General features: G+C 40.8%; 2 protein-coding genes across 4 annotated transcripts; one reads left to right on the top strand and one right to left on the bottom strand.

Moving 5' to 3' along the window:
- Window positions 1–238: 238 nt before the first annotated feature.
- ZNF830 (zinc finger protein 830) lies at window positions 239–2,059 on the bottom strand. Its single transcript, XM_036765872.1, has one exon. It carries the CDS (start codon window positions 1,997–1,999, stop codon window positions 938–940), a length of 1,062 nt encoding a protein of 353 aa, XP_036621767.1. The 5' UTR covers window positions 2,000–2,059; the 3' UTR covers window positions 239–937.
- A 204-nt stretch (window positions 2,060–2,263) lies between these two features.
- Window positions 2,264–47,453, top strand: CCT6B (chaperonin containing TCP1 subunit 6B). 3 transcript variants are annotated; one of them, XM_036765869.1, is made up of 14 exons: window positions 2,264–2,400; window positions 7,762–7,825; window positions 8,451–8,585; window positions 19,464–19,637; window positions 28,368–28,471; window positions 29,684–29,794; window positions 29,932–30,091; window positions 30,203–30,285; window positions 33,801–33,897; window positions 34,187–34,334; window positions 35,609–35,742; window positions 42,336–42,438; window positions 46,280–46,352; window positions 47,327–47,453. In XM_036765869.1, the coding sequence occupies exons 1-14, from the start codon at window positions 2,264–2,266 to the stop codon at window positions 47,397–47,399; spliced, it is 1,596 nt and encodes a 531-aa protein (XP_036621764.1). In that variant the 3' UTR covers window positions 47,400–47,453. The 3 variants fall into 3 exon arrangements, with proteins under 3 accessions (XP_036621764.1, XP_036621766.1, XP_036621765.1); XM_036765871.1 differs by lacking the exon at window positions 8,451–8,585; XM_036765870.1 differs by lacking the exon at window positions 29,684–29,794.
- The last annotated feature ends 74,443 nt before the right edge of the window (window positions 47,454–121,896 follow it).

Here is a 121,896-nt window from a genome sequence, read left to right as displayed (position 1 = left end):
AAGCCTAATTCTTTGAACTCCAAATATGTGGTATTGTTGCATATACACTGACTACATCTCTAACCCTGAATGACTATTACAATGACCTTACAAATGCTTTTTAGTGGTCACATAAATGCTAATGAGAATGTGGCTGGCCCAGCACAAAGCCTGTTGTTACTACTCAAAAGACAACTCAAAAGTACATCACATGTTAACAGTGAACATACACTCATCATTAAAAAACACAAATCTGGAGTTGGGAAAAAAACAGAATATAGTTAATACCTTACAGAGTAGATAGTAAATTTATGGAACCTATTACCTCCAAAAGTCCTAGAGGCTATAAATATAATAGGTTCAAAAAGTGTTTAGACAAATTATTGATTGGATAGTTTCTTAATCGGTTATTAAAGGAAGCTGAGAATGACTGGGTACACATCCTTAACCAGTTCCTCCAGTGTCCTCCGGTATCATTGTCATATGAATACTGAACTACACGGCTAATGTATCTGACTTATAAATATGACATTGCTTATATTCTTGTCATTGTCTTTGAAACCCTCACAAATGGGGAAAGGTACAACCCTCAAACAATCTATTAATAAGGTTTGTCCAAGTACTTACATTTACCCCTCGATTGATAATTCTGCCACAGGAACTGGAGATTGGGAATATTAAACTAGAAACATCAATAGCAAATATATTTAACTTTGTACAACATTTACAGTTTACAATGCTCATATAAAATGATCTTGCATTTTAGACCTAGAATATTGAGAGAGGAAAACATCCTGCATTCTGGTATTCGGGAAGTTCTCAAAATATGTGAACGCAAAAAAATAAATATATATATTTGTACCATTTTCCCCCAGAGTTCTTTCGCAGTTTCTCATTTCATCCTCAAGTCACCACTAAAAGGAATGGCATTTGCGTCTTTCTCAACACCTCCTGCCGTCTACAACAGCGCTCCCTTCACCCTCCAGTCTTGGGAGAGCAGATCTTGCAGCTCTCCCTCATCGTCGCTGTCCAGGTTCTCGTCCTCCTTCTTCTGCAGCTCCCTCCAGGTCAGCACTTCCTTCAGTTTACTCTTCAGGACGTCCTGGCGGTCCCGCAGGACCTCCACCCGCCGGTAGCACTCGATCTGCTCGTCGATCTCGCCGATCTGCCGGTCCAGCCGCCCCTCCTCGTCCTCCTCGGCCACGATGGCCTCGGAGATCGTGTTTACCTGCCTCATGGCCTTCTGGAATTCGTCCCACTCCTTGTCCATCTGGTCCTTGGGCGCGTCCACTTTGCGCACCTTGGCGTCGATCTCGGGGTCGTCGAAGAAACCCTCGGGCAGGGCCTCGGCCGTGTTCTCGCGCCTCTCCACCACCTTCTCTTGCACCTCGGCCTTCTGGATGGAGCCCGAATGGAAGACGACCGGCGCGGTTGGGGCGTCCTGCTCAAAGAAGTCGGGGGGCAGCGCGCTGGGCGGGGGCTCCTGGGAGGAGGGGGGCTGCGCGGGTGCTTGGGCCTGTCCGGCCGCGCTCGCTCGGTCCTCCACCTCCTCCTCATCGTCGTCGTCGTCGTCTCCGTAGTCTGGAAGCAAACTGAGCCCCGACGCTTTTCGGGGCGCCTCCTTCGCGCCCGAGTCAAAGAAGTCCCCAGGCAGCCCGGAGGCGCCGCCGGCTAGCGCTCTCTTCGCGTCGGCCGGACCGTCGGGCTCGGGGGCGGTTCTCTTGGCCGGCGGCTGCGGCTGCGGCTGCTGCGCGGGGCCAGGCCCGGGCTCTTTGGGCGCCTTGAGCAGCGCCACCTTCTCCTTGTGCTGCTTGCCCAGGACGTGGGTGGGCCACAGCAGCTCGCTCTTCACGGGGACGCCGCACAGCGCGCAGCTCAGCTGCCCCAAGCGGTTGTACTTGGCGAAGGGGGACTCCACGCGCTTCCGGCTGGCGCTCAGCCGCTGCTTTTCGGACTTCATGAGCCGCCGCAGCTCGTCCTGCTTCACCGTCCGCTTCCCGGCCGACGCGGGCGACGCCATTTTGGCGGCCGGACTCAGCGGGAGAAATTTCGCTTCCGCCTCCCGGCTCCTTTTCAACAACATCCGTTCGCGTCACTTCCGGACGCCGCCGCGGCACGCCGGCTCGCGGATTGGCCGGGAATCTGACCAATGAGAAAAGGGGCGGGCTGTTTCTCTCAGCCGCGGCGGTCGAGGGTGGGCGTTGGTCACCTTTGTCTTCGATCAAGCTCATCTATTTTTTTCTTCTTCTCTTTTCCTGGCCTTTGTTTTTAGAAGAGCGCAGGGATGGCGGCCGTGAAGGCGCTCAACCCCAGGGCGGAGGTGGCGCGAGCCCAGGCCGCGCTGTCAGTTAATATCTGCGCGGCCCGGGGGCTACAGGACGTGTTGAGGACCAACCTGGGGCCCAAGGGCACCATGAAAATGTGAGGGGAGGGGGGAGGAGGAGGAGGCGGCGCGCGCTCCGGTGGCCGTTTAGAACGCTGGTGGCTTGGCTGGAGGGAGGGGCGTGGCCCGAGGAGGAGGCGTGGCTTGTGGCTCTTTCTGATCTCTGGGAAGCTGGAGTGGGCAGCGCGAGTGGGGCGCCCTCCCACTCTTTCGCCGTGATGAGACCTTTGACGAGACGTTTAAATAGCCCCTTTCCCCGCTGTGATACTAGTGGGAGAGAGCGCCGGATCTGGGGTCCGAGAAGTTGGGTTCAGACATCACCTTTGCCAATCACCCTGCGACCATGGATGGGGTCACAACCTCTTTGGGCCTTAGGTTCCTCGTCTGATAAATTGGAGGCTTTGTTAAATAGCCTACAAGGCTATCAGCTATGGACCTATATGGAGGGAAGGAAAGGGATAAGTACTTTTTAAAGCACCTACTAAGTTCTGAGCTCGTTACAAATGTTATCTTGCTTGGTCCTCGCATCGGTGCTTTTATTATAACTATTTTGCAGCTGAGTAAACTGAGGCAGGGGGTGCTAGGTGGTGAAGTGGACAGAGCGCTGGGCTTAGAACCAGAAGGACTCACTTGAGTTCACATTTGTCCTCTATCTGTGTGACGATGGGCAAGTCACTTAACCATGTTTGCCTCAGTTTTCTCATGCATCAAATGAGCTGGAGAAGGAAATGGCAAACCACTCCAGCATTTTTGCTGAGAAAATCCCAAATGGGGTCATGTTCAGGATCTTTGCCAAGAAAACCCAAAATGGGTTGGACACAATGAAAAATTAGGTAAAATAAGTTTCCCAAGGTCACATGGTTGGAATCTGAGGAAGAATTTGAACCCAGGTATTCCAGACTTCCGGCTCAGTGCCCTTTCCACTGCACCCTCTAGCTTGACTCTATACTGGTGAAGGTTTGAACTGCCTGCCCCACGGAGGGCTCTGCAGTGGTTGTTCCCAAAATGGCCAGCAGACCTAGCCCTTGAAGCAAGGGTGACTTCCTCCCCATGACCCAGGGCTAAGAAGGGTAAGTTTAGGGTCACAGAAAAAGGAAAAGCGACTTTGGATCATGAGAGCATAGAACTAAAGTTGGAAAGGACCATTCAGGTCATTTAGTCTTGAGACCTCATTTTAACAATGAGGAAATGTGGGCTCAGGTTAAGAAACTCGCCTAAGGTCACACCAGGGACAGCTTACTGGATTTGAACTGAATTAAATAATAATAACTAGAACAAGCATATGATATAGTACATTAAAGTTTACAAAGTGCTTTTATCTCATTTTATGCTCACAACTACAGGAGGAAGGTACTGTTATTTCCATTTTACAGATGTGGAAACTGAGGCAGACAGATGTTAACTTGCCCAGGGTCACTAGAGCTTTTAAGTATCTGAGGCTAGATTTGAACTTAGATTTTCCAGATTCTAAGTCTTCTGTTCTATCCATGGTTCTCATTGTTATACCAGAAGCGAGTGAGACACGCCACAGAGTATAAGTTTTGAATGGAGAAGTTTATTAGCCGGCGGTCATTCGGGGAAAATTCCCAAAGCAAATGACCACGTTTAAACCAAGAGGGTAGTTTATATAGACAATACAGGATTCAGTGCTTAATTATCTCTTAAAGTTTACATATGTTACTTTGCAGACTGAGCAAGCCTGTGTTATTTCACTTTTTATGACCATGATACGTTAGAGGAACCTCCTGAATAGATTGTAAATACAACATATCAGATAGTTGACAAAGTGTCAATTGGAATTACAACCCAGGATCTCTGTCTCCAACTTTTGCCATAACTCTTGAAGCTAGGAAGGCTCAAGATATGGTAAAAGTCATATAATTCAAGATAATGTCTAGAGCCAAGGCTTCCATCCTGGTAATTAGCTTACATTCCTTGGAAATGTCTTAAGGGCCCAGGACACTCGCCAACTAAGTCTGTTTTTTTCTTATGCAGACTGGGCTTTGCAGTTAGGGGCTGGGGCAGGGTTTTTTAGCAATAGCTGGCTACTCAGGTATCACATCATAAAGAGAGAGGGACAGGATTGGTAATTTCATTTGTGGAAAATATTATACTATTTTATATCATTTCTAATTTCAACTAGACCCAGAGCCTGAATTAATGAGTAACTGGATGAAGATCCAGGACCTGGGCTTCTTTGTTCTCTCTAAAAGTTTGCTCAGTTTAATACCCTTACCTCTGTCAACAAGACATTCTTACCTGTTAGCCATTAAGGACATTACCCTAACCCCAAGAGAGATTACCTTGCTTAATATTCTACAGGTATATACTATGTTATGGAATGTAATGAGACACAGAGACACTGGGCTGTAGTTTCAACTGACTTTTGTCAACATCCTTTACAACTCCATTCAATTAAGGAAAATCCTCTTGTTCTATCATGGTTAAACATACATGGGGGTCATAAAAAATGAGGTAATACAGGCTTGCTAGCTCTGCTAAAATAACGTATATAAGTTTTCTCATTGCTTTGTTCAGGCAGTCAGAGTTTACGCTTTGACTCCTTGTACGTACAAGTAAGCTAGCTTCGTTATGCTTTAAGGGTAAATAATAAACAACATGGATTTTTCTATCACCTAGCTCCGTTGTTTCCTTCAACCAAATTTTCAGGTTTAACACATTGCTATAAAGAACTCCCTGAATAAGGAAAGGCCTTCTCCCCATGCAGATCGGCACCTTTTCTGCAATTTAAAGTCAGAGAGTTACCTAGGTCAATCACATGTCATGGGAACATAAACCTTTAATAGTAAAAAACTGTCGGGGGGAGTGTGGAAGAGTAGAAAGGATACATGATTTGAAGTCAGGGCCTGGGATAGAATCTCACCCCTTTGTATACACTAAGTTCTTTCTAATACGCTAAAGGTTGTAAAAGGGGTGTATAGGATTATAGATTTAGAGCGGTTAGGCCATCCAGCCCCAGCCCCTAATGTTACAAATGCAGAAAGGCAGGCACCAAGAGTTTGTGCTTTAACTGGTCACACAGCTCGTAAGTGCCTAAGGTCTCTGGGTCCAGTGCTCCATTCCTTATACCAAGCTACCTTTCACTAATTGCATGGTGGTAGGCAAGTCACTTAGGACCTTAGTTTCTTTATCTGTAAAATGAAGGGTTGAATTAGAGAAGCGGCAGCAAATAGTGGATTGAGGACAGGATTTGGAGTTAGAAAGATGGGTTCAAACACTACCTCACACAGTACTTTCTGTATCTGGAAATGAGAGTGTGATAGCTACTCCATGGCCTCTAAGCTCCCTTCTAGCTCTAAATCTATGATCCTACAAACCTGCTTCAGTTTTGCATAGTGGCCAAAGGTGTACTATCCTTGAGGCTGGGACAGGAACAACGAACCCAGCCTGAGTGCCTGGCAGAAATCAGCAGAGCAGGAAGTCAAGCATTTCCTGGACTAAAGCTTCTTCTTTTTTTTTTTTTTTAAATTCAAAGCTTTCTTCTGAATTGCTGGAGGGATGGAATGGCTGGAGGCTGAGCATATTCTTCCACTTTAAGTGGGTGTGTAGGGGTGAGACTTCCTGACCTTTAGCAGCATAAAGGATTCTGCGGGCCAGCAAGTGAAGTGTGCTACCATAAACTTTTTATTTTTTTAATTCAATTTTATTTTCACATTTGCATTTCCCCCACACCCACTGCACTATTGAGAATGAAAGAAAAACAAAACCTGTCACAAACATGTATACTCATCAAAATAAATTCCTGTATTGGCCATAGCCAAAAAAAAATGTATTTATCTGCACATCACCTTTTTATTTGGAGGTAGGTAGCAAGTTTCATTGTGAATCCTCAGGTTTGTGGTTGGTTATTGTGTTGATCAGAATTCCCAAGTCAAAGTTGTTTGTCTCTGCAATATTGTGGTTATTATATAAATTATCATAAACTAATGCTGAATGAAATAAAAAATGATAAACGTTTAGGTGAACACAAGATTTGCCTTTTGGTAGCTCTTCTTGGCCAAGGACAAAACATCTGAATGGATGGATAAATTAAAGTCTGGGAGAAAAGGGAGTAGGGAAGGATCATATATTTATGCTGAAAGAGGCTTTAGAGGTCATCTGGTCTAATCTTTTCATTTTACTGATGAGTAATCTGACCCCTAGAGGAGTTACTTGACTTGTCCAAGGTCACAAAGTTAGTAAAGTAACAGAGCAGAGGGCTTTTGACCTGGGCCCTACTATTTCCAAATCTAGTGTTCTTTCTAATATACTAAACTTTTTGGACATAAACCTGTGAGTAGCCCGAGCTGCCTGAAAGAGGACCCAGCTAATTGGGTAACTCAGCTCATCCTCTTCCTTTCCCTCTCCTCCTCCTCCTCCTCCTTCTCCTCTCCAAAGGAAGGTAAATTTTGATGGCCAGAAGCTGCCCACTTAACTTTGGGTTTACTGGCTAGATTTCTTTCTTTCTCCCTTTCCTCTTTCCTTCCTTCCTTCCTTCCTTCCTTCCTTCCTTCCTTCCTTCCTTCCTTCCTTCCTTCCTTCCTTCCTTCCTTCCTTCCTTCCTTCCTTCCTGTATTTTGGGCCCTCCTGGCTTACAGTGAATTTCAGTGGTAACTGTTTCTCTTTGGAACAGCAACCCTGAGGGTCTTCCCCTCGCAACTTGATTTTTTTCTTTTTCTTTTTCTTTTCTTCTAATTAAAGGGACCATCCCTTGACTCACATCTTCAAGAGGCCTATTCACTGAATGGGCGTCATCTCATAAGTGAGTACATGAAAAGGCCTGAGCCTAAAAGGGCCAGGGTCTCTCATTGCATCCTGGGTCATCTCCAGGCATCCTGATGAGTATCAGGCCACTGGACCCAGATGGCTCTGGAGGAGAAAGTGAGGCTGGTGACCTTTCATAGCCCTCCCTCACTCAAATCAAAGTCAACTGTAAGTCATGTCATCATTTCCCTGATTTCATGGTCCTCTTTGAAAATGAAGGACAAACACAACAACAAACTTTTTGAAAGTCAAGGGCGCAGGCAGAAAGAGAGGGACGCTGAAGAAGGAAAGAAATATTAAGAGTGGTGAGATAAAGGAGGGCTTGGTAGGTTCCTAGATGAATCTGTTTTATTTATTCACTGTAGTCCTTTAATTATCCTTCTCTATAAACCTGTAGGATCCCTACTTTTGAATGAGATGGCTCTAGCAGCTCACCTAAGAGGAAAATTATTTTCTGGACTGCAGTGGTTGTGGCCAGAATAATAGGACGATGTGAAACATTTGGAGGTTTCCCTCTCTGTCCCTGAGAACTATAGGAGATCCAGCTCTTTGAATTTAGGTTGGGTTGGTGGGTAGCAAATGATGGAGGAGTTTGACCATATGCATTTATTAATAACATATTGTTCTATGAACAGGCTTGTTTCTGGTGCAGGAGACATTAAACTTACCAAAGATGGCAATGTTCTGCTCCATGAAATGGTGAGCTATCCATGCTTGCTTTTCCCATAATATTTATAAGCAGACATTAATTAAGAAAAAGAGGAGTGCAAATCTAGATTTTTTTAAATCCAAGATAGGCAGTTTAATACTGTAGTGTTAAGATAAATTAGGTTAAATTCCACTTGTCAGCAGCTTTTAAAATTTTATATGTATCCTGAAAAATGGCTGAGGAATACCTTTAAGTTAAAGTCGTTTTAAAAACACACTATATCTTATTCTATGTGATCAGGGAACAATCAGTCACCCTTTGCAATTTTAGTAAATGTATTCATCTTTGAGATGGAAGAATTTAATCTTATCTGCGAAGTGTCATGTCAACATAATATGTGCCAAAGCAATTGTTTTATTGTACATTGTTCTGCAGTCTTGAACTTTGAGATGGGTGTACTAGCCAATTAACTTCTTTGTTTGGCTTGCTTCATATTAGTTCTGCCCACCTAATAGATGGGAAGAGTTTGTAAATTTGTGAAATGAAGCTTAATTTCATCCTTTTGTTTGTTGGCTGAATATAGTATTGATGCTTTAATTAGCCTGCTCATTGCTTTGCTTTTCCTTTTACTCATCACTTATTTCATTTTAAAGAAATCCATTGTCTCCTTTGTAGCAAATTCAGCACCCAACAGCTTCTTTGATAGCAAAAGTAGCAACAGCCCAAGATGACATCACTGGTGATGGTACTACTTCAAATGTTCTGATTATTGGAGAACTCCTGAAACAAGCAGATCTCTACATTTCAGAGGTATTTACATTTCATGATATATTTTATTCTGAAAGGAAAATAATGTGTGTTGAGTCAAGTGAATTAAGGTTAAAGAATGATCTTATATTAGTGGAGTTATGTGTTTTCTGAGGTTTGATTTACCCATTTTGGCAAAAGGCTAGTTCATAAGTAAATTGTGTTTCCATGTATATTTATTGACTCAATAGAATGTCGATAAAAGAAAATAATAGTGCAAAAAATTAAATGACCTTTTATTGAAGATTTTTATAGCTGATTTTCAAGGTGGCTTTGGCCTATTTTTAACCTTCTCTTCCACCCATATTAGCACTGTCACACTTAAACACACAATATTTAGTGCCATTTCTATCACTTTTTAATGCTCTTCCTCCCACCTACAATGTCATTAGCCTTTCTTTTCAATATCCACATCTTATTCATCCCTCAAGATCTAGCACGGGTTACATTTTCTAACTCTCTACATCATACTTGTAATAAGATTTTCTTCCTTGTAGCTTCTATAGCATTTATTGTCTATACCAATATCTCCCCTATGCTGTCTTGTGACATCTTTCGTATTGTGGTCTTGTATCGCTATTTAACTTTAAGTGTAGGTCTGTCTTGTTTTCCCAGCTAAATTGTAACATCCTTTAAATCAGGAACTGTCATCCAGCCCCACAGCTCTCCATCTGGTTCAAAAGAATGTCATGAGAAACTTTTGTCAGATGCCTTGGTGAACTATGGATGTACTGTGTTTACTCCATTCTCATAAGCCTGTCAAAGAAGGGAATGAAGCTGGTTTGATATGATTTTTTCTTAGTAGAGCCATGCTTGTTTTTAGTGATCAGTACTGATCTTTCTAAGTGCCCACACACCATTCATTAATAATTTGTTCTATAATTCAGTTGGTTTAGTTACAGACAGATTTTTGTAATCTCTGGAATATGCCATTTTGAAAATGGAGACTGCATTGGGTTATTTGCTTGGCCTCCAGTCTTCCTATAATTCTCTGTTCTTCCTAGTTCCTCAATTATTCAGTAATAACCTCCACAAATTCTTTTTAATAAAAGGATAAAAACTTGGATCAAGATACTTGAACTCATTTAGAGCAACTTGCTGTTCTCTTATTAGGTCCTTGGGCTTCAGTTCCCTCTTAAATATTTTTGTTTTACCCTTCACAGAATAAAGATAGTTTCTTTGATAGAGAGGATAGACTAGGAGCAGAGGAGGAGTTTGAGTAGTTACACTCTCTTTCTGTTTGCTAATATGACACCATCCTCCTCAAGCAAAAGACCTAGCCTTTCCTTATTCTTCTTATCCTAAATATAGCCTAAAAAGTTTGTACTGATGATGAAGAATGCTACCCACTTCCTCACAAAGATGTAATGGATTAAATATGCACAGTGACATACGCATTTTTGGGCATAGCCAATGTGGGAACTTCTTTTGTTTTACTATTCATATTTTTACTAGTGTTTTGTTTTTGTTTTATTTTTTGGGGGTGGGGCAGGAAAGAAATAGAAGGCAAAGAAAACAAATACTTGTTAATTGGAAAAAATTTTATTTATTAATTAAAATTAATTGTGCTGTCCTTAGCACTCTTTGCAAATTTTGTTTCATTTTATTCTAGGCTTCACCCTTTCTAAAATTCTTATAGATCCATGTTACTTTTTTGTCTATTCTTCCTTGGTTGTGTGCCTTGTGTCTGTGTTTTGTAATGTTATTTTCTCTTGTGAATTAGGCTTCTTGTCCACTATTTTTTTTCTTCCTATACCATCCATGATCTCTATAACATACAGTTATACAGTTTTATCTGGGAATTCTTCTTCCTCAGCTTTTAGTTTAAAGTGTTCTTGATATACTGACAAGCTTTCAGTCAAATGCATTCTTCTCAGTTGTCATGGGATGTATTCTATCCCCAGTCAAGCATTCATTATTTTTAGAAATTTCTGGAAGATCTCTGGAAAATCAGATTCCATTCTTTAACACAACATAAATAGCAAGCGATTATATCTTTCTTTTTTTCCAAAGTCCCAACCTGCAAATGGAAGAAGAAATGAAAATTAACTGATGTCCTTTGGTTCTTCATTATCCTGCCTAGAGGACTTCATCATTCCCAGATATATAGTCTCAGAGTTTCTTTTGGTAACATCATATGTCTTCACATTAGTCACTATAACTAAATGATGGTTGGTGGTTTTATTCAATATCACCATTCTCCTTCAGGTGCTAGAAATGTGTTCCAGTTTCTAAAGGTCTGGGGCCTCCTGATATATAAGTGTTACTTTAGAAATGGGACTGCCTCACTTTGTGGGGAGATTCACACATGCAATAAAGCTGAGCAAAAGGAACACTTTACAGCACAAGTGAATTCCCAAATTCACTGGAGCCTTCATTCCTGAAATTAACAACTTCCTTTACCTCTAGACAGATAAAAGCAGTGATAGCCTTTGCTTGTCATCTTCCACAGAGAGCAAAGATAGAACCATTCCCCTTGAAAGCTTGATCAGCAATTGAGACTTTTGGGGAGATATAAATACACTCATAAGAAAAAGGGCTGAGATCTCCCCCAAATCCCTCCAAACACCTTTAAATAATGCCGTAAAACAATTCCTGAAGTGGCAGAACCCACAAAAGAATGGGTGAAATAATTTTCCAACTAAAGATAACTTAGAAGGTTTGCAGGAAAGGTCTATTGCACCTGGGTGAGAGTGGAGCACAGTTCAGCGTAGGCCACACCAGCTCAGACTGGGCCCCAGCAAACCAGGAGCAAGCCTTGGGAGCTACTGAATCAGCAGTGGCTGCTTCCAGAGCTCTCAGCCCACAGACGGTACAGAGGTTGAAAAACTGATCAGAAGGATATTACAGGGGTCTCTTTGCTGGCACTGGGGGCAAGACTCTGTTGCTTTGCCCATACTCAGATCTGGGATGCAGTCCTGGGTGGCAGTCCCAGGGTGAGGAAGAGCACTAGCAGCTCCTAGGAGCTGGCAGTCGCAGTGGAGCAGGGACCCTTGTCATAGTTTCAGGGCAGAAAAGTATGCTTGTGGTCACTCATAGACCAGGAAAGTAGCAAATGTACCTATTCTTAGATCATACCTTCTTGGAACTTATAGGTCCTGAGAAGTATCTCTGAAAACAGTTGCACAAAACCCCTGAGTTAACTTAGGACAGTGTGCCTTCCATCCTGGAAGCAGAACCCCACTTTAACAAAGAGTTAAAAGTCAAGAAATAGATTGGAAAAATGAGCAAACAACAGAAAAAATTCTGACCATAGAAAGTTGCTATGATGACAAGGAAGATCAAAACACACACGCAGAAGGCAATAGCAAAGTCAAAGCTCCAACGTCCAAAGCCTCCAAGAAAAATAAGAATTGGTCTCAGGGCATGGAAGAGCTCAAAAAGGATTTTGAAAATCAAGTAAGAGATGTAGAAGAAAAATTGAGAGGAGACATGAGAGTGATGCAAGAAAATTATGCAAAAAGAGTCAACAGCTTGGTAAAGGAGACACAAAAAATACTGAAGAAAATAACACCTTAAAAAACAGACTAGGCCAAATGGTAAAAGAGGTACAAAAAACCAGAGGAGAAGAATGCCTTGAAAAGCAGAGTTGGCTAGATGGAAAATGAGGCACAGAATTCACTGAAGAAAAGAGCTTCTTAAAAAGTAGAATTGACCAAATGAAAAGGACTTACGTTAAAAATTAGAAATTAGATATTAATTAGAAATTAGAAGTTAAATAGAAAATTAAAAATTAGAATTGAGTAAATGGAAGCTAATAACTTTATGAGAAATCAAGAAACAATAAAACAGAACCAAAATAATGAAAAATAGAAGACAATGTGAAATATCTTGTTGGAAAAAATAACTGACCTGAGAAATAGATTCAGGAGAGATAATTCAAGAAACTACCTAAAAGCCATAATAAAAAAAAAGAGCCTAGACATAATTTTTCAAGAAATTATCAAGGAAAACTGCCCTGATATTCTAGAACCAGAGGGTAAAATAGAAATTGAAAGAATTCATCCATCACCTCCTGAAGATATCCCCAAATGAAAACTCCCAGGAATATTGTAGCCAAATTCTGGAGCTCCCAGGTCAAGGGGAGAATGTTGCAAGCAGCCAGAAAGGAACAATTCAAGTATTGCAGAGCCATAGTCAAGGATAACAAAATTTAGTAGCGTCTACATTTAAGGATCAGTGGGCTTGGAATATGATATTTTGGAGGGCAAAGGAGTTAGGATTAAAACCAAGAATTACCTACCCAGCAAAACTGAGTATAATTTTCAGGGGTGGGGAGAAATGGCCATTCAATGAAATAGAGGACTTTCAAGCATTCTTAATGAAAAGACCAGAGCTGAATAAGAAATTTGACTTTTAAATACAAGACTCAAGAGAAGCAGAAAAAGGTAAACAGGAAAGGGAAATCATAAGGGACTTAAGGTTAAATTGTTTACATTCGTACATGGGAAGATGATAATTCTAACTCATGAAAACTTTCTCATTATTAGGACAGTTAGGAGTATAAATAGATAGAGTGAGTTGAATATGAAGGGGTGGTATTTAAAAAAATAAAATTAAGGAGTGAGAAAGAGGAATGCACTGGGAGAAAGGGAAAGAGAGGGGTAGAATGGGGTAGATTATCTCTCATAAAAGAAGCAATAAAAAGCTTTTACAGTGAAGGGGAAGATGGGGGAGGTGGGGAGGAGTGAGCGAACCTTACTCTCATCAGAGCTGGCTCAAAGAAGGAATAATATAGATACTCAATTGGGTATAGAAATCTATCTTACTCTATAGGAAAGTAGGAGGGGAAGGAGATAGGAGAAAGGGAGGGGTGATAGAAGGGAGGGCAGATTGGGGGAGGCAATAGTCAGAAGCAAAACACTTTTGAGGAGGGACAGGGTGAAAGGAGAGAGAGAATAAATGGGGGGAAATAGAATGGAGGGAAAAACTTAGTAATTATAAAATTATGCATACCCTTTAGCCTAGCCATACTGCTACTAGGTCTGTATTCTAAAAGAGATAAAAACAAAAAGGAAAAGAATCTATGTGTACAAAAATATTTATAGCAGCTTTCTTGGTGGTAGGGAGTTGAAAATTGGGAGATTGTCCATTGTTTGGGGAATGGCTGAACGGACTGTCCTATGTGATTGTGATGGAATACTATTGTGCTATAAGAATTGATGAGCAGGAAGCTCTCAGAAAACCAGGAAAGACTTGCTTGAACTGATGCAAAGTAAAATGTACTGTGTACAAAGTAACACCAATATTATAAGCGACTTAGCTATTCTCAGCAATACAATAATCCAAGAGAACTCTGAAGGACTTAAGATGAAAAATGTTATCCATTCCCAGAGAAAGAACTGATGTGTCTAAATACAGATTGAAGCATACTGTTTTACTTTCCTTGAGTTTTTTTTTTGGTGTATGTTTTCTTTCACAACATAACTAATATGGAAATGTTTTGCATGAATACACATGTATGTCCTATATATGGAATAGCTTGCCTTCTCAATGAGGAAGTGGGTAGGGAGAAAGGGAGAGAATTTGGAACTCAAAGTTTTAAAAATGAATGTTAAAGATTGTTTTTACATGTAATTGGGGAAAAATAAAATACTAAATAAATTTTAAAAAAAGAAAAGGGATCCCACAAATCCCGGATACTATGACTACACATGTGAGAAGAAGCTGGCTTCTTCACTTCTCGTCTCATGATCCAGGCTTTTTTAAAACCATATTCTTGCCAGGCAGAATAATAATGGCTTGCTATCACCAGCATGCCACTACAACTAATTCCTTGGTTAAATATACTTCAAGCCACTGTGATCCTTAGAGTCATTTCCTATCCTAATCAGCTTTGAATAACCAATGCCTTCAGTAGCACTCAGTATACCCTAGTTGTGAGGCTCCTGATAGTGTCCTTTATTTCAGATGTATTCTTACCTTCTGTTCCCCCAACTAGCTCCCTGAGTTGATCTTCCTTGGACCCTTTGGTGGAAGTATCACCAGGCTGAGACCGCAAATGTCCTTAATTCCCTTCCACATAAATTCTTCTGATCCATATCCATCAAGTATACAAGATAGTACCACACTATTGCCTTTTGGCAATCTACAATCTGTTTTGCACTTGTATTCCTTCATTCCCTCCTTGAGGGGCGCAAATCATTCTGTTACGTATTTTTGTGGGAGTTCCCCTGGGATGCATTGAATTCTGGTGTGAAACAAGAAAGACCAAGTGAATCTTCATCTCCTGAGAAGGTATACCTCATGTCATCAGGTCCACCTCCTTTATCCCTGAATGAGCCTAAGGAATAGGTGTCTAAGGCTTTGTTGGGTCCATGGCAAAAACTTCCGAATGTGTATTGTGGGAGATGTGTTGGTGTTCAATGAGATTTCTCAGTTTAAAGAAAGGGCACTTTACATTCCTTTGCCTCCTGATATGTTCTGGGTTCTCACACCATTACCCACTGCACAGTTTGTGCCTCAGGTGTAGACTTCTTTCTCAGTGGGGTAGACTGTGGTCTTATGCATGTACATGAGACAGAGGCATGGACAAATGCACTGTGGAGAATAGCAAGCTCCCAAAGTGGTGTGGGGCACATTCTCAGCAGATTCCACCGTGGGGAGAGCTCAGGCCTGTTGCAGATGGAAAGTGTAAGCCAACAGGGAGAGCTTGGTGTCCTTCTTGCCCCATTATACCTACATAGCCCTGGTGATAGGTACGGAGTCATTATGTACCCTTAGCTTCTTCTGAGACTGCCTCCAGAATTTGAGATTAAGTGACTTATTTAAGGTCACATAGGTAGCAGAGTAGAGACTCAAGCCCAGCTTCTATAACCCTAAATCTAGTGCCCTTTGAAGCACTAGATTTAGCTTATCTCCTGGCTTTGAAGTCATCATGATTGCTCAGAGACTAAGATGGGATAGCCTGTTAAGTGGGCAAGTAGTGTGTCCTCAGAATTGTGATAAATCCATTGCCATTTGGGAGCAGGATTGGGCCGATATGGAAAATGGCTGTAGGAGCATTCTTTGGCACTTTGTCCAGGACTTATTGGTCCTTTGGTATTTCTCACATCCCCTGATGTACTAACATACATTCTGGGCTGTGCTGGGCCACTAATAATACAGGACTATGTGACTACTGCCACAAATCCTTTGTGATAGCTCAACCATACTTTTTCTGATCCTCCTGGTCCAGATGTGTAACTCCACTCCCAGCTTCTGCAACGGTCCCTCACCCTCTGCTAGCAGGAAGACAACAGCCAGTGCTAATGCCAACAGCACAAAACATAGGCCTCCTTGCAATATAATAGACTTTTCTGGTCAGTCACCATTCTAATGATGTCTGTGCTAGGCCCCTTCAAGATGATGTCAGTCCTGCAAGGTACTTAAAAAAAGTTTTATTGATGACTTTTGTTTTTTCTACTAAATTCATCTGCTAATATGCCTCCTGACACAAGAGATTAGTTACAAGAGATTACTTTCTTGTAACTAAGAAAAATAGGCAAACCCAACTGACACAGATCTAACGATGCGTGCCACTTCAGTCTCCTAAGTGCAAGGGAGGTTTGCTTCACCATGTGTCCGCTGGAACCAATATTAGTCATTTCATCTGATCTGAGTTCAGCTGCTTTTGGTTGTTTTCATTTATGTTGCTGTGTCATTGTGTATATTGTTGCTCTGGCTCTGCTTTGATCTGCATCAGTTCATGCCAATCTTCCCATATTTCTCAGAATTCTTGATATTCATTGTTTCTTAAGGCACAATAATAGTTCCATGGATTCACGTACCATAATTTGCTTAGCCATTATCCAATTGATTTGTTTCTAGTTTGTTGTTACTAAAAAAAAGGGCCGCTATGAATATCTTGGCATATATCAAACTTTTCATTTTTGCCTTTAATCTCCTTGCAGTATGTGGTGTGGTACTGAATAAGTAAATTACTTTAGGAGGAATTACCATTTTTATTATATTGGCAATGGTCTACCTTTGAGCAATTAACATTTTTCTAGTTATTAGGTCTATCTTTATTGCTATATAGAGTGTTTTGTAGTTTCTTTCCTATAGTTCCCATGTGTCTGGTAGATAGATTCCTAAGTATCTTGCTATTAATCATAATAATAGCTAGTATTTATGTAGCACTTTAGGGTTTGCAAAATGCTTTACAGTTATTATCTCATTTCATCCTCACAACAACTCTAGGAGATAGGCGCTATTATCCCCATTTTTTGTATGGAGAAACTGAGGCAGACATAGGCTAAGTGACTTGCCTTATTAGACAAATAGTTAATATCTGAGGTTGGATTTGAGCTCTGTTCTTCCAGTCTTCAGGTCTAACACTCTATCCGCTGGATGACCTAACTTCCCCTTTTAGTACATTATGTAGCTATTTGAAATGGAATTTCTATTTCTTTTTCTTCCAGCTGGGTTGTGTTGGCAGTATACAGAAATATTAATGAATTATGTGGATTTATTTTGTATCCTGCAACTTTGCTGAATTTATTAACTGTTTAAATTACTTTTTACTTGACTTTTTAATGCTTTCTAGAATTCAGCACTTCTTAAACTTTGGATTGTGACCCACAATTTAAGAAATACTGAAGGGGTCATAAATGGAAAAAGTTTAAGATGCCTTGCTCTACATGAACCATTATAGTATTCGCAAAAAGTGATAGTTTTTTTTATTTGCTGCTATAAACTTTGAGGCCTTGAAGGCTCTTAGATCTACTGCTATTTAAACCCACCTCACCACTTTCTTTTGTCTGTAATCTCAAGTTAATTTGTCCATGTTTTAGCATCAAGAATTAGTACTGCTCTGTCAATTGCTAGACAGAAACACGACTACAATCAGCAGACGCAGAAACGGCTTGCTAAAATACTCTGAAATCAATACTCTCTTTCCTTGCTAGGCCTGTTAGCTGCTGCTTGCTCCTATCATACCTTTTATATACTCCATAGTATGCTAGTAGCGTGCTATGTAGAGATAGGTGATCATTGAATATTTGTTGAGTTAAGGAATGAGTATAGCAGAAATTGGAAAATGTATTCTATATGAAAAGTGCCATCTCCCCCGGTATTCCATTCAGCATGAAGAAGGATAGTACAGCTCCCCTTAGTCTATGTTTGAAATTTGTATCTTGGTAGCACACTGAGATCCTCTGACAACAGTAAGGAAAAACCCTTCTCTAAAACAAGGGAACTTCAGAAATTTTACCATATTTTAAAAATAATTATTTGCACCTGTGTGTAGTTTAGAATTCACACTTAGCCTCAGGGTAATTTGGAGACAAGGGAAACCTAGGGTGTGCTTAAAACAAAGGAAAGAAGACCAATCTAGGCCTTTTGCTAAAATTTCTTTTCAGCAGACCCCAGGAAAACAGACCGCCTCTAAAGAAAGTAACACTGACATCTGTGTAAATGTATCTCGTGAGAAGGGTGATATCAACCAAAAATATAGTTATGGAAACACAAATGAGATGTACATAAATGCCCTGGAAGTAAAGCTCTTCTAGTACACTTTGGGAAAAAAAAGACAACTCCTTAGAGGAAGAAATAGGTAACTTCTGCCAAAATTTGCTGTAACAGTTTTATTTTTACCTAAAATTTGGGACCATTAACCTTCTGGTAGGCTTCTTTTTTCCATACCTATAGTGGGGGAAAGATACCAGTTTCTAGGTGTGGAAAGTGAGGAATGTCATATTCATTTAAAGACTTAAAATTCTCCTGTAGAATAACATTCCATCTTATAGCAGTTTCAGATATTACCCCTAAAAGACACTCATACTGAATTTTTGCAGCCACAGCAAACATTAAAGGAGAATATAGGGGAAGAGTTCTTAAAGGTGGATCTTAATGGATGGACAGGGAAAAATAGCAGCAAACAAATTATATGGAAAGCTTGGGCAAGAGTTGCCTTTTGTTGCACAGAGAGTACTAATGTTGCTAAGTTCCAGCAACATTTGGAAAACATTATTTTAATCTCAGTATAGGCTGTTTTTAACTATAGATTTCCCTCATGACACCATTTAGTAAGGTATATAATGAAAAATAATTACCATGTTTGGTTTATACAAAATTACCATATAAAAGATATATTTGCCATAAAATGCTTTTCCTTTTAATTTAAATAAAATGTTTTATTCATCATTGCTGCTCTCCTAGTCTTTATCACTTTTGTTTTCTTATTAAGAACTATGATTTATAGGCAGTACTCAGTGTTTGTTTAAGTTAAATTTTGAGAAAAAATGACCTATATCTATACCCATATGGTATTCTTTCAAATGATACTAAATGTAAAATTTGTGCTACTGGACAAAATTCTGGTAATATTGCTTCATTGACACCTAAGTGTGATTTGTATTTCCTTTGGTTTACACTCTTTGTTAAGTCAGTATTTACTTTGCATTAAAAGGAGTCTCTTTTTCTTTCTCTATAAAATGTATGTAAGTTAACATTTTCATATTTAGAGGGGAAGTCCTATTATTGGTTTTAGAGTAATAATGAATTATTTAGCTATTTTATTTAGAGATAGCCTGGTATACTGAATAGAGGCTGCCTTGGTTGTAGTTTTGCCCCTGACACACATTGACTGTGCGTCCTTGGGATAGTCCCTTACCCTCCCAGCACCCCAGGTAATTTTCTAAGGCTATAAGTGACAGAAAAGTTGCTGATCGACACGAGTAGTGGGAATTTTTGCACCAGAAATTCCCCATACCAGTGAAAACTCAGATCTGTACCAAAAAACCCCCTTAATTACTCAATATGCATGGCTATTGCTGATGACAAAGAGCATACAGATATATTATACATTAAAACATTATATAATCTCTTACATAAGAAAATGGTTGCATCCATTTGGATGGCTTTAATAATGATGATTTTATGGCAATATGATTGTAATAGGGTCTACATCCGAGGATAATAACTGAAGGCTTTGAAGCAGCAAAGGTAAAAGCACTTGAAGTTCTGGAGGAGATTAAAATAGAGAAAGAGATGACTCGAGAAATCCTTCTAGATGTGGCTAGAACATCTCTCCATACTAAAGTTCATGCTGAGCTGGCTGATGTATTAACAGAGGTATGTGTCAAAAGCTTTGCTTGAAATGTTAGCATTTTCTCAAGCCACCTTTCAAATTAGCACAGAATGTTTATTATAAACTTAATAACTATTGACAAGGACAAATAACCAAGTAAACATAACCAAGCCTAGAATCTTATATTAAACTTATTGAAGAATGTTTGTTATTAGTTGTTCAGTCACGTTCGGCGCCTTGTGACCCCACGGACCATAGCATAACAGGCCTTTCTCTCCTCCACTGTCTCCCAAAGTCTCTTCAAGCTCATGTTCCTTGCCTCTATGACACTATCTATCCATCTCATCCTCTAGGATCCCCTTCTCTTTTTCCCACATTAGGGTCTTCTTCAATGAGTCCTGTCATCTCGTTATGTGGCCAAACTATTTAAGCTTCAGCTTTAGTATTTGACCTTCCGGTGAATAGCCTGAATTAATTTCTTTAAGTATTGATTGATTTGATCTTTTTGTCATCCGAGGGACTCTCAAAAGTCTTTTTCAGCACCACAATTTGAAAGGGTTGATTCTGTGGGTCATCAGCTTTCCTTATAATTCAGCTCTCATAGCCATATATTGCTACTAGAAAAACTGTAACTTTGACTATTGCAGGATGATATCTCTGCTTTTTAGTATGCTGTCCAGCTTTGTCATGGCTTTCCTTCCAAAGAGTAAGCATCTTTTAATTTCATGGCTGCAGTCACTGTCTGTAATGATCTTTGAGCCCAAGACTATAAAATCTGACACGGTTTCCATTTCTTCTTCCTCTATTTGCCAGGAAGTGCTGGGACTAGTTACCATGATCTTAGTCTTTTTTTATGTTAATCTTTAAGCCAGCTTTTACACTCTTCTCTTTCACCCTCTTCAAGACGCTTCTTAATTCTTCTTCATTTTCTGCCATCAGAATGGTATCATCTGCATATCCAAGATTGTTGCTGTTTCTCCCAGCAACCTTAATTCCAGCTTTTGATTCATCCAGCCTAGCATTTTGCATGATGTACTCTGCATATAAGTTAAATAATTAAGGTGAAAATATAAAGCCTTATTGTACTCTTTTTCTAATCATAAACCAATCAGTTGTTCCATGGTTGGTTCTGTTGCTTCTTGACCCACATACAGATTCCTCAGGAGACAAGAAAGATGATCTGGTACTCCCATCTTTTTATGGACTTGCCACATTTTGTTGTGATTCACATAGTCAAAGGCGTTTTAGTGTAGTCAATGAAGCACAAGTAGATTCTTTTTCTGGAATTCCCCTCCTTTCTCTACATTCCAGCAAATGTTGGCAATTTGGTCTTTAGTTCCTCTGTCTTTTTGAAAACTGTTGTGCTTTTCTGGTAATTCTCAGTTCATATATTGCTGAAGCCTAGTTTGCAGAATCTTAAGCGTGTGAAATGAGCTCAATTCAGTAATTTGAACATTCTTTGGCATTATCCTTTTTTAGGATTGGGATGTAAACTTATCTTTTCCAATCTAGTGGCCACTGTTGAGTTTTCCAAGTTTGCTGGACTATTGAGTGCAGCACTTTAACAGCATCATCTTTTAGGATTTTAAATATCTCAGCTGGAATTTGTCACCTCCACTAGCCTTATTGTTAGCAATGCTTCATAAGGCCCACTTGACTTCATTTTTTAGGATGTCTGGCTCTAGATAGCAACCACACCATCATGGTTATCAGTGATGTTAAGATTTTTCCTTTATAGTTCTCCTGTGTATTCTTGCCACCTCTTCTCCTTCTCTTAAGTCCCTTTCATTTTTGTCTTTATCATGCCCATTTTTGTATGAAGCATTTCCTGGATATCTCTAATTATCTTGAAGAGATCTCTTGTCTTTCCAATTCTGTTATTTTTTTTTTCTATTTCTTTGCATCGCTCATTTAAGAAAATCTGCTTATCTTTCCTTGCTATTCTCTGAAATTCTGCATTCAGTTGGGTATGTCTATTCCTTTTGTTTTCCTTCTTTCTCCAGCTGTATGTATAGCCTCATCAGACAGCCATTTTGCTTTCTTGCTGTTCTTTTTCCTTGAAATGTTTTTTGTTGCTGCCTCCTGTACAATATTGCAAACCTCCGTCCATAATTCTTAAGGTATTCTGCCTACCAGATCTGATTCCTTAAGTCTCCTTATCACTTCCACTTCATGTTGGTAAGGGAGGTTATTTAGGTCATACCTATATGAGTTGATGATTTCCCCTACTTTCTTCCATTTAAGTCTGAATTGTGTAATAGAAGCTCCTGAGCTAAGCCATAGTCAGCTGTAGGTCTTTTTAAACTGACGTATGGAGCTTCTCCACTTTTGGCTGCAAAGTATATAATCAGTCTGATGTTGGTATTTGACCATCTGGTGATGTCCATGCGTAGAGTCATGTTTTGGGTTGTTGAAAAAGACTGTTTGCTATGACCAGTGAGTTATCTTGACAAAACTCTTATTAGTCTCTGCCCTGCTTCATTTGTACTCCAAGGCCAAATCTGCCTCTTATTTCAGGTATCTTTTGATTTCCTACGTTAGCATTCCAATCTCCTTTGATGAATGTGACATCTTTTTTTGATGTTGTTTTTAGAAGATGTTGTAGATCTTCATAGAACTGGCCAGCTTTGGCCTCTTTGGCATTAGTAGTTGGAACATAGACTTGTATTAACTGTGATGTTGAATGGTTTGCCTTGGATTCAAATAGATATCATTCTGTCATTTTTGAGATTATACCCTAGTACTGACTATGAGGCCATTTATTCTAAGTGATTCTTGCCCACAATAGCATGTGTAGTGAGTGCGTCAATTGAATTCACCCATTTCCCTCCATTTAAGTTCACTGATACCCATGATGTTGGTAACGTTTGCTCTTTCCATGTCCTGTTTGACCATATCCAGGTTATCGTGGTTCACAAATCTGACATTCCAGGCTCCTATGCAATATTGAGCTTTCCAGCATGGGACTTTTCCTTTCATCACCAGACACATCTGTAGCTGAGCTTCCTTTTGCTTTTGGCCCAGCTGCTTCATTAATTCTGGAGCTGCTTATAGTTGTCCTCCACTCTTCCCTAGTAGCATATTGGGCACCTGCCAACCTGAGGGGCTAATCTTCCGATGTCATATGTTTTATAATTTTCATACTGGGATTTTCTTGGCAAAGACACTAGAATGGTTTGCCATTTCCTCCCCCAGTGGATCACCTTTTGTGAGAACTCTCCACTATGACCTGTCCATCTTGGGTAATCCTGCAAAGCATGCATAGCTCATAGTTTCATTGAGCTATATAAGCTGCTCCACCATGACAAGGCAGTGATCCAGGAGGGGATTTGGGAATGTAGAGTCAACAAATTGACAAAACAAATAAATGCATGTTTTTCTGTACCCCTTTCCAAGTCCTTCTGAGGTTCTGCTGTTTTTGGTTTTGAATTTATTTTGTTTGTGGATAAGTATGTATAGAGTTCTCATTCTCCTTTTCTCAAACACAGCATTATTAAGGATCTTTTTTTGTATCTGATATGATCTTTTATACATCTAATACTGTAGTTAAGCCATACATGTTTGAGTTTCTTAGTCTATTAGACTTATCATATCAGACAAGTGCTTAGAAATGTTCCAGAAGTGAATTGCTAAGCCTTCATTTTCCGTTTGTTTACTGCCTCCCACTTAGAATGGAGGTGTTGATGACTGGTTATTTAGCTACCAACGGATCATTTAGTTAAGTTAACGTTGGCTCCTGGGTTCTTTGTTTTTTAAAAATCTTTTTATTAATTAATTTGTTTTTAGTTTTCACATTCACTTCCACAAGATTTTGAGTTCCAAATTTTTTCCCCATCTCTCCCCTCCCCCACCCCCCAAAAAGTGTGCATTTTGATTACCCCTTCCCCTAATCTGCCCTCCCTTCTGTCACACCTCCCCTTCTCTTATCCCCTTCCCTTCTATTTTCCTGTAGGGCAAGATAGATTTCTATACCCCATTGACTGTATATCTTATTTCCCAGTTGCATGTAAAAACAATTTTTAACATTCGGTTTTAGAACTTTGAGTTCCAAATTCTCTCCCTTCCTCCCTCCTCACTCCCCCTCATTGAGAAGGCAAGCAATTTGATACAGGTTCTACATGTGTAGTCATGCAAAACACTTCCATAATAGTCATGTTGTGAAAGACTAACTGTATATCCATAATAGTCATGTTGTGAAAGACTAACTGCATATCCCTCCATCCTATCTCACCCCTCATTTATTCTATTCTCTCCTTTGACCCTGCCCCTCCTCAAAAATGTTTGCTTCTTATTACCCCCTCCCTCAATCTGCCTTCCCTTCTATCATCCCCCCCTCTCTTATCCTCTTCCCCCCCTACTTTTCTATAGGGTAAAATAGATTTCCATACTCCTGGGTTCTTTAAATAAATGGGGTTGATAACCCAAGCTATGAATCACAGAATCTTAAAGGAGAGCAGGATCTCAGAGTTCATCTAATCTAATTGATACCCAAACAAGGATCTCCTCTGTAGTTTGTCCAAGTGAGAAGTAAAAATATTCATTAACTTGGTGGGTATATAGAGAGGAGTGGAACTGAGGGAATGAAGGATGGCTTCATTGTCACTAAAGAAGAAACTGAAGTCATCTATGGAGAATGAGGGGTTGGGGAATATCCGGGAACTTTGAGAGAGGGGAGGTATTGAACAGCTGCTTTGGGGAATGTCCAAAAGAGTCAATAAAAGACAAAAAATTTTCATACTACTTACTGGAGTTCAATTGAGTGTTGGTAGCATGCATTTGAAGTAGACCCAGCAACGTTTGGTGGTTCCTTCTGGTAGCATTTGACCTCTTGGTAGGTGAGGATTTGGGCATTAACAGGATGGGAAGGACATGAGATTATTGAGTCAACTTAGGTAAGAAGGGAAATGAGGCCAGAATGAGGAGATGGATAGAATGAGGGAAACAGATCTGGGAATGGTGAAAGAGTAGGAAAGGCAAAAGGTTAGGCCACTGTAATCAGAAATGGAATTTCATGGTTAGGAGGAAGAAGATGTCATTTGGGTTCCAGGAATCCACATACTACTGTTTACAACAATGACTGATAGGCGGCTAAAATCTTATTCTGTACAAAAGCGCTGCCACCTGCTGTGCTAGCTAAGGGAACTGTTTTTGAGGTATTCCATGTGATTGTGGACCTAGGTAGAGTATCTTATGGCTAATGATGTAGTTGTGAATGTCCACAATTAAACAAACTTTTTGTTCTTTGAAATTTGAATATATGGACATGGGACTATTTGACTTTTCAGACCTGGTCTTAAGGGTTGGGTGTACTTTGTTGGAGTCACCCCAAGTGCACTGTCAGAAACTTGAGTTTATTATTTCACCCAAGGTTGATGGACTCTGAGGTGCACCTAATTTTTGCTAACCAGACACGAGACTGATTTACAAACCAACATTTCAGTTTATTAATTTTATGCTGATAAATAAGAAATAGAATCCTCACCAGTGAAGTAAGAACTAGAATGTTCACTCAATGTGGGCTTCTCAGCATGCTCCTTCCTCAGTAGGACAGCATATTTGTTGTGATGGACAGAGCATTGAATTTAGAGTTGGAGACCACTTACCACAAGTCTTTATTAAATGCCTACTGTGTCTTTGGCAATGTACTCATCACCCGGAATAGAGAGAGTGATAGGGACTATACCTGTGATTTCACTGATATAGAGAACTCCAGGGTGAGGAAAATCCATCTACCAAAGCTAGTTGGCACATTTTTTTTGAACAAAGAGATTACATGACTTGCCCACAGCTGGTAGGTACCAAAGGTAGGACTTCACAGTTTGGAGGCTGGCTCTATATCCCCTACTGGAGTCCGCATTCCCTCTACTGGGCACTGCTAATACAAAGGCAAAGATAAAACTTACCCTGCCCTTAAGGAGCTTGAGAAACAACATTTGCATATATGTTGTGAGAAATGTGGTTTTGGGGATCACTGGACTTCCCCAAATTGTGAGAACACATGGCTTTGGGGATCTTAGGACTTCCTAGGCAGGGCCAAAGTCCTGAGGGAGAACCCTGTGATAATCCCTAGGGAAGGCTGTACAGACCACAGGACTCTCAGAGCAAGACCAAGTGGTAACCCCCCCTTAATCTGTAGGGATCACAGGGCCTCCTAGGGGTCAGACCCTAAGGAGGACCCAAGTGATGGCTCCTTAGGATGGCTGTAAGATCACAAGGCTCCCAAGACAGGGCTGGAAGTCCCAAGTGAATCCAGAGTGGTAGCCCAGAAGTCCCAAGTGATGTCCCCTTAAGAAGGCTGTGCAGACCACAGGGTTCTCCAAGGGAATCCAGAGTGGTAGCCCTCTCAACACCACAGTGGGGATCACAGGACACCCCAAGACAAGATTGGGGAGTAAGCCCGGCAAGCTTCGGCTGCCTATTGCTTCCCTTCACTTGACCTTATGAAGATCCATGTGATTTGCCCATTCTCACCCAAAGAACTCAAGACCAGAGTGGGCAGAGGAAGGCATTTTATTATGTTCCTCAAGAGAGCAGGTGTAGTGCTCACGGGGAACATTCACACTGATACAGCTGCAGGAGCAGGGGTAACCATTCCCTCTACTCCTGTTAGAGTTACGGTTAGTTTACAGTCTTTATTTTTTACATAGTTTTCCTAGGTTATACAGTTTATACAGGTAGGATAATAAGGATACAGAAGCAAAAGTGAAGTTAATTAGATTTTCCTTGTCTTAGTTTAGGATTAAACTATATTCTTTTACTTCTCCTACTTTCCCTCTTCGACATATGCAAATTATGCAAATCAGTAGGCCTGGATTCTTGACCAAGACCAGACCCTAGATAAACTTGAACTGGTTCAAGTGGGTTTGGCCTCTCTAATTCCCCAGACTGCCTTCTCTAAAAGCATTCACAAGCCTCTGACCTCTCACCTGACCAACCTTGAGGCCTGGTCTCTGCTAAAGCTGGGGTGGGGGAGGGTGGGGAAGCACACCTTTAGTTCTGTGGAAACAAAACTCCTCCTCCCATTTCTTACAATGTTTATATAAAATACCTAAAAAATAAATACAAGGTGGTATGGAGGGGGAGGGCAGGGAAGGCAGCAGTAGTGGCTGAGAGGACCAGGAAAGGCTTCAGGTAGAAGGTAAGCTTGCTCAGTTTTGAAGGAAACAAATGATTTTAAGAGAAGGAGAGAAGGATGGAGTACATCCCAATTATGTGTGACGGCCACAGTGCAAAGGTCCCAAGTTGAGAAGTGGAGGGTCACAGATGAGGAACAACAAGAAGGTCAGTGTGGTTGGATTTGTAGAGTGAAGGAATAGGAGTGATGTATAATCATAAGTGCCAAACAGAGGAGGTTATGTTTGATCCTTGGGCCATTTATTGAATAGAGGAAATGACATCATCAGACCTATACTTATGGAAAATTCTGGACAATGGGTTGGGGAGGGTAGAGCCTTGAGGCTGGGAGACAATTAGGAGGCTATTGCAATAGTCTAGGAGCGTGAGAACTTGAAATGGGATGGTGGTTGTTGATGTAGAGATAAGGAGACAGATGTGAGAAATATTTTGAAAGTAGAAACCACAAGATTGGCAATGAACTGGATTGTGGGGTGAGTGAGAGTGAAGAGTCAAGGATGATACTGAGATTGCAAACCTATGTAATTGGAAGGATGGAGATATCCTTGACAGATATAGGGAAGGAAGAAGAATAGGTTTGGGGAGATGGGTGGGAAAGATAATGAGTTCTATTTTGAGTACATTGAGTTTGCGATGAGAACCTGGATTTGAATCCTGGATCTGTCATTATTACTTGTGTGATCTTCGACAAATTGTTCAACTTTTCTGGGCCATACTTTTCTTATCTGTAAAATGGAACAATTGGACTTCATAGTCTCTAAAATCCTTTTCGGTTCTAAATCTTATGATCCTGGGATGTTATAAATTCAGGTCAGGTTACTTGGTGAATATAGGGTCAGAACAGAAGGAGTCATGTAATGTTAAAGTTATAGCATTATTAAACTATGGTAGCCCAATGGTTTGCTTTCCTCTGTGGTATTATATTTGCCAAGTGAACTGGAATACACATGTAGGCTGCTCCAGCAACTCAGATTGGTGTTAAAGAGGGCCTGACAAATACTTTCTACCCAAATATCCTTTTAAAATACTCTTTTTTTCTTATATTATCCAGTGTTATTTATTAGATTATAGATTATTTTACGTCAGTTACATTTTAGGGTGTCAACCCAATCCCATCAGTAAACTATTTCCAAATCAGATTTGGGGATTATTTCTGGGAGAATTAGTATGCTCTGATGAAATGAACACTGGACTAGGAGTCAGATGTCCTGGATCTTAGTTCTGGATCTGCTCTTAACGATGTAGGACATTGGGCAATTCATTTAACATCTTGTAGTCTCAGTTTCTGACCTCTGACTGAAAATGCTCCTTCCACCTCTAAAAGACTCTATGATTCTACATCCCTACTGCTGGACAGGTCCTCTCCATTGTTTGGAAGGTCTTCTTAGCAGCACTTAGAGCAGTGCTGCTTGTTGAGTTGGCCTTTGTGTTTTGGGCTCTGGGTTAATTTTTAGGCATGTAACCCTCTGTCTATTTACTACAGAGTATCGTAGAGCCTAAACATAGATATCTATGGTATTCAGCATTTTAATTTTTGCATCTAATCTTGTGTAACTTGGAGGGAAAGTACAGAAATAATTGGGGCAATGTGATTTAAGAGTCCAAATTATTCATGGTTGTATCCATTTCTGTTATTATAGGCTGTGGTAGAATCTCTTTTGGCCATCAGAAGACCAGGTTTTCCTATTGACCTTTTCATGGTAGAGATAATGGAGATGAAGCATAAGTCAGAAACTGACACAACGTAAGTCATATAAAATGTTGATAAAATCTGGCCAATATTAGATTTAGATAAATACTTTCAACATGGTTTCAGTTAATTTTATATTTTACACTGAATATTAGAAACATTTTTTTGCTAATCTTCTGAAAAACCAAGCTATTTTCACATATAAGTAGGAGTTAGAACACCAGTAATTTAGAAATTTTCCAATTATTTTGAGCAGGTATTAAGGAAAAAAAATCATGTGCTTAACTTTATTTTGTCAGATTGGAGCTATATAGCTTAAAAAATAATTCTATGGTGATATTCTAGTAGTTAATGTAGTCACACTCAACTTAGGACCTACTTGAATGCCTTACTGTGGTGTGGCGTTGACCATGAGTATGTGAAGACTATCCCAACACGTCAAGAGTTACACTGGCAGGCTTTTACAAACTGAAAAGACCTTGAATATGGGCCTGGTGAGGGACTGTCTGTCACTTGAGAAGCAGTCTTTTTAAGGCTGGAGCAGTTCATCATGGGGTTGGCCCATGGCAGTGGGTTTTTTGGTTCCAGCAACTCTCAAAGATGTACTAGTTCATGGAAGGGTTACAATCTGAAATCAGTGGAGGGAGTGAGACTGAGGAGTCACAGATTTTGAAGTGAAGTAATGTCATTGTGTTGTGTTAAATAAGATTCTCTTTAGAAATTCTGCCAAGTTTGTGTTGGATTTGAAGTTGGGTCAACTCTTTAGAGGGGGCAGCAATTACATTATGGATAGTCCTGATGAAGAGAGCAACTGGCCTTAGGGCTGGAAGAGTGGTGTTCAGGGGCTGGCTCTTCTCAATTCCTAGCCATGTGGCTGTGAAGCCAGACGGCAGAATCTGTAGCTTATGATAAGTTTGATCGTGAGCAAATCAGTTCACCTCTCTAGGCCTTAATACATTCATCTTTAAAATGAGGGGTCAGACTAGATCATCTCTGTGATCACTTCCAGGACTAGATCTTGTCTGATACTTAGTTTCTTCATGTGACAAATGGAAATAATAATATGCACACTGGCCTTCTTCATGAGCTTGTTGTGAGAATGAAATGGCATGTAAAAGCATGTCAAATCTTTGGTAACTCTGAATTGTTATATAAATGGGAGGTATCAACATCATCATCATCATCATCGTCATCATCGTCATCAGAATGCATTTAGTTATGCTATCTCCTAGAGTATTAAACAAAGGAACTGAATTATTTTCCCAGGTTGATCAGAGGGCTAGTTTTAGACCACGGTGCTCGTCATCCTGATATGAAGAAAAGAGTTGAAGACGCTTTTATTCTCACTTGCAATGTATCCCTAGAATATGAAAAAACGTAAGGAGTTGTTTTCTCTTTATAACGTAATGAAAACTGAGGCTTTTCTTTCTTTCTGAAAGTCTTTTTTTCCTTCCCATTTCTCTTGCATCTGTTTGTTTGCTGCTGTGTATTTCCAATTCTCTTTGTTCTTTTAGAGAGGTGAACTCTGGATTCTTCTACAAGACTGCAGAGGAGAGAGAAAAATTGGTAAAAGCTGAAAGACAATTTATTGAAGATAGAGTGAACAAAATAATAAGACTGAAAAGAAAAGTCTGTGATGATGGAAAGAAAGGATTTATTGTTCTTAATCAGAAGGTGAGAATGAAATTTTCAACATCTAAGTAAGTGTATCTAAATGCTTGTAACATTTAACTTGGCAATGGAGAATGCTTAAATTCTACTTGTAATTTCTCTGTTTGATTACAGGGCATTGATCCATTTTCCTTAGATGTCCTTGCAAAAGAAGGTATTGTGGCTCTTCGCAGGGCTAAAAGAAGGAACATGGAGCGGTAAGCTTACTATATAGATAAAATGATCATACGTTCTAAATAATTCAGTGCTGGGAACTGGTATTATTTTGCACTTTCATGTGCTCATTTTAGCTTATTCAGTTACATTTATCATTTCTACAAAAATGTAAAGTTACCTAATTCAGGTATATACAACAGGTATATACAACAATCATGATGTTGTAATTACAGAGTTCTGTAACAGGGTTCTGAATAGTGGTAAATGAATGAGTTATCAAAAAAAAAGGCATTTCAACCCATATAAAAACCTTCTTGAAATATATCAGAATTTGACAATCTCCTTAAAACTGATTTTTTTAAATTAAATTTTATTTTTTTAATCATCACAAATCTGCTTTTTCTACTGTTTCCCCTGCCCCAGCAATTTCGAAAGAAAAATAAACTTTTATTTACAAACATATAGTTAAGTAAAACAAATTCCTGCATTGGCCATGTCCAAAAAATGTCTCATTCTGTGTACTCTAATCTAAGTCCTTTACCTTTCTATGAGGCGATGGGTAGCATGTTTTATAATGAGTTTTCTGGAATTATGGTTGGTCATTAAGCTGATCAGAGTTCCTAAGTCTTTCAAAGTTCATTTTACAATATTGTTGTCATTGTATAAATTGTTCTCCTGGTTCTACTTACTTTCGTCAACATCAGTTCAGACTAGTCTTCCCAGGTTTCTTCGAAATCATCACATTCATCACGACACAGTAGTATTCCATCACATTTATATACCATAATTTGTTTTGTCCTTCCTCAATTTCTTGGTAATCTTTTAGTTTCCAATTCTTTACCATTGAAAAAAGAACTGCTATAAATATTTTTGTACATCCTTTTTTAAGAGTTTGTTTTGCTTAGAATTAATCCCTCTCTTAAACTACTCACCCTATTATTTCTCTCTCCCTCCTGTTTCCTGTTGAATGAAATGTATTTCTGTACCCAACTGTGTATGTGTATTCTTCTCTCTTTTGATCAGTTCAGAGGAGAGTGAAGTTCAAGTGTCACCCACTTCTGTCTACCTCCTCCTCCTTGTTTGTATAGATGTCTGCTTGCCACCCTGATTGTGTGAGATAATTTTCCCCAACCTTCCTCTCCCTCTCTTCCTGTAGCGTATTCACTCTCTCTCTCTTTCCATTCTTCTTTTAAGATCAAGACATAACAGAACCACTCCCAATCTTTCTATTTAATTAAATTTCCTTTATGATTCCCGTTGGTGATGAAGTTCAGAGGAGACACAGGTCTCATCTCCCCGTATTAGAATGTAAAAAGCTTACCCTTGTTTAATCTCTTGTGATTGTTCATATTTACTTTTTTACGTTTCTCTTGACTCTGTGTTGAATTTTAAAGTTTCTACTCAGCTCTGGTCTCTTCATCAAGAATGCTTAGAATCATCTATTTCTTTTATTTTTGGAAGGTGGAGGGCAGGGCAATTGGGGTTAAGCGACTTGCCCAAGGTCACACAGCTAGAAAATGTGTCAAGTGCCTGAGGCCCGATTTGAACTCAGGTCCTCCTGACTCCAGGGCCCATGCTCTACTCACTGTGCCACCTAGCTGCCCCCATCTATTTCATTAAAAGTGCATTTCCCCCTGTAAGATTATACTCAGTTTTGCTAGGTAAGATATTCTTGATTGTAAGCCTATATCCTTTGCCTTCTGGAATATCATATCACAAGCTCTTTGCTCCTTTAAAGGAATGACTGCTAAATTGTGTGTGATCCCTGCTATAGTTCCTCACCACTTGAATTCTTTATTTCTGACTGTACTATTTTTACTTTGACCTAGGAGCTCTGAATTTTGGCTGAGCATTTTCATTTTGGGGTTTCTATCAGGAGGTAACTGGTGGATTCTTTCCATTTCCACTTTGCCTTCTGGTTCTAAGAGATATGGCTATTCATCTTTTATGATTTCTTGAAGTACGATGTCTAACTAGGCTCTTTTTATGCTCATGACTTTCAGGTAGTCCAATGATTCTTAAATTATCTCTCTTGATCTGTTTTCCAGGTAAGTTATTTTTGTTTTGAGATACCTTACGTTTTCTCCTATTTCTTTTTAGCCTTTTGACTTTGTTTTAATATTTCTTGTTGTCTGTGGAGTTATTGTTTTCTCTTTGGTCCGTTCTAACTTTCAGTAAGTTTATTGCTTGGGCAAGGCCTCCTGTGCCAACCTGTTAATTCCCTTTCCAGTTTTTTCTTCCATAACTCTTATTTTTTTTTTCAGTTTTCCCTTCTAGTTCTTTCATTTCATTTATAAAAAACAAAACATTTTCAATTCTTTTAAAAACTCTTGCTTTATCTCTTTCAGGAAATGTAGTTGAATTTGTGCCCAAGTTGTGTTTTCTTTTGAGTCCTTGCTTGTAGATATTTCAGAGTCATTCTGTTCTTCTGTGTTTTTGCCTTGAGTTCCCTTCTCACCATAATGGTCTTTTTGTTGTGATTTTTTTTATTTGTTCATTTTTCCAGCTTGACTTTGGGCTTTATATTAGGGCCATGCCCTTCTTGAGGGAAGATCATTTCTGGTCCTGCTGCTGCTTTCTTGGACTATTGAGTATTATATTATTTCAGGATCTTAGGAATAGCTCAGGCTAGAGATCTGCAAGCTTTCATTGCTCCCAGAGTGGTCTGCTCCAGGGTGAAGTCTGATTGCTGACCTTCCTGGTCTGAGTCCTGCAAGTTCTTGACATAGATTTGGGTCTGAGCACCAGGCCTATGAGCTCTCATCTGGAGTTCCAGTAGACTGCTGTGGTAATCTCTCTATAGGTTCAGGGTGACGGAACTGAAGGCTCCCTTTTCATTATTCCACTGTATACTTCAGACTGGTCTGGAGGCTGGAAATGAGACCCTACCATGCTCCTGGGGCCCTGGACATACAGATGTTGCTTGCTTCTGAATTCGCTCCTTGTTTATTATGCAACCTAGGGCCCACTACAAGTCCTTGCTGTGAAATGCCACCCCTAGCTGCAAATACCCCCTTCAGTGTTCTCTGTATCTACGAGCAAGAGCTGGGTGGGAAGCAACAGCGCTTCCAGTTTGCACCCCTTCTGTACCCTGGACAAATTTGGTCTTTCTGTGCTGGATATGGGACCTCTTCTTGCCCTGGTGCACAGCTTTTCCTTGAACTGGAGTGCTCTGTGCTTATGGATCCTAGCCAAATCTCATCACCAGGAACTGTAGACTTCCTATGTGTCTTTCACTCTGGCTGCCTTCCTGTGTGGACCTGGGCTGGAAGAATAACTCACTTATGTTTTTTTTTTCTTGGTTTTCCCCATCAGGATTTGGTCTGGTGCACTTTCTAGGTCTGTTTGGAAGAATTGTTGGTGGGGAGGGGGGAAGCCTGACTGTACTTCTTCCAGCTCACTTGCCACCTTGGCTCTGTTTTCTTCTTAAAACTGAATTTTAAATCATTGTGGCAATGCTGCCTGATTAGCAATATGACTTTGCACTTTTAAGATGATTAGAACAGTTTTGGCAGTTTCCTAGAACTAACTAAAACTTTGGTAAAATCCATTTCAGGCTGACTCTTGCTTGTGGTGGGATTGCAATGAATTCCCTTGATGACCTGACTCCAGAGTGCTTGGGCCATGCTGGGCTTGTTTATGAGTATACATTAGTAAGTGTTTTTTAATTTCTGTAAATTATTGAATACTGATCATGAAACTGTCAAGTTGTACAGTTTGGAAGCTGCACAATAGAGATATCAACATGTACAACTTATTCATGTAAATTTCAGTTGTGTTCATTTACAAGAACCAAAGACTACTTTTAATACTTTTATTTATGTTTAACAAGAAGAGCCACATAAAGTTTGTGCCTGCAATGAATTTTTTAAGTTTTAGGGGAATTGAATATATTTCATAACCATATGAAAGAACATATATGACATCTTGGGTATGCTTTAGGGGGAAGAAAAGTTCACCTTTATTGAGAAATGTGAGAACCCTCGTTCTGTAACCCTGTTGGTGAAAGGCCCAAATAAGCACACGCTCACACAGATCAAAGACGCCATCAGAGATGGACTGCGTGCTGTCAAAAATGCTCTTGATGATAGTAAGCTACCTTTCGTTTTGGTCATGAACCCCTTGAAGGCAATTTTAAAGTAATAAACCCACTGAGAGACAGTGAGATATAGTAGAGACAGACAACTAGTCTCAAACCTAGGAAGAACTGGGTTCAAGGCCTGTCTCTAATACAGCCTGGCAAGTCACTTGACTCTCTAGTTCTTCAGGCTTATCAATTGGCTAAGATGCTAGGTTCAAAGAAAGTGCTGACCTGCATTGGTAGAAGGTGTTTCTTTACCTGGGTGTTCCCTCTACCAAAGAAATTACAGTCCTAGTCCCTATTCCTAACACTAAGAAATCTACTGTGATACAGTGGTGTCCTGTTTCTGGTATGCCATAAAGTGAGACCTGTTACTGTGTTGATTTCATTAGTGGTTTATATAGCTAGACACCAATCTAAAATAAGCACTTTATTTTAATGATAGACTCCTTTTTAAATTAGTGTGTAATTATGAAAGGCACAAGAACATATTTTAATTTACTTAAAATTGCTTTATAGTTCTTTATAGTTTTTCAAAACACTTTCCCCAAATGGCTCTCATTTGATCCTTACAGCCACCCTGTAAGTGAGGCCAGACAGATGGTGTTATCTCCATTTTAGAGAGGAAGAAAGCAAGCCAAACTGAAGTTTAGGAGCTGCGACATGGGCAGAGCTCTGGAGCTGTCCTGGGGCCAGTCCTCTCCCCCTGGTTTTCTGACTCCACCCACAATATCGTTTTCACTACTACATGCTGTCCTTGCAGTCACTTTTGAAGGGGTTTGCTTTTAAAATCATCCCAAACCAAGAGTTCGATTAAAACTGACCACCAGATAGCTTATCTCCTATCTTGACATGATGATGCAAAGTAGTCTTAAGAGAGTGGAGGAGAAGGGAATAAATCAGTCCTTAAGAGACAGCACCTATGAAGCTTAATCATAGAGGAGACACTCTGAAATACAGCAGAATAGCTATCTAGATGTTTCTTTCAGCCTCAGCCGTGAGGGAGTAAACAATGAAATAGGAGAAAGAGGGAGAGATTGTGTTTGAAGTCCCTTGTCTGTACCATGTTTAATTATTTATTTAATCGCATCTCCCCTTAGAGCTCCAAAGGCAGCCTCGTAATCACTGAGCTGTAAAACTTCCACTTGTCAGATTTCTGTGCGTATTTAAATACCATTCAGATATCTGTGAGAAATAGCACACACTTGACTACGCTAATTGCTTTCTTTTATATTTTTTCTGCATGGTATGATTTGTCAATTGTTTCTTTTCCTTTCCAATAGACTGTGTAGTTCCGGGTGCTGGTGCAGTTGAAGTGGCAATATCTGAAGCTCTTGTCAAACACAAATCCAGTATCAAAGGGAGAGCCCGCCTTGGAGTCCAGGCTTTTGCTGATGCACTGCTCATTATTCCAAAGGTGTTGATCTGTCCTCTTGGTCAGACGAGAGGTGGCTAGAAAGATGCTTAAGTAATCACAGGGTGTCTCTAATAGCTGGCATAGTAAAAAGATATTCCATGTATTTACTTGCATTTACTCACAATTTCCCTCTTCATTTGCAGATATTTTGTTTCTAAAATGGGGGAAATTATGTGGTGATAGCTGTGAACACTGTGAGGAGCTTCACGAGGGAGGATAATTTCTCCCCTGGGAGGCTTCTTAGATAACAGCATTGGAAGTTCTCTTCATAAAGCGTTCAGTTTGAAAGGGTACTGATAATCATAGGACTTTTGCTGTCTGTTGGCCAGAGCTAAGGTGTCATCAACTTAAATTTCTCTTTAGCACTGAAGGGTTCAGGACATTTAGCCTCCTCTCCTCTGCCTCCGGTTACTAGCCCAGATTTGTCAGGGACAGCTATGACTTGAGATGTTATTTTCATTTCTACAGAAAAAGGAGATGCCAGATTTCTTTTGGGAAACAGAAGAAACATAGAGGAAACCTTCTTTGCCACAATTTGGATTCAGACCACCACTGGAAGACATATGCCACCCCTCCTCCCTTCTAATATATTATTTTAGGCTGAATTCAGTAGTAAAATAGCATCCCTTTATTCTGAATACTGCAAAAACTATCCATTATTTGCAAAGCCCTGAGTCAGAGATTGACTCCTTCCCCCATTAAACAGCAGGAACAATAAATAATAGTCTCGTAGATAATACATGTCTGTTAACGTGGCTAAGATTTATTATAGGAACCACTCACTATCTACCAAAAAGGGGAAAACTATAGAAGGGAGAGGAGCTCTTGAATTTTCCCTTTGGAACTGGGAGTAATGGGTGTGTGCTGAGTGAGTAAATATGGAGTAAAATTCATTGTTGACAGACTCCACTACATCCTGATCTTTTTAACCATTTATTCAACACGATTTAAATAAACAAACAAACAAATAAATAAATAAATAAAACCCTGACTTTCTCTTGAGGGCACTGCGTCTATTGGACCCTCCCCACTGGATCCCACTCCCCATGCCCTCCTCTGACTTGGGGCTGAGAGGAGGGCCTGGCACATTCCTTTTTTTCCCGCTACTGCTTCCAGACCATCCATCCGTCTTGTCAACACCTTTCAATTACCTTTTCTCTTTGGCAGTATGTACAGTTCATTTGTACCAACCTTTTCTCACCCTTCCTGCTGTCATCTCCAGACCTCCCTTCAGTATCTGTCTCTTGGCAGCATGGCAGCGGGGGATAGGCTGCTGGACTTAGAGTCAAAGACTTGGGTCCAAATCCTACTTCTTACTAACTCTGTGACCATGGGCAAATCACTTAATCTTTCAAAGCCTCTGTTTCCTCATCTATAAAACAGAATAATAATGCTTGCACTATTTACCTTACATGATTGTTATGAAGAAAGTGCTTTGAGAAACTTAAAGTGCTATATAATTGAATTAATTTTGTTATTGTTCTTTTCTACCCCCCTCAAATGAGATATGTGTAAAGCTCTTAGCACATGCCCAGCACACAGTAACCTCTTAATAAATGCTTGTTTCCTCCCTTCCATTTTCTGTCAGCATCCTCATGGACTTCATTATGCACACTGATGATTCTTCTTAACAACGTGAGCACACAGTTCTTCAATTCCAATTACCTTCTCCAACTCACTTCAGCAACATATTAGTGTGGTCACACCTGAGACTTCACCATCTTGGAATTATGACTTCTATAAGATCCTGACTGTTCAGATTCCAGTTTCTGACCACAGCTTTCTATCTTCCCATTGCTGTCACACTAAATCTCCTCACACTCATCACAATCTATGCCTGTTCTTCCAAACTGGCTTTACTAGCCGAGGTAGACTTCCTTGTTCCTGCTGACCTCTTTGGGTAACTTCCATCATCATGTTATTTTTCTGTTCCTGTTTCTGGATTATTGAGTGTTTTGAGAAGTTCTGAAATTGAGCTGATTTCACTGTCTTCAGATTGATGGTACACAACCTCTGTTTGGCCCTTATAGCTTCTGGACCAGCTTTCTACTCTGCGCTTCCAGACTCCCTGGGTCATTTCCCACAATGCCAATTCGAAGCCCTTTATTCTGTCATCAAGTCTCCAACTGCATGCCTGTATCCCAAACTTAACAATAGATGGCTTAGTCTTCTAATTTAGTGATATTTAGACTATTTATCATGAGAAACCTTAATTCCCTTCTTTCATTCCTAAAACAGCTCTGCATCATTATCTTCTTTCTTCTCTTCTGGTCATTTAAGAGGTAGCCCAACACCTCTCTATGACTCCTCATCCTCTTCTTATCCCTTGGAGGTGAATGTTCCCCAAAGGTCTGTCCTTTGTTTTCTCTCACTAGGCAAATGCATTCCTTCTCAAGAATTCAACCACTGCTTTTGTGCAAATAATTACCATTACTCTTATCTCAAGCCTTCTCCTCTCCTCAGAGTTCCACACTTGTATTTTCTTTTTGTAAAGTCTGAATTTTTGTAGACAGCTGTTGTCTTTACATTATATTTATTTTCAAATAGGCCCCATTCCTTTCTCCTATTCTGCAAGCCATCCCTTGTAACACCAACAGAAAAGGAGAAAAAAAGTTCAGCGAAACTAACTGATGTCCTGAGTCTGATAGTGTAGGCTGTGTTCTCTACCCATAGTCTCCAACCTCTAGAAAGAATGGAGAGGGGCTATCTGTTATTGTCTCTTCTTAAGGACAAGCATAAGCAGATATGCATTGGCAGGCCTTTGGTGCTTGGATGTCTTACTGCTATCTCAGACTCAGCCAGTCAAAAAACAAATTTATTATCTTTCCTCCTAAACGTTTCTCCTCTTGACTTCACTCTTTTTGATAGTGGCACGAGGGTTTATCTGATCTCCCATTATGTATCACTTGCCTTTATTTACATTGGGGACCAGCTGAACTGGTCTTCTTACCGTTTTTTTGTTATATTCGTTCCATCTCTTGCCTCCATGCCTTTGCCCAGGCTGTCCCTCATTCTTGGAATGCCCTCCCTCCTCACCTCCACCTATTCACTGAATGGGTGTCACCTCACTCTAAGTGAGTACATGAAAAGGCCTTAGCCTAAAAGGGCCAGGGTCATCTCCAGTCATCCTGATGGTCACTTTATCTAGATGGCTCTGGAGGAGAAAGTGAGGCTGGTGACCTTGCACTGCCCTCCTTCACTCAAATCAAAGTCAATTGCAAGTTGTATCATCATTTTCCTGATGTCATGGTCCTCTTCAAAAATGAAGGACAAACACAAACACAACAACAACATGCCTTCAGAGCTCGGCTCAAACACCACCTTCTATGAGTCCTTTTCTGTCCTCCCAGCTGCTAGCATCCCCCAAAACTACTTTGTACTTACCTTGTGTACTTTGTAATTACTGATAGGTATGCATGTTCTTTCCACCCAGTAGGAGGTCAGCTCTTTGAGGGCTTTCATTTTTGTTTTGTATCTGCCATGCCTAGCACATAGTAGGTTTTTAATACTTTTGGATTGATTGATTCATCCTTTCACTTCTCATATGCCAGCAGTTTTCAGTTCTTGCCAATTCCATCTCTACCAGCACTCATACACCTTCTTTCTTTTCTCCTTCAGGCATCACTTTCATTATCAGCTGCCCAGGTTGCAATAACTTTCTACTAGGTCTTCCTGTTCCCAATGTCTCCACCCTCCAATCTATATATGCCATTGCTAAATTAGTATTCTTTATACACACTTGGAGTCATATCCTTCTTCATGAGGTCTTAGAAATGAGTTTATTTTCTATGCCAATGTTGTCTTTTGCTGTCATCTCTGCATTTGGCAGCCAGTCAGATGTTTGCTGACTCAGGTGCTTTTTGTGCTTCTTTGCTCTTCTTAGTGTGCGGCATTTAATTTAAATAGGCTGATCTTCTGTATCGAAGTATTCTAATTATTGATGTAGTTTTAGTTGTTCATTTCCCATTTGTCATGACCGGTTATTTAAATATTTCAATACTGAGTTGTTTCAATTGTATGACATCTGTTTCTTCTTCTCTTGTTCTTGTTTTTTACTTATTCTCATATTTGTTTGGATAAGTCAGTGGTCTGAATACACTCATATAACAATGAGTCAAAGTGGAATCAGTTTCATTTTTTGTTACATTAAGTGGTGCTTATCATGGCCAGGGCTGACAGATTTTTTTCCTTGAAGAAAATGTTCATGATGTAAAGGTATGAGGTTTCTGTGGATTCTACAAGATTTTTATTCTGTCTTTCTGAGCCATGCTTTCTCACCATTTCTCACCATTCTGACCCTGTCCACCTTTGTGTTAAAGTCATCCAGTATCAGAGTACTTAGTAATTTAATTTGGAGGGTTTTATCTACTTTCCTATAGAATTTGTCTACCTTTTTATCCCCTGCAGCTGTTGGCTGGTTCATGAGCTACAGCTATTTTGATGGTGGTCTTTTTGTAGATATTTTCCTAGAAGACTACAATATGATCAAACATTCTGTGGAATAATATTTCTAATTTCCTTTGTATGTATAATAAAAATACTAAAATAAAAAAAAAACCTGATTTCCCATTCTCTTTCCTTATTCCTCAAAGGAATATCTGTGAGCCAGCCTTCCTTAGCTACAACTTTATTTGTTTTTTCTTCTGGTTTTGTTGATAGTGAGAATGTCAAGATTGATGATTCAGCTCCATTTGTATGTCCACTTGTTGGTCATTGGACAAGGCCCTCACATTTAGAGCATCAACATTCGAAGTTATACATGGCCCCAGAACTGATTCTTACTATCTTTTATACCTTGCTCCCCCACTTTTGCCACTCTGCCACCATCACTGCAAAATTGGAAGGAGGCTGCACAGGACTGGGGGACATTTTGTATTTTAGTTTGCCATGGCCCAAGATGTCATCACCAAGTGGTCAGCCTACTGGTGATAAGGCCCTTTGTCCATAGTGAAGCTAGTCCTCAGAAAGCAGACTCCTACTCAGCTCCCGACAGAGAAGTGATGAACTCAACTATGAAACTGTGTTTCATAGGATGAGACATATTTTTGCACATGGGTAATGTGGGAGCTTGCTTGTTTTGATTATGTTATATTATATTGTCATAAATGTCTTATTTCATTTCCAGTTTTTGAGGGGAGGAAGGAAAGATGGGGGGAAAGTGGGGGCAGGAATCAGATTCCACCATTTCCTACCTCCAAAGAGAAGAAGACAGAAAAAAGGCCCCATGGAAGCATAGAAGCAGGAATTTATATACTTAAAAAGAAAAGCAAGCTTTATATAATGGAGATTTGCAGTTTTATGCACAATTCTCTCTTGTTCTACAGTGTATACAGAAATACTTGTATTGTGCTTATTAACGGACAAATCTAAGCCTTTTCTCATTCCTCATCCTTCTTAACCTCCATGCAGCCTTTGGCGTTGTTGACTTCTCTCTCCTCTTGTTTCTCTTTTCTGGGTTTGTTTTTTGTTTGTATTTGACATGGCTGCCTCTTGTTCCTCCTTCCTGAATGACTGCTCCTCTATCTCCTGTGTTAGAGTCCGTCAAAACTCAGTTCTCTTATCTAATTTGAAGGTTGCATCAACTTCCATAGGTTTAATTATCACCTCTGTGCCTTGGAATCCTGAGCTTCAGTCCCATGTCACACCCACAAATCCAGGCAGTTGCCAAATCTTGTTATTTCTATCTCCAGCTCTCACCAGCTTGTTATTTCTATCTCCAGCGCCAATCTGAGTATTCTGACTGAATAGTCAGAAGCCACCACCCTAGTTCAGGACTTCATTACCTCTCTCCTCAGCTGTTAAAATAGTCTCCTAATTGTTCTTCTTACCTCAACTCTCTCTTCATATGGATCCATCTTCCATAGAGCTTACAACTTAATAGTTCTAAAGTAGAGGTCTAACCACGTCGCTCGCCTGTTCAAGAAGCCTTAGTGGCTCCCATTCCTTAAAGAATAAAATAAATTCTTCTCTGTTTGGCTTTTAAAATTCTTAATAACTTGGTTGAACTACTTTTCTACCCTTTAGAATCAATGTTACAATCTGTAGTCTAACCAAAGCAGCTCTCTTACAGTTCCTCAGACATGACATTCTATCTCCCCTGTCTGTGGTTTGCACTGGCTGTCTCTCATGCCTAGGATGCATTCTCTCTTCATCTGTGTTTCATAGAATCCCTAGTTTCAAATTTTGCTCAAGAATCACTTTCTACATGAATCTTTTCATCTCCACCAAATAATTTTGTACTTATTTTGTATATATTTAAATAGGCACATGTCATCTACTTGATTTTTTCTCCAGAATAAAATTCCTTGATGATTTTCACCCTTTTTATTTTTGTTTTTGTGTCAATAGCTGTGTCCCCTGGTACATAGTAGGTACGTAATAAATGTTGATTAGAGACAAATGGAAACTTGGTGTTTATCTCATTGAGCTTGAAGTATGAATTTCCTCTTGAATCGAGGAATTGGGTTTCTAAAAATAGATGTATTATGATAGTATTTTGTGCATATATCTTTCATAACTTGAGAACAAGTGACCTACTTTTAATTTCACCACTAGACATTCATATATATACTTTTTTTCTCTCTCTATTAAAGGTTCTTGCTCAGAATTCTGGCTTCGATCTCCAGGAAACACTAGTGAAAATTCAGGCAGAGCATGCAGAAACAGGAAAGCTCTTTGGCATAGATTTGAACACAGGTAATAGAAATGTAGTGATCATGAAGAAAATCATTAGATACATACTAAAGAAATTCATTTTAAGACAATGTAATAAATTTTCTCCTAGAAATGTTGATATGTTACTTTACCATTCTAATTTTCTTTCACATAATTTTTAATTGTTCCTATGACTTGCTCTTTGATCAACTCATTACTTAGGATTTCATTGTTTTTTTTATCAGAGTTGGAAGATAACTTTATTTTTTTTCTTTCTTTTTTTAATTTAATATTTTTAGTTTTCAGCATTGATTTCTACAAGATTTTGAATTACAAATTTTCTCCCCATTTCTACCCTCCCCCCAACTCCAAGATAGCATATATTCTGATTGCCCCGTTCCCCAGTCAACCCTCCCTTCTGTCACCCTACTCCCCACCATCCCATTTTCCCTTACTTTCTTGTAGGGCAAGATAGATTTCTATGCCCCATTGCCTGTATATCTTATTTCCTAGTTGCATGCAAAAACTTTTTTTTTGAACATCTGCTTTTAAAACTTTGAGTTCCAAATCCTCTCCCCTCTTCCCTCCTCACCCACCCTCCTTAAGAAGGCAAACAATTCAACATAGGCCACATGTGTATCATTATGCAAAACCCTTCCACAATACTCATGTTGTGAAAGACTAACTATATTTTGCTCCCTTCTGTCCTATCCCCCTTTGTTCTGTTTTCTCCCTTGACTCTGTCCCTTTTTGTAAGTGTTTGCTTTCAATTACCTCCTCCCCCCATCTGTCCTCCCTTCTATCGTCCCCCCTTTTTTATCTCCTTCCTCCTTTCCTGTGGGGTAAGATACCCAATTGAGTGTGTATGTTATTCCCTCCTCAAGTCAAATCAGATGAGAGCAAGATTCACTCATTCCCCCTCACCTGCCCCCTCTTCCCTTCCAAGGAACTGCTTTTTCTTGTCACCTTCATGTGAGATATTTTACCCCATTCTATCTTTCCCTTTCTCCCTCTCTCAATATATTCCTCTCTCATCCCTTAATTTGATTTTACTTTTTTAGATATGTTCCCTTCAGCTACCCTAATACTGAGGTCTCATGAATTATACACATCATCTTTCCATGTAGGAATGTAAAGAAAATAGTTCAACTTTAGTAAGTCCCTTATGATTTCTCTTTCTTGTTTACCTTTACATGCTTCTTTTGATTCTTGTGTTTGAAAGTCAGATTTTCTATTCAGCTCTGGTCTTTTCACTGAGAAAGCTTGAAAGTCCTCTATTTTATTGAAAATCCATATTTTGCCTTGGAGCATGATACTCAGTTTTGCTGGGTAGGTGATTCTTGGTTTTAATCTTAGCTCCATTTTCCTCCGGAATATCATATTCCAAGCCCTTCAATCCCTTAATGTAGAAGCTGCTAGATCTTGTGTTATCCTCATTGTGTTTCCACAATACTCAAATTGTTTCTTTCTGGCTACTTGCAATATTTTCTTCTTGATCTGGGAGCTCTGGAATTTGGCAACAGTGTTCCTAGGAGTTTTCTTTTTGAGATCTTTTTCAGGAGGTGATTGGTGGATTCCTTTAATTTCTATTTTACCCTCTGGCTCTAGAATATCAGGGTGGTTCTCCGTGATAATTTCTTTAAAGGTGATATCTAGGCTCTTTTTTTGATCATGGCTTTCAGGTAGTCCAATAATTTTAAAATTATCTCTCCTGGATCTATTTTCCAGGTCAGTGGGTTTTCCAATGAGATATTTCACACTGTCTTCCATTTTTTCATTCCTTTGGTTGTGTTTTGTAATATCTTGATTTCTTGTAAAGTCACAAGCTTCCACTTGCTCCAATCTAATTTTTAAGGTAGTATTTTCTTCAGTGGTCTTTTGGACCTCCTTTTCCATTTGGCTAATTCTGCCTTTCAAAGCATTCTTCTCCCCATTGGCTTTTTGGAGCTCTTTTGCCATTTGAGTTAGTTTATTTTTTAAGGTGTTATTTTCTTCAGTATTTTTTTGGGTCTCCTTTAGCAAGTCATTGACTTGTTTTTCATGATTTTCTTGCATCACTCTCATTTCTCTTCCCAATTTTTCCTCTACTTCTCTAACTTGCTTTTGCAAATCCTTTTTGAGCTCTTCCATGACCTGAGCCAGTTCATGTTTTTCTTGGAGTTTTTTGATGTAGGCTCTTTGACTTTATTGACTTCTTCTGGCTATATATTTTGGTCTTCTTTGTCACCAAAGAAAGATTCCAAAGTCTGAGACTGAATCTGAGTCCATTTTTGCTGCCTGACCATGTTTCCAGCCAACTGCTTGGCCCTTGAGTTTTTCATGGGGGTATGACTGCTTGTAGAGTAGAGAGTACTTTGTCCCAAGCTTGAGGGGCTGTGCTGTTGTTTTCAGAGCTATTTCTACACAACAAGCTCTGCCACACCGGTGCTCCTCCTCCCCTAAGAACTTCCAACCCAGACCTCGACTCAGATCTGAGCAGGTTCTGCACTCCTGCTCTGATCCACCACTTAATTCCTCCCACCAGGTGGGCCTGGGGCTGGAAGCAAACACAGCTGGAATTCTGGAAGCAGCCCCAGAACTGCACCACTTCTGCCGCCCCCAGGGCTGGGGCCAACTACACACTCCTATCATTCCATTCCAGCAGTTTTTCCCCACTAACCTGCTCTGTTTTCTTTGGCATTTGTGGGTTAAAGTCTGGTAACTGCCACAGCTCACTGATTCATGGCACTATGGCATGTTCTGCCTGGCTCCTAGTCTAGTTGGTCCAGGCGTGGCCCACGCTGGGCTGTGCTCCACTCTGCTCCCAGCTCCGTGCGGTAGACCTTACCCAGTGACCATCCAGGCTGTCCTGGGCTAGAGCCCTGCTTCCCTCTTCTATTTTGTGGGTTCAGCAGTTCTAGAATTTGTTCAGAGCCATTTTTTATAGGTGTTTGGAAGGACCTGAGGGAGAGCTTTAGGCAAGTCCCTGCTTTCCAGCTGCCATCTTGGCTCCACCCCAGGATTTCATTGTTAACACTCCATTTGAGTCTGTCTTTTGTTTTGTGCTCCCTGAATTCATTGTTTTTTTGTGTGTGGTTGTTTTGGGTCTATAAAGGATGTGTTTACTATTTCTGCCTTCATCATTTATTTGCAATATCTCTCTGTCTTAATACATAGTCAGCTTTTATAAATGTTCCATATGGTGCTGAGCGATTTGTATAGTCTTTAACAGTCCCATTTAGAAAATGCCATATGTCTTTAAGCTCTGATTTTCTAGCAGTTTTGTTCAAATATGTATTTTCTCTTTTGCTTATCTTTTTCCTGGATTTGTCCAGAACTTTGTCTCCTGCTACTATTGTATTTACTATCTGTCTTGTATTGAGTTATTTCTTCTTTTGTGATTTTAGATTATGGGTATTTGGAGCATATAAGTTTAATATTGATATCAGCTTGTTATCTCTGCTTTCAGTATGATGTAATTTCCTTCATTACCTCTTTTAATATTGTAAATTTTCATTTTACTTTGTCTGATATCAAGATTGCAGCTCCTGTTTTTTGGATTCATTTGATACATACTATATTTTCTTCAAGCCTGTCATCCTTTTTTGGTGTGTTTCTTGTCAGAAATAGATTGTGGGAGTTTTGTTTTCTTATCCAATCTGTCACTCCTTTTAGTTTTATTGGATTGTTTAACCCATTCACATTTAAAGTTATCAGAAGTAGGTTTTTCTTTTCTTCTATTTATCTCTAATATTGTCTTTTTTCCCTTGGAATAGGATTCCTCCCCCCAGTGTAGCAGATTTTATATGGGAGAATGCTTGGTTATTATTTGATTTTTAGCCTTTTGTAAGAGAGAACATAAATGCATGGCAATAGTATTAAGAGACTTTATTTTACTTTCTAGGTGCACCAATACTACCAGCAGAATCAGGAGTCTGGGACAACTACTGTGTGAAGAAGCAACTCCTTCACTCTTGGTAAGGTTGAATTTCTATGAACAAGGGGAAAAAACCCTCATGATCCTATTTGATGTCTTTTTTTCTTTTAAAGAACAATTAAAATTCTTTATGAACTTTTTCAGTTATATTCAGAAACAAAAACTATGGTATTTTTGAAACAGTTTGATATTCATCATTAGATTGTGCCATATTTTTTTTTATTTTCACCTCTAAGAGAAAAATTTGATTTCCCTGTTCATTCAATGACAAGTATTTATTAAGCATTAAGCATTCATTAAGCATTACAATGTGCCAGTCATTGTGCTAAGCACTGGGGATACAAAGAAAGGTAAAATTAGTCCCTCCCCTCAAGGAATTTACAATCTAATGGGAGAATCTTTAAATAATTACGTTGGTAAATTGCTAATAAATATATACGTACATATACATATATGTTTGTTTCATATATATGTGTGTGTGTGTATATATATACACATATATATATACATATATATGTGTATATATATATGTATTTATGTTGGAGAAGGAATTGGCAAATCATTTCATTATCTTTGCCAAGAAAACTCCAAATTGGTTCACAAAGAGTTGGATATGACTGAAAATGATGAGAGAAAGAAACAGAGAGAGAGAGAGAGGAGAGAGACAGAGAAAGTGAGAGAGAGTAAGAGAAGAGAGAGAATGCGAGTGAATGAGAGAGAGAGAATAGAGAGAGAGAGAGAGAGAGAAGAGAGAGAGAGAGAGAGAGAATGAGAGAGAGAGAGAATCAAGTAAATTACAAGGCTTTAAGTTCAAGCCATAGGTCATGATAACAAAGGCACTTTAAACAAGAAAATAGGAACAGTATTTTTATTTTTAATAGCTTGCATTCTTTGGCTCACAAAACGCTTATACTAATGAAAAGTGAAGAATGACATTCCCAGTGTAGCTGAAGATTGGTAGGGGAGGAAGGATGAGTTGGTGTGCATTACTAAAACTGTCATCTGTTTCTTTAGTACAGTGATTGCTACAAACATTCTCTTGGTTGATGAAATTATGCGAGCTGGTATGTCTTCTCTCAAAGGATGAATTGGATTCCGAACCAGCCTTGGAAGTTGACTTTCAATACAGCTGTGCAGCAGTTGCCCATATATTCCAATACATTCTGAATTTTAACAAATAAATGCAGTTTTTTTTGCCTTCGGTGGTTTTAAACTAGTCTTAAAATATTTTTCATGAAAATTCATAGAATGAAAAGTGATTATGTTAAAGAAATTGTGATAACAACCTTAATTATAGAACTCAAAATGTCCAGTCGAATAACATAGTGTCTAGTATAGTGATTACAGTGTGGTATGGTGGACAGTGCTATACTTGGAGTAAAGGAGAAAGGTAGGTTTGAATCTCACCTCTGACATTTACTAGCCATCTCACCCTGGGCAAATCACTTAGCCTCTCTGACCTTCAGTTTGCTCATCTGAAAAATGGGGGATAGTAATACCTTTAGTAATTTTTCAGGGTTCTTATAAAGATCAAATAAGTGTTAGTTATCATCATCATCATCATTATTATTCTTTCCAAGATGCGTTTACACACCATAATCATTAATATCACATCATTCCTCCTTCTTAGGAAATACTCCTGTTGGGATTGATATGGCTCCTTAATTGGGATTAGATTTCCTCTACTTCCATTTTAATAGCAACAGTTGTTCTGTATCATGGTGTCATCACTTCTCTTCTAAATATTGAAATAGAATTGTAGAATATTAGAGTTGAAAGGAATGTCATAATTTGCCTGGTATAATCACTGTCTGAAGCAGGAATCCTCCAGGGCACACCTAATGAAACTCTTCCAATTGGAACCTTCCGTGACAGTGAACTCATTACCTCCTAAGGCAGCATACAGCATTTTTAGTTAGCTTTAATTGACAGAAAGTTCTTTGTTATGTTGAGCCAGTGGGCCAAGATTAGCCTTCTTCTAATTAATAGGAAAAAGTTGTAGACTAAACTAATTTGTTAAAACATGTCCTGGCTATGTAGTTACTAGTCAGGGATAGAAAACTAGTCTGAGGTTATAGTACAGGTAACCAGTAACCAGTACTGTAATATTAGTTCAAACAACTACTTAATTGGGTTCTGGGATGAAACAGGTTTCAAGTAATTTAGTGCTCAAAAGTTGCCGCTCAGTAAATGGTTAATTATGGTAATTACATTCCCAGATGTTAGGCACTAAAACCTGGAAGGGATTATTTTGGTCTCCTATACAAATGCAGTTGCTAGATATTCTAGTTGTTTTTCTTGTTACACTTGCTACTTCCTACTAGATGTCCCTGTAGTAATTTCTTTTCAAGGGTATGCACTAGTATTTGACTGAAATAACAAACTTGCACAAATGGAACTTCAATCAGACTCCACTCTGTGTGCATAAGGGACATAGGGATGTAGGCTGAAGGTTTTACTATTTGGTTAGCTATGCTTGTTTTCCCAGATCAGATGTATACTTGGACATGGGAGAGATCCTCTCTTGACTATAGTGACAAATTCAATATATCTTGCATCTGGTTCTCACCTTTCCACATTCAGAATGAACAAGATGAATAGGAACTATGGGAAAAGGAAATGAGTTGATCATGTAGCAAGAATGAGACAACAGCTTGAGTGGTACATTGGTACCCCTGACATACTAAAAAGAACAAGAGAAAAATCTGCAGCCTGTTGGCTAGATCCTCTGGAGGATTTCTAGGAATAATAATAGCACAGGCTGATGAAGGCATGAAGAGACGATGGTAAGAGCAGCATTTGCTGTACGTCTGATAGGGACCCAGGGCATTAGGTCCTATTGTTGCAGAGCTAGAAATTTATCATACGTGTCCCAAGAAGAATGGAACATGTCTGCCATGCAGGCTAGTTTTTTTTCTAACAAGGCAATGTAAGCGTCCCTGAGACCCAATTGGTCCAGCAGCACTTCTTAAACTGTGGGTTTCAACACCATATGGGGTCACGAAAAATTTGGCAACAGTAAAACATTTCTGAATGCACAACGACCAAAATTTAATTAAAAATCAAATGCGTTAATGAATCTGAGGTGTTTCTGGCAGCACTTGCCCATGGTGCCTCACACAACTTCATTGTAGCCTTGGTTCTGAACAAAAAGCATGGACACTTTGCACTGCACATGCCCTCAGGCCACACAGCGCCAGTGAACGCTGCTAAAACCAAAAAAGGTAAAAATTTAAGAAGCCCTGGTCTGGGGGACTAAGGCTCAAATCACTGATGTTACTTTATAGTTGCTTAAGGCATAAAATCTCAGGGTATGAATATTTGAGAGCAGCTGCGTTGTGCAGTGTGTTGGACTTGGAGTGAGGAAGACTTATCTTCCTGAGTTCAAATATGGCCTCACACACTAGCTGTGTAACCCTGGGCAAGTCACTTAATCCTGTTTGCCTCAGTTTCCTCACCCATCAAATGAGCTGGTAATGAAATGGCAAACCATTCCAGTATCTTTTCCAAGAAAACACCAAATGGAGTCGTGAAGAGTTGGACACAACAGAAAATGACTGAATAACATGAGTATTTGGGACTCTTTGGGTTGGATGGACTTGCAGGATAACATACCTTTCCAACTAGGTACACCATCATGGCAAAGAGCTACTGAACCAATGCTGAATCTTTATTAAATATCCTTTCCTTGATATTGTTGAGTAAATTTCTTTTTATTAAGGTTATATGATCTATGAGTGTCTCATTTTGTCCTAGTCCTGAACTTGAACCACTAGACTGACCTGTGTCAGAACATTTGGTGTGGCAGGAAGGATTGTTCTGCAATGACCTTGTTGCTAACCTCAGTTGAAGTGGGGACAGGACAGTGCAGAGGGAGGGGAGCTGGTTGATTGGGTAGCTTGATAAAGAAGTTTGGGACCCTGTGGTGTCTGAGGAGAGTTTTCATATGTAGAGGTCTTTCAACTGGATAGAGAGGGGACCCCTAGTGACCCAGTGGGTTTAGCCTGCTGGGTGTTTAAGGAGATTGACAAGAAGAATGAAACTACCACCATTTCTTTCCTATTGCTGAAGACTCTAGAGAAGCTGTATCACTAGCATAAGGAAAATGAAAGTAAACTGCCCATGGATGCCTGGCAACTGGAGATAGATATGCATTCTTGTCCTTTAAGGACCCTGTTCTGAAGGCAGAGGAACAACTCATGGACTTAGTAACAGCCCAAGTAAAAGAGTTGGGGCAGGAACCAACTTGTGGGTGGGCAAGTATGGTTTCCGATCCAAAGACCTCACTGAACATTATGCTGAACGGATATCAGGGCTAGTGAGGGAAGAAGATGGGAATGGGCACGAGGCTGAGAGCTGAAAGCCTGTTTTAATGGTGAGAGAACCTTGCGTCTACCTGTTATTGCTCCTAGGGGCGACTTTTTCCATGGGGAGGTTGGAGGTAGAAGGCCTTTTACTAGCAAGGAACTCAGGAGGGTGAAGGACAAGTCTGAACAACTTAGTAAGAATAATGTTTGGTGAGAGCATAGTTTGATGGGGTCAGTGTAGAGATCCTCTTGGCCGCAGAGTTCCATTGACTTAAAGATCTGATAGAAGACATTTACAAAGCCATTTAAATCAGTCAGAGGCCCTGAATGGGGACAGCCATTTGTCCCTTCTCAGGTGGCTAAGATGGGGAGCTGTTTAAACCATACTCTACCATAAAGATGAATTCCCTTTGCAGCCAGTTCTCCAATAAGTGTCAGCAAGAGATAGAGTAAAATTCCAAAGAAATGGCTTTAATGGTCTGTCTCCAAACCTCCCTACTTGTAGGTCCTCCATGCTCTGTGACCAGCTGGCATTAGAAGCAATTAGATCTTGCCTTCTGGGTAGAATCCAATGAGAGTAGTGTGTAACATGAGGCTTTAGCCATGTACCTCCCCTAGCATGCTGTCTTATAGGCAATAGCATATCAACTGGTGATATTGGAATGGGAAATCCAGACCTCCCCAGCTGTTGACCATGTAAATACATCTGACTAGTCAAATGATGGGATGAGACTTAGGACCTTCTGTTACTCTCAATGAGTGGAACTCTTCTATAAAGAGCTTAGGGTGTGGCTCCTGAAAGATAGGGAGGAAAAGGAGAATAATGGCCAGCTTATGGAAGGTAGTAAAACTAATACTAAATGTCTGAGTTTGGGGCAGTAAGGGCCTATCTGCCCCATGTAAGCTTAAGGTATCCCCCTAAAACTCCCAACCCCCTTGGTATTCTGGAGTCACCCAAGTCTCTTTACCCAGATTTGAGGAATTTCTGGGGTGGGTCACTCTAGGACAAAGGCAGAGGTCCCCCCAAGTTCAGGCAGCTTCTAAATGTAAGACAGAGTGGATATGTCAGTCAATAAACATTTGTTAAACACCTCCTGGTGCTAGGCACCATGCTAAACACTTGGGATGCAAAATAAGGCAAAAGACAATCCCTGCCCTCCAACTCATAATCTAATGGGGAAGGGGAGGACAACAAGCAAGTAAATATGTATGAATATGCTATATATAGGATAAATAAAATAACAAGGCACTGGGATTAAGAAGGATTCTTGTAGAAGGTAGGATTTTATCTGGGACTTGAAGGAAGCCACGAGGCAGAGATGAGGAGAGAGCATTCTAGGCATGAGGGATAGCCAGTGAAAAGGGCTGGAGGTGGAAGATGGAGGGTTATGTGTGAGGCAACAGGGAGCCACTGGAGTTGGGGAGTAGGGGAGTTACACAGTCGGATCTCTACTTTAGGACAATCACTTTGGGTGCTTTGTGAAGGATAAATTGGAGTGGGGATAGACTTAAAACAATAGTCTAAGTGAAAGGTGATAAGGGCTTGATTTACAGTGGTGTTGTTGTGGCCTAGGGGTGCTGGGAACCCCAAATCCAAGGGTACAGGGTGGGGGTCTGCTTTGAAAGAATTCGACCACTCAAGCCTTTTTTCAGTCCAAGAAGCGAGTTTATTAAGACACAGGTTGGGGTGGGGAGATTCCTAGCGAGTCTGCGCTATTTGTGACACCAACACAAGTGGGCCAGACTCTTAAGGAATCTGTTCAATTTAATAGGGGAAAGATGGACACTTTTATACTGAAAGACTGTGGGAAGATGTGGATGGGATTAAGGAGTGGCAAGCAGTGGAGGGGGCGGGGGTGGGGGCAGGTGCACACAATGAGGGCCACAGTGAAAAGGCAGTTAAAAGAATGGGATGGGCCAGGTGCCTCAGGCCAATGCCAGAGATCTGGGTTCAGGAGTCCAGGTCCCAAAGACATGGTCTTTTCCTTTTAGAGGTCCAGTGCGAATCCCATCTATCATTGGCTGTGTAAATGGAGAGAAGAAGACACTTCAGAGCTGCTATGGAAAAAGAAATGAGAAGATTTGGCAACTGGTAAATACATAGAGTGAATGTGAATGAGGAGTTGAGGAGGCTCTTCAGTGAGGCTACAAACCTGTGTAACTGGGAGGATGGTGTTACCCTTGAGAGTAATGGGGAAGTGCAGAAGAGGTGTGGATTTGGGGGAAGAGATGAGCTCCGTTTTGTTGTGTTGGAGATGCCTCTGAGACATCTAGTCCCAAATGTCCAATGGGGAGTTGGTGATGTGAGACTGGAGTTCAAGAAAAACACCAAGGCTGGATTTATGCATCTGGGAATCATCAGCCTCTAGATAATAGTCGAGTGTGTGGCAATTGATGAAATCATTGAGAGTATAGAAAGAAAAGAAAAGAGGGCCCTGGACAGAATCTCTGGGCAGCACTGGTGGGTGTGATGTGAAGCTCTAGTAAAAGAAACTGGAGTGGACAGACAAGTAGGAGGAGAATGGGGGGAGAGGAGGTCAATGTCCTAGAAAAAAAAGGCAGGAGAGAGTATCCAGGAAGAGGAGAAGGTGGCCAACAGAGTCAAATGCAGCAGATTGGTCTTCTTTGAGAACAAAGGATGAACAACAGTGGGAACGAAGAAGACCTAGAAGGTGCTGCTAGATTTGGCAATTTAGAGATTAATGGTGACTGGAGAAGGTAGTTTCAGCCGAATGATGATGAAGCTGGAAGCCAGATTGCACAGAGTTTAGAAGAGAGCTAGAGGAAAGGACGTGGAGGCAGCAAGTGTAGGTGCCCAGTCTCCTGATTAGTTGTGCCTAGTGCTGCATGGTATTTTGGCAGAGATCTGGGCTTTGTTTTTCTGCTAACCTCTGGAAGGTAAATTCATTTCAGATAGTTAGAATTTGACCATATTTTGGACCATGTTTTTCTCCAGGCACTTTCTATGTACCCTAATTTTGCTTCTTGCCCAGTTAGGGATTTCCATCCACTGACTTGTTTGATCTCTGTCCTGGGACAAGCCTTCATATCTCTTGATCTATTTTCAATAGAAATTATAACTCATTTCCCTCTTTTGGAAAGGCAGGTAATTTTTAAGTAAACAAGGAAATAAAGACAATCATCATTTCATCTGTTTAAAATCTAGAATTACTTCATAATTCTCTAGAATTCAGTAAAAATATCACAAGCCAAGAATCGTAATCCCCTTACCTGCCATTCTCCTAATCGTTTGTTTCTTACCTCTCTGTTTTTACTGACCTTTTTCTAACAGTAACTATTTTGGTGAGATCACTTTATGGGTGCCATCTCTGTTGCTTTATGTTTTGATCCTGTCTGATAGTCGTGCATTACTACCATCCCAGCCTCCCACAGCACCACTGCCACGCCAGGGGTTTGGGATCTTGAACATAATTCAATTTAATATCTCCAAGTACTAGGGGCTTGTAACAATCAATTCCCTCTTCCTTTACAGCTGCCTATATAATTGTCAAAGAGATCTAGGGGAACAAGGATATAGTCATTAAGACATCCCTGGCGACTGTGTAAATATTCGGTTTCCTTTACCCCATTCTACATCGAGGTCTTTAAGCTTATCAGACAGAAAGCCAAGCTCACCATGAATTAGATTTCATCTTCAACTAGGCTTTTCTTAGTGGAAAAGGCTATCTACAATAGTGACAATGGATGTCCCTGGAAGGGACACAGTTTTACAGTTGCCTCGGTCAAAATTTTATTTAAAAATAAAGCTTAGTTTAATGAAACAATCCCATAATCCTATGAACTTAGCTATGCTGGGCCTCAGCTCACTCTTCTATAAAATGAGGGGATTGAACTCAATAGCATCTAAGGTCCCTCCCAGCTCTAGAGCCATGATCCTATAACCTCTGAGGTGCATTCCAACTCTCACATGTGAAGGTTCATGCCAGAAATAGCCTATGTTCTCCTAGAGCTTAGAATCTAATTGAGGGAGGTAAGACTTGTAAATGAGGCAGCTAGGTGGTGCATGGGATAGAGCACCAGGCATGGAGTCAGGAAGACTCAATCTTTCTGAGTTCAAATCTGGCCTTAGACACTTACTAGCTATGTGATTCTAGGCAAGTTACCTGTTTGTCTGTTTCCTTATCTGCATTGATTTTCACAAGAGTTTGAATTACAAATTTTCTCCCCGTTTCCACCCTCCCCCCCACTCCAAGATGGCATATATTCTGATTGCCCTGTTCCCCAGTCAGCCCTCCCTTCTGTCACCCCATTCCCCCCCCCCCATCACCTTTTCTCTTACTTTTCTGTAGGGCAAGATAGATTTCTATGCCCCATTGTCTGTATATCTTATTTCCTCGTTGGATGTAAAAACTTTTTTTTTTGTACATCTGCTTTTAAAACTTTGAGTTCCAAATCCTCTCCCCTCTTCCCTCCTCACCCACCCTCCCTAAGAAGGCAAGCAATTCAACATAGGCCACACTTGTGTCATTATGTAAAACCCTTCCACAATACTTAAGTTCTGAAAGACTAAGTATGTTTTGCTCCCTCCTATCCTCTCCCCCTTTGTTCTATTTTCTCCCTTGACCCTGTTCCTTTTCAAAAGTGTTTGTTTTTGATTACCTCCTCCCCCCATCTGCCCTCTCTTCTATCGTTCCCCCTTTTTTATCCCCTTCCTCCTTCTTTCCTGTGGGGTAAGATACCCAACTGAGTGTGTATGTTATTCCCTCCTCAAGTCAAATCTTATGAGAGCAAGATTCAATCATTCCCCCTCACCTGCCTCCTCTGCCCTCATAGCAGAACTGCTTTTTCTTGCCACTTTTATGTGAGATAATTTACCCCGTTCCATCTCTCCCTTTCTCCCTCTCTCAATATATTCCTCTCTCATCCCTTAATTTGATTTTTTTTTCAGATATCCCTTCATATTCAATTTACCTGTGCCCTTTGTGTGTGTGTATGTAATATATATGTATATTCCCTTCATCTACCGTACGTGAACAAAACAGTTCAACTTTAGTAAGTCCCTTATGATTTCTCTTTCTTGTTTACCTTTTCATGCTTCTCTTGATTCTTGTGTTTGAAAGTCAAATTTTCTATTCAGCTTTAGTCTTTTCACTGAGAAAGCTTGAAAGTCCTCTATTTTATTGAAAAATCCATATTTTGCCTTGGAGCATGATACTCAGTTTTGCTGGGTAGGTGATTCTTGGTTTTAATCCTAGCTCCATTTTCCTCCGGAATATCATATTCCAAGCCCTTCAATCCCTTAATGTAGAAGCTGCTAGATCTTGTGTTATCCTCATTGTGTTTCCACAATACTCAAATTGTTTCTTTCTGGCTACTTGCAATATTTTCTTCTTGATCTGGGAGCTCTGGAATTTGGCAACAATGTTCCTAGGAGTCTTCTTTTTGAGATCTTTTTCAGGAGGTGATTGGTGGATTCCTTCAATTTCTATTTTACCCTCTGGCTCTAGAATATCAGGGCAGTTCTCCTTGATAATTTCTTGAAAGATGGTATCTAGGCTCTTGTTTTGATCATGGCTTTCAGGTAGTCCAATAATTTTAAAATTATCTCTCCTGGATCTATTTTCCAGGTCAGTGGGTTTTCCAATGAGATATTTCACACTGTCTTCCATTTTTTCATTCCTTTGGTTGTGTTTTGTAATATCTTGATTTCTTGTAAAGTCACAAGCTTCCACTTGCTCCAATCTAATTTTTAAGGTAGTATTTTCTTCAGTGGTCTTTTGGACCTCCTTTTCCATTTGGCTAATTCTGCCTTTCAAAGCATTCTTCTCCTCATTGGCTTTTTGGAGCTCTTTTGCCATTTGAGTTAGTTTATTTTTTAAGGTGTTATTTTCTTCAGTATTTTTTGGGTCTCCTTTAGCAAGTCATTGACTTGTTTTTCATGGTTTTCTTGCACCACTCTCATTTCTCTTCCCAATTTTTCCTCTACTTCTCTAACTTGCTTTTCTAAATCCTTTTTAAGCTCTTCCATGGCCTGAGATCAGTTCATGTTTTTCTTGGAGGCTTTTGATGTAGGCTCTTTGACTTTATTGACTTCTTCTGGCTATATATTTTGGTCTTCTTTGTCACCAAAGAAAGATTCCAAAGTCTGAGACTGAATCTGAGTCCATTTTTGCTGCCTGACCATGTTTCCAGCCAACTGCTTGGCCCTTGAGTTTTTCATGGGGGTATGACTGCTTGTAGAGTAGAGAGTACTTTGTCCCAAGCTTGAGGGGCTGTGCTGTTGTTTTCAGAGCTATTTCTACACAACAAGCTCTGCCACACCAGTGCTCCTTCTGCCCCAAGAACTGCCAACCTGGACCTCAACTCAGATCTGAGCAGGTTCTGCACTCCTGCTCTGATCCACCACTTAATTCCTCCCACCAGGTGGGCCTGGGACTAGAAGCAACTGCAGCTGTAGTTCTGTAGCTGCACCACCTCCACCACCTCTGGGGTGGTGGCTGAACTGTGAACTCCTTTCACTCTGTCCCAGTAGTTTTTTCCCCACTAACCTTCTCTGTTGTCTTTGGTGTTTGTGGGTTGAGCAGTCTGGTAACTGCCACAGTTCACTGATTCAGGGCGCTAGGGCCTGTTCTACCCGGCTCCTGGTCTGGTTGGTCCAGGCATGGCCCATGCTGGGCTCTGCTCTGCTCCGATCCCAGTATGGTGTGATAGACCCTACCCAGCGGCCATCCAGGCTGTCCTGGGCTGGAGCCCTGCTTCCCTCTTCTATTTTGTGGCTTCTGCAGTTCTAGAATTTGTTCAGGGCCCTTTTTATAGGTGTTTGGAAGGCCCTGGGGGAGAGCTTTAGGCAAGTCCCTGCTTTCCAGCTGTCATCTTGGCTCCACCCCTCAGTTTCCTTATCTGTAAAATGAGCTAGAGAAGGAAATGGCAAACCACTCTTGTATCTTTGCTAAGAAAACTCCAAATGGAGTCAGACATGACTGACGAACAACTGAACAACAACAACAAAAGACCTAGAATCAGATTAACATGACAAGAAGCATTTATTAACTACCTGCTGTACTATGCACCAGATACTGTACTAGGTGCTCAAGCTATGAATATAAACACAAGTAAAACTCTATCTGAATAACATACCAAATAAGTGATGAGCATATACACAAAGTATAGAATCTCAGACTTCAGAGGCTTCAAATCTAACACGTGTACTAAAGAAATCCCTACTAAAATACACCTGACAGTTAGTCCTTAGTTTCTTTATCTGTAAAATGAGAATATTGGACTGGCTAGCCTCTCAGGTCCCCTCTAGCTTTAGTGTTATGATCTTATGACCTTCTCGGCCTTCCATTTACTCATCTATAGAATGATGGGGTTCTACTGGATGGCTCTTTTGAGATAGATCTCTTCCAGCTTTAGAGCTATGATCCTATTCCATAAAGTTATCCTTAAGATGAAGTGTCCCCATAAATAGGAAGGGAAGACAATTTGAGCATACAGCTTATTCCTTGCTTTGTTTGATTGAGTGCCTTGTTGAATATAGGTGCCTGCCAATTCTATGGACTCTGTGTCTGGGATCACCCTATTCTAACACTAAAACTGACCTCATCCTTTGGGGTTCATCCTAGTCCTGTTTCCACACTAAAATCAACAGTGTGCTAGTAGATGTACAACAGGCTCTCCAGGAAAAACAATAGCCACAGTGTACCCACAACACATTTTAAAATTTAATTTGTATCGTAAACATTTTCTCCATCACTTTCTTAAGTCTGGACAATTAACAGAACTGTAAATTGGTTCTTGATTTGTTGTATTTGCCCCTTTCTGAGGTGTAAATGCTCACACTGAATATTTAACAATTGATTCTTGCTAGCCATTTGAGTTGACTCCAGCTTACCCCTAACAAACTCACCGTGTGCCCAGGGGTACAGTGAAAAGAACCCAGTATCTGGAGTCAGACAATGTGGATTTAAATCCTGACTTTTACTGCCCATTTGCTAACAGTGTTAGCTTAGGTGTTAGTGAACCTCTCAGAACTTCAGTTTCCTCCTCTGTAAAGTGAGATGGTCAGACTAAATGACCTCTAAGGTCCCTTCCAGCTTTTAAATCTGTATTTTAAGATTTTTTATTTTTAGTTTACAACACTCAATTCCACAAGTTTTTGAGTTCCACATTTTCTTCCCCTCCCTCTGCTCGCCCCTCCCCTCCAAGATGGCATGGAATCTAATATATGTTCTGCATATATCTTTGCATTAAACTTATTTACACAATAGTCAAGTTGTAAAGAATTATGACCAATGGAATGAATCACGAGAAGAAGAAACAAAACCAAAAAAGAAGAGAAAAAAGAGAGAGGGCAAATAGTTTGCCTCAATCTGCCTTCAGACTACATAATTCTTTCTCAGGATATAGATAGCTCTTTCCATCATGAGTCCTTTCGAGCTGTCTTTGAGCCTTGTATTGCTGGGGAGAGCCAAGTCTATCAAAGTTAGTCATCACCGAATCAATATGTCTGTGGTTGTGTACAATGTTCTCCTGGTTCTGCTCCCCTCACTCAGCATCATATCATGTAGGTCTTTCCAGCTTATTATGAAGTCCATGTCTTTCCCATTTCTTATAGCACAATAGTATTCCATTACATTCATATACCACAATTTGTTTAGCTATCCCCCAAATGATAGGCATCCCTTCGATTTCAATTCTTTGCTACCACAAAAAGAACTGCTATAAATATTTTTGTACATATGGGTCCCTTTCCCACTTGTGTGATCTTTTTGGGATACAGCCCTAGAAGTGGTATTGCTGGGTCAAAGGGTATGCACATTTTTATAACCCTTTGGAAATAGTTCTAAATTGCTCTCCAGAATGGCTGGATCAGTTCACAACTCCACCAACAGTGTGACAGTGTTCCAATTTTTCCATATCCTCTCCAGCATTTATGATTTTCCTGTTTTGTCATGTTGGCCAATCTGACAGGAGAGATGTGGTACCTAAGAGTTGTTTTGATTTGCATTTCTCTAATCGATAGTGATTTAGAGCATTTTTTCATATGCCTATAGATATCTTTTAATTTCTTCCTCTGAAAACTGCCTGTTCATCTCCTTTGACCATTTCTCAATTGGGGAACAACTTGTATTCCATAAATTTGGCTCAGTTCCCTGTATATTTTAGATATGAGGCCTTTATCAGAGACATTGGTTGAAAAGATTTTCTCCCAATTTTCTGCTTCCCTCCTAACCTTTGTTGCATTGACTTGGTTTGTACAAAAACTTTTCCATTTAACATAATCAAAATTATCCATTTTGCATTTTGTAATCCAGCTTTTAAATCTTTGGTCCCATCCCAACACTCTGTCCTTTAGTCATTCCATGTAAACAGTTACTTTTGTGAGGTGGTCTTGAGAGGTGAGAAATACTCAGAGTGGGGTGTTTTTTAAGATGGATTTTGATCAAGAACCATGGGAAATTCCGGAAAGTTAGTGATGCCCCAGAGAATCCACCCTCATCTGCAACTCTACCCCATCTCCTAGTAGTAGAAGGAATGGGAGCCTCCTTGTGCCTAACCTGTTATTTCTCCCAGGTGTGTCTTCCACTTGGCCATGGCACTAACTAACCAGCTGCCTCTGTTCTTGATGAAGAATGCCCTTTGCAGCCACCTTCCATGTTTTCAATTACCCATCTATTAGATCTTGGAGAGAGAGAAAGAGAGAGATAGCTTTTCTGACATTTCTCAGCATCCCAGTTCCAAGACAGTTGGCACAACCTCCTATCTCTTCACTGCTTGGACTTGGTTCTAGCCAAATGTCTTGTTGGACAAATAGCCAGTGGGATGGGAACTGGCTTCTGCCAGCACCTTGGAGATGTATCTACTGAACCAGTCCTCATAGGTGGAGGAAATCAGGAGGAACAGGTGCATGCCATATGTTTGTCTGGCAAGTGTCTCATGAAGCAGGAGAGGTATAAGAAATGGATTGGAAAGCAAGCCAGCTTAAGAGGACTTTTCCAATCCTCCACCCCACTCTGTGGAGTGAGCTGCATTCTGTGCCATGTTAATGGAATCTGGACTTTTAATTGTTCTGGAATCCACCCTCAGAGACTTCTCATTTTGGTCACCTCATTAAATGTCTGCACTAAATCCCAAGTCTAGCATGTAATACCGCCTCAGCCCTAGTGTCCTTTAGGGCTTAGCTCAAATCCCACCTCTTGCAAGAGGCCTTTCCTGATGCTCCCAATTAGTAATTCTTCTTCACCTCTTATCTAATTACTTTACATCTATTTTGTGTGTATTCTATATTTTAAAAACTCTGTGTACATACTGTTTCCTTCCAGTAGAATGTAAGCTCCTTGAGGGCAGGGACCATTCTCTTTCATTTTTGTCTTTGTGTCCCAGCATTTTATTCAGGATCTGTCACATGGCAGCCATTTAATGAATGTTTGTTAAAATATGCTTGAGGTGATAGAATGCATGTGGCACAAGGAGGTATCTTTTCAGTAATGGGGATCAGCAGGTACTGAGCTGGATGTATAGCCAATAGCATGCATTTGTGAAGGTGTTGGGGGTAGAGATGCATTCTGCAATAAGAGAATAATTACAAATCACATTAACCTAGTTCTTTAAGGTTTTAAAAATATTTTTTTATTGACATCTTTTGTTTTTATATCACCTAATGTTTCCCAGTGTATCCTCCCCCACTCCCCTCAGAGCCAACCATTAGAAGAAAGAATAAAAAGGAGGAAAAAAAAACCTAGACAAAACTAACCCACATATTAAAAAAAAGTCTGATGGTATATTCAGTGTTGAACAGCTATAATCCCTTGCCTGTGTAAAGAAGTGAAGGTAAGTACTTTCTCCTATCTTTTCTTTGGTCATTGTAATTTCACAGGCTTCAGTTTCAAGTATTTTGTTCTTGTTCTTTCTTTTTACATTGTTCTAGTCATTGTGTATTTTCTTTTCCTGGTCCTATTAATTTCACTACGTATCAGTTAGTATAAATCTTCCCATGCTTCTCTGTAGTTACCATTTCTTACAGCGCAGTAATAGTCCATTCATGTACGAAAATTTGTTTAGTCATTTCCCCAATTGATGAGTACCTACTTTGTTTCCACTTCATTATTACCATAAAGAATGCTGCTGTAAATATTTTGGTGTGTATGGGGGCTTCTTTTTGTCATTGACCTCCTTGGGGAATATGCCTAAAAGTGGAATCTTTGGACCAAAAGGAATGAACATTTTCATCACTTTATATCATTCCACATAGCTTTCTAAAATGTTTTTCCAGAATGGTTGCACCAGTTCTGGTTTGTAAAGTGCACTCCTCACAATAACCCTGTGGGACACATAGTGTATCATTTCCATTTTATAGAGAAGGAAATCTAGGCTTAGTAAGTAGAATTGAAATGTCTCTGGTGACGGCTAAGTGGCACAAGGTTGGGATTTGAACTCAGGTTTCTCAACTCCAGGGCTCTTTACCATACCACTATGCTGAAAGTTAGCCAGTTCATATTTGTGGTGACCTTGGCCCTATGCTCTTACCCCCTTAGCTAAGGAACTATCAGAATTACCTTCGTATCAGAATCAGGACTGTGATTTCCCCAGCAAAGGCCCTGGTCATTGCAGCCAGTTTGGATTGCTTCACGCCTAGCAGCCTTCTAGCAATGAATGGTAATACAAAAACATGGAGAGCCATGTTTGTTGACTTGTCTTCAAGGGGAGGTCAAGGGTTGGGGCAAAGGGTTCAAACCAATTCAGAAGGTACTTTTGACTTAGACTATTGACTGCCTATTAAGTTGGCTCCCTCAGCGTTTTCTACCAGGCGTAGTCACATCCTTGCATACAGAGAATTCAAGCACCATTTCACTCATCCCCCAATATGATTTATGGCTCAGAGTGGAACCATACCCTGTCCCCTAACACCATGGAGTCCCTGGACATCTTCTGTGCCCCCATTACAGCCCTAGAAGGGGCAGAAACATTGTTTGCCCTTTGGGGAAGTTTTGCCTCTGTATCATTTGGTCCAGGGGGACTTTTCAGAAGTAGAACTCTGAGAAAGAGTTCAGACTTTTCAGCTTTAGGACAGTACTGGAGGGTGGAAGTCCCTCACTCCAATTAGGGACATCAACATTTCTACTTAACAGAGAGACTAGGACCACGGCCAGCTTTATTTGTGAGAGGTATAGGTCTAGAGTCTCCTAACAGGGACTCTTAACTTGAGGTCTATGAATCTGTTTTTAAAAATATTTTGATATCTGTATTTCAATATAATTGATTTCCTTTGTAAGCCTATATATTTTATTTTATGCATTTAAAAGCATTATTTTGAGAAAGGGGCCATGGCTTCACCAGATTGCCAAAAGGGTCCAGGATACACACACAAAAAATGGTGAACTGTCCTAATGCTTTTCTCCAGTGCCTCATCCTGGCCTGGAGGTAGCCCTGGTATCTTGAAGGCCATCAGGGCACAAATAGTGCCAACCTGGGAAGGCTTCAAGGATGCACTTGATAATGGGTGGTATGTCTAAAAGGGATCCTTGTTCAGGTGGGGGTTAGACTGGGTCCTCTAAGGTCCCTCGCAACTCTGAAAACTGATTCTGTGTGGCTCTCCCTTCCAATGACACACATGGTCACCTGTCATCTGTCACATATGAAGATCATAGGCTTAGAGCTGGAAAGGACTTCAGAGGTCATTCATTTTACAATGAGAAACCCGAGGCCCAAAGAGAAGTGATTTGCCTGTGGTCATGTAAGTAAGCGGCAGGGAGAGAGTCTGAATTCAAATCCTTTGACCAAATGTCCAAATCTCCTTCCACTGCTTCATTGCTGACTCTGTGTCTTAGTAGATCATTCCATCGATTTTTATGGGTGAAACTTGCCCATCAGCTAACCTCCTGGGGATGAGGCTCTCCATACTTAGCTAGGCTAGTTTTTTAATAGCATGAATACCCAGTAGGTCACCTGGCTCACACTCAGAGCCTTTCAGATTTGGAAAGACCAGATGGAGTGTACACTGTCCTGGAACAGCTTTGGGAACTCAGAGTAATGTCCACACCCCAATGACCCGTTAGAGTAGGACTTTACTGGAAGGCTAAAGGAAAGATTTAAAAAAAAAAACCAAAAACACCAAAACAAACCTCCTACTGCTTCAGCCAGTGTGTCCATAAGGAATTTAGATTTGTCTTCCTGCCAGCTAAGTCAGCTGTAATGAGGAAGGCAGTCTGCTGAGAGAAAATCCCATAATGTTTTCCAAAGCCAAAGGGAGAGCTGCTGGGGATATTAACTAAGCTGCTATTGTCCTTTCATTTGGTTAATTGAGAATAACCTTTCTAAGCCTCTGACCCCAGGTCCTTGCAGGACCCCTCTACTTAATTTGGCCCTCCATCCTCCATCTTTCAATCCTAAGACTTGGGTCCAGACAGATAAACTGCAGGATTTTGATACCATCTATTGTTGGGCTATACTCAGAGAATGGAGAAGTTTGTCAAATCAACAAGGTTTATTTTCTACAGCGTTCATGGGACTGTAGACTTTAGAACTGGGTGAGACCTTAGAGACTATTGAGTCCAGCCCCTTTCACTTTGTAGTAGGGGTAACTGAGGCCTAGAGCGAGGTTAAGCTATTTGGCTAAGGTCATATCGTAAGTGACAGAAGCAGGATTCTAACCCAGTCCTCTGATCTCATCTTGTTACTCTTGCTGAAAAACCTTGGATTTGGAAAAATCCAAAGTGTCAAGTCTGAACTCCTTGGCTGGCTTTTGAGGACCTTCATGATCTATTCCCATCCCACCCTCATTGCCTGATCTTCTCCCACCCTTTCTGATCCATTTAGGCCAGGCTTCTGCACACACTGCTCATTCTAACTTCCATGTTTTTATATGTGTTGTCTCTTTCTCAACCAATTAAATTTCCCCTCCCCTCTCCCCCATGGATACTCAAATCCTACATGTTCTTCAAGACTCAGATGAAATCTTGTTTCCTCCAGGAAGCTTTACCGGGTTATTTTAGCCTCCTAGCATGTAATATCTAACTATATGCTGTTTAGGTATAATAACAACACTTTACCTTTTAAGTCTTATTTTCTCAGCTAATCTGTAAACTTCCAGAAGCCAACACTTATTTTGAATCCCCGATTGCATCTAGCACAGGACTAGGCACATAAGGCAGCATTTACTATATACTTTATGGGAATCCTAGTTGAAAGGGACCTTGAAGACCATCTAAACTTGGGGTTTGTGTAGAGATTCCTAACCTTGTTTCTGTCATGTTCCCCTTTGGCAGTCTAGTGAAGCCTATAGATCCCTTCTTAGAATCATGTTTTTATTTTTATTAATTTTTTTAAATTAAAGTTTTATTGATGGGTTTTGTTTTAATATTTATAAACATTTACAGATCACTTCTACCCCATGAGTGGGTTCTCGTAACAAAATAAAATAATTAACTAAAACTAATAAAACAGTGATTTCATCTGAAAGTGTATACAACATTCCACCTTTGTAGCACCCCGCACCCTCTATTATAAAAGAAATTAACAGACATCTATTATCTCTCCCTCTTACCTTCTACCCCATTGGGAAAAAGAAAAGAAAAACAAATTCCTCATAACAAATATATCCAGTCAAGCAAAACAGATCCCCTCATTGTCTATACATATGTATATATATATATATATATGTGTATATGTATGTATGTAAAATATGTGTGTATGCACACACATGTATACACATACACATTCATATATACCTTATCTAGCTCTATCATCCAACACCTTAGGAATCAAGAATGGTCATTGAATTTTTTTTGTTTTGTTTTTTTGGAGGGGGGAAGGTAGGGTTATTGGAGTTAAGTGACTTGCCCAAGGTCACACAGCTAGCAAGTTTATCAAGTGTCCGAGGCTGGATTTGAACTCAGGTCCTCCTGACTCCAGGGCTGGTGCTCTACTCACTGCACCACCTAGCTGCCCCTTGATCATTGTATTGTTTTTACATAGTTTTTACAGCTTTCAAAGTTGTCTGTTTTTACACCGTGGTTGTTATTATGTCCATTGTTCTCCTGGTTTTGCTCATTTCATTCTTTGGTTTATAAAAAGTCTTCAAAATTGTTCATTGAATTGATGTTATAGCAAATAAATTATTGTTCTGGGTCTACTTATTTCACTGCATCATTTCATATAGGTCTTTCCATGTTTTTTTTAAATCATGTATTTTCTCATTTCTTATATAACAGTGGTATTCCATCACGTTTATATACTGCAACTTATTTAGTCATTCCTTGATTGATGGCCATCCCCTTGATTTCCAGGGGTTTTTTGCCACCACACAAAAAGAACTGCTATAAATATTTTTGTACATCTAGGACCTATCCTTTTTCCTTTGATCTCTTTTGGATACAGTTGTAGCAGTGGTATAGTTAGATCAAAGGGCTTGCATTGTAGTAACTTTTTGTGAAAAATTCCAAACTGCTTTCTAGAATGATCATGATATATAAACCAAGGAGAGTCAAAGAAACAAAAAAGGAAAACTATAGACCAATATCCCTAGTGAACATAGATGCCAAAATGTTAAATAAAATATTAGCAAAGAAGCTAAAACAACATATCACAAAGATTATACTTTATGACCAGTTTAGATTTAGACCAAGAATACAGAGATGGCTTAGGAAAATGATAAACAACCAATTAGCCATATTAACAAAATGAACAAAAATTATGTAATTATATCAATAGATGTAGTAAAAACTTTTGACACAATACACCAGTAATTTCTGTAAAAATGCCAGAAAATGTAAGAGTAAATGGACTTTCCCTTAAAATATTACTTATCTAAAACCAAGAGCTCCTATTGCATACATTAGAGACACATCTGAATCCTTTCCAAGAAATTCAGGGCTGAAACAAGGTTGTCCATTATTACCAATCCTTTTTGACATAATAGTAGAAGTGCTGGCTATGCCGATAAAACAAGAAAAAGAAATTGAGAGAATAACCATAGATGAAGAGATAAAATGATCACTTTTTATAGATGATATGACGGTATACTTAAAGAAGCCTAAAGAGTACTTAATTGAAATGATAACAAATAAATTTGTAGGATATAAAATAATGCCTCTTTTAGTACAACCTAAGATTGTATCAACTTTTGGGGGGGCTGCCATGTTACAGGGTTGACTCACATGGAAGTCTCCTAAGACTGTTTTCATCTGCATTGTTGTCTAGCCGCACCTTCTTCATACAGCACTTGTACATTAGTCATTTTTACTGGCCATTCCCCATGCCTGAAACTCCCTCCTCTTGGTTTGCCTGACTTCCTTCAAGTTGCCTCCAGAATCTCCTCTTCTACAAGAAGCCTTCCCCAGTTCCTCTTAATGTTAATGCCTTTCCTGTATAGAACTTGTTTGTACATAATTGTTTACATGTTGTCTCCCCCCTTAGACCATGAGCTCCTTGAGAGTGAGGACTATCTTTTGTCTTTCTTTGTATCCCCAGTGCTTAGCACAGTGCTGGGCACATAGTAGGATGGAAATGAGCATTTATTAAGCTCTCACTATGTGCCAGACACTGTGCCAAGTGCTTTTATGCATATAATCTCATTTGAGTAGGCACTTAATACATGCTCATTGACTATTGTAAAGGTGATTTTTTGAAGCCAAGTATATGACTTGAGATCCATCTCTATTAAATTTCATCGTATTACTTTCAGTTCATTGTTCTGACCTGTCAAATCCATTTTTACCGTGATTCTGTTTACCAAAATGTTAAGCTATCCTCTTCTGCTTCATGTCATGTGTAAACTCAATAAGTATGCCATCTATGCCTTCATCTGTTCTAAACTATTGATAAAAAGAATATCGAACCACACTAAAGTTCAGTCTCTGGGGGCCTCCATTAGAGACCTCTGCTGCTTTGAATTGAACCACTTTGGCTCCAGACACGCTACTGTTTCTGAATTCACTCTGCTGTACTCTCTTCCAGCCTTCATTTCTTCGTTGTGCACAAAGAGAACATGAGGGATTTCTGTAAAAAACGTTACTGAAATCTAGGTAAACTATAGATGGTACCATTTCAGTAACTCTTTGCAAAAAGGTAATGAGGTTAGTCTGGCAGGTTGTAGTCTTGTCAAAGCCACACTGGCCCTTCAGTTCATTGCTTCCCTCCTGTGATGCAGACTGATTTTAACAATGCATTCTAGGATTTGGCCAGTTATGGCCGTCACACTCACTGACCTCTTCCTTCTTTTGAAAAGCAGGAAATCATTTATGCTTTTCTGGACTGGAAGTACTTCCCATAATCTCTACCATCTTTTGGAGATCATTGACTGGCCCAACAATCACATTTTCTGCTTTTTTCACTTTCCTTGTTAGTCGATTGATTGGATCCTGCTCTGTCCTCTGGCCCTGGGAACAGATTCATACTGATCTCCTGGCTCAGTCTCCACTCCTGCCATTCTCTGCTCCTGCTTTGCTAGAGCCGGGTCTCTTTCCCATCACCTAGCTCTGGGATTTCTATTTCTCCTCCATGCCCTATAGAAGACTGTAGCAGCAAGCACCCTAGCATACCCAGGATGGCCTGCTAGCACAGGCTATTTAATCTGTTTTTCTAGGAAAGACTGCTCAAAAAGGGGTTAACAATCCTACTTTTAATTACACTCACTAGTTCAGGGGAAAGTCAGCAGAGAAATTAACATAAAGACCAACAGACAGGGCTCTGACTGCCTGAATCAAAGCAATGTTGCTATATACTTTACATCCATCACTGGATCAAGAGAGCCTTTACATCTGAGCAGTTGGGAGGTCTGAACTTACAGCCGTTCAGAGTCTCGACAAGGAAATCAAAAGGTCCTTCTCATAAGTGAACCCCTAAAGCAAAATACCAACTCAGAGCATATGTACACTTCTCAGAGCCAGAAGGCATCACAACCCTTGTGGTGAGGTGCCTAATCAACTTAGTACCAAAAGGTGTGAAAGCCTTCCTACAAGCAAGCCTCCCCTAAGCAAGCTTCCCTTAATGGGCTCCATGAGAGACTTATTAATGGATGGGGAAGATCTTCATATCTCATTAACATTACAAAGACTCAGGAGAGAGGACCAGAGAATCCTCTGATTCCTCCCCTCCAAGCTTGTTCCCCTCCTTCACCTGCCAGCAGCATGATGCAATGTGCCATGTGCTGGATTTAGAGTTAGAGGACCTGAGTCCATTTCTTAGTTCTGCTACTTAGAGGAACTGGGAGCACCTGGCAGGTCACTTCTTCTCCTTAGATCTCAGTCTCCTCATTTAAAAAATGAAGGATTGGACTAAGTGACCTCTGAGGTCCCTTCTAGCTTTAAATCTATGATCCCGTGACCTTTGGCTAGAAATAACTAAAATTCTGTAACTTTCTGGATTTTCTCCTTAAGGTCAAATCTTTTAAACTTTGTGGAGCCCTGAATCCCATAGGATCTTTCTTTATCTATCTTTATGCACACACATATGCACGCGCGTGTGCGCGCGCACACACACACACACACAAATTTTAACCCCTCAGCTTGGGCTCATGTTATCTCTTTTCAACCTCTAACAGGCAGCTAGGTAGTGCAATGGATAGAGTGTAGGGCTTGAAGTCAGAGAGACCTGCGTTCAAATCTAGCCTCAAACATTTATTATCTTTGTGATCCTTTGACCCTGGGCAAGCCACTTAACTTCTGATTTTCTCAGTTTCCTCTATTGTAAAATGAGGATCATAATAACACCTACCTCTCAGGGTTCTTATAAGTATCCAATTAAATAATATGTGCAGTGCCTGGCACATAATAGGTACTTAATGAATCCTTCTTTCCTATAGGAAGACCTGGCTTCAAATCCCATCCCTAATACTTCCTAGTTCTATAATCCTGGACAAGTCATTTAACCTCTCTGAGTCTGTTTCCTCATCTGTAAAATGGGGGTGTTGGACTAGATGACCTCTAGGGTCCCTTCTTGACCAGCAGCTATACTTGCTTTGTCTCACACTGCTCCCCTACATGAAGTCTACACTCCAGGCTGTCTACACTGCAAGTGTATTGGTTTACTCCAGTGTGCCTTGTGCCTTCCTGCTTCTTGCCCTTTGTGCGCACCATCGTCCTTCCATTTGGGATGCCCTCTTTGGTGGGCTTGCTGCTCTTGGGACCCTCCTTTCCTGGCTGCAGCTTTCCATTCTGTGTCCCAGTGCCAAGGAACTGGCTCTCTATGCTGCATAAAGTGATAATGAGCCAACTGGGGAATTTAATCCATGCACATATGTGAATGAAATAGGTTTGGCAGCATGTGTGCTTCAGGAGGGGCCTTCTGGAGACAGTACCCTTTCCCCTTTGCTATCTACCCATTAGTAAATTCCAGGCTAAGTATCTGATTAAAAAAAGTAAATATACAGTCAATTCAGGATAGGGAAAGTGCTCATATCTAATGGGGAGGTAGAGAGGTGTCAGGAGAAGCCTCATAATGGAAGTAGCCCTTTAGGTGAGCCTTGAATGGAGCTAGGGAGGTTAAGAGGTGAAAGTGAAGAGGCATGGGGGACAATTTGTTCAAAGAACATGTAGGTAGGAGACAGGATCTTGTGCTTCATGTCTACACATGTATACGCAAGCTCTACCATAATGCCATGATTTTCTTGGAAAGGAGAAGGTAGGAAGGAGAGATGGTAGTGACCTGAACCCCTGGGTATAGACAGGGGCAGATAGGGGGAAGGGATCTTCTCTCCAGGAGCCTGGCTCTCTTCAAAGTAGCAATGCCCCTCAGGGCAAATGCTTCCCCTGGGATGATGCAAAAGATAGCTTCCAATAAAACTGATCATTTGCCTTCTCATCAGCCCCAAATCTATAATCAGAATCATTGGTCAGAAAACAAAACAGGCCAACTCCTCTCTCATAATGCCTCAGCAGATGACAAAAACGCTGCCACCTTTAAGTCATTTCAGAATCTCTGGGACCCGCCCTATGAAGGCAGGAAAGCAGTGGTAGCAGCCAGAACATGGTCTGTGAGGACACGAGACAAGCCAAGCTGTGTGACAACTGGCTACACGGAGGTAATGATGACTCTGGCATTTTGGCTCGGTTTATCCTATTCGGGGACAAACGTCTACACGTAGGACAGTGTGGGTACCATTTTCCCATTGTAGCTGATTGGTGCTGAGTGGGGACAAAACTTCTTTGACACCCCCACTTCAGGGCCCTTCATTGGCAAGGGGGATATGAATGAAGCCCATAGTGGTTTGAGTCTGTGTGGCGTCATGGATATGATATAAGAAGACCAGGCTTGCTAGTTACTACCTGGGTGACCATGGGCAAATTAGAAATCTCTTTGTGTCTCAGTTTCTTCATCTTTAAAATGGGTTTGATATTCATTTTCAACTCTTTGGAGACTTGCATTCCGTGTCTTGTGGCTATGCAACACTTATATGACATTAATAGTAAACATGTGGACTTATGTTTCTCAGAGAAACTTGAGGTCCCCAAAGGAACCTGGTAGTTTTCTAAAGGCAATCCAACCTGCTCTCCACCTCTTGTTTAATTCTGGGTCTCACCTGTCCATTTGTACTGTCTGTCCATTTGTACTGTCTGTACAAGCTCTAAAGGCTTGTCCATCAACACTACCTGGGCAAGAGACTTTCATCATCTATTTGGTCTTGGATGATTAGACCAAACTCTTTCTAGTGACTTCTAGTGGGCTTCTTCCAGCAGTATTGTAGTGTTCCCGGGCTCAGTGTAACAAGTAGAATGTTATCTGCAAACAAACACACCTGGAGGACTTCCATAGAAAATCCCTTGTCAACCTAGACTCTGCCCTGGCTCTCCCAGAGACTGTCTGATCACAAAGATATAAAGGTTCAAAAACAGGGTGATGTAGTCTCACCAAGGCAGAGATAACAACCCTCATCTTTCTTACTCTAATGAGCCATTTTGAGTTAACATATGAGTTAACATTTTGAGTTAACACACACACATACACACACACACACTCACACACACACACACACACACACATACACACACACATACACATACACATATATATAGTGGTAGTCCCAATGGACCAAGTGCCTGATGGAGGATGGAGCAGGAGTTTTGGCTCCTTGAAAAAGGATGTGCACAATCCCATGTGCCTCTTCCTATCCTATGACAGGGCACTACATCGAGGAAGATTAGTAACTAAGTCAGGAAGAGTAGTCCACTTGTTAGAACTTAAAAGAAATTGTTCTGCCCTCTGGGCCTTTCTCTTCTCATTTGGTGAATATGTAGAGATTCTGTCAGACTATCTCTTGAACTTTTTACAGGGAAGGGTCCCTCTCCCCTCTCCCATCCCTATGCCTCTCAGCTATGGAAGTTTCTCATATATGGTGGTGCGTATATGCATTGCGTGTGTGAGACTGAGCATTGGTGACCAAACTGTGATTTGGAGAGATGAACTTTTCAGGAATGGTTACCTTGGAAGTTCAATTATTTCTTGGTTCTATAGTCATATAACTGGTGGCAGGAAGAAATTTCTGTGACTGCCTTCTTCTTGGATGGATAACCATCAGGAGGATGAGTCCAAGGCATGCACTGATTTGCACTTTGTAAGAAACGTTCAGACAGTGCAGAGCTGAAGCGAAGGTGAACTGCCAACTTCCCATAAGATGGAACTTCTTAGTAAGTATTAACAAAGAAAAATTTAAGTATCAACTTCCTGGGAGAGTATAAGAATTATGGGTTACTGTTTCATGTTTTAAATCTTTGTCAATGCATGCTTATGGGTCTTTTGTATTTTAAGCATTTCTTTTTAGGTGGAGAAAGAAAATAGCTGTCCTATATACCTAATTTACCTTGTACACTGTGTACTTTTCTGTAAAAAGCCTAAAGAATCTAGATACGAACCAAACCTAAGGTCTTTAGGAGTGGGAAGAGGGTGAAACATAAGCCAGAGACAATGAAAAAGACCACAATCTCTTCTCTTTAGAGTCTGGGTTTCCCAGGATTGAACCCTGTGCACATGAACCCAGAACTTGGACTCCCTTAGTGGGAGAGGGCAGTGTCCTAGTGGTTCCACCTGTAAAGCACAACTTGACCCTGGGTACCCTCTGCTTTCTCTTCTCCTGACCCAGAGGAAGGAAGGAAATAAGCATTTATTAAGTGCCTACAATGCACCAAGTTCTTTAGAAATATTATCTCATTTAACTCTCACAACAATCCTGGTAGGTTGATGCTACCATGATCCTTATTTTACAGTTGAGGAAACAGAGGCAATCAGAAGTCAAATGACTTACCCAGGGTCACACAGTTAGTCAGTGTCTAAGGCTAGATTTAAATTCAGGTCTTCCTGACTCCAGGCTGTACTCTCTATCACTGTGCCATCTAACAGTTTCACTGGTCTTCTATAACTCTCAGCCCCACTGTTTTCTTCTCTCTTGGCTTGGAGAATTTACTTCTTATCTTCAGAGCAGCCCCTTTCCAAGCAGTCAGGACAGAAATTATTAACCCCATTTAACAGGGGAAGAAACTGAGGATAGAGAGGGTCACTGATTTGTCCAAGGAGGTCTAGTAGAAGGATGAGGACATGAGGGAGCCATGAAGTTTCACCCCAAAAGGCTTGTAAAGGTCAAGGGCTTTGCCATGTTTCTCAAATGCAGTTTGTCATGCTCCAATATAGGACAGCCTCTGAGGCATGTAGGTCATTTCCTTCTTTTCCCTTTCTTGGTTCAGGCTAGACCAGGCCAGGTTTAGTCCCAGAGTTGCCCAAGGTCCGGGTGCTCAGGCTGCTGTTTCTCCTTTCCCTGGCCCAGAAAAGGACACCCAAGGCAGGTTGCTCTTCTCCCCCTTCCTACTCCCATCTCCCACACTCAGGATTATGCCCCTGGTCCCAGCCTTTGGGGATTTGCCCTTAAATGCCTGGGCTCTGGGGTTCCTGACCTCTGGCTTTATCTGCAGGATATCAAATGCCCCCATCTGCACTCTGCCATTTTAATTAAAAATACAGTGAACCATCTGCTCTCTCAAGGAAGAGGGAGGAGAGGCCCTGTCTGCTAGCTGCAGAGTTCTCCTTTCTCTAGTTCAACTTTTATTTAAAAAAAAATGTTTTAAAGAAAAAAAAAATCTCCAACTAGATGAAGCTCCCCAGGGCTGATGATCCCTCTCAGAAGTCAAGGTTACATGAGGTGGGGATGTAGGGCAGAGAAAGTGTTTCACCTGGTGCCTGCTGGCTGTTCCATGGCCACACGTGGCCCATCGAAGCCTAGAGAGCCCCTGGCCAGAAGAGCCTCCCTGGGGTGCAGCTGGGAAGTCTAAGCAGCTATTTTTAGCTGGCCTCACAGAGAGAGTGAGAGAGAGAGAAAGAGAGAGAGAGAGAGAGAGAGAGAGAGAGAGAGAGAGAGAGAGAGAGAGACATACAGTGGGGAGGAGGAGGAGAGGAAACTGAGTAACAGAAGGTAAGAAAAGACAGGGCAAGAAATGAAGACTGAGAGACCAAGACAAATGCATCATAAGATCATAGCTTTAGAGCTGGAAGGGAAGAAGTTTTTATGAAACACCTACTGTGTGCCTCTAGTCCAACACTCTCATTTTACAACTGTGGAGACTGAGACCCAGAGAAATGAAGTAACACCCCAAAGGTCACATAAGTGGTATATAGCAGAGCTGGAATTTGAACCCAGGACCTTTATCAATCAATCAATCAATGAGCATTTATTAAGTGCCTACTATGTGCCAGACACTGTGCTAAGCCTGGAGATACAAAAAAGAGGCAAAAGACAGTCCCTGTCCTCAAGGAGCTTACCATCTAGTGGAGAAGACAACATGCAAACAAATCTATATGAAGGAAACTATATATGGGATAAATAGGAAATAATGAACAGAGGGAAAGCATTGGAATTAAGAGGGGTTGGGGAAGGCTTCCTCTAGAAGGTAGGCTTTTAGTTGGGACTTAAAGGAAGCTGGGGAAGTTAGTAGGTAGAGTGGAGGAGGGAGATCATTCCAGGTGTGGGGGACAGCTAAGGAAAATGCCCAGAGCTAAGAGATGGAGCATCTTGTTCTTGGAACAGTCAGGAAGCCAGGGTCACTGGATCGAAGAGCACCTGAGGAGGAGAAAGGGGTAAGAAGCCTAGAAAGGTAGAAGGGGCTAGGTTATGCCATACAGAACATTCTGTGTTTGTTCCTGGAGAACAATAGGGAAACACTGGAGTTCATTGAGTAGGGGTGGGGTGGGGCGACGCGACATAGTTGGACCTGTGTTTTAGGAAAATCACTTTAGTGGCTGAATGGAGAATGAACTGGAGGGGTCAAGACCTGAGGCAGGAAGACCCTCCGGCAAGCTGTTGTAATAGTCCAAGTGTGATTTGTCGAATGTCGAAGGGGGTAGCAGTGTTAGTGGACAGGCATTGGCAACAGCTTGGATGGTGGGGGTTGAGAGATAGTAAGGAGTACAGGATGAACCCTAGGTTGTGAACCTGAGAGACTGAGGGGATGGGATTGCTGTCTACAATAGTGAGGAAGGTAGAAGCCAGGGGAGGGTTGGGGCAGGGGGTGGTGGTGGTGGTGGTGATAATGAATTCTGTTTTGTATATAATTGAGTTTAAGATGTCTACTGGACATCCAGCGGGAGATGTCTGAAAGGCAGAGAGGCAAGATGGGAGGTCAGCAGAGAGATTGAGGCAGGATAAATAGATTTGAGAATAAAGATGGTAATTGAATCCTTGGGAGTGGATGATTCCAAATCTAGGGTGCCTTTCAGCGCCCCATTTTACAGATCCATAACTAGTCATCTTTTTGCTTCTAGATCCAGTGGTTCTAGACATGTCCTTGATTCTTTGGGGACGAAGTTTAGTATAGACACCGCCCCCCCATCCCCCCTCCCCGGGCTGTTCCTGGGCAGAGCTTTGTGGAAGTAGTGGGAACAAGGTGTGACTGGACCAGGTTGATACTTACCTGGGCTGTAACCACTAGGGGGAGGAAGCCACCACCTGGTCACTTTCCATTTTAAGGAATGATTCTTTCTAAACTAGTTGCTGACTTCAGTTATTTCTACCCTGTGAAAGACCCAAAGTGTTCTCAGTGATCCTCTAAATTTGACAAAATCTTTTTGTTCCAAACAGGTTACAGCTCTAGTTCCAAGCACTGGATTGATACATCGAACAAAGATACATTGTCTACAATTTGTTTGTACATAGTTGGGCTTATTATCTCCCCCATTCGACTGTGAACTCCTTGAGGGCAGGAACTGTGATTTTCCCTTTCTTTGTATCCCTAGCACTTAGTACAGTGCCTGACACATAGTAGGTGCTTAATAAGTGCTTGTTGATGATGATATTGGGAGAAAGTGAAAGGAGACTGGGAAAAGTCATAGGATCAATGGAAGACCCTTGGAGATCATCTAGTCCAACCACCTTGTTTTACAACAAAGAAACTAGGACCAGAGGGATTAAGTGACTCTTTCATGTCACATAAATAGTAATAGTGGAATCAGGATTTGAACCCAGATCCTCAGACTCCAAATACAGGTTTCTTTCCCACTACATAAAGGGAGTAAGACAGAGAGGAAAAAAAGAGGTATGTAACGAGTCAACTGAAATGCTTTCGCTCTAAGATTATCTCCAATTTATTCTGTACATATCTTATTTGTGCATATTTGTTTGCATGTGGTCTCCTCAATTTAAACTGGGAGCTCCTTGAGGGCAGGGGATGTGTTTTGCTTTTCTTTGTATTCTCAGTGCTTAACCCAGTACCTCAGCACATAGTAGGTGCTTAAAAAAATGCTTGTTAACTTGAAGGACGAATCAACATGAGGGCTACAGAGCAGGTTGTGAAGGAAGGGGCACTTGCTAACCAGTCTTTACTTTTTCACATGCCAACTCTGCCCCCCCCCCCCTTTAAATGGGAGAAAAGAGAAATGAAATTTCTTGAATATTTGAAATGTTCTAGGATCAAATTATATCGACACTTTCTCTAACTCTTTTAAAATGTCTGTTTTTTTGTGTAAGTTTTATAATGTAAGGGATTATTAGTAAATAATTTAGAACAGGTAAATCTGCACATATTGAGGCTAATAGTCAAAAACATATATGTATATATATATGTGTGTGTGCATATATATATATATATATATATATAACATTCTTTTAAATTTTAAGTTCCAAATTCTCTTCCCCTATTTACCCCCTCCCCCACTCATTGAGAAGGCAAGAGATATGATACCCATTATACATGTAAAGTCATGCAAAACATAAAGTTTTTTTAAAAATTGAAGGAGTGCATGATTTAAAAAAAATTAGTGTCTTCATTTAAGGGAACTAAATGTCCACTCAGAGATGTGGAAGACTGGGATAGATCCTCAGCTTTCTCAAAGAGATCAGAGCTGTAGACAGCTGGATGAACTGTATGGCTAGACCAGCCCAATAATCTTAAGCTGACCCTGTCTAAGGCTAGAATCGCCCTCTCCAGGAACCTCCCTGGGGAAGAAACAGGACTTTTTAAGGCAGAATCTAATCCATTCTTTCCAAAATAATTGAGTCACAGAGGATTAAAGCTTGAAACAACTTTAGTTACTCCCACTCCCCCCACTTTTTTTTTTTTTAACAGAGGCGGCAACTGAGGCCCAGAGAAAGGAAAAGGGTTACCTGGAAAGTTGCTCACCCAGAACCCAGAGTTCTTTCTATGCTACTGGGTTGCCTTTTTTTTTTTGCCCTCAGCTGGGATCAAGGGCAGATGGATTTTTGCCACTTAAAATGGGCTTCACGTAGTGACAATTTCTCTCTATCTAATCTTCCCAAATCAATTTGCAAAACTTCCATTAATACCCGTTAGGAAATCTGCAAGCTGTTTGAAGCCTGGACAGTGGCTGTTACTGCTGGAATAATGGCTACCTGGGGGAAGGCAGACATTAACAGGATAATTAAAGATTAACATGGCCTTGGGCTGTTCAACACATTTACCTTTCTTGGCCCAAAGGTGGAATTATATTATTCTCTCCCTTCTTTTCTTCTTTCCTACCCTCCCCCCAACCAAATATTCACACTGCTGGGTGTAGCTACACTTTCTCTAACACCCTTTTCTCCACATCTGAGCAATCTAAGGATTTTAATGCCATAGATTTAGAACATATTGAGTCCAATCTCCTTATTTTACAGATAAGGAAACCATAGAAAGAAGAAATGACTTGCACAAGGTCATACAGGTAGTAAGTGACAAACTCAGGATTTGAAGCCAGGTCTTTTGACTCCATATTCAGTGTTCTTCTATGGGGGAGACACTTTCTTAAAAAATTTCTCCAGTTTGGTCCAGATAAACTGCTGCAGAGGGCAGAGAGGAAGGGACCACAAAAGAAATGATAATAATAGTAATAGATGAAGGCAAGACTCTTACAGGGAACAGCTACTATAATATACCAATCAGCAAGCATTATTAATATGCTTACTATGTTCCAAGCATTGTACTAAATGGTGGGGATTAAAAAAAAAAACCAGTCCCTCTCCTCAAGGAGTTAACATTCTAATGGGGGAGATATAATGCAATAAATAGGTTTATACGAAATAAATATAAAATAATTGATAGAGATAAATAGATGAATAGAGATAGATGGATGGATGGATAGAGATGGATGGATGGAGATAGACGGATAGATGGCTATAGGCGGATGGATATGTTGAGGTTTAGAGGTGCTGGGGACCCCAAAATACCAACGTGCCAGGTCCTGCCCCAATGAATTCGACCCAAACTTTCTTTCAGCCAAAGAAAAACAAAGTTTATTAAAGATTCACCATATTGGGTATACTCTTAAGGAACCTGAGCATCTGTATCGCTAATGCCAGCGGGCCAGACTGAATCTGAGCCAGATTGAATCTGAGCACTTTCGTGGAAACAAGATGGATCTTATATACAGAAAGACCGAAGGAGGAATCCAGGGGCAGTCCAATAGTCCGGGGATGATCTTGGTGGGAGTGGTCAATAGCCTGGAGTGACTAGAGGTCGAATCTAGGGCTTGGGCCCATACCCTGTCAGACAGAGCTAGATAGATGAATGGATAGAGTTAAATAGATGGACAGAGAGAGAGAGAGAGAGAGAGATTTATTATTATTAGGCATTTATGTGCCAGGCATTGTGCTAAGTACTGGGGATATAAATACAAGAAAACAAGATGGTCCCCATTCTCAAGGACTTTTATTATTTCCATAGGGAAAGACAAATCATAAAGGGAAAAAGTAGATCCATAGAGGGGAAGCTTTGGAAGCTGAGAGGATTGAGAAAATCTTCAGGAAGTGGTGATTGAGCTGAGTCTTCAAGGAGGAAAACAGATTTTAAGAGGCCTAGGCATGGAGGATAGCCGTTGCAAAGGTATGGAGGTGGGAGATGGAGTGTTATGTGCAAAGAAAAGCAAGGAAGCCAGTATGGCTGGATCATAGAGTATATAAAAAGGAGTAAAGTATAAGAGACTAGAGGGTAGGAGGGGGTCAGGTTGGGAAGAGCTTTAAATATCAAAGCAAATTTCTATTTGATCCTGGAGTTTAACCTGGAATTTATTGAATAGCGGGCAAATAAGATAATCAGCTCTTACTGGGGAGAGACTTGTTGCAGGGAGGTTAATTAGGAAGCCATTGCAAAAGTCCTAGAGAGAGGAAATGAGGGCCTGACTGAGGGCAGTATACTGTGGGAAGGTGAATCTTCACCTAGAGGGCCATGAATAGCCAACTCCAGATATGGGAAATGATTTGGAGACCAGGATTGAAGGAGAGTGAGAGGAAAGGCTTTAAAATGGGAAATTTTCATTAAGGAGCAGGTGGCCAACCTTGGTGGCTGGCTGAGGTGATGTCCTGCAAAGGGAAAGAAGCAAGTCATCTTGGTCAGGGTATATACAAGTACCAAGATAGCATTATGCTTGTGGGACAAAAGTAAGTGTATGAATAGTAATGATGATGATAATAGTAGTAGTAGTAACAGCTAGAATTTAACAGAGCTCTAAGATCTGCAAAATACATTATATTTGTATATATACATATATTATCTCATCTGTTCTGTCAACAATCTTGTGAGGTAGGTGTTATTGTTTTTTCCATTTTAGAGATAAAGAAACTGAGTCTAGGAGAGATGAAGTGACTTGATAAGGTCATTCAGATATGGGGCAGGATTTGAACTCAGATCTTCCTTATTCCAAGTCTAGTGCTCAACCTACTGCATGACCTGGCCATTATCTAAAAATGAAGGGAGTTGTTAGGGATCACAACATATTTATTATGGTAGAAACAAAGAATTTCTTATCTAAGCTCACCAGAGAAGTGTACAGACACCAGCGGCAGATCATTGAATCAGATTTGGAGCTGGAATGTACCTTAAAGATCATCTAATTCCACCCCCCCCTCTTGAAAAATGAAGAAACTAAAGCCCAGAGAGGTTGAGTGAGTTGAACAAGGATACCCAGGTAGTAAGTGCTAGGGACAAGATTTGAATTCAGGTTCTCTGACTAAAATCTGCAGTTTTTTTTCCCCAATGTACCACCCTGCTCATTGCTAGAGTCCATGGGAAGCTGACCCTCCTTTAGCCATAGGAATTTTGCCTACTTGGAGGTTAGAAGCCAGGTTTCAATATGTTTCTCATACATGCTATGGATAGATTAATGTCAACTGAAGCTTAGTGACTGCAAAGCTTGTAGTCTTTTGTGGGTTTCTTGGAAGACTAAATGTAGGTTTTTGTGCCATCAGTCTGAATGTGGATTATAATCATTGAGAATACAGATGATGCTGAAAAAGGTCCAGTGGCACTACCTGAGCTGCTGGGTGTTCTGAAAGTGTCTATGTTTTTGTAGCTAACATGGATAATGATGGGGTATATCACTCCTTCAAAATGCCATAATCTTGAAAGAATAATTACTAAGCTCAGAATGAGCTGAACATGGTGAAGAATGTCAGTGACAACAAAAATGAGAGTGTTTCTTAATCTACTTTTGGGGAAAGAAAATAATATAAAAAGGGAAAGAGCTACTGGGGTGGATGGGATGATGATAATGGACAGTGGAAAGAAGGCAGAACTACTCAATTTTTTGCTTATTTATTTAGCCTCTGTTTTCTCTGCCAAGAAGAATGACCTTTGGATTGGAAATGATAGATAGAGTTGATACCCAAGATAAATCAGAAAACAGTAAGAGAATACTTAACTGCCCTTAATGAGTTCAAATCTCCTGTCTCAGACAAAATGTACCTTGTGGTATTAAGACAACTGGCTGGTGCAGTTACTGCTGAGCCACTGTGATCTTTGAAAGATCATGGAGAATGAGAAGGTCCTGCAGGCAAATGCCATTCTGATTTTCAAAACAAAAAAAGGCAAGATGGCAGTCTGGAACTGTAAGTGAGTGAGGCTGATTTTGATGCATGGCAAAATTGTCAAAGGCAGTATTAAAGAAATGGCTAGAGACCATCTTGAAAAGGAAGCAGGGGTCACAAGGAGCCGGCATGGCTTCATTATGAAGACGTCATGCTGGGCTAAAGTCATTACCTTTATTGGGATGTTTGCTCTGCTGGTAGACCAGAATAATGCTTTCTAGTTTAAACAGATTTTAGGGAAATGTTATGCTATTTTTTGGACATGACGGAGATATATGACCTGGGTGATAATACAGTTAAGTAGAATCAGAACTGATTGAATGGCTGGACCCAAGGAGTGAGTAGTCATTAATCATTCTATATCAGCTTGGAAGGAGGTCACTGATAAAGTGCCCCAGAGAGCTGTCCTTGGTCCTATGCTATTTAACTTTTTTTTTTTAATGACTTAGACATAGGCAAAAATAACATGTTTACCAAATTTGAAAATGACACAAAACTTGGAGGAATAACTAACATTTTGGATGACAGAATGAGAATCAAAAGAAATCTGTCTAGGTTAAAACACTGGGCCCAATTGAATAAGATGAATTTAAAAGGGATTAAATATAAAGTCTTAGATTCTGGTTTTAAAACAAACAAAACAAAACATACCCTTGAGTTTGATTTCAAGGTGCAGAAATAGGTGACTGTGGGGGGCAGGATGGTGGGGTGAATACTGTTTGGTCTGGGAAGGTGGTGGGGAGATCCCTCTACTGCCTTATATGTAGTAGGTAGTTTAAATAGGCTAGTTTATGGGGAGTTGCCTGTCTGCGTGAGACTTCATGACTGGGCAGTGGGCATGTGCTGGACACAGTAGGGAGAGAAAGTGGATCTTTGTGAAAATAAAATCTAATGAAAAAAACCAACTTCATAATTACAGGGTGGAGAAGGTGTGGCTGGATAACAATTTGCCTAAAAATCACCTGGGAGTTTTAGGAAGCACAATTTCAATATAAGTCAAAAAGGAATATGGCAGCCCAAAAAGCTGATGACATTAGGTAGCATTGAGGAACATCATGTCCACATTGAGGAAGGATAGTCCTACTGGACTCTGCCTTGGTCAGCTCGCATTGGGAACAATGTTTTGGTTTGATGTCAGACACTGACAAGCTGGAGGCAAACCAGGATGGTGAGGGAATGGGGCAATCTGCCAGGTGAAGATCAGGTGAAGGGAATGGGGAGGAGAGAAGACTTAGTGGGAACATGGTAGATGTCTTCAAGTATGTGAAAGACTGTCATGTGAAAATGGGATTAAATTTGTTCTGGTGAATTCTAGGGGAAAGAACTAGGAATGATTCATGGACATTGGAGAGAGGTGAATTTTTCTTAACAGCACTATCCACCTTAGAAGAATGGGCCACCTTAGGAGCTAGGAAGGAAGGAAGCATTTATTAAGCACGTACTATGTGCCAGGCACAGTGCTAAGAGCTTTATAAATACTATCTCATTGATCCTCATAACAATCACTTGTCTGGGATATAGTAGAGGAAATTCTTCTTCAGACCCAGGCTAGACTCAAGGTTCTCTGAGGTCCTTTCCAGTGCCGAAATTCTGAGAGGATGGTGACTCTAAGCCATTATAGGCTTCCATTGTAAGCCGTCCCTGCTTTCCTATCATATTGTGCCTTTCTGTATATGATAACTTGTGAGAGAAATAGGAGTGGAAACAGTGTATGGAGAAGGGCTTCCTTCCTCCTTCTCTCCCTCCTTCCCTCTATCTCTGACATCTTCAGTGCCTTGACTGGGCTAAGCATACCCCAATTATCCTAGTACTGAGAAAAGAAAAGAGTTCTGATTGGGGATTGAGCCAGGGGATATGGTTGGAAAAAGCATGAAACCATTCTAGGTGATGCATCCAGAAGTTCTGGGAGCAAAAAGTGATCTGCAAATCCCATGAAATGACTGTATTGTGAAGCATCAGCCAACTGATCTGAGGCCTTGGCAGTTTCACAAAATTACAGTCATGGAAATGGAGTTGGAAGGGACCTCAGCAGCTGTCTAGTCCAACTCATACACCAAAGGAACCCCCACTATAACATGCCCTTGAGTGTGATTTCAAGGTGCAAACATGGGGGGACTGTGTGGCAGGATGGTAGGGTGAATCCTGTTGGGTCTGGGAATGGGTCCGGGAATGCCTTATATGTAGTAAGTAGAGGGCAGGCTAGTTCGTGAGGAGTGGCCTGTTTGAGTGAGACTTCATGACTAGGCACTGGGCATGGACTGGACACAGCAGGCTCCAACCTGCAAAGGTGAGCTGGATGGTGGTTGGATGGTCTGCCCCAGCTTTAGCCAATCCACACCATACCTTAGATCTAGATCCAAAGGAGACATCCGAGGCCTTCTAGTCCAGCTTCCTCATTTTTACAGACAAAGGAACTGAAGCCCAAAGACCTAAAGTGATTTACCCAAGAACAAAAAGGTACTTAGCATCACTGGTGACATTGGAACTCAGATCTTCCAAGAATGCAGTCAATTCTCTGTCGGCTGTACTACAGTGCCTCATAATATTGGCAGGTAAACTTGAATAAGGTTAATCCCCTGGGGGTAATTAATCACAGATGGGTGTGGCCAGTTTAATTTGCCGCAGCTGGAATATTCTTTGTTAAGTCTGAATCTAGGGCCTGGAAGGAGCTGATATGTTTTCTGATTATCCCTTTCACTGGCTGGACCTGAAAGATCTAGTTACAATTCTTGGCTTTTAAGGGGGTGGTAGAAGTCTTGAGTTACCCAGGAAGCTCTCCCTCCATCCAGTCCAATGAGAGGCTATTTTCCATGCACTATGAGGTAACTGAGCTGGTAACCCGGTGGGTGGCCCAAAGGCTACCTCCCCTTTCACTGGAATTCCCTGGAACAGCTTGTATTGGCCCAAGAACCCTGCGAAGTGCCCCATTCCCCCAGAGAAAGAATTAGAGGCACGTCATATACTTCAGCACCCAGGAGAGCTGACTCCACCTGGAGTTTGTTTTCTGCTGAATTACAAACATACCTCCTAGCACAGCCTGCAGATGTCTGTCCCAAATGTTGCTATAGCTCCCAGGTCTCTGGAGTCCCTTGTTGGGAGTGAGGCCTGCAGTACAAACAACAGGGTTGCCAGTTAGCCATAGGCAGTCTGTTGTTTTTTTTTTTTTTAATTTAAAATTTTGGTTTTTTGCGTGTATTTAAAAATCAACAAACATTTCAAGATACAAAGAAGAACAGGGAAGAGAGACTGCCTAAGAAGCTGTGAACTTCTGCTATACAGTTTTCTTTTTAACAAGAGAAATATATATACATATACATATATATACATATATGTATATACATTTTAGGCTTGATGAAATAGTAACAAAATGGCTATATTTGTATTCCCTTCTGTACTTTTCTCTTATGTGCATTAAAAATGTTTTTTCATGTTTACTATTACCTGCTAACCCATCTCCTATCCTCCTTACCCTCTCCCCCACCCACCACACTGTTTATGGCATAAAACAACAGTCCTATCTCCTATGGGTAAAGACAGGCACTAGTGATTATACCTGGTACTGAAGAGGGAAAATCCCAACCAAATGAAGAGAGGGAGGGTCCAGATCAGGATCCACGACAATCATAAAGCAAAAGATTGGACCAGGTCAGTCAATCAATCAACAGACATTTATTAGGTGTCTGCTAGGCACTGTTAATAGCAAGGTTCGGTCTACAAATGAACAAGCATTTATTAAATGCTTATCATATGCCAGGCCCTGGGCTAAGCTCTGGGAATATAAATACAAACAGAAAGAAAGACAGTCTCTGACCTCAAGGAGTTTACATTCTAATGAAGAAAGAGTGTGTATATTGTGGTGTGATTTCTAATATGAGTTTTTTTTCTTTTTATTATGTGCTTAACATACATGAAATCTAAATATACAAATATACCAAAGGCGTCTCCTAAAACTTGCTCAGAGTTGCCCTTCTTAGCTCCAGTTGATCACATAGGAGCTTCAGGGCCTGCTCTTAGACGTATGAGCTCAGGACAAAGGGCTTGCACCTTGAAAGGATAAAGGGTCCTCTGCCTGCAGTACTAGAAGAATTATGACTGAGTGGATGTCTAAGAGAGCACAACTACCTCCTCAGCCTCTCTTTTCTGTTCCAGCTAAGAATTGTTTTAGGACTGCTGTGATCTGCTTTCCAAGAGTAGGGTGTAGGGGAAGGGGCAGCTTGACCTAAACCTGCCCCCTGTCTCCAACCCCCTTCTACGTGGCCATTACCAAATGGTATCTTAAGTACATGTCCTGCTTACCAAAGCCAGAGCCTGAGTTTGGCCTTCCTGTTCTGAGATGGATGGATCTAGGCTTAGAGGTGACCTTGTGACTTTAAGAGATCCAGAGGTCCTGGGTTCCATTGAGTCACAGCATGAATGGTGATAGGGGAGGAGTCCCTGGCAACTTTTGCTCCTGAATAGAATGGCCAACTACAAGAAGACTCCCCCAAGCCCAGCCATTTTAGCAGTAGACATGCACCGTTAATTGTTTGGATGATGCAAAACTGAGGTGAAGCGTAGAATGATTAATTAGCATTCCTGCTTTATACTTTGATGAGGCTTAAGCTCCAGCCTCTCCGCAGATTGTAGCAATTTGTTATAAGTTCAGTGGCTGAATACTGTCTTAGGACATTCTTTTAATGCCTGCTGTGAGTCTTTTATGCTTCGTCTTTCTGTTGTGATAGGAATAAAACACCTGTCCCATACTTCGTTTGGATTGTACATTGGGCACCTTTTTATTCTCTTTCTGGGGAACTCTAGACATGGGCCATAGCACAAGCTTTAAATAATATGTCCCCAGGGCACTAGAGTTGGGGTTTAATGAGCTGAAGAGTATGAGGACAGGGAGCCTAGGTCCCCACTCCCCATGATTGAGTCAGTCTAAACTGCATTCCTGGGTACAGAATAGAGAGTAGGCAGGTATCCCAGCCCCTGGGCACCGAGCAACTGTTTGTCAATGTCAGATAAAGAAGACTGAATATGAAACTGTGTATTTCTCTCATGAGCAGGGTTTTAAAAGTACATTTTAAATTTAATAATGGTAGCACAAAACAAAACAAAACAAACTGTCCTACATGAGTGTCCTCTTCTGATTTTCCTCTGCTCTCTGCACAGTGAGGACAATGCTGGGCCTGGAGGCAGGAAGAACTGAGTTCAAATCTAGCCTCAGACACTTATTAGCTGTGTGACCCTGGGCAAGCCACTTCACTTCTGATTGTCTCAGTTTCCTCAACTGTAAAATAGGGATTAAAAACAGCGCCCAACTCCCGGGGTTATTGTGAGGAGTCAAGTGAGATAATATTTGTAAAGCACTTAGAGCGGTGCCTGGCACATAGTAGGCTCTTCAGAAATGCTTATTCCTGTCACTTCCCCTCTGGATGTCCTTGTTCATTTTTAATTCACGTTTTTTTGCTGTATTTTCTTCTTCTTTTTGTACCATGATCACTACCCACCAACTTCTCCCTCCCTTCAAATGAAGCCCATCCTTGTAGAAATAGGCAGTCCGGTAGAACAAATCAACACATTGGCCGTGATTGTAGATACATGTCTCACTTACATCTTTAGTGAATTACCTCTCTGCCAAGAGGTGGGAAACTTGCTCTATCGGCAATCTTCTGAAACTGCAATGGTCACTACAACCGATAAGAATTCTGAAATTTTTCAAAATTGTCAAGATGGGGTTTTTCCCCAGTTATTTTTAAGCAATAAAAGGACCATCATGCTTATTGCCTCCCTGTTCACATGACTCATCAAGATTCCTTTCTGGTAATAATGATGGGAAGAAATTAACATTTATTAAGTACCTACTATGTGCCAGGCACTGTGCCTTTAAGCACTTTACAAATATTATTTCAGATGAGCCACATGAAAGCCCTGTGACATAGGTACTATTGTTATCCCCATTATATAATTGAGAAAACGGAGGCAGACAGAGGTTGAGTGACTTGTCCAGGGTCACATAGTAAATGTCTGAGGCTGGATTTTTCTTCCTAACTCCAAGCACTACCCCACTTAGCTGCCTCTGTAATGGGGTCCACCATGGGATGGGATCTTGTTAGCAGCGCATCACTCTAGGCAGTATAATTGTACAAACAAGTACTATACTAAACAGCTGAGTAGCCTCTACCCTGGAACTGGATACTTCCTTGTGTTTATAGTATCGGTTTTGAGGGATGTTGATGCTTTTGATGTCAGGTGGCCAGCTTCCTGGGATTGTTCTGTAAATTACAAGACTTTCCTCTTGAATAGATGAGGGCTGTGTTCCTGACAATATACAGGGCCCAAATTATAGCATTGTGGTGTCCTTCCTGGGCCCCGCTTTACCTAGGACATTTGAATGAATCAACTTTACCTTTTGTAATGGCGCATGAGGAGGTGCTGGTCATTGGAATGAATTGAATGTCATTAAAAAGCACCTTCAGGGGTTATTAAATAGAAACTTCTAATATAAATGCTGCACAAGACATAAGTAGGAAGTTCGTGCCAGCAGGTTCAGAAGAAAACAGGAAATGAATGCTCTAGAATATCTACAGGTCAACTCAGACACACTGAGAAAACCCTGCTCAGACTATGGGGAGATGTGTGTCAGTGCGCTTAGGTGCTTTGAGGTTCAGGGTTTCAGAAGGCAGGTTTGTGCAAAAACAAGGGCCTCTATCAAAAGGAAGCACAGGAACTCTTTTTTAAAAAATATTTTTTTATTTTTAGTTTATAACACTGGGTTCCACAAGATTCTGAGTTTCAAATTTTCTCTCCCTCCCTTTCCTCCCCTCCCCCCCCAAGATGGCATGTAATCCGATATAGGTTTTACATTTACCTTCACATTAAACTTATTTACACAATAGTCAAGTTGTAAAGAAGAATTATAATCATTGGAATGAATCATGAGAAAGAAGAAACAAAACCAAAAAAGAGGGAAAAAAAGACAGCAAATAGTTTGCCTCAATCTGCATTCAGACTCCATAATTCTTTATCTGGATGTGGATAGCTTTTTACATCATGAGTCTTTTGGAGGTGTCTTTGAACCTTGCATTGATGAGAGGAGCCAAGTCTAACAAAGTTAGTCATCACAGATACTGTGTGTGTATAATTGTGTATAATGTTCTCCTGGTTCTTCTCCCCTCACTCAGCATCAGTTCATGTAGATCTTTCCAGGTTATTATGAAGTCTGTATGCTCCTCCTTTCTTATAGCACAATAATATTCCATTACATTCATATACCACAATTTGTTTAGCCATTCCCCACTTGATGGGCATCCCCTTGATTTCCAATTCTTTGCCAGCACAAAAAGAGCTGCTATAAATATTTTTGTACATACAGGTCCTTTTCCCACTTGTGTGATCTCTTTGGGATACAGCCCTAGAAGTGGTATTGCTGGGTCAAAGGGTATGCACTTTTTTATAGCCCTTTGGGCATAGTTCCAAATTGTTCTCCAGAATGGCTGAATCAATTCACAACTCCCCACATCCTCTTCAGCATTTATGATTTTCCTATTTTGTCGTGTTAGCCAATCTGACAGGAGAAATGTGGTACCTAAGAACTGTTTTGATTTGCATTTCTCTAATCAATAGTGATTTAGAGCATTTTTTCATATGACTATAGATATCTTTAATTTCTTCCTCTGAAAACTGCCTGTTCATATACTTTGACAATTTAACATTTGGGGAATGACTTGTATTCCTATAAATTTGACTCAGTTCCCTGTATATTTTGGAGATAAGGCCTTTATCAGAGACACTGGTTATAAGAATTCTTTCCCAATTTTCTGCTTCCCTCCTAATCTTTGTTGCATTGGCTTTGCTTGTACAAAAACTTTTCAATTTAACATAATCAAAATTATCCATTTTGCATTCGTAACACTCTCTATTTCTTGTTTGGAATAAATTCTTCCCTTCTCCATAAATCTGACAGGTAAACTATTCCTTGCTCTCCCAAATTGAAGCACAGGAACTCTTATGGAAATTCATAGCAATCAATCTGCCTACCTTGATTATTCTTATGGCAGTAAATCCCTGGAGATGTGGCATATTTAGAGAGTCAACGATAGCAGACCTCATAATAGCTAGGTAAAGCATTTATTAGGTACTTACTATATGCCAGGCAGTGTGACAAATAGAAGCAAAAAGAAAGACTGTCTCTGCCCTCAAGTTGCTAACATTCTAATGGGCATATAAAAGGGAGCTTGAAAGAATGAAAGCAGAGAAAGATAGGAAGCCACCTGAGCAGGGACAGAAATTGAGAAGCGGTCTGGGCAGTCATGGGCTGAGCTGGATTTATATTGAGAATGCTGTACAATATGCAAGAGTGCTCATCCAAAGGCCATGAGTTCAAAATGGAAGTGAACTCCAGTTGTGTTATGTCAATAATGTGAAAAGAGACCTTATATATCATTTAGTCACAAGACTCATTGCACCAAGGTGTTGGGGCTGCCATACTTTCTTTAGGACAAAGGTCACCCAGTTAATAAAGCAAAAAGCTGAGATATGAAAGTGTCAGATGCCTCCTTGATGGAGAAGTTTCTATTTATCATCACCAGGGGATGGTGTAAAAGCTTAGAAGGAAACTCTTTTTTTATCCCTGGGTATCAGTGATTCATCCACTCACACCATTAAAACAGCCTAACTAGAGGAAGCTGTCAACAGATTTCCCAGGGTATTCTCTAAGGAACTTGGAGTTTACAAGAGGGAGCGGGAACCAGTGCTCTTCCATCTGAATCTAGATGATGCACCAATTCCATTGAAAGCTAGGACAAAGCATCCTCCAATCAGCTCCACTTCTCTGCTGGGTTCTACCAGTTATGCCAGCTGCTGGCAAGGTAAGACTTTAGAGGAGGGCTCAAATGAACATGTCATAAGGCACTTGAGTAGCTCCTAATGTGGTAGAGTGGAAGTAGTCTGGAGTCTCAGAACACAAATTAAAATTATGGTTCTGACACTTTTACTTATGTGATCTTGGGCAAATAATTAAGTCTCTGGGCCTTGGTTTCCTCATACGTAAAATAAGGGAGTTGAACTGGATGGCCTTCAAGGTCCCCTTCAGCTATTGTGTAGATCTATGATTCTATGACCAGTCAACCCCATGTGATTCCTGCCTTTCCTGGCCAACATTGTTCTCTTCTTCTTCAGATATCACTAGAGCAATTTATCTGAATTTCTCCTTTCCACTTTCATTCCCTACTTTGTATTGACTGATCTGCATGTCTTGTGACTCTCTCCTCTGTCAAGAAGTTTTTTGAGTATTGCCATTTTTTTTCCGTTGTGTTCCCTAGAACCTAGAACAACGTCTTACATATAGTTATTCAGTCATTCAGTTGTGTCCAACTCTTCATGACCCCAAAGACCATACTGTCTATGGGGTTTTCATGTCAAAGATACTGGAGTGATTTGCCATTTCCTTCTCCAATGGATTAAGTTACTTACCTTGGGTCACACAACTAGTAAGTGTTTGAGGCTGGATTTGAACTCAGGTCTTTCTGATTCTAGGCTCAAAGCTCTATACGCTGAGCCAGCCAGCTGCCTCCTTGCCTATAGTAACACTTAATAAATATTTGTTGAATTGAATTGAAAAGTCTTGGAAAAAACCTGGCTTTGCCCAAGTTTGCCAAAAGTTGCGTGTCAATGATGCCAAATAATGATCACTTCTCAAAAGGACGCCCTGAATTAAACTGGTATTTTTGTTTCCTCTAGAATGTTCATTATGACCTTGGGCAAGTCACTTAACTTACCTTTCATCCATTAAATAGGAATAATAAGGGCTGTAGTACTTACCTCACAGTTACTGTGATACTCAAATGAGATAATGAATGTAAAGTGCTCTGCCAGCCTTAGAGCACTATATAAATGTCAGACTCGGCCCACTTTAACCATTTTCGCTGTCACCTGAAATCAAATGGCTCTTCCCTGGGAACAATCTCGAAAAATGAACAGAGAGACAGATCCTGCATTAGAAGGCTCCAGCTTTAGGATGTGTGACGCCATATTTCAACATTGTCCTCATCACAGGACGGGCAGATGATAGACTTTCAGAAAGATTTCAGGATGTGCTGCACCCATTTAGCACATCAGGTACCTGGGTGAAAAGAAAAATAAAAATGTGGAGCCAAATGAAATGGAGGGTTCTAGAGTGCTACTTCTGGGAGAATTGGGGTGACATGTAAGGGAAGTGCCTTGGGCAGACAGACTGTGGAGCATTCTCTAATCGACTCTGCTCATCTAACCATGTACTGAAGAAAATGTTCTTTGATTGGCTGCAGAGGCATTCAATCCATTCTGTCAGCCTCAGTCACAATCTCTCTGACTCATTTGCTATTGGAAGGATTTCTGTGACCACTTAACTCATGATGTCTAGAGAAGGGAATTGAATCTCCAACTTTGAGAGAGCAAGTCACAGGAATACGGAAATCAAGATCAAGGGGGGGTTTTATAGTCAATGCAGCATTGATGTATTGTGGAGCAAGGAGTGATCTTTGGGAGTGACCTTCAGAATTCCAGCGCAGTGGAAGGATTCATCCAGCAATTGTACTGTGTCTGGACATGAACTTTGTGGAACCAGTGCTATGTAGGAATTTAGTTAAATTGTGAGCCTAATTCTCCCCCTTTTCCCCAACCAAAGTGGTATAGGGGAGGTAATGCCCAAGGTGTTGGGGAAAATGTTTATTTGTTTTTTCTTGCTATATCTGTGAAGTAAACGTCCCTTTATAAAAACTTCCTGATGTTATGTGGTTAAATGGAACTGAGCTATTAGTCATTGGGTTCCTTAAAATGATGGCAATACAGCTGGTTGGGGCTTGAGCTGATGGCAGAGGAAAGAAATCCCAGGATATATGGGAACTCTGAGGGGGAGATGTAATAGCCTGACCCCAGAGTCAATCATGTTATGCAACAATGCCAGCATTACTTTACTAGATTGTCCTGTCAATACTGCTGGTATTTATCCACCCAGGATGAGGTTTGTGAGGCTATGATGCATGCACTTATTCCAAAGCAAAGCCAGAGCTTCAGGACTTCCCCAATGTTGCCCAATTTCTATCACATTTCTCTTCCATCAAAGGTAACTGTTTTTGAGCCACTTCATTTCAAGATAGAAAAAAAACAACATTCTGTTTAACTGGACTCTTTGGCCAGAGAATGTTTTCTGGAATGCCAAGCAGTTACTTTTTTCTGGGTCTGTGTCTAAATGAGGGTTAGGTAGATAAAGTGGAGAATGATCAACATGCAGACAGAGGAAGGACAGAATGAGAGGTAATTTTTTTTAATACTTTTAAAATAAATGTGTATATTTGAGTACTGCAAAATCCCTCATTTTGCTGCACACGGATATTTATTTTGTGATGTGCCAAGTCACACCTGTTACATGGAAGGCTCAAAGCTGGTGGGGAGGGCTGGGAGTGGGGGTGGTGGAGGGGCAATTGCCCAGAGCACACACAAATGACTTGTTCTGGCTCTGGTCTGTGCTGCATTATGATGACCATAAACCACTGCTTCTTATCATGGATACTTTACCTTATGGTGCTGTAGTGATACTGGGCCACAAGTTGGTAAATGGCTTTGAAGCAACATTGCTTTCCACTCAAGAGCAATGTCATCTCTAGGACCAAACTATTTACAAAGGGACAAAGAAGCTCTTGCTTACATAACACAATTCCTTGATCTCTGTGCCTGTGCTTTTATAATTGGTGTGGACACAGACTTCCTCAGAAACTTGTGTTTTAAAAGGATGAACCTACACTCTTAATTTTGCTGCCACTGAGGCTGCTCCACTCTCTAAAATGGACCATCAGAGACCCTACTTGGCAGGAGCTAAGCCACTCAGTACCACACATACTGAGCTCCTTTGTCCTCATCTTCACCCTGACCATTCCAACTTCTCCTCCACCCCCCAAAATGGACCCCCTCCCCCAAGATGATGCATGGAGGAACCAAGCCACTGGGAACCACATTCCCTAGGATCATGCATCCTCTTGACTCCAGCCATTTTTTTTTGCCTAGCCTGTGTGCCCTCTCCCCCTTCCCCTTTTTACCTCTTGCTCTGAGAACTGTAATCGAATCAACACTATCATTGATTGCCTCTGGAAAGTGTGTGTCACCAGAGTGTCTACAAACCATTCTTGTGATGTCCCAGTCCATAGCTCCATCTCCTGGCCATCACTCTCCTATATGTGTTCTCTCCCCATTAGAATGTAAGCTCCTTGAGGGCAGGGACTATTTTGCTTTTGTATTTGCCTCTCACTCCAGTGATCGGCACATAGTGCTTAATAAATATTCTTTCATTCAGATACGAAGCACTGGAGTCTTCTGCTCAGCTTTTATAACTGACTGTATATTAATCTATGGATCTGGAAGAACAACATCAAACATGGCTGCCCTGAGCCATCTGATGCTATAGATCTTAGGTTAGGTTGTGCCACTTTTCCTGAAATTATTGACGATAAAAGACCTCCCTGACCCACCTCTTCAGAGTGACCAAATTACACAATTAACTGAGTGGGATCGCAGAGTGGCCTGCTCTTAAACTGGGTGATGAGAAGGTGTACATCAGAGAAACTGAAACAGTCAAACTCTTAACCATCAGCATGAGTTATCTATGCCCATGAAGGCAGCCTCTGTGTACCAAGAAGGAGGTCACATTGTTATCTTGGCCACGGTGACTGCAGTGTGTCCTAGAATTGTTCACATGAAAGCAATGGCTTTTTCTGATGGCCTGGAAATGATTCTGATATTGAAAAGACTAAATGGGTGTAATGCATGCCAGAATATCCAGCATGATCTGCCAAAAGTGACTTGTTTCCTGTAGCACAAGGCCAAAGAAACCTTAGTTAAGAATTTGAGGTGTTGCAGGAGAAAGAACATGGAAGGCTCTTTCCATGAGTTGGAATGGGTTGGATTGGATGAGCTGGAATGACTTCACTTACTACCTTGATGACCTCACCTCTCTGGACCCAGATCTAGAAAATGAGAGAATTGGACTTAATGGTCTCTAAATTTCCTGCAGTTCATGATGTTATGATCCATATTAATTTTGCAGGATTGTTCCAAGGGAAGAACAAAACCCAATTTAAAGTGGACACAATCTTATTTATTATTAAAGATCAATGTTTTGGGGGGTAATGTTTTGATTGCAGTAGACTCCAAAAATGCTTGGAGTGGGGCCAGTTTAATCAAAACTGACATTTATATAGCACTTTAGATTTAAAATTGCTAAGCACTTTTTTACATTCTTTGTCTCATTTGAGAATCTATCAATCGTCAGCAGAAAAACATTTATGAAGCACCTGCATTGTGCCAGGTACTCTGCTAGGTTCTAAGAATACAAAGATAAAAATAAGACAGAATCTGCCTTCAAGGAGCTCAGATCCATCAAAGGAGCCAAAATGAATATACATGATCATATGATTACAATGTGCACATACAAAATATGTATATGAACAAAATGTAAGCATGTATGTATAGATACACACACATAGATTACATAACATGTATAAATACACACACAAACACATATATATGTATATATATATGATTTATAGGATTATGGATTTAGAGTTGAAAGGGTCATCAATCCCAACTCCCTCATCCTACAGATGAGGAAGTTGATGCCCAGAGAGGTTAAGGGACTTACCCAAGGTCACACAACTAGCAAATGCCTGAGGTGGGATTTGACTCCAAGTCCAGTGCCCCATCAATTACACTCCTTACCTCTAAGGCTGAGAACCTATGACTGACAGGATGGTGGAGCCCTCAACAGACATAAGGAACTTAGGAAAATGAGTAGGTTTGGGGTAAAAGATAATGGGTTCTGTTTTGGAGTTCTTGTCTATGAGACGTCTTGTTTGAAATGTTTGATAGGTAGTTGGTGTTGTTGGACAGGAGTTTGGGAGAAAGACTAGGGCTGGATATAAATAAATATGTATGTATACAGGGTGTCCAAAAAAAGTTAGTATAGTTTTAAGCTAAGCTTATATAGCTAAGTATATATATACACATACATATACACACACCTATATACATATATACAAATATATGTATATATACACATCTATATAAACTAAGTATAAATATATGTATATTATGTTCCTCTGTATTACATCATGTTATGTACATTTGGAAGGGAAGAAGAATTTATTAAATACCTACTATGTGCCAAGTATTTCACAATGTTACTTTATTTGATCCTCACAATGATGCTGAGCGGTAGGTGCTATTATTATCCCCTTTTTACAGTTGAGGAAACTGAGGCAAACAGGGTTAAGTGACTTGCCCGGGATCACACAGACAGTAAATGTCTGAGGTCAGATTTGAATTCAGGTCTTCCTGACTCCAGACCCAGTGATCTGTGTACTACGGCACTAGCTGGCTACCTCTGGAAGTCGTCTGCAGATAGATGATCATTAAATCTGTGAGAGCTGATGAGGCCCCAGAGGGAGACAATGCATTGCAGCCATTTCATGACATAAATATTCTATGTATTATTGTGTCCATTTTACAGTTGAAAAAACTGAAGCAGACAAAGGTTAAATGAATTGTCCAAGCTCACAGCTAGCTAAGTGTCAAAGGCAGCATTCAGATTCTGGGCTGTTCCTGACTCCAAATCCAGTGTTCTTTCTACTATACACACTGCGTCCCTGTTCCTCTTAAATGTCCGTTTCAATGAGCACAGCTCTATGAACATTATTTACAATAGGTGGATCATGGGACACCTGTTTGTAACAGTGGGGTCTCCATGTACCTCAATCGAATTTGAGGGCTTTGTGCACATATCTGAGCTGTCATAATCACCCCTTGCTACTCAGCAGAAGGTTAAGCTGGAAGGATGATCCAGACCACCAAGTCTGGATTGAGTCTCGTTAGAGGTCATGGGTCAGTAAAGCTTGTTATTCCTCTTGCCCTGTCTTCTGGTGAAGGTTGTCTTGCTAGGCGGGACTTGACCAGCAGGTGGAGCCAAAGAATGGCCTCGTCTAGTGCTAAGACGGGTTCGATGGCCTTGGTGGACGCTGTCCTTTTGATGGAGTGAAGGGCCAAGCATGAAATTTATGAGGGGAAGGACAGTTGGTAACCGAGACTAAGGGAGCTAGCAGATAGATACAGGTGCGGGCACTTGGATGTCCAGCAAACACAACAGAGTTATTGTACCAGAAATTCAAACCAGAGATGGAAGGCAGGAAATGAAGGTTAACATTCTGTCCCTTCCCCCTCCCTAAATGTACTGAATGGATACTGAATCTTCCATCCAGTAGGGAGCATATGGACTCAAAGATAAGAGACTGTCGAGGTCAGCTGAAGGAGTTTCAAAGCTAAATGGGAAAGAGGTGCCACGCACTATGAGTCCCAAGCAGGGTGGCCTGCCAACTGTAATGTTTAGCAGCAAACAGCCCAGTAAAGGGCTAAGGAGTGGAAATGAACAGAAAAAATATGAACTAACCAGCAGTCATTCACCCAAATAACTGAGCAGTTTGGGTAGTAAAATAAACAAGCCAGAATTGAAAAACTGGGAGAAACCAGATATAGGAGTGGAGACTGTGGTGGACAGCTTATGCTGCTCCCAGGCAGGATAATCTTTTGTGTTGAAGTGTTGTGCTACCCAAGACCCCTGTGCTTAGCGTAACTCTATTTTCCCTACTCCCGTGGTACCCAGAAAGGAGCAGGAGCTGGTGGTTTGAGATTGGCAGATGTATGTTCTTCAACCCATGGAGTTTGGCTGGCTTGTCCTTAAAGGACTTTTCCTGGCATATATTATCTGGCTGGTTGGAGGTAGAGCCACTTTTATCTATGTTCATTTTGTGGGGTGTCAGATGAGTCCTTGTTATCCATTTCTGAAGGATTCTAGGGTAGTTGTTGTTTATCCTTTGGTTTTGAAGAGGACCAGTGACATCATGGGGTAATGTCTTGACTCACTTATGAAGCAGATTTAAGTGAGGCAGAGTTGCACAAAGTTGTCATCCTCACTCTCTCTTCCAAAGTCATCGAAGTCCAGTGGCAGAACAATAGTCAAGGTGACTGGTGATGGTCCAGGATGAAGTGAATGACCTTGGCATCTTCAAAGCCTGACCAAGCTCTAAGGGGAAGGCTATTGAAACAACTGTTCTTATCTGCCTATTCTGCTGGGGGAAGTCTTCACATGCATCAGGCAACCATCCCCCTAACTCACAAATGGATTTGAGACCTCAACTGGGTTTAGCCCTTCTGCCAAGAAGATTTTATTGAGGTGTGGCCACTGCACATGCTGTAGCTTTTTGGAGCCATAGATGAAGATTTATAAGATGAATTAGGTGTTATGGAAACACTTTTCATTTATTTTTATCGTGAAAGTTATTCCTTGCTAAGGATGTTGAAACTGATTGAGGTGGGTTCTTGCCACTATAATTGAGGTCACCAGACCTGTGTTATACAAGATCTAAGGTATGGATGGGACAATGTGGCGTGATCATTTCAGTTACCATTAGAAGCATTTCTCCTACAGCCATTTGATGATGAATTTTGGGCATTCAACCTGAGGAGTAATGGTTACAAGGAAGTCACAGGGAAATAGTCATTCTTCTCTGAATACTGCAGGTGTGAAAGTGGAGTCACTCGATATTTCTAAACTCACTGGTCAAGTAGTGCCACAAAAGAGTGCCTCTTGCTGGGTAAAGATTATATTGACTAAAAAAGGAGGAATGTTTCCTACGCACTAGGGCAGATCCCCAAAGATAGGATAACTCCCGGAGCTGATCAATACTGATTGGTGGGAAAATGAATGAATACTCTCACTATAACTGGCCCCAGATTATGCTTCATATCCAATCAAGAAATCCAAAAGGAAACCAGAGACTAGTTAGCCTGGGTGTCTTACCGTCTGCTCTACCCTTTTCTCCTTCCTCCTTCCTTTTTTTCCTTTCTATCTCTTGCTCTGGGAACAGTAATTGAAACAATGCTGATGTTATCACAGGAAAGGATATAACAATGGACTCTCCTTGACTCCCCAGACCAAAACTCCCTTCCCTGTCTACATTTCTCCTTTTTGTGTTGTATCTCCATTAGAATGTAAGATACTTGAGGGCAGGGACACTTCGGTCTTTGTGTCTCCAACACCTGGTATAGTGCCTGGCACATAATGGCACTTAACACGATGCTTGTCCATTCCTTATTTATGTTGAGTAGTGCTGTGGTGGAGTATTAGTGACTTTCATCATTTGTGTTGTTACTGTTGTTTTGTTCCCTTTGAACTTTCACGGTTGTGTGTTGTGCTACCTCCTAGGGCGGGCTTTAGCCCAGAGGAGCTCTGCAGCAAAAAGATGACTATTGTGTCCCTTGCCTGTGTATTGGTATCTGACACAACAGTGTGTGTGCATTCATGGTGTTCATGCCCCTGCTTCTGCTATAATTTTGTCTTCCTACAGAGGAATGTGTCATGTATAGCATGAGGCTGTCAATGCGATATGCAGGCTGTGTGCTCAGTGCTTCTGTCTGCTTAGCTTCCTCCCACGTCTTGTCATATACCTGAAAAATCCTCTACACCAAGTCATATCTTCCCTTCTCCCTTCCCATCATTCAAATTGCTCCTGAAATCTCGCTTTCTCTAAGACAACCTTAGTTTCTTTCTATGTGAAAGAAGGGGGTGGGACTACCTCATCTCTGAGGTCCTTTCTAGCTTTGACACTCTATGTTCTAACATTCTGTGTTCCGAGGTGTCCCTTCCTGCTTTGACATTCTATGAATATATGAACCTTCCTGGATCAGAGGAATGCTGATGATTTTCCCACGCCTCAGTAAGGCTGGATCTGGGTCTTCATGCTCACTTTTCATAACCAACTTCCCTGAACTGTGCTAGCCCCTGGCCTGGAAGTGATGGAGTACAAATAAGTTTAATTTTATGATATTTTAATATTTCTATTCTACTATCCATATGTAGTACATAATCTGGAAATACTCCTACAAACTCTTGCAGTCACAGGCAAAGTCTCCAGAGTGTGGGTAGTTAATTATTTGTCCCCTCATGGTTCTAAGGGTATTCCTAAGGGGATTGGTAGGGGAGTGTTTTTCTAACATTATATCACAAGCCTCCACTAGTGTGTTCCCGTCCATTACCAATGAGATTTAATTAGCTTTACATTAAAGCTATTTACTAAAGGGAATGGTAAGAACACTAGATATAAAACATCCCTCCTCCCCAAAGTCTTTAACACACTTTCCCACAAGAATGGACAGAGCCCAAGGAAAAGTGGGCTCAGCCTTAGAGAACATATGTGACAACGAGGGATAACACATCTCCCTGGTTGCTAGAAGTTCTTTTCTCCCCCTGGTGAGGGTAGACAGGTAGAGTAGTGGATAGAGTACTGGATCTGGAATCAGGAAGACCTGAGTTCAAGTCTAGCTTCAGACACTTCCTAGCAATATGACCCTGGAGAAGTCACTTAGCCTCTGTTTGCTGCAGTTTCCACATTCATTAAATAGGAATAATACTAGCACCCACCTCCCAGGGTAGTTGTGAGGATCAAATGAGACAATATTTGTAAAGCACTTTTCAAACCTTAATTCATCACACAAATGTGAGTTATAATTAACATTGCACTTTAAGTTCCCCCTAGGCATGTTGTAGTTTTCTATTAGGCTCCTTGGAAAGTGCTGAAGCTGCCTCTCCTCACTGCGTCTAGTTCGTTCTCAGCTCATGATGCAGATGCTACCATCAGTTGTTTTGAGGATGGTGGTAGGATAGTAATGGAAAGTATAATATCCTATGAACCCTTCGAAGCTCTAACCAAGGACAGGAGGAGGAAGAAGTCATCAAAACTGAAGCCAAAGCCTAGGCTCTTCTCTTCACCCCCCACCCTGCCCCGTCCCCAATTTCCTTTCCTTTCCTTCCCCTCCTGTTACGGGCAGAGTTAGAGCCAAGCCCTGTCCTCCTCGGACCTCCAGGCCCAAGGGCCTGCTGAGATAAACTCAGGGCTTTGGGATGTGGGTGGAGCCAGGAGGAGGGGTCCCGCCTTTGTTGCCTCCCTAGAGATTCCAGGTCGGACCTGCCTGACCACGTGGAACTTCCGGCTCTCTGGCAGAGCATGTGGAACTTCTGGACCACGTGGAGTTTCCGGTCTGCCTGGACTGCCTGCCCGCAGGGAGCTTTGGGTAGTGTGGGAGGAGAGGGGGAGGAGAGTAGGCAGAGTCAGGGCGGTCCTAGGACCCAGGTGTATTAGCTTTACCTGTCTTTCACCCACCTAACCAAAGAGTGTACCTACGTCACTAAAGGTATAAATGTGCTGCTTGCTGAAATAATAAACGGAGTCATTCACCATCTTGTTCGGCTCCCGCCCCGTACATTGTCCGCGAGATCAGGCCCTTTGCTTAGGCAGAGGCCTGGGGCTTGGGGGGAACCCCGAGCGTAGTCACGAGGCTTCGGAAGCCCGTGACAAGTGGCGCCCAACGTGGGGCGGAGACATAGATTTGGCCACGTCTGTGTGTTCCCGCGGCAACCAAGGTGCCTCCTTCGGGGAACAAGAAGGAGACGATCAGGAGGGAAGACTTCGCGTGCACGCACAGCCTTGGTCCAGGTTCAACTCAGCGAGAAATGCTTTATCTTCTCGTCTCCGCGGACAACTCAGCTTCAACAAAGCTGATGAGGTAGGAGGTCTATCTTCTTATCATGGGGCAGTGTGCATCCTTTACAGACTCTAAGGACTTAGAGACATTCCATAGAATACTTCACAAGCTTAGCAAGAAGCAAGGATGCATGATTTATTTGAGAAAAGTTAGGGGCATCACACCACAGCAGCAGCTGCAGACACTGAAGTTCCTCAAAACAAAAGTTTTACAGACTTTTGGGGCTACTGGAACAGAGCAAGAGGAGGGACTTGCAGACTTGGCAGATTTAATGGACAAGATACCAGAAAAAGGCAACTTAGACTGTGATCCGGAGGAAAGAATGAAGTCTCCTTCGGCCCCTCCCCCAACTCCTCTACACAAATTCAATGGGCGCATTTGGGAACTTAAAATACATTACAGGAAAGTTCGGAAGAAACTAGTAAGGGAAAAATATCTCCTAAACAACTGGAAGAGACCAAGGGGCGATTTGCCCCAGATTATCTTAACAGCAGGGTCTCCATGACCCCAATGAAGCATGGCACCTGGCCTCTGTTACATCAGAGGGCCAAGCACTTTGTATATAGGATTCAAAAAATCCTCTGTGTCTCTGTCTCTGTCTGCGTCTCTGTGTGAGTGTAATCAGCCACCCTGTAATCTTCCTTATCTCTTTCTCTCCCTTCCTGACCCCAGGTTCTTTGGAGCAGCGGGTGGGGCTGGGGAGAGAGAGAAAGAGAGAGAAAAAAGTAGTTTGGAAAAGTGCTGGAAAATAATGCTTTTTCTTTTTCACTTCATTCCTTCAAATGTGGCCAGTTTGAAGGATCTGAAGAGAGAAAAGAAAGAAAGCAGGAACTTTTCCCTTAAAATTTAAGTGAAAATGTGTTCTAATTTGGCTTAAGATAAAATCAGAATTTCTTATACCATTTGGCACTAAGGAAAATTCGAAAAATGCTTGAATCTCTAATAAAGAGACACTCTGAGTCTTCCAGTAAAAGGAGAGGGGACAAGGTACCACTGGATTCTTTTTTCCAGAGTCCTACTCACCTTTGACTGGCAAGTTCAAAGTTCTCTGTTCCAAAAAGTTTTAAGCTGTTGCTCATTTTAATCTTTAAGTTTTAAGGTGAAAAGTAAGCCAGCTGGGGAAAGGGAAAGCTGGGTGAGTGTGTAATTTATTTGCTTGAAATGTTTAAGGTAGTTTGGGAAAGAAAGATTGTAATTGGAGATACAGAGGGTAAAAAGTAAAAAGAAAAGAAAAAAGTTAAGGTAAAAGTTTGGGAAGGTGAGAGAGACTGGTATGGAGGAGTTTGATTGTGGGGATAGAGGCCGTCCACATGGCTTGCTTGGGGTCCACGTGGCTCGGGGCCATCCCCTCCCCCCACTCCACCTTAGGAGCTGAAACTAAAAGAAACTTGTAACCTGTAGTTAATGATGAAAGGTTTTATTGTATCTCTGGGTATTTACTATCAGAAAGATTTTGATTCATTAAGCTCTGTCTATGTAAGGTACGACTGTGTTAAAAATGCTAAACATTTTACTGTTGGTCCTGGAAGCTCCCCGCCTGGGAAATTAACATAAGCAGGCTCTTTTCTTTTTCAATGGGACTTCCCGGCCCAAGGTAATTTACCTGTGGCTGAGATTTTTATCATGGTTTATCATGAGTTCTTTTTTAACTCACTTTTGTCAGTTCTGCTCAGAAACTTAAATTGTTTTAGCTTGCTCCTTTTGCTTAAAAGGAAGTGGCTCACCTCTTTCAAATTCCTTAGGTTTTTTGTTAATTCAAACCCTTTTTTGTAAAAGCGGAAGAACTAGAGTCAGGGATTGGAATGCATAAGATGAAGCTTGGAGAAAGCTGGGTGCAAATAAAGTTTTTTCTTTTCTTTTATAAGTTCATTCATGGCCAGGCAAATATTCCTAATAAAGTGTATTTAAGATATTAATGTATTAATATATGTTATGCATGTATTTATATATTAATATAGAAATACCAGAAATCACAGGATCAACAATTCTTATGAAAAAGTTAATACTTTGAAAATATAGGAGTGTGATTTTCAAGACTTTATCATCATCTAAAGCTGTATTTATGTTAATCTGGAGGCTTATGATCTAATTTGTGAATGAATCCAAATGTTTAAAGGTTATTTTGCTTTAAGTAGGAGACACATCTCATTTTAAAGCTCTCCAAATAATTTTTCTTCATGAAAGTTTAGTGACCATCCCTGTTTATATCACGTTAAATTTTAAATTGTTTTTAAAATGCTCTGTAAACTCTTTTTGTATGATTTTCAGAAGGCCTGCTGAATTTCCACCTGTAAGCTAATTGGTTGCAGTTTTCTGTGAGTTATCCAAGTTCTGGGTGAGATGATATGATGCTTTTTAGTGACAAAAGAGAAGTTGTAGAATATTCCTGTATTAATGGGAAAAGTTAAATATGGATTTGAATTCATTCCATAATCTAAAACATAAAGATACAATTATATGACTCAATTCTTTCAGATCAGGCATAATTAGAGAAGAATAGGAAGATTGAAGAGAAACTGATGCAAATGTGTTAGAGCAGTAATTCATGATCTTTAGGGGAACATTTTATGAACAAGGAAGGAAATGCTTGCAAGCTATTTAGAGCTAGTTTTAAGGATGTTCCTGAAGCAATGTGAGATTATATTCATTCAATCTTGCCATTCACAGACTTTATGGGACTGTTAACTGACTGTCTTTCTGAGTCTAACTCCAGGTGTGAGTATCAAGGAAGGCTGACCCAAGATGCCAGCAGCCCTGTGAGAGGGCAAGCATGAGCTGCAGGTATGATTTCTTGGCAGGGTTGAGAGGGCAACTGTTCAGCATGTGCTGAGGTGGGACCGTTTTGACCTGATGCCTTAATTGAAGCCTGGCAGATTAGGCCTGGCTCAATGCAGCTTGTAGTTTAACATGGCCTCTGCCTGGAGTTGACAGGAAGCTGGGGAAAATATGGTCCCCTTAATTTAAGTCCCTACTCTCTTGGTGGCAAAAATTTCTATTAATCAGAAGGTTTTGTAAGCACAGGAAAATCTATTAATATTAATTATGGAACATCTTAGATTACTATAGAATTGGGATCAGTGTTTTTCTATAGGCATAAGTTAGATTTTCTCTCAGTAATGGTATGGAGACAATTAGGTCAAGGGTTTGTGAGAATATTATTTTGCTATTTGGTTAATATCAAGCTTGTCTAAAGCTTTGTTACAATTAGTAATGTTAAAAGAAGAAAGGTTTGTGTATTATCCTGTAAAGGCCATCAAAGAAACATGGCATGACAAAAGTTTATGACATTATATGTACTGTGTTGAAAATTGGTTATTTAAGGTATTTATGTATGTACTGGTGTTTCATCCCTCTGGTGGGAAAATTAATGATGAGTAATGTAAAGTATAAGAATTTGGGTTCTGATGTGAATTTCTTAAACAGAACAATTGGTCAAGGTTCCAATTTTGAATTTGTAAAATGATCAGGGTTATAAGGATTAGAAATGGTAACTTAAAATTCTGCTAAGATTACTCTTGTAGGAGAATGGACAGAAAGCTGGTTCCTGCAAGAGAAGAAGAAGAAGAAGAAGCCTCTGCTGGAGATGTCTGCAGCAGATGCCAAGGACCAGAAGACTTGATGCTTCCTGCTTGCTGGACAGCTATACAAGAAAAGACTCTTTGAATCTTAAAGGGACAATTACATCATTGCTTTTCCTTTTGGGTCTATGAATCTGTATTTACAAAGGGGACTGCCCCCTTTGATTTATCAATGTGTCATTCAATCTTTCCAATGTTTATTTATTAGGGGATAGTTAAAGGGAAAAATTTGGATGTACCTGTAGTGGTGAGGTGTCAGCAAAGACAAAAAAGGGCAGTACAAGTAATTGAGTGGAATATTGAAGTAGCAGAACAATAGTTTCAAAAAATTATTGCTTTTTTCAAAACATTTACCCATTTCCTAATGTATTCTTGACTATTTTCCATACAGTACCTTATGTTTTTTGTTAGGTCATAATAAGTTTTGTCTACCTTGTGTCCTTAGGATAATGAATGTTATGTTTAAGCCTTATTTCATAGTCAGAACATTACAGCAGAAATTACCCAGGTGTTACAATTGGCCACTGAGGAAGGAGGGGTAGTACTTGAGAATTTACAACCTGACAGTGTTATAGACAACTTTGAGTCATATTAAGATCTTTTTAACCCTCAATTGGCTTAGTCATGTCTTAGAGACTGTGGCCATTGTGGGGGCTTTGCCTTTTTTGCTATGTTGTACTGCTTTAGTGATAAATATGTTTTTTGGGGCCCTGTATACAGCCATTGAGTCAGTACCCGTTGACTCTTGTTGCTAAACAGAAAAGGGGGAGATGTTACGGGCAGAGTTAGAGCCAAGCCCTGTCCTCCTCGGACCTCCAGGCCCAAGGGCCTGCTGAGATAAACTCAGGGCTTTGGGATGTGGGTGGAGCCAGGAGGAGGGGTCCCGCCTTTGTTGCCTCCCTAGAGATTCCAGGTTGGACCTGCCTGACCACGTGGAACTTCCAGCTCTCTGGCAGAGCATGTGGAACTTCTGGACCACGTGGAGTTTCCGGTCTGCCTGGACTGCCTGCCCGCAGGGAGCTTTGGGTAGTGTGGGAGGAGAGGGGGAGGAGAGTAGGCAGAGTCAGGGCGGTCCTAGGACCCAGGTGTATTAGCTTTACCTGTCTTTCACCCACCTAACCAAAGAGTGTACCTACGTCACTAAAGGTATAAATGTGCTGCTTGCTGAAATAATAAACGGAGTCATTCACCATCTTGTTCGGCTCCCGCCCCGTACATTGTCCGCGAGATCAGGCCCTTTGCTTAGGCAGAGGCCTGGGGCTTGGGGGGAACCCCGAGCGTAGTCACGAGGCTTCGGAAGCCCGTGACACCCTCCCACCTGGTGATTCCTTCTCAGGGGCTTGGTTACAATAGCTCCCACCACTAAGCTGCCAGGTGTTCAAATGCCGGGATCACAAATTGGCTTGGTATTTTATACAGAACTCACAGGGTATGACCAGGTTTCCACAATCAATCTGAATGGACTACCTGAACAAAGTTTCTCCATTTTATCCAATAGCTTTCCACACACGGAAATTAATCAAGAACTTTTTTCAGTGTCTAAAACCTTTGATTGACTGACGTCTGGGACTTGTTCTCACCTGTTTCTCACTTCTGATTGATTCATTCATTCACTGGAAGTGTTCTCCCCTGCAAAGGTATTTGGGTGCAATAGCATCTTGTCAGTCACTTTAAGTGTAATGGGGGTGATTTGATTGTTCGATTAATTCAATGGACACTTACATGTAAAATGTGTGTTCATCTGTGATGGTGACCCTGGCCTAAACAGAGAAACTATGCTTCACGCTTCCATTTAAGGAGAGGGACCATCTATTTTGTGTGGTGCTTGGCAACAAGGGACTTAATAAAGACTTGTGCTAGTCTCCCATGCCTGGAGTTCTCCCTCCTCATCTCTGCCTCCTGGCTTCCCTGACTTCCTTTAAATCCCAGATAAAATCTCACTTTCTACAAGAAGTCTTCTTCAACCTCTCATAATTCTGATGCCTCCCCTCTGTTAATTATTTCTTATTTATCCTGTATATAGCTTGCTTTATATATATTTATTTGCATGTTGTCTCTTCCATTAGATTGTAAGGTCCTTGATTGTCTTTTTTTTGTATCCCCATTTTTATGGTGCCTGGCAAATAGTAGGCTTAAGAAATGTTTATTGATTGATAAACACCCAAGGGTATTAGAATATAAGTTCTCTGTGGGTGGAAAGTACATACTAGGTATCAGGAACTATCAAGGCATTGGAGATATGAAGACAGACAAAAATGAAATATCTCTGTGCTCAATGATCTGATAGTCTACTAGGGAAGACAACAATCAGGCTTTGAACATGCCTGGATCACCTACAATGGAGGAAGCCATATGGGAGATGGCACAAATCTGTTTCTGGGAGAGGATATTCTTCAATTTCCTACCACATGGGTGGGAGTAGTGTCTTTCCATTGGCTTCATAGTCAGAACAGGTTGAATCTTTATGATTAGTAGAGTCTCATTCTTTTTCTGGCAGTGTCCAGTGGCTTAAGCTGTGAACCTAATCACCTTCCCCTCTCCAGAGACTGGGGTGTGTAAAGGGAGGGTGGGAATTATGCCCTGTGGCTGTTGGTGGGGAGATGTTTATAGGTTTGTTCTTACAATACCTTTGAAGTAAATATTCCTTTGTAAAAACTAGTCTGATTGTTAGTGGGTTTAGGGAAATCCCCAAAGTAGAGAAGTACAACCAGTGAGGACTTGAGTCAATGGTGGAGAAACTAGAGGCCCTTAACCTTCTTAAAAATAGCAGAGAACCATGGGGGAGGAGTGAAATGTAATAGACTTGGCCTTCAGGTAGTGGGAGCCAGGATAATCATTGTTACGTATGTTAATCAGAATATGTAAAAACATGTATGTACAGAGATATGTATACACAAGATAAACGTGTGTGTGTGTGTGTGTGTGTGTGTGTGTGTGTGTGTAAGGGTACTAGTAGCTGGGAGGGATCTATAAAAGACTCATGTGAGCAAAGTTCTGAAGGAAATGGGATTGTAAGAAGCAGAGATGATGTAAGAACACCTTTTGGGCACAAGGGACAGCTAACATAGAAAAATAGAGAGGAATGAAGTGTCATATGTGAGAAACAGCAAGAAAGTCAGTTTAGCTGGACCAAAGGATGAGGAAAGGATACTAGTATTTAATGAGGTTGGAAAGGTAGCTTAGTACCATGTTGTGAAGGGGTTTAAAAGCTAAACAGAGGAGCTCATAGTTGATCCTAGAACCAATAGGGAGCCATTGGAGTTTATTGAGGCAGGGAGTGACATAGTTAGAAGTGGACTTGAGGAGCATCACTTTGGTAGCCATGTGGGGATGGATCGGAGATGGCATGGAGACCTATTAGAAGACTATGACAGTATTCGGCATAGCTAGTAAATGGGTGAAATGGAGCTTGAATTCAGGTCTTCTGACTCTGAGTCTAGTGTTCTTCCTACTACACCATGCTTCCTGTGTTGGGTGAGCTGTGATTGGAGGCATTGGATGGATTTCCTCAATCTGGCCATCTCTTGCCAAGGACTCCCTGGGAGCTAGGTTATGTTTCTGGGAAAGTAGTAATGTGTACCACCATAACTGAGCTTAATTAACTTGCCTGGTGGGACCTTTTCCTGTTCCCCTCCTCTGGTATTCATGTAGTAGGACCTTTGTAGGGAGAAGATACCTTGGGTTTGGTAATTTCACTCTTTTGGGGGAGGGAGCATGACCTAAGTGAGGATTGAGTCTGAAGATTAGGTCTTGGTGGTGGGGAGCAGGAGGAGATCATGTGCGTGTAAGGGCTGATTAGCAGAGCAAGGCAGAGAATTGGAGATGAGGGAAGAATGGCTCAGGCAGCAAAAAGTGCCCAGTAACCTCCTGGCAATGGATTTGAATGACTTAAGGAGACTTTTCTCCTGTCTCCCACTTGTCTGGCTCAGAATGTCCTCAGCCTGCCCTTGCCAGTTCCCTCCCTCAAATCCCAGTTGTACTTGAGGTTTCCTGAATGCCCCAGGTCTCATTTAACTCTAAGTCAGCATCATAGTATCATAGCACAAGGACTCCCTTAGAGATCATCTGGTCCAAACCCCTTATTTAAAGTTGAGGAAACTGTGCCAGAGATATTAAGCGACTTGCCCAAAGTCAGCAAGTAGCAGAGCCATGATTTGAACCTGGGTCCTCTGACTCTACATCCAGTCCTCTTTCTGCTGCCCAAGTGCCCACTCACTAGATACCATCCTCCCTTGATACCATCTTTTCAGGACAAGGTCTCTTGGGAATAACCTAGCAGCTCTAATGGGTTAGGGGATTATTTTTAAAATTGGTGTGTGTACCCCCTTCCCAATATATCTGCATTCTCTAGCTTCTATCAACTAGACAGTAGCAGATTCTCAGGTTTTTCCCATCATCGCCGCCGCATCTCTGCCTTCATCTTATGCCTCAGCCCAGCAATAAACAAACACTACATGTGCCTCCTGCTTTATGCCTGAAGGATTAGACACTTGGATGAAAAATGAGTTTTCTCATTGTTTTAGGAAACAGAACATCAGAGGGGTGGGAGGGGAAAGGAGAAAGAAATTGAATTTGTGAAACAATTTATCTTGTGCTAAAGGGATCTGGACAATTGCTCCATGGATACGAGTGTCCACCAGGCTTTCCCTTCCCTCCTCCCCCCTCATTTATCTAAGAGGTAATTAGTTAGGACAGCAATTATCCCATGTGCCCCTACTGCTCCTTTGAGGAATCTTAGAACTGGAAGAGATCTTAGAGATCATCCAGTCCCCTAGTCTCTGAGCAAAGATCCCTTCTACAATAAGCCCAATGAATGTGATCATCTGGCTGGAAAATTTCTGGGGAGGGAAAGCCCAGCATCTCCCAAGGCAAAGGCAGTTCATTCGACTTTGGAGAGCCCTAATGTTTAGAAAATTTTTCATGACATCAAGCTGAAATCTGCCTCTTTGCAACTTCAGCCAGTCTTCCTAGTTTTGCCCTCTAGGGACAACTAGATTAAATTGAATCCCTCTTCTATGTGATAACCCTTCAGATACTTGAAGACAGTTATCTTGTTGTTCATCTGCCTCCTCTCCCATCCAAGTTTTTCTTCTTTAGGCTAAACATTCCCCATTCATTTAACTGATCCTTATATGGTATGTTTGCTAGTCCTCTCACCATTCTGGTTCTTTTCTGGATGCATTTCACTTGGTCTATCTTTCCTAATATAATGGGCACATGGGGTGGCCACCCACACTATACAGTGTCTCATGCCTTTCACACAGGGTATGGGACACTTTTTGATCTGATTTACTCACTCCAACCTCCTCTTACACTGGCAGATCTCCCTGTTGTATGTGTGAATGCACAATTCCTACTTATCACTTTAGCTTTTGAGCTCCCAATGGTGCCATTCCATTTACACAAAAGTACTTCTCATAATAATGACACTTTTAGATCTTAAATATTTACTTAGCAATAAGGAAAAAGAAGTAAGGGCAGCACAGGTATTCATATCTTAAAGTAAATTCAGGAATAATAAATATATCACAATCTATACATAAATCTAAGTCCCATTGTCCCACTGATGTACTAAGTATCTATGAGGGAGAATAGGTACAGACTTACAGAAACCTGACAGGTAAGCCCATGAGGGAGGAAAACTCTTGTGCTTGGGATAACTTATAACTCTGGATTGTAGGCTGTGATGTATTTGGTCTACTTGGGAATATCTCCACCATATGGGAATGTGTCTCTGCTAATTGCTCTTCCTCTGGTCCTCACTGTTGCAGCTGGGGAAAACCTTTTTATCTATCATTTGAACTAGTGAAGCATTTATAAGCCTTTCAAACTACAATCACACTGGAAAAATGTTACGCTTTTGAATTGGGGGGTAGTTTCCTTTCAATCAGAGAATTGCGAAGCTCATCAGGCTTACTCTTTCTAGGCAATACAGACAAACCCAGACAGCTATTCTCTCTCCAGAATGTTATGTCATCCAATTGGATTTCAGGAACTCTTCCTATACAGAAAAGCAGCTACTCAACTTGCCTTTCCGCAGTCAAACCTGAGAGGACAGCAAAGAGCAGTGAACACTTTCTCAAGGCTTCATCTCTCTCAAATTTGAGCTGGGTGGTGGTGGCTTATTTCTGTAATGCCTGCTACTGGAGATTCTGAGGCTGGTCCATCTTTTGAGTTCAGGAGTCTGGAGCTGCAATGGAGCAAAGCAATAGTGTGTCTGCACTAAGTTCAACATTAATATGGTAAGAGGGGCCATTGATTTGCCTAAAGGAGAAGCAAATCAGCCCAAGTTAAAAACGGAATAGGTCAAAGCTACTATGCCAATCAGAGTGGGAACAAGACAGTGAGTAGTCTTTGCATTTTCAGCCTAGCTGAAATAAAGAGACTCAATATTTAAAAACAAAAGCAAATAAAAACCCCTCTCTCAATAGGTGACTTAAAGGACAATAGCTGATGCTGAAACTCTAATCCAATGAGCTCTAGTCTTTCTTTAGGACTAAGGAGAGCAGCCTGTCAAGAAGCCCAGGTACAGTATTTTGAAATCAGTCCATTCCTTCTAGTGCGCAACTTAAAAACACAATTGTCTTTCTTAACCTTTCAGCTTGCAAAGGCAAAGCCAGAAATCTTTTTGAAAAGAATCATATCCCAATTTTACACTTATCTGGTATAGATGTGACTATTCAAGACAGATTGTGAAGTACAAGCCAGGAAGCTTCTAGGATTAACAGGAAACAGTCAATCAGGAATCTCATAGCTTAAGTCTTCTGTCACCTGACTACTCCAGGCTGTTGTTTCTTCTCATAGCTATGACAATGCTGACTTTTCTATGCCCAAGGAGTCTTTCTTCTCTTACTCTCTCTTGACTATTCCAGCCAGGCTTCTTTAACCTCTTTACACACATTCATTCTGTGGCTCAAATCAGTGCCTCCTGGTACTCACCTTTCACTTATAAGGGAAAAACTCACCAAATCACCCCAATGAAATAAAAACCCCTTATTTAATAATACCTTTTGTCTCCAAAATTTATATGATTTTTTATTTGGGGAGTTTTACCTTCTTAAGTCTTAAAACAGTTACATGCAAATGAGCCAAGGGACCACAATGTCCTGCAGCTCCAGCCATTTACCTAGTCTCAAAAGTTATCTTCTATGTCTGGAAACTGTGTTTCTTCATTTACATTTTATAAGTTTTTAATAATGGAAGTTTGCTTCTGTCTCTTCTAACCTCAAAAATATTCATATATGGCAGAAAATTATCCTACATCCTTTACAAGGTGATTTAAGCCTTTATATTTTTGTCCCAGCTCATTTTTTTTGCCCTGAACTTCTTAAATCCCATCTGAAATCTGTGTTTCTTTACATATGGATTTTTAGTAGTTTTGATTAAACCAAAGTTATTTTCCTACTTCTTTTTGATACCTTTTTGACTGTTAATATTTGAAAGAGGCAGTATTTCACATTCTTTACCAGTTGATTTAATTTTTCTTTACAAAAAAGTGATTTTTCTGTTTCTTTCAGTACCACACTGCTCCTTGTGAAAGAGAAGTAACTGAAAGTGAACATAATACTTACTGTATGTGTGATTTATCTAGGGAAGAGCACAATAGGATTTTATCTTTCTTTACCTGGAACCCATGCCTCTCTCATTACTTCAGTAACATTACTTTTTTTTTTCAGGTACAGGGGAATGGACTCATACTGGGCTTCCAATATTTATGAGGTTAATTTTAAAAAAACTCATGTGTAGAACTTTACATTTGTTTTACATATATTCACCACTGATTCAATTTCTCATTTTAGCCTTCCCAGGTCTTTTCCCAATACTGACTCTGCTATACCATGTGTTAACTAACTTTCTTAGTTTTGTGCAAATCTTTGTCATGCACAAATCTGCCATTCTTTCCAATTCCTAATTTTTTAAAATTTATTTTTATTGTGAACTTAACAAACACCAAGTAAAACAGATATTTCTATATACATAGTAGAACAGAAAAAGAGAATTGTTCGAGAAATCGCAGGAAACTTTTAATGGATAACTTGATTTTCTTTGCAAGCATATAAGTTCAAACTATAGCTCTCAAAGCTGTTCTTCTTAACTTTGCTTCTTCCTAGCCTTCCTTCTTTTCTTTGTATTAAAAAAGGATCTCAATGACCCTCTTCTTTTCTTTTCTCATTTCTTCCACCCTAGCTTCCCTCCATCTTTCCCTTCCCTCCCTTCTTCCCTCTTTCCCTCCCTTCCTCTCATCCTTCCTTCCTTCTTTCTTATCTTATCCTTGTCCCCCCTTGCCTTCCCACTCCCCAAGGAAAAGGAAAAGAAAGGAAAACAAAACTTTTGAAAGAATATGCATAGTTAAACAAAACAAATTCCTACATTAGCTGTGTCTGAAAATTTGTGTCTTATTTTGCATTTTGAATCCATCATTTCTCTGTCATGAAGCAGACAGCATGATTTTTCATCGGTCTCTGGAATCATTGTTGATCAGCATTCTCATGTCTTGTAAAGTTGTTTTATTATGTTATTTTTACTATATATTTTGTTTTCCTGGTTCTCCCCATTTCTTTCTGTATCAGTTAATACAGGTCTTCCCAGGTTTATTTTTTGAAACTGTTCATTTAATTTTTTCTCATGGCACAACACTATTCCATTACATTTATATGTCAAAGTTTATTTATTCATACCCCAATAGATGGGTACCTCTTTAATTTCCAGTTGTTTGTCAATACAAAAAAGCTTCTCTCTCTCTCTCTCTCTCTCTCTCTCTCTCTCTCTCTCTCCCTCCCTCCATACACACACACACACACACACACACATTTTACATATGAGTCCCATTCCTCTCTATTTGATATTTTTTGGGGATGGTGCTAATAGTGGTAGAGCTGGGTGAAAGGTCACGCACAGTTTACTTTTAGAAGTCATTGAAAAAAATTGAATGGCAGAGGTCAAAGGATAGATCCCTTAAAGATGTAATCAACATACTAGCAACTGCTTTTTGTATGGACTATGATGGTTGTGGTGCAACTATAAAATACAGAATGGATGCAAAAGATGTTGTGGAGGTGAAATCAATAACACTTAGCAGATAATAGAATATGAAGGGGTGAGAATGAAGAATCAAGACTGTACTCCTAGATTTTAAACCCGGGTGACAGAAAAAAATAGTATTTGGGAAGTTAGGAGGAGAGTGTATTTAAAAGGAAAGAAATAAATCTTGGACATATTGAGTTTGATTAGCTCATGGGACATTTAGTAAAGAGATCTGTCAAGCAGTTGGTAATATGAGACTGAAGCACAAGTGAGAGATGAGGGATTATTTTTCACATATATTTGATAGTTGAATCCATGAAAAGTGATGCAATCACCAGGAAAGAAAAGAGGTGAGGTCGGGACCAGGACAAAGCCCTGGGGTATGCTAATGTATAGGCAAAGTGGATATGTAGAGGAACCTGCAAAGAAGAACAAGGAAGATTGGTCTAACTTGTGAGAAAAGAATCACAATTGAGCAGTGTTACAAAATCCAGGGAGGAGAGACTATCAAGAAGGAAGGAGTGGTTAACAGGGTCAAATGCTACAGAGAGGTCAAGAAGGATAGGAATTGAAAAAAAGCCATAAAGAGCAATTTCTAGTGAGTGATGAGGATAGAAACCAGATGGCAAGAGATCGAAGAGTGAGTAGAAAGGGGACTTTTTCCCTGGGCAATGGATGTTGCCTGGCCCAGAATGGAGTTTTGTAGTTACAGAATTCTCTACTGGGCTCTTCTATTCTTACTGCAGGAGGACCCTTGGGGATTGTTGGGAAATGACCCCCTACCTGTTATCATAGATTACCCTATCATGGCATTAGCAATCTCAGGTGGCAAACAGTGCTACCCACTTAGAGGGTGTGTGTGTGTGTGTGTGTATGTGTATGTGTTTGTGTGTGCACGCACGTGCGCATGTGTGTGTATGTGTGTATATAGAATATCTGTCCAGTTTATTCTTCCAGGTTTCCATCAGAATAAAGTATAATGAAATATTTCAAGAGAAGTCTAACCCAAATCCTTTCTATTGCAATTCTTATATGGCATTTGAGGAAAGCAGGTGTTATAGAGTGGCAAGTGTAAGTGGAATTTAAACTGTTCCTGACCTCACAGGGGTGAATGGAGTAAATATAATAAAAATGGAAAATAGGCTGCTTATAAAAAATACTTGAGAAATATGTGAAAATAATTACATTTTAAAATAATAACTGATATATATATATCACTTAAAGGCCTAAAATAATTTTCGTCACAACAATCCTGTTGACCAGGTAATACAAATATCATTATGCCCACTTTATGGATTAGAAAGCTGAGATTCATGCAGGTGAAATGATTTGCCCATGGGCACATAGACTGTAAGTGTTGAGGCCATGATCTTCTGACCCAGACCTTTTAATTTTAAGTCCAATATTCTTTCAATTCCATTATGCTCAGTTTTGTAGTCCCGAACAATCGGTTTTTCTTATAATTGGAGGGTATGGATTCTATTAGCTGAATGTGTTAAAATGAACTGTTTGCCTCGAGGATTGATATGAACATATAATGACTCCCTGTGTCTTTATGCTAAGTGAGTGGGTGATGGTACACCCTCCCTACCTGCCCTGTGATAATAGCCCAGAGAGTTTTGCTTTCATTCCTTTCTACATTTCCATTCATTTTTGCAGACGTGTTCATCTTTTCTGCATAATTTCTTGAGATCTTTTTGCTGAAGGAGACAGAAACATCATTATTTTTATAATGCAGATGAATGTGATCTTGACATTTTGGAACAGTATGAGCCACATCAGCTAATCAATCCACAGTCATTTATTAAGTTCCAACTATGCGTGAAGCACTGGGCTAGGTGCTGAGGTCACAAAGACAAAGGTGAAACAGCTACTTCTTTCAAGGAACTTACATTCTATTGGGGGAGAAAGCAACACACATATAAATATTTACAAAATAAATGCAAGATATTTGGAAAGAGAGGCACTAGTAGCTTGGGGCAGGATGGTGGTGGTAGGAATCAGGAAAGATCATGTGTAGGAAGGATTAAGGCTGAAATTTGAAAGATATTAGATATTTCAAGAGAGATGTTGGAGATGGCTGAATTCCAAGCATGGGATATAGCCCATGGGACAGAGGTGGGGAGAACCAGAAGAAAGTCATTTGGGTGGACCAAACTGTCTGAGCTAAGGACATTTTAGTATTCTTATCATTGAGATGGAAGTTTCCAGCTTACATGACAGATTATCATTATTCTCATTGATCTTAGCTGGCTTGGTGTTCACCCTTTGCTGACAGTCAAATTGGAGTGGTTAGGAATATGTAGGTATATGTGTGTATGTATTCATGTGTATGTATGCATGCATATATGTATGTGTGTGTGTGTATGTATGAAGTTGACTGTCTTCCACTGTCATTTTTTGCTACCAGTCTACATGACTCAATCCTATGTACCCTGCAACCGGATAGACTAGCACCAAGGAGCTATCCTTGGTGCTGAAGCTAATTGTAGATGAGTCTTTGCAGTCTCTGGAGTGCTCTTTATACTCTGGGAAAGCCCAAACGGCTTGTAAGCAAATTGACTCTGTGTTGTCCCCTTCAGTAGAGCCGTAGTCCCATTAATCTGGGGCAGCCCACCCAGCCTCATCCTGAAAGGCCTTGCAGATTATTCTGATGGAGTTATTCTTTAGCCTTGTTGAGGAGTTTCCTTAAAATAAATCCTGTCCAGCCTGTGGGCCACAGACCCCTAGGGGCCCACAGAGCTATATTCCATCTACATGTGTATCTGCTAATAAGCAAACAAACTTTCTGTAGACTGAATAATATGGTCTGCACATACATCATTATTCTTCAAAGGAATATGGATGCTATTGTTATTACTAAAATACAAATCAATCCAAAATAAATAATGTTAACTTTTTGTCATTCTATACTTTTTTGATTAGTGTAATAGCTTCCTAATTGGTCACCTGAAATCCAGTCTCTTGCCTTTCCAATCCAGCCTTCACACTTGATATTTCCAAAGCACACATCTGATCATCCGTGTCATTCCCCTGCTCAAGAAGCTCCAGTGGGTCCCTCTTGTCCCAAGGATAAAATACAAACCTCATTTGCATTTAAATTCCTTCAAGCCTGGTTCCTCTCTACATTTATAAGTTGATAAAATACTATGCACCCCAGCCAACTGACCCACTTGCTGTGCCCTGCATGCAATATTTCACCCCTTGTCTCTCTGTTTTGGGTAGGCACAGCCCCCATGCTTGGAACTCTCCATCTCATCTCTGTCTTCTGGAGCTCCTAGCTCCTTTCAAGTTCAGATACCATCGCCTTCAGGAGGCCTTCCCTGATTGCTCCAGTTGTCAGTGTCCTCCTTAATCACTTTAAATTCATTTTGAATATAGTCTGTATTTGCCATTTACTTATCTGTGAACATGTAGAATGTGTAAACTCCCTGAAGGAAGGGCCTGCAAAACTTTGGTATTTATCCCTACTACATAGCATAGGGTCTGGCACATCATAAACAATAAATGTTTGTTGATTGTTTGATGGGTACACCTGCAATATCAGGTACTCACTTATCATGTGGGAATTTTTGATGTTCAAAATGAGTCATAATATTAAAAATGGTAGCTAAGTGGCTTGAGAGAGAGAATGGTGAACTTGGAGTGAGGAAGACCTAAGTTTAAATCCTGCCTCAGACACTTACTAGCTGTGACCCTGAGCAAGCAACCCCAGCAAGTCACATAACCTCTCCAAGCCTCAGTTTACTTATCTATGAAATGAACATAATAGCATCTACCTCACAGATTTGTTGAGATGGTCAAATGAATTAACATACGAAAAGAATTTAGCAAACTTTAAAATGTTGTATAAATACTAGTTATCGTCATCAGCGTCATCAAAACAGGTTAAGTGATGCTACTTTAGAGCCCCGACTCTGGGCTGATTCATTAAGCTCTTGCTGATTTGCCTTATTTAGATGCTGCTCAGCATATGGTGTCTTTCCTTCCTAGGGCCACAATTGGGTGTGTGGGGACTGCTTTGTCTAGGGCTATGCTTCTGAAGAGGCATGGCTTGCATCCAGTGTCCCTGGGAGAAAGGACTCTACTAGTTTGGGTGTATGTGCAGGGGCCATATGGAGCCAAAAGCTAGTCTTGCTTGAATTTCCTCAAGATCTTGGGACTTGGAAGCCAGTGATGAGAATGGACCTTCGGCCTTCATCTAGCTTTGTTTCAGACTCACTTTTCTGTAACCTTCAGTAGAGGGAGCAATTCAGAGAAAAAAGAGATTGGCAGTTAACTTCCCCCCACCCTCCCTGCCTGTGTGTGAAGTTGTGGGGGGAGTTGTGTGGGGGAGCTTCTCATGAGCCATGGCTGCTATTTAGAAACACAAATTGCAGGAAATTTTTCGTCTCCGGGGGAAATTGCATTTGGCAATTTCAATATTTATCGCGCTTTGATGCTTCCGTCTGGTTAAAAAGGGCGGGGGAACTCCAAATGGGCCTCGATGGGAAAATAAGCCTGAGCGGTAGGTGAGTAGAAAATGGAGACAGAAAACATGTAGAAAATAAAAGGGGGGGGGGTGTTGGAAAGCAGAGACTGTTTAAAGAAAGCAAGCATCTTTTTCTCAAAGTGTTATGGCATAAGGCTTTGCACACAGCGGGTGCTTAATAAATGTTTGCAATTGTGGCTATTGAGCATAGACATCTCTGAGATTAGACAGTTGAATGCTGGAAGATGAGGTCTATCATGAAGCCTGCACACAATGTTTTTGACTGCACCAGGTGCTGTATGGAGAGGTCTACAGCCCTTGGATAAACTGGAGGCAAGGCCATCAGGCTTTAGAGTCAGGAGACTTGGGTTTAAATCCTGGGTTGGTTACTTTCTATTTTCATGACTTTGGGAATGTCGTATTAGTTCTCCAGGCCTCAGTTTCCTCATCTGTATCTTACAGAGGGGGTTGAACTAGATGGACTCTGAGTTTCCTTCCGGTTCTAGAGCTATGAGCCAATCATCCTAAGCTTAACTTGCTAGGCCTTGATTTCTTCTTCTGTAAAATGAAGAGTTGGATTAGATAACCTGAAAGTCTTTTTCAGCTGCAGATCTACGATCCTATGATGTGTCCAGACACAGTCAGGACAGGCAGAGAGCAGAAGTAGAAATGTTCAATATGGACGGTGAGCTCCTTATATCATAGTCAGGTCAGAAGTAAGGATATTGGGACAGGAGGGCAGTGAAGAAAAATATTGTTGTGGTACAGAAAAGGAGAATGGATTGTTCATGAAATAGTCTGGGGAACGCTATGTCTAAGAGAGCCTGTTGGCTTTCGCTTGGTAAAGCTTGGAAGACATCCCAGCAGAGGGGTGGGATTTCAGGAGCAGTTGGAATGACTGGAAAAGAGGAGCTTGCCAAGCTGGGTGTGGAGGACATTCCAGGCATATGGTGCTACTTGGGTGGAAGCCTGGAGGCAAAAGTGGGCTGAGCAGATGAAGCGGGGCTTTGAAAGGAGTGCCAGATGTGTCCTTGGACCTTCCACACTCTGAGGCAAATACATAGATAGGACCAAGACATTAACTGAAGAGACACGAATGCAGAATTTCACCGACTGAGTTATGAATTCCCAAGAAGTTATGGCAAAGGGACATCAGTCAGTGCAGCAATTCATGAGAGTTGAATATTGGGGAGAAGGGTAAGAGAGCAGGGCCCTTTCACCAAGAGGGAAGTGGGATATATGCTGTAAGGGAGAGGAGGTATACTGTGTTCCTCCTTTCTACCAATTGTACAGTCAAGGGCTGGTTGCCCACTCCTATGCTAGGGCCAAGTGCTTCCTGGGAGCTGTGTGTATTTGGTGATGTTCAGGAATTGAGAACATCACCAGGCTTCTCATTATCGTTCTGTTCCCCTGCCACTGAACCAGCTGTTCAAGTCATTCTCCTGCTGGTGATGATGGTGGGTCATTAATAAATAATCCTTGGTATAGGAAAGAGGCAGATCTCTATTGGTGACTTGGAATCCTTGAATAAGCAGTGTTCTGTTGAACCTCCAAGAAGGTGACTGGCATAGCGAAGGTCCTCAAGGCTTTTTCATGTTAGGATGGCTTGAAGGAACTGGAGATATTTAGCTTGGAGAAAAGCAGATTTAAGGAGGACATGGAAGATTTCTTCAAGTATTTGAAGGCTGTCAGGTGAAAAACTTGCTTTGTTTGGCTCTAGAGGGGAGAAGTAGAAGCAATGAGTGGTAGTTGTGAAGAGATAGAGTTCACAAGATCATTGATTTTAAGCTGGAGGGGTCCTTAGAGGTCCTTAAAAACTCCTTAAAGGTTTGATCTTTTCACCTAATAGATGAGGAAACTGAGGCCCACAGAGGATGAATGACTCTCCAAAGGGAGGACGAATGACTCCCCAAAGGCTGAAGAGATATCATGTTGCTGGGTTGGCATTCAGACCAAGTCCCTCTGACTCTAAATCCAGTGCTCTTTCCCCTGAAGCATGAAAAATTTCCTAATCATTAGAGCTCTCAGAAAGTGGAATGGACTGCCTTGCTGGGTAGTGGACTCTAGATGACCACTTGTCAGTGGAGAAGAGTTTGTCATATTGGAAAAGAGTTTCTTGGTTGGATTTGGGCTTGAGCTACATGGTACCTGAGGTCCCTTCCAACTCTCAGATCCTGTGATTAGGTGAGTCCTTACTTCCAATGATTGGTGCTTGATAGAAAGTTCAGAGGACCCTGAAATATCATTGAGAGGTTTGAAATGATCTTATAGGCACATGACTTTGGACTGGTGTAACCTTTGTAGCAACACTTTGCTAACTATACTGGTGGAGAACGTGGGAAAGAATAAAAATTTACTGCAAGTAATCTATTGGTGGTTTATAAAGAGTAAAAACCCTCTCCATTTTTCTGTGGGAGTTGTCCTAGGATGGAGGATGAGGATGAAAGATAAGCCTTCTCGAAGTAGGAAGACAAGATGCCTGAACAAGCCTAGAAGCTCTAGAAGATTTGTATTGTAGTCCCTACTCGGTTGGAAATTCACACTGTATGGCCCTGACTCACTTCCTTTCTTTGGGCCTCAGTTTCTTCATATGTAAAATAAATGTTTCAGCCAGATGACCTCTAAAGCCCTTTCTAGCTCCAATGAATTTTGAGTTCCCTCTAGCCTTTAGTTCACTTACTCTGTTCTTTGTAAGGTGAGAAGGTGACTGATGGGGGTGACGGGAGATGTCCATCTCTCAGAGGAAAGGGCTGAACTCTCTAAGATTCCATTCAGCTCCATATCTGTAACCCTAATTCCTTCTTTGTTGCCTCATTGTTTTGTGAAGATGATCCCAGCTTTTCAAAAGCAATGTTAGGAGAACAGAAAACTCTAATGGGTCCTACTGTGCTGCAAAGGAAAGTCTCAGGGACAGATTCTGGCTGTTGCTCAAAAACCAGCCCAGCTAAATGTGGAGAGTTTATCACTAGAAGGGTGACCATGCAGCAAAACATGAAACAATCCATTTTTAATTGTAGCATGGTGCCTTTCACTTAGTATCTGCTTAATAAATGCTTGTTGATTGGTTGATTAAGGATTTGTAGTGGGGTCATCAGCAATAAACTTCACTACCCTCAGCATCTTGGGTCTCTTCCTAATCTCTTCTAGCCATCCCTCAGTGGTTCATTTTAACACTAGGCTGAGCCACACATGAAAACGTAATAAGAAAAGTAAATCTGTTCTCTGCTTAACCACAAGATGACAGAAGATTTATTTGCTTGAGTGTGTGTGTGTTTTCCCCCTCTAAAGTTACCTCGTACCTACTTCGCATGTATCTTATATGTTGCTATCTAGGGTGTAGCTCCATGTGGACATGCCATCTCCCTTATTAAATGGCAAGTTCTTTGAGCCCTAGGACTGTTTTATTTTTTTTAATAAGAGAGGGTGCTCCAGTGAGACTAGCAAAACTGGAGGCCCGGAGTAACTAAAAGAAAAAGATGCTGGAATATAAAGGGGAAGGCCTTTGGATAAAAAACAGCTAAGACAGGGTCTGAGACTTGAAGGGTTCTGAAAAGGGAAGTGAAGATAATGAATGTACTATTTCCAGGGCACAGGCCATATTCATAACTTTGTTCCCAACTACTCATCTGCATGAAGTCCCCAAAGGAGTGTGAAAAGTGGAACTGAATTGGGATGATCACCCCAAGCCAAGGGAGAGTGCCTTGGGGAACTGAGTGTTCCTCTGGTTTGGGGAAAAATGCTTTGTAATTACTGTTTGTGCTATACCACTTGGGTAAATGCCTTTGGTAAGGAACTGGTCTACTGGTGGACTTTTAAGAAAAACATGAGCCAATGTTAGGAAGATTATCCCTAGAGCCCTGAAAGCAGCAGCAGCCAAGCCTCTGGAGACCCAGTCTGCCAGTGCGAGTGGGCTTTGGAGAGGTGAGCACAGAGTGGGGTTTGTATCCCCAGTGCTTAGTATTTGTATCTCTGGGTATCCTAGAAGGTAGTATGAGAAATGTTTGTTGATTGATTTTAAAAAAATATTGCTAATTCTTGCTTTGGATTATTAACACCATGGCTCCATCTCACCTAGTATAGGCAAATAGAAGTTACCCATAGCTTGTTTTCCAGGAACATTGACATGGTTTAACCAGTGACACTCTTACAATATCAAGGCAAGGTGGCATAGTGGAAAGATCATTAGTCCTAGAGTCAGGAGAGCACTGGGTTCAAACCCCACCTTTGACATTTCCTAATTGTGGGCAAGCCACCTAACGATTCTGAGCCTCAGCTTTCCTTACTATTTCCTTACTCAGCCTTACTATTCCTATGGGAATAGTAAGATTATTATGAGGCTCAAATGAGATAATGTATGTAAAGTGCTTTGC

This window comes from Trichosurus vulpecula, chromosome 7, assembly GCF_011100635.1.
Source record: "Trichosurus vulpecula isolate mTriVul1 chromosome 7, mTriVul1.pri, whole genome shotgun sequence".
In the NCBI taxonomy this organism is placed as follows: domain Eukaryota; kingdom Metazoa; phylum Chordata; class Mammalia; order Diprotodontia; family Phalangeridae; genus Trichosurus; species Trichosurus vulpecula.
This window is presented reverse-complemented; position numbering and strand designations above follow the sequence as displayed.

What these genes read in the sequence shown, in the direction of transcription:
- ZNF830 (XM_036765872.1), bottom strand. Translation starts at nt 1,999, where the DNA reads ATGGCGTCGCCCGCGTCGGCCGGGAAGCGGACGGTGAAGCAGGACGAG.
- CCT6B (XM_036765869.1), top strand. Translation starts at nt 2,264, where the DNA reads ATGGCGGCCGTGAAGGCGCTCAACCCCAGGGCGGAGGTGGCGCGAGCC. An exon ending in TCCCTAGAATATGAAAAAAC is followed by an intron (nt 29,795 to 29,931) that starts GTAAGGAGTTGT and finishes TTGTTCTTTTAG; the next exon opens with AGAGGTGAACTCTGGATTCT. An exon ending in TTATTGTTCTTAATCAGAAG is followed by an intron (nt 30,092 to 30,202) that starts GTGAGAATGAAA and finishes GTTTGATTACAG; the next exon opens with GGCATTGATCCATTTTCCTT.